The sequence below is a fragment of the Archocentrus centrarchus genome, chromosome 13, assembly GCF_007364275.1.
Source record: "Archocentrus centrarchus isolate MPI-CPG fArcCen1 chromosome 13, fArcCen1, whole genome shotgun sequence".
NCBI lineage: Eukaryota > Metazoa > Chordata > Actinopteri > Cichliformes > Cichlidae > Archocentrus > Archocentrus centrarchus.
Window position 1 is genome coordinate 25,728,107 of NC_044358.1, and position 144,179 is coordinate 25,872,285.

Genomic DNA, 144,179 nt, shown 5'->3' on the forward strand with positions numbered 1-144,179 from the left:
ATTGGCTTTTTGGGGGCTTTATCATATTCAAAAACTCATGAAACTTTGCACATGCGTCACACCTGGTGAAAATTTAAGTATTTTAATGGGCTCGGGCAAGGGCGCGCCCAAATGGCTCGCTAGCGCCCCCTAAACTGGAGCCCCACCGCTGTGTTTCACGTACATGAATGAAACTTCATACACATGTATATCATGTCCAGGCGCACAAAAAATCCTCTTGGAGCCATGCCCTAAACCCAACAGGAAGTCCGCTATTTTGAATTAATTATGCAAATTTGGCGATTTGCAGCCCTCACACTTTTTCTAATAACTCAGAGGTTTTAGACGTTATCATCTTCATATTTGGTTTGTCTAACCTACACCCCCAGGGGAATCTAAATCTCGAAAATGGTGAGTTTTTGCCAAGGGGGAGGGGTCCTTATGCCCCTTTGAACTTTGATCATTCGCCATGAAATTTTGATTGCCTCTCATTCATACCTACATGATCCAATGTGCATCAAACTTCTCCAGTAGGATGAGGGTGCCCCCCTGAACACATACATATGACAATATTTAATATCAGTCGCAGCGCCACCTAGTGGGAACAGGAAATGTCATATTTTACACTTGGAGGTCCAGCTCCAAGGTGGTTTAGCAGAACCATCTCAAATTTCACCTGGAAAGCCTTAAGAAGTTGGACTTACTGTGTTTTCAAAACTGTGACTTTTTGACAAAAGGGCGTGACCCTTATGGGACGGCAAAATTCGATGATTCGCCATGAACACAAAAATGGCTGTAACTCAAAGCCAACTTGCCCAATCTGGCTCAAACTTCAGTGGAGTGATAAGCATGCTGCCCTGAACACATTCATATGCATAAAGTCCATAAACGTTAGAGCGCCGCCTAGTGGCAGCTCGGAATATCTTAAAATAGCATGTTTTTTGAGTAGCCCCGGAGCTACGTTTTATCTACATGTATGAAAATGTACAGGCTCATGTAACATCCTAAGACGTACAAAAAAGTCTCTTGGACCCATACCCCAAACCCTACAGGAAGTCGGCCATCTTCAATTGAAGGTGTCAATTTTTGCGATTTCCACGCCTGCTATTTGAACGAACTCGTCCTAGGGCATTTCACCCACTGACACCAAATTGGCTCCAGATCATCTACATAAGTAGCCCATCAAATATTGTGGAAATCTTTACAAAATATTAAACGGCCTTGTCACACCAGGCCATTAAATTTGGCCTTTGTTTTTCTCCCTCACCACCAAAATTGTTTGTGCACTTGTTCGCACATGCTTTGTCTGATCAGGCTGAAAATTTAATCACTCATGTACACACCCAGGCTGAATCCATAACTACAGATTCAAGACTGTAGGCGCAATAGCGTCCCCTACAGAAGCAAATGAAAATTTGTATGACCGTCCACAGAATTAGTTTTGCTCTGAAATACATGAAATATCTTTCACCATTCCTTACAAAATCCTCATCTATTTGATAAGCCTCCTGCCCTGAACACATTGATATGCATAAAGTCCATAAACGTTAGAGCGCCCCCTACTGGCAGCTTTAAATATCATAATATACCATGTTTTTTAGCTAGCCCCTGAGTTACATTTTATCTACAGCTCTGAAATTTTGCACACTCATGTAACATCCTAAGACATACAAAAAAGTCTCTTGGAGCCATACTCCAAACCCTACAGGAAGTCCAGCATCTTCAATTGAACGTGTCAATTTTTGCCATTTTCAGGCCTGCTATTTGAATGAACTCCTCCTAGGGCATTTCACCCAGTGAGACCAAATTGGCTCCACATCATCTAGACAAACAGCCCATCAAAAAAGTCAATCAGACCCATGCCCTATTTTGCATGCTGGAGCCGTGACCACACCCCCAAATATTCCATTGCGTCTATGCCGAGAGCAAAAGATACCTTTTCCTATAAAAGAATTCAACTTTCTAGAGACCCATCACGATCACAAAACCTCCGAGTGCGGCACGGGTCGACGAGCGCCACAGGTCGACGCACGCGGAATGCGAGGGCCCGATATCACCGCTTGCGGTTTTAATTATTATTAGGGCCCGAGCACGAACTGTGCGAAGGCCCTATTGTAATTGCTTCGTTTATTATTATTATTTTTTTTTTTTTTTTTTATTATTATTATTATTATTATTCAGGCAAATGAATTGGCTTTTTGGGGGCTTTATCATATTCAAAAACTCATGAAACTTGGCACATGCGTCACACCTGGTGAAAATTTAAGTATTTTAATGGGCTCGGGCAAGGGCGCGCCCAAATGGCTCGCTAGCGCCCCCTAAACTGGAGCCCCACCGCTGTGTTTCACGTACATGAATGAAACTTCATACACATGTATATCATGTCCAGGCGCACAAAAAATCCTCTTGGAGCCATGCCCTAAACCCAACAGGAAGTCCGCCATTTTTAATTAATTATGCAAATTTGGCGATTTGCAGCCCTCACACTTTTTCTAATAACTCAGAGGTTTTAGACGTTATCATCTTCATATTTGGTTTGTCTAACCTACACCCCCAGGGGAATCTAAATCTCGAAAATGGTGAGTTTTTGCCAAGGGGGAGGGGTCCTTATGCCCCTTTGAACTTTGATCATTCGCCATGAAATTTTGATTGCCTCTCATTCATACCTACATGATCCAATGTGCATCAAACTTCTCCAGTAGGATGAGGGTGCCCCCCTGAACACATACATATGACAATATTTAATATCAGTCGCAGAGCCACCTAGTGGGAACAGGAAATGTCATATTTTACACTTGGAGGTCCAGCTCCAAGGTGGTTTAGCAGAACCATCTCAAATTTCACCTGGAAAGCCTTAAGAAGTTGGACTTACTGTGTTTTCAAAACTGTGAGTTTTTGACAAAAGGGCGTGACCCTTATGGGACGGCAAAGTTCGATGATTCGCCATGAACACAAAAATGGCTGTAACTCAAACCCAACTTGCCCAATCTGGCTCAAACTTCAGTGGTGTGATAAGCACCCTGTCCTGAACACACTCATATGCAAAAAGTCCATAAACGGTAGAGCGCCGCCTAGTGGCAGCTCGGAATATCTTAAAATAGCAAGTTTTTTGAGTAGCCCCGGAGCAACGTTTTATCTACATGTATGAAAATGTACATGCTCATGTAACATCCTAAGACGTACAAAAAAGTCTCTTGGACCCATACCCCAAACCCTACAGGAAGTCGGCCATCTTCAATTGAAGGTGTCAATTTTTGCCATTTCCACGCCTGCTATTTGAACGAACTTGTCCTAGGGCATTTGACCCAGTGAGACCAAATTTGCTCCACATCATCTACACAAGTAGCCCATCAAATATTGTGGAAATCTTTACAAAATATTAAATGGCCTTATCACACCAGGCCATTGAATTTGGCCTTCGTTTTTCTCCCTCACCACCAAAATTGTTTGTGCACTTGTTCGCACATGCTTTGTCTGATCAGGCTGAAAATTTAATCACTCATGTACACACCCAGGCTGAATCCATAACTACAGATTCAAGACTGTAGGCGCAATAGCGCCCCCTACAGAAGCAAATGAAAATTTGTATGACCGTCCACAGAATTAGTTTTGCTCTGAAATACATGAAATATCTTTCACCATTCCTTACAAAATCCTCATCTATTTGATAAGCCTCCTGCCCTGAACACATTGATATGCATAAAGTCCATAAACGTTAGAGCGCCCCCTACTGGCAGCTTTAAATATCATAATAAACCATGTTTTTTAGCTAGCCCCTGAGTTACATTTTATCTACAGCTCTGAAATTTTGCACACTCATGTAACATCCTAAGACATACAAAAAAGTCTCTTGGAGCCATACTCCAAACCCTACAGGAAGTCCAGCATCTTCAATTGAAAGTGTCAATTTTTGCCATTTTCAGGCCTGCTATTTGAATGAACTCCTCCTAGGGCATTTCAGCCAGTGAGACCAAATTGGCTCCAGATCATCTAGACAAACAGCCCATCAAATATTGTGGAAATCTTGACAAAATATTAAATGGTGTTGTCACACCAGGCCATTGAAGTTGGCTTTCATTTTTCTCAATGGCGACCAAAATTGTTTGGGCACGTGTTCGTACATGCTTTGCCCGATCTGCCTGAAAATGTAATCACTCATGTACACAGCCACTCTGAACCCATAACTATGGATTCAAGGCTATACGTAGCTGCAAGAGCGCCCCCTACAGAAGCAAATGAAATTTTGTATAGCATCCACAAACTTAGTTTCTCGGAAATGTATGAAAATGTGTTTCAACATTCTTGACATCATCCTGATCAAAACAGTCTATCAGACCCATGCCCTATTTTGCATGCTGGAGCCGTGACCCCACCCCCAAATATTCCATTGCGTCTATGCCGAGAGCAAAAGATATCTTTTCCTAAAAAAGAATTCAACTTTCTACAGACCTTCTGTACACCATCACGATCACAAGACCTCCGAGTGCGGCACGGGTCGACGAGCGCCACGGGTCGACGCGCAGGGAGTGCGAGGGCCCGATATCACCGCTTGCGGTTTTAATTATTATTATTTTTTTTTTTATTATTATTATTCAGGCAAATGAATTGGCTTTTTGGGGGCTTTATCATATTCAAAAACTCATGAAACTTTGCACATGCGTCACACCTGGTGAAAATTTAAGTATTTTAATGGGCTCGGGCAAGGGCGCGCCCAAATGGCTCGCTAGCGCCCCCTAAACTGGAGCCCCACCGCTGTGTTTCACGTACATGAATGAAACTTCATACACATGTATATCATGTCCAGGCGCACAAAAAATCCTCTTGGAGCCATGCCCTAAACCCAACAGGAAGTCCGCCATTTTGAATTAATTATGCAAATTTGGCGATTTGCAGCCCTCACACTTTTTCTAATAACTCAGAGGTTTTAGACGTTATCATCTTCATATTTGGTTTGTCTAACCTACACCCCCAGGGGAATCTAAATCTCGAAAATGGTGAGTTTTTGCCAAGGGGGAGGGGTCCTTATGCCCCTTTGAACTTTGATCATTCGCCATGAAATTTTGATTGCCTCTCATTCATACCTACATGATCCAATGTGCATCAAACTTCTCCAGTAGGATGAGGGTGCCCCCCTGAACACATACATATGACAATATTTAATATCAGTCGCAGCGCCACCTAGTGGGAACAGGAAATGTCATATTTTACACTTGGAGGTCCAGCTCCAAGGTGGTTTAGCAGAACCATCTCAAATTTCACCTGGAAAGCCTTAAGAAGTTGGACTTACTGTGTTTTCAAAACTGTGAGTTTTTGACAAAAGGGCGTGACCCTTATGGGACGGCAAAGTTCGATGATTCGCCATGAACACAAAAATGGCTGTAACTCAAAGCCAACTTGCCCAATCTGGCTCAAACTTCAGTGGTGTGATAAGCATGCTGCCCTGAACACACTCATATGCATAAAGTCCATAAACGTTAGAGCGCCGCCTAGTGGCAGCTCGGAATATCTTAAAATAGCAAGTTTTTTGAGTAGCCCCGGAGCTACGTTTTCTCTACATGTATGAAAATGTACATGCTCGTGTAACATACTAAGACGTACAAAAAAGTCTCTTGGACCCATACCCCAAACCCTACAGGAAGTCGGCCATCTTCAATTGAAGGTGTCAATTTTTGCGATTTCCACGCCTGCTATTTGAACGAACTTGTCCTAGGGCATTTTACCCAGTGACACCAAATTGGCTCCAGATCATCTACACAAGTAGCCCATCAAAAGTTATTCAGGGTTTTGTAGAATATTGAACGGTGTTGCCATGGCAACCCTCTGAATTTGGACTTTTTTCAATTTCAAATTCACAGAGATTCTAAACATCAGCCCCTGGGCTGTGCTTTCTCTATGTACCTGAAAATGTGCCTGCTGATGTAAAATGCTAACATCTACAAAAAAGTCTCTTGGACCGATAGCCGAAACACAACAGGAAGTCAGCCACGTTCACTTTAAAGTGTCATTTTTGCAGCATTTTTCGCCTTTTCCAGGCCTTTTTGCCTCAACTCCTCCTAGGGCATTTGACCCAGTGAGACCAAAATGGCTCCAGATCATCCACACAAGTAGCCCATCAAAAGATATTCATGATTTTGTAGAATATTGAACGGTGTTGCCGTAGCAACCCTCTGAATTTGGACTTTTTTTCCATTTCAGGCCCAGATAGGTTCTAAACATCAGCCCCAGGGCAGTGCTTGGTCTGTGTACCTGAAATCGTGCATGCTGAAGTAACATCCTAACACGTACAAAAAAGTCTCTTGGACCGATAGCCGAAATCCAACAGGAAGCCTGACATGTTCTAATTAAGGTTTCATTTTTGCAGCATTTCTCACATTTTTCAGGCCTGCTATTTGAATCATCTTCTACTACAGCTTTTCATCCAGTCACACCAAAATGGCTCCAGATCATCTACACAAGTAGCCCATCAAAAGATATTCATGGTTTTGTAGAATATTGAACGCTGTTGCCGTAGCAACCCTCTAAATGTGGGATTTTACTCATATACCACAGTGCACCAAATTGTTACATCTCTGACATACATTGTCCGATGTGCCTCAAACTTCACAGGCTTAATGGGAGGGTAAGGGAGACTGGACACACCCCTCTATCAGCTTTGTTTCACACTCATAACGCCACCTAGTGGCAACAGGAAATCAGTAGGACACTGATACTCATCATCCTATGGTCATTACAGTTTCATTGATGGCTGCAGGCATTACATAGAGCATTGTGACATATTAATTAATGGGCACTCACCGACGCCACCTAGTGGGAGCGGGAGACGATCGACGCGAAGTACGGCTAGCCTGCTGAGCTGTCAGCAGCCGGGTGAGCCAGCTACTCTCTCGTCTGCGAGAACCTCCGAGCGCGGTTCGGCTGGAGCGTGCCACGGGTCGACGCGCGGCTTGGCTGGAGCGCGCCAGGGGTCGACGCGCGCCGGGTGCGAGGGCCCGCTCATCGCCGCTTGCGGCTTTAATTAGGGCCCGAGCACGAACTGTGCGAAGGCCCTATTGTAATTGCTTCGTTTATTATTTTTATTATTATTTTTTTTATTTTTATTATTATTCAGGCAAATGAATTGGCTTTTTGGGGGCTTTATCATATTCAAAAACTCATGAAACTTTGCACATGCATCACACCTGGTGAAAATTTAAGTATTTTAATGGGCTCGGGCAAGGGCGCGCCCAAATGGCTCGCTAGCGCCCCCTAAACTGGAGCCCCACCGCTGTGTTTCACGTACATGAATGAAACTTCATACACATGTATATCATGTCCACGCGCACAAAAAATCCTCTTGGAGCCATGCCCTAAACCCAACAGGAAGTCCGCCATTTTGAATTAATTATGCAAATTTGCCGATTTGCAGCCCTCACACTTTCTCTAATAACTCAGAGGTTTTAGACGTTATCATCTTCATATTTGGTTTGTCTAACCTACACCCCCAGGGGAATCTAAATCTCGAAAATGGTGAGTTTTTGCCAAGGGGGAGGGGTCCTTATGCCCCTTTGACCTTTGATCATTCGCCATGAAAATTTGATTGCCTCTCATTCATACCTACATGATCCAATGTGCATCAAACTTCTCCAGTAGGATGAGGGTGCCCCCCTGAACACATACATATGACAATATTTAATATCAGGCGCAGCGCCACCTAGTGGGAACAGGAAATGTCATATTTTACACTTGGAGGTCCAGCTCCAAGGTGGTTTAGCAGAACCATCTCAAATTTCACCTGGAAAGCCTTAAGAAGTTGGACTTACTGTGTTTTCAAAACTGTGAGTTTTTGACAAAAGGGCGTGACCCTTATGGGACGGCAAAGTTCGATGATTCGCCATGAACACAAAAATGGCTGTAACTCAAAGCCAACTTGCCCAATCTGGCTCAAACTTCAGTGGTGTGATAAGCATGCTGCCCTGAACACACTCATATGCATAAAGTCCATAAACGTTAGAGCGCCGCCTAGTGGCAGCTCGGAATATCTTAAAATAGCAAGTTTTTTGAGTAGCCCCGGAGCTACGTTTTCTCTACATGTATGAAAATGTACATGCTCGTGTAACATACTAAGACGTACAAAAAAGTCTCTTGGACCCATACCCCAAACCCTACAGGAAGTCGGCCATCTTCAATTGAAGGTGTCAATTTTTGCGATTTCCACGCCTGCTATTTGAACGAACTTGTCCTAGGGCATTTCACCCAGTGACACCAAATTGGCTCCAGATCATCAACACAAGTAGCCCATCAAAAGTTATTCAGGGTTTTGTAGAATATTGAACGGTGTTGCCATGGCAACCCTCTGAATTTGGACTTTTTTCAATTTCAAATTCACAGAGATTCTAAACATCAGCCCCTGGGCTGTGCTTTCTCTATGTACCTGAAAATGTGCCTGCTGATGTAAAATGCTAACATCTACAAAAAAGTCTCTTGGACCGATAGCCGAAACACAACAGGAAGTCAGCCACGTTCACTTTAAAGTGTCATTTTTGCAGCATTTTTCGCCTTTTCCAGGCCTTTTTGCCTCAACTCCTCCTAGGGCATTTGACCCAGTGAGACCAAAATGGCTCCAGATCATCCACACAAGTAGCCCATCAACACATATTCATGGTTTTGTAGAATATTGAACGGTGTTGCCGTAGCAACCCTCTGAATTTGGACTTTTTTTCCATTTCAGGCCCAGATAGGTTCTAAACATCAGCCCCAGGGCAGTGCTTGGTCTGTGTACCTGAAATCGTGCATGCTGAAGTAACATCCTAAGACGTACAAAAAAGTCTCTTGGACCGATAGCCGAAATCCAACAGGAAGCCTGACATGTTCTAATTAAGGTGTCATTTTTGCAGCATTTTTCACATTTTTCAGGCCTGCTATTTGAATCATCTTCTACTACAGCTTTTCATCCAGTCACACCAAAATGGCTCCAGATCATCTACACAAGTAGCCCATCAAAAGATATTCATGGTTTTGTAGAATATTGAACGGTGTTGCCGTAGCAACCCTCTACATGTGGGATTTTACTCATATACCACAGTGCACCAAATTGTTACATCTCTGACATACATTGTCCGATCTGCCTCAAACTTCACAGGCTTAATGGGAGGGTAAGGGAGACCGGACACACCCCTCTATCAGCTTTGTTTCACACTCATAACGCCACCTAGTGGCAACAGGAAATCAGTAGGACACTGATACTCATCATCCTATGGTCATTACAGTTTCATTGATGGCTGCAGGCATTACATAGAGCATTGTGACATATTAATTAGTGGGCACTCACCGACGCCACCTAGTGGAAGCGGGAGACGATCGACGCGAAGTACGGCTAGCCTGCTGAGCTGTCAACAGCCGGGTGAGCCAGCTACTCTCTCGTCTGCGAGAACCTCCGAGCGCGGTTCGGCTGGAGCGTGCCACGGGTCGACGCGCGGCTTGGCTGGAGCGCGCCAGGGGTCGACGCGCGCCGGGTGCGAGGGCCCGCTCATCGCCGCTTGCGGCTTTAATTATTATTATTATTATTATTCAGGCAAATGAATTGGCTTTTTGGGGGCTTTATCATATTCAAAAACTCATGAAACTTTGCACATGCGTCACACCTGGTGAAAATTTAAGTATTTTAATGAGCTCGGGCAAGGGCGCGCCCAAATGGCTCGCTAGCGCCCCCTAAACTGGAGCCCCACCGCTGTGTTTCACGTACATGAATGAAACTTCATACACATGTATATCATGTCCAGGCGCACAAAAAATCCTCTTGGAGCCATGCCCTAAACCCAACAGGAAGTCCGCCATTTTGAATTAATTATGCAAATTTGGTGATTTGCAGCCCTCACACTTTTTCTAATAACTCAGAGGTTTTAGACGTTATCATCTTCATATTTGGTTTGTCTAACCTACACCCCCAGGGGAATCTAAATCTCGAAAATGGTGAGTTTTTGCCAAGGGGGAGGGGTCCTTATGCCCCTTTGAACTTTGATCATTCGCCATGAAATTTTGATTGCCCCTCATTCATACCTACATGATCCAATGTGCATCAAACTTCTCCAGTAGGATGAGGGTGCCCCCCTGAACACATACATATGACAATATTTAATATCAGTTGCAGCGCCACCTAGTGGGAACAGGAAATGTCATATTTTACACTTGGAGGTCCAGCTCCAAGGTGGTTTAGCAGAACCATCTCAAATTTCACCTGGAAAGCCTTAAGAAGTTGGACTTACTGTGTTTTCAAAACTGTGACTTTTTGACAAAAGGGCGTGACCCTTATGGGACGGCAAAGTTCGATGATTCGCCATGAACACAAAAATGGCTGTAACTCAAAGCCAACTTGCCCAATCTGGCTCAAACTTCAGTGGTGTGATAAGCACCCTGTCCTGAACACACTGATATGCATAAAGTCCATAAACGTTAGAGCGCCGCCTAGTGGCAGCTCGGAATATCTTAAAATAGCAAGTTTTTTGAGTAGCCCCGGAGCTACGTTTTATCTACATGTATGAAAATGTACATGCTCATGTAACATACTAAGACGTACAAAAAAGTCTCTTGGACCCATACCCCAAACCCTACAGGAAGTCGGCCATCTTCAATTGAAGGTGTCAATTTTTGCGATTTCCACGCCTGCTATTTGAACGAACTTGTCCTAGGGCATTTCACCCAGTGACACCAAATTGGCTCCAGATCATCTACACAAGTAGCCCATCAAAAGTTATTCATGGTTTTGTAGAATATTGAACAGTGTTTCCATGGCAACCCTCTGAATTTGGACTTTTTTCAATTTCAAATTCACAGAGATTATAAACATCAGCCCCTGGGCTGTGCTTTCTCTGTGTATCTGAAAATGTTCCTGCTGATGTAACATCCTAACACCTACAAAAAAGTCTCTTGGACCGATAGCCGAAACCCAACAGGAAGTCAGCCACGTTCACTTTAAAGTGTCATTTTTGCAGCATTTTTCGCCTTTCTCAGGCCTTTTTGCCTCAACTCCTCCTAGGGCATTTGACCCAGTGACACCAAAATGGCTCCAGATCATCCACACAAGTAGCCCATCAAAAGATATTCATGGTTTTGTAGAATATTGAACGGTGTTGCCGTAGCAACCCTCTGAATTTGGACTTTTTTTCCATTTCAGGCCCAGATAGGTTCTAAACATCAGCCCCAGGGCAGTGCTTGGTCTGTGTACCTGAAATCGTGCATGCTGATGTAACATCCTAAGACGTACAAAAAAGTCTCTTGGACCGATAGCCGAAATCCAACAGGAAGCCTGACATGTTCTAATTAAGGTGTCATTTTTGCAGCATTTTTCACATTTTTCAGGCCTGCTATTTGAATCATCTTCTACTACAGCTTTTCATCCAGTCACACCAAAATGGCTCCAGATCATCTACACAAGTAGCCCGTCAAAAGATAGTCATGGTTTTGTAGAATATTTAACGGTGTTGCCGTAGCAACCCTCTGAATGTGGGATTTTACTCATATACCACAGTGCACCAAATTGTTACATCTCTCTCATACATTGTCCAATCTATTCCAAACTTCACAGGCTTAATGGGAGGGCAAGGGAGACTGGACACACCCCTCTATCAGCTTTGTTTCACACTCATAACGCCACCTAGTGGCAACAGGAAATCAGTAGGACACTGATACTCATCATCCTATGGTCATTACAGTTTCATTGATGGCTGCAGGCATTACATAGAGCATTGTGACATATTAATTAGTGGGCACTCACCGACGCCACCTAGTGGAAGCGGGAGACGAACGACGGGAGGTACAGCTAGCCTGCTGAGCCGTCAGCAGCCGGGTGAGCCAGCTACTCTCTCGTCTGCGAGAACCTCCCAGCGCGGTTCGGCTGGAGCGTGCCACGGGTCGACGCGCGGCTTGGCTGGAGCGCGCCAGGGGTCGACGCGCGCCGGGTGCGAGGGCCCGCTCATCGCCGCTTGCGGCTTTAATTTTTGTTACAATTCATGATTAGTGTACCCCTTTTCTGATGGATGTTTCCAACAAGACAGCATGCCATTTCCCAAAGCTCACTCGTTTCTTGACACAACAGTGAGTTCACTGTGCTCAAATGGCCTCCACAGTCACTACATCTCAATCCAATAGAGGGCCTTTGGGACGTGGTGGAAAGTGAGACTCATCATGGATGTAAAGCCAGCAAATCTGCACCAACTGTGTGACGCTATCATGTCAATATTGACCAAAATTTGAGGGATGTTTGAATCTATGCCATGAATAACTAATGCAGTTCTGAAGGCAAAAAGCTCAGTCCAACTTAGTAAGGTGTACCTAACAAAGCAGCTGGTGGGTTTATGTGTGACTTCGCAGTCACACTCACAAAAACGATAATGCAAAAATAAAGACACTTGATTATATATCAAAAACATTTATTTTTCAAGAATTAAAGTACTACAAAAGCCATAGACAAAACCCATCAGTGGGTGGTGCTGATGTAGCAGATGCAGTCCACCAACTGGTAGGTACAGTAAGGCTGTGAAAACTTGAAACACCTCCACCTTGCTCTCCTGTAGCCTTCAGTCCTACCCCTTCACCAGAAAACAGGCTGATTTGAAAATACGAGCACACGCAACACTAGCTGACTAATGTAATCATTATTTTTAACATTGAGACTTAGTGCTGGAAAATCTGAATGCATATGGACTTCAAAATCCTTCAGAATAACATCGGAACAGCTCACATGCCAACTAGCATATTTGGAAAAATGATAGATCCACTTATAGTTATCTCCTGGTTGGGCCTTTGAATGGGTCATCCTGTATAAAAAAAAAAAAAAAAAAACATTAGTCAGAGAAAGCTAAAAAAAATATAACAATAGTTGGATAACAGATCATATCAAATTATATGTGACTAAGAGTGGGGCATAAATTTTCTATAAGAAATGTAAAAGCCAAAGGTAATCAAGAATTCAAATATATTTTTATTGCACCTAAAACTATATGGTTTGTTGCTAATCCCACTTGGCATGATACATGCTATATCATTTTGCCTCCTTTTGTTTCACCTCATCATCATCACTGTCATCAAACGCAACTCCTCTTGACTGGCTCTGGCTCTGAGAGCTGTACTTAGCAAAGGACGATGACGATGAGGACGACGATGGCCTGTGTTAGGAAAAAACATGATCAAGACTTTAAGAAAAGCCATAGCTTTAAAATATAACAGTGTAAAATGGAGGGAGGAAGCATACACTGTGTGTTTGCTTGTTCTCTAACAGTATGGACATCTTTTTGACACTGCATTTTGATCACCTCTGAAAACTGTGGACAATTAAACCCTAGATTAGAACAAACATACTTTGGAGGAGGCCGGGTAACTTTTGTTACAGGTATATCTTCATCTGAGTCATCAATGGTCCCCTAAGGGTGGATAAATATGAGAAACAAGGTTAGTGGATGGTACACTTCACATACACACAGAAACAGAGGTCTGTGAGGTTACGAGTGTTATCATTTGTCATTGACTCACTCCATCTAGTGCGTAAGATGTGGAGGCTCCAGTTCGAGAAGGCCTCTGAGATGATACCTGAAATGCTGAAGAATGACAGACAAAAAAGACAAGGGGTCATGGTGGCAGTGGGATCAATTTTTGTGGATTCTCTGGGATTCTCTGTCTGGAAAGCGTGCATACTGACAGTCACACTAACAGACACAGTATCACAGTCCCCTACCCTGCATAATGCTTCTGCTTTGGGATGCTGTTGAGGATTTCTGGGACCGACCCCGACCAGCTGGCTTTGGTTCAGAGGCAGTCACACCTGAAAAGACACATGAACAGTACTTTACTTCCTTTATTTTTGCTGTACTATCGACTCACACGTGAAACAGAATCTAAAATTTGACCAAGGCGTGTCATATGATATTCACAAAGTCCTTTCCTAGATTGTGAGTGTAGAATAAGCAACTCTATAACTTTAACATCTATTTCACCATTATTACTCTTTTCTGAATGCCTTATTTTCAGCAGCCTCATGAAGTGTCTGGGTAAAGGCTGAGGTTTGTTAAATCATGGAATCATGGAAAACACTCACATTAAATGCCTTTACCCCAAAAATGTTTATCTCCGTTTAGTTAACCATTAATGCTGTAGTCCTAACAAATCACCCACTTTTGACCTAAGCTGATCACGACAGCTGCACATCCAGACTCCTAGTTATCTCCTTTGAAATTAACATTTAAAATCTGCATCACTTACACAACAGTCTGGTAGGCAGATGCTCTATGTGTGTATTTGTACTGTCACTGCATTGTTGCATATCTACATTCCTGCATCTCGTTATCGCTCTCACCTCTGCCCCTCCCCCGGCCACCACGCCCTCTGCCTCCTCGCCCTCTGCCTCGTGTGGGTGCAACAAATGGGACTGAGCCTTCATCAGAGTCCATAGTAACATCTCCAAGTTCAACTGAAATATCCTGATCTACAAGGCCACCATCACCGTGCTCCAACCGATGAGCCTTGGCTCTATTCATAGCCTGAGAAAGAAAGAGACAATTAACCTAACATAGAAACATCGTTTCAGGCCTTAGTGAATTCATTACTTACTTCTTGGATGTCATTCTCCTCCTCAGCTGTGTTCTTTTTGGAGTCTCTGAATATCCGAACCTGAAAATATAAATGTGTGCACACATAAAACAACATATAATAATATTAATAATAATTACTCCATTTCCAAAGCACGCCAAATCCTATTACCTCTGTATCTATGTCCTGTTCTGTGGTTACTCCTCTAGCCTGAAGATGGAGCTGTGTCTTCTGTAACTGGTAAGTGATCAGCTCCTTGATGGCATCCTTCTCATCTTTGTCAACAAATTCCTGAATGGCCTTTCCCATGCCTTGCTCAGTCAGCAGGGACAGCTGTACCTTCTAGGCATACAGACGGATTACAAAGATCAAACAGTTGATGAAAACAAGTGATTTGACACGCCAAACATACAGGCTACAAGTTTTTAAAATTAACGTACCTGCTCTGCTGCCTCAAAGTACTGTTTAACAAGGTCCTCCACTCTTAACCCCTCAACAGCAGTAGGTTTAAACAGCTTGCCATAGTCAACATTGGGCTCATCTAAAAATCACAATGAGGTGAATGGTCAGTTTGCTGACTGAAGGACAACACCTTCATGAAAAGGTCAGCGAACTGCAGGACTAAACAGTTCAAATAGTGTACTATCCTACTTTTTGTTTGCTGCCTTTCAAGATTCAGCAGCCATCTACACAAGCTTAAATGGATATCACACCACATAATTAGATTTATTGAACGTTGGGTTAATGATGTAAATGTTCACAGCTGTGTATTTAGTCTCAGTCAAACCTTTGATCTCCTTCTGTTCACGACGTCTGACAAAGTGAATTATGTCTTTCGGGTTGGCCACACGATCCACAAACTTCTGGCTGAACCGTGAGGCGTTGAACGCCTCAAAACCTCCACTGTAGTCCACCTGCAGAAAAAAATGAAAATTATATTTTAATTATGTGCCAGCATTAGGTTATATGCACACAGTGTCTCCATCTTACCCTCAGGCGAATGAGAGGTTTCTCAGGGGTAAGTGGACATCCAAGTCTTTCCCTTTCAGCTTCTTCTAGCATCTCTGTGACCTAAAGAAGAACAAACATAAAGACCACATAAATAAACATATAACGACTAAGCAGGAAGTTTAATGGTGCTTTTAAGAGTTACCTTTGCAAAACAGAAGGCCTCCACCTTCTTTGTGACCTGAGGTGTATCCGGTGTAAAGAGGTCTTGATAATCAGCCAGCACCACATCCTCCATAAAGAACTGACGCACAGTCTTCAGGGGGATCTCTTGCATTTTCATTTTACGACCTTTCACCCTCAACAGCCCAATCTTCCTAGATACAAATAAACAGAGTGTTTTGAGTACTCTTGCTGTTAGAATACATCCAGAATGTGGAGACCATGATCCATTTCATGTGTGTGTATTTGTACTTCTTGGTGGCTTCTCCAGGAGAAAGGGATGTGGCTACAGAGCTCCCAGGCTGTGACACATAGAAGTGCTGTTGTTCATTTAGGGTTGGTTTAATCAAACACTCATGTTCGTGGCCCCACACCACCAGGTCAAGGAAATCATCCAGGAACTGCTCGGGAATATAGTTTGTGGGACCATGTTTACTCCTTGGCAAAACACAAAGACAGGAAAAAGTTGTATTTTTAATGTACATGTAAACAGTTAGATACTGCAATGGAAATGCTTTATTATCAATTCACAAACACATGCCTATTTATGAACAAGTCATATTAAGCCAAGATTTCTTTTACTCTCTTAAAGACGTAAACGTCAAAACTTCCCTTTCATGTACTCATCACTCTACATGTTTATTAAGGAACACTTGGAGATGCAGGGGGCATGCAGATTGTTTAGTATGGAGGACTAAAAGTGCAAAAATAGAATAAATAAATACACCATTAAATATTTGTAATAATTAATAATAACACATAATCATTTAAATGTATCATTAGTTAATTAAAATAGTAAATATATTCATTGAATAAATAAATTCATGATAACTACTTAAATGTGTTATTAATTAATTAATATTACCCTGCACAGCAAGTCAAGACAGATCAACCCCAGATAATGGACTGGTGCTGCATCACAGTCAATAGGTGGCTGCATGGACTTGGGGCATCCTGATATCCCAGAAAGCATTTTGCATGAAATCACCAGCAGCAATGGCAGAGGAAAGTGCCCCAAACTGTAAGTGAAGTTTGGAAATACTACTGTTTGTGTGTCACCAAATACACTCATAAAAAGTGTATGTGGTGATGGGTGAGATTGACAGCAGCACAGGGACCATGAAATAATTAGAGTTAATGTGTTTTTAAATAGAATGAACTCATATTTTAATTCATTAATTATAAATTTACTTAATTTCATTTTGGCACTTTTAGCCCTCCACAGTTTAGGACAGCTGCATCTCAAATTCTTTTAAATGATGCATTCACCTGTTCTGATGGATGGTGAAGAGGTTAAACCAGCCATCTTCGTCTTCTCTTGGGCGAAGCATGGATACCTGTTTGTTGACAAACATCCTGTACAGGCGCTCATCTGGGATAGAACCTTCAGACACATTCATACAAAATTATTTTTTTATTAACCATATCAAACACCAAGATTATTTTAGGAACAGACACTACTGGTCCACCTGGAAACACAAACTTACCAAGACCATATAAGGCAAGCTTGGTGCTGCCTTTCTGCATTAAAATGGGACTGATCTCTATCTTCTCCACCGAGTGTGAATGGCCAAAGTGATTGACAAGACCGGAAGCACTCAGCAGATCCAGTGCACACAAACCTTCAGCCTTGAGGGACACACACAGAACATCCACATACTTGGATATTAGTGCATGGGTGCTCTTATCTGATTCAAGAACTTGATTTGTTACTACCAGCAACTCACTCCAGTTGGGTCATCATGGTTGCCATGAATGCTGAACACAGGAATAGAGATGTTCAGGTTTTCATCCTGATAGTTAACCCAGGGGAACCTACAAAATATTAACACACACACACACACACACAACATTTATCCATAACAAATAAAACACTGGTTTAAAGGATGACACCAAGTGAAACTGACTGGGTTGTGTTGAAGTTGACTTTCTGGTCACTGAGGATGTTGAAGCGTACAGGCGAGTCTCCCATGCAGTACTTTCTCAGCATAGTGATGCACTTGTGGAGGCACTGGCGTGAAGGCTTGTTGTCATGAAACAAATCACCACCAAGAAGGATGAAATCTACCTGTTAGGCAAAAACAAAAGAAATGGGTACTTAAGACATGCAAGTGTACGGGCCCATTCAAGTAGGCAAATATGTGATGCTGAATCATCCACACAGCCACCACACACATCTACCAACTAGTGTGCACCTCATTTTGCTTGGCACACTCCAAGATTTCATTTAATGTGTTGTACGTGTCATTTCCACGAATGGCATCCTTCGCAAGGTAACCAAGGTGAATATCTGTAGCAATAAGGATCCTGAAGGTACCCTCATCATCTCTAGAAAAAAAAAAGGAATTATTGAAAAACCAATATATTACATGGATATAAACATTATTCATTAACAATTTCGAGATTTCCAGAGCAAGGATATAAAGAAGCGTACGAGGTGCTCTCTGAGGACATGATGACCTGTTTACACCTGCCAGGGGGTCAGCAAAAGGCTTCTCTGCAAAAGATGCAAACATTAAACTTTTTAAATTTAGAAAAAATATCTTATGGGAACATGGACTTGAGTAAACACAGCATCTGTACAAACATAACGGAATCGACAATAAAAGGACATCACAAGCAGTAATGAATAAATAAAAGACCCCAAAAAATATGCTTATGACACACTGTACATAATGATGTACCGCCGAGATAACTTACTATTATGTTAGTAAGACGGTAGCTACAGCTAACACTAACACCAACGTGTAACACGTTATTGATAGGACAGCAAGTTAGCTTTTGCTTGTATTGGAAAGTCGTGGGTGCAATGCAACAACATAACTATCACAAACCCAACATGTTTTGGGTTTCTGTAACCTACAGTTAAAACGCCTATACGGCATTGGCACACAACTTGGAAAAATAACACAAAGCTTCCCACTTACCTTCTCTAAAGTGTCTCAACTACCGAAGTTGCCATAAAATTCCCGGCAACTCTTGCAAACCCTCACTCCGCCCCTCAAGAGTGCCTGAGAGTTATTGTAGTTTTAATTTGAAAAAACGCCGGTCTCCAAAGCGGAATCTTGCGGAGAAAAAACTACATTTCCGGTAGAGTCACTGTGTTCACTTGTTTTATTAATATTGGCACACCGGTCCATGCCTCCTGTATATACTTTGCATCTAACGGGCCACAATGTGATCAGAATCATTCGTACCCCTCATAAACCCTTGACCGTGTAGCTTGCCAAAGTGATGTTTTCCTTTTCACAGCCCATATTAGCACAGACGGCTGTACAAACTACGCTTAGCTAGCAGACAGTCTGTCAGTCGTAATTAAAAAGCGCTTTGCTGTAATTCTACTTTAAACTAGCATTGCTTCATTTGCATATTTATATTTTTAGTGACCCGCGCGAGGCAAGCTGTAATGGTTACATTTCAATGGAGACTCTGCCAAAAACACTCGCAGCTGATACTACGCGGGAAACGGTAATATTACCAGATTTGGCTGAATTTAATTTTAAAGGAAGATTAAAATCAGGTCGCTATTGTTTATCTTGAGTCAGCTACACTGCACAGGACACTAAATAGCAGCACTTGGTACAACTCAAACTAGACCACGTTACTTAAATGAGCTAAAGTTATGTTGTATTTGACCTGAGCTGCACAACATTGATCTAAAGTTTTATTCCACTGTCCTTTAACTTTCTGTATTCCACTTGCTGATTTTTGATCATTATGAGCGAGTATCAGCCTTATTGGAAATTAAATGCAGATGCTAGTATTGCAGTTATCTAAAGGCTTCTAAAGATAATGTGCATGCAGTTTAACATTTAGTCCTGTTTCCCTGCAGGAGCCCTACCCACCACCAACCAGTGGACCAGTGCCTTACAGTCTGTCCCTGTCATCCTATAAAGACTATCCAGCTCACCGTCCTTTTATCAACACACTTGTGCATCACACACCCCAAACACGCACTCATCAATCATATATTTCATCATCACCCACCAAAGCCTTCCCTGAGACCAACAGTGCGGGTAGGTTTAACTTGTGCATCTGTTATATGTGTACTGCAGAGTTTCCATTGAGGCATGGTAGTGTTTTAGAGCTCCATGGTTACATGTGCAACATGACGCTGCACTACTTGAATGTCTTAGCTTCACCAACATCTATTAATTCTTCCATGTCATCCTTTCTAAGCCCCTGTCCTGTTCACCTCTTCTTCCATTCAAACATCTGAAATATCTTATTCCAATATGCCCATGACCATTCACCAGATATGTACCCATATGTGTCACATTACTGAAGCTAATTTATTTAGACTTTGTGTGCCTGTGCAGTGATCTTATCTGCCTTGAAGAACCTCCAAGAAAAGATCAGAAGGTTGGAGATGGAAAAAGGACATGCAGAGCAGGGGCTGCGTACACTGGAAAAAGATGCATCACACACATTTCTGCAGAATGAGGATGTTACACGGAGACTCTTAAATAATCCGACGGACCCAGAAAGACAAATAAGTGGGCGGTCCAACTGCAACCAAGGTGAGTATATGATTAATAAATGGTAAACGGACTAGTTCTTATATAGCACTTTTCTACTCTAGCTGAGCACTCAAAGGGCTTTATACAAATATATATTGTAATAGTACTTTTTCATATACTTTTATTATTCTATTGTCTCTCTCCTGTCCTCCTTTTTGTCACACTGCATATCTTCACTCTATTTGTAGTGCTGATCAGCCACCTCGCTGCTGCAGAGTCTCGCTGTGTGAAACTGGAGCAACAGCTGGATCACATGAGGAGGATGCTGCGCAGTGCCAGGACAGAGAGGACCAGCCTGCTCAAACAGCAGGTTAATCCAGTGTCATAGTCTGTGGCTTTTCTTTTAAAATAAACAAAAACTTAAATATTGCGTCAGTAGAACTGTATAAATTGTTCTCTTCCTTTTCAGGCTGTCCTGCAGAAAGCCAGATCAGCTGATCAGCAGTCTGACACAGCATCTCAACCTGCTCAGCTGGAGAAGCTTGAGCGACTTGAGCAGGAGTATCTCAGACTGACACATACACAGAACATTTCTGAGGTAAAGATACAGACTCAGTGATGCAGTGTCATATAGAGCAACAGGAAAAGAACCTACACTGAAATTATTAAACTATTAAAGAACTGCCCAGGTCCTATGCTTTTCTGTCATAAGGAAGAGAATATTGCCATTAGCATCATGAGGTCCATGGCAGTGACAGAAGTACACAATATTTATATGAAATATCACTGATTTCTCCACACCTTGTTTTTCTCCTGCTCAAGATAAATCATGAATGCATGATTGTTAAATAGCCCGCCTGGGGGCCACAAATGGCCCACCAAGTTCATCATAAGTTTTATAAATTAAATGTGAATGTTTCCAGATTCTACATAAGCATTTGGAGGTGGTTTTTAAGGTTACTAAGCAATAATTTTAGTGGCAAAGTCCACTTAAGATCATGTGACATCCTGGACACTTTGTCTGTCCTGTGAAAATCCTTTAAGTGAATGAAAAGAAAAAAAAAAAAAAGAAACGAGTTAGTGTTCAACTGAGTTTCCCCCAGCTCATATCGAAAAGAAGGGCAATAGATGTAACATTAGAAGTAGGCACAGATTTATCCAGAGACCAGAACAAGTCCAAAAAAAAAGACAGATACTGCTGGTTTTTCTGTGGACTTCAGAATTTACAAGCCTGGGTCTTATAAACCTTAAAGTACACATCAAGAAACAGAGATTTGTTTGTTCTTTAAGTTTAAATTAAAAAGTAGTAACAGGTGAAAAAATTTTTTTTTTTTTTAAATATTCATGTCATGACGGGTGTGTTTGCCTGAATATATCAGATGAAGATCTGCGAGTTGGAGATGAAACTACAGGAAGAAGAGCACCAGAGAAAGCTCATCCAGGACAAGGCCAACCAGGTAATGAGACCGGGAATGTGTTCCTGTTTATCAATTTTATTCCTTGCGCTCACAATTGGAGGCTTGTAATGTCTGTTTTACTTATTTTTACATACTTTTTTTTTTTTTTTGCAAACCCTCAGCTACAAACAGGGTTGGAGGCCAATAGGATCCTGCTGCAGTCTGTGTCACCGTGCCTGTCCACCAAACAACCCAAAGAGAAGAAATCCGATACAAAGGTGAAGACCTTCTCACGTACAGCTTAGAATTTTACTTCTGTCTGAGACCACAGAGTTAATTGTTGATGTGGGTTTTTCTCTTACCAGAAATCACCATCACACAAATTTTCCTACACAGAGCCACACTATAGACTGAGCCTCAGAGATGTACCCTTTGTTGCTGGAATGGTAGGGTTGGCACTTGCATAGGAATAAAATGGTGTTCCATGTTTAATGCTGCACTTCCCTTATGCCAGCTCTCTCCTTCTGTCTGACTTTAAGTCAGTAGGCTGCAGCCACTCAGTCAGAGCCAACGTCCAGTCAGTTTTGTCTCTCCTGAAGCAACACCAGCCCCACCTCTGCAACAGTCGCGTCCTCTCATGCAACACAAACGTCTCCGACACAGGTAGCCACAGGGTTTCGGACAGTTCCTCATCTGTCTCTTCAGGTAGCGGGGACGAATTATCAGAGTTGCTGCAAGCCCTTCAGGAGGAGCTGCGACTCATGAGCTTGTGAGCCGTGTTTCATTCAGTTTTGATAAGGAGTAACTCACGTGAAGTTTATCGTAATTGCTAAGTTTTATTCACTCTGTGTGTGTGTGTGTGTGTGTGTGTGTGTGTGTGTGTGTGTGTGTGTGTGTGTGTGTGTGTGTGTGTGTGTGTGTGTGTGTGTGTGTGTGTTTTACAGGGAACATGATGAGTTAATGAGGCAGGTGGAGGATAGTGTGTCTGAACAGGAAAGAAAGGAACTTCAGAGGGAGCAGGAGAGGCTGTTGTTGAAAATGGAGAGGAAAGGAGAACAGATCAGTAAGCTGTACAAACACAAATCACAGGTATGTTTTCATATACGCAAAAGTTTTTTTTTTTTGTTTTTTTTTTCGTTGTTGTGTCCCTTACCTTCTCCTGTCTCTCCACTAGATAAAGAAGTTAAGAAAAGAAGCAAATTCCAGGCAGAGCAATAGGAATGAAGTGAGAGTGTCTACCACAGTGTCCAGTAGAGGCCACTCCATGGGAGCAGTCAAAGTTAGACCAGGAGAGAGAAGCAAGATGAATCTGAGGCTCCTGAGGGACATGAAGGCTCTGCAGACCTCATTACGGACCTGACACTTGTCAGCACTCGAGGTCTCGCTTGTTGGTGCTATCTACCTACCCTCACCAATTACTTCACCTTCAAAACAGCCACTGATTGAAAAACACTATATGAACATGGGCCAGCCTGTATATACAAGCATCTGTTTGATGAGCAAGCTCAAGAGCATATTACCCAAGATGCTATGATATGTTTTTACTAGAACTTTTGAAAAGACTTAAAAAGATTTAAGGTGTCCCTACTGGTCAACATTAGCTGACTTATTAAAAGCTTTATTTTTTGAGTAATTACTCTTCTTGGTGTCTGACAGTGTGTTCTGAATATTTTAAAGAAAGACTGGCCTTTGAATGATACTTGATTTATTATCATTTACAAGTATTATTAAAGAGATGGTGATCTTGGTTCATGGAGTTTATTAACCCCAACATCTGCCGCAATCATTTTTTTTAATACCAGTAGAGGGCATTGGAGTCCAGCCACTACCTCTGTATGTAAAAGCTGCATATTTTTATTTTCTGTGTAGTTTTCTAGTCCATAATCATTTCTAGAAATAGCCTAAATGTCAGGGGATTTTTTTAAATTTTTTTTTTTTTTTACAGGCAGGAGTAACCTGGATCTGAGTGAAGACATGTTTCTTTTAAAGTCAAGTATTTATGTTTTTATAGTAGTGCAGTCTTTGTCCAGTAGCCTACATGGTTTTAGTTGTTGAGATTTTTTTAGTGCTGTATACTGAACACTTCCCCAAAACCTCCTGAGCTGCTTCGTCCTACTTGTCCTTCCTGCATTTGATCAAACTTCAGGGAAATCACAATAGTCATCAAATAAATACTCCGTTTCTGATTAATGTGTCCTGTGAAGAATGAAACATTATTATAGCATTACAATAAAAGGCCCTTAGTCCAGATTCGATGCAGTTATTATTTTATACATTATCAGCAATTTGAATTACAGTGGTTGTTATTAAAGTCCAAAAAAAACAGAGCACCTTGTTATTGAATCCTTGCTTATGAGAACCTGTGTGTCGCCCAGACCTCGGGGGGTTATTAGCACCAGGCTGGACCGGACAGCTCCTTATAGAGTGCAGCTCCAGTCTGTCTCACCTGCCGAGACTGGGGAGTCTCTAAACAGCTGCAGACTAAACAGCATGGATTTTCTTGTTGGTTAGTTTATGACAGAAGAGACTGGGATGAGCCAGAGGTTGTAGCTGGATGATACCCTGAAGGGGAAAGTGGCTGGTGGACAAACCAAACTGCTCAGAGATATGGTATGCTGATTTTCATGGTATGATGTACTATTTATCTTTGTTTCTCAAATGGCCTGACTTGTTTGTTTTATTCCTGACAGTATGGATTTATTAATGCCTGTTTGAAATCGCTGGTAGTTGAAAAGTTTGGCGAGGAGGCATGGGTCAAGCTCAGGTAAAAAAAAAAAATTCCCTTTTGACAGGTTTGATTAAAAAATCTGCATAAATGAATTTTCAAATAAACATTAAATAAACTGCTTTAGCTGTTTTTCTGTTTTTTTAACTACCCGTTAACTTTTTATCCCATTTTACTCTGTCATAAATTTATTTTATGTTGCTATTTATGACACTTTAATTTTCTATTGTTTGTCTTTATTTACTCTCTTGTTATACAGCACTTTGCAACTACTTATCTATAAAAGGCCCTCTATAAATAAACTTTATTTACTATATTGTTAAAACATAAGGAAATAAATCCACTCTCTTCCCAAAATCATAATCATACACAGGGATCAAGCGGGAGTCCAGGACACTTTCCTGACACATGAAGTCTATAAAGATGAAATCACCATGCACTTAGTGGCAGAAGCCTGCAAGCTTTTAGGTTCCCAGATTTAATTTCAATATGTAAAATCCAACATCCCAGTTAGACTGCAGTATGTATTCATTTATTTTTTTATGTATTTACTTTCAGGAGTAAAACCAGATGTAGTTTTGAGGCAATTTGGAGAGTATTTCTTTGAGTTCTGCAAACGTGCTGGCTACCATCACATGCTGCGTACTTTAGGAGGAAATCTGTCTGAATTCATAGAAAATTTGGATGCACTTCACAGCTACCTCTCACTCTCCTATAAGGTACCTGCTCTCCTGTCCCCCCCCCCACCCCTTTTTTTTATAAATAGAGATACATTTTATTATTCCCTGTTTGATTCTTGCAGGAGATGAATGCACCATCTTTTCGAGTGGAAAGGAACCCTGATGGTACCATGCTTCTCCATTATTATTCAGACCGCAGAGGACTCTGTCACATTGTTCCTGGTTATTTAAACATTTCCTTTAGAAATAACAATTTTGAGCTACATTATTCTCATTATTCATATGCAGTATTAGGAGCTAAATACCAGGTGTTCTTTTTTATAGGTATTATTGGTGCTGTTGCTAAAGATTTTTTCAACAGTGAGATAACGATGGAGATCGTTAACCAGCTAGAGGAAGTGGAAAGAACTGGGAAGAAGGAGCATGTGGTTTTCCTGGTTAGCAGTAAAACTGAGCCCACCCTGCAGTCTTTTACTGAAAAACCTAATACCATGATCAGGATCAAAGAGGTTAGGTTTTCCAAGTGGTAAATAAAGCAAAATACATAGATTTTACTGAAATTCCAACTCCTTTCTGTTTGTGCACTCAGCCCCATCAGGAAAAGAGACCCAGTGTCAGTTTCACCATGCCCAGGAGACGCTGGGAGACATCCAAGGGGTTGGTTCACATCGGTAAAGGTACAGTAAGCATAAAACCTTGGAGCAATGGGCTATTCTCAAAGGCAGCTAAAAGGAATCACACACATCACATAACTGTACATGCAGTATTGTCTTTATTTGCATGTATATACAAATATTTACACCATCTCTTTTTATCTCACCATACAGGCAAACTATTAAAGAACTTTGAACCAGGGTATCCTATGAAGCTCAACATTGACCTGAAGACTTTTTGTCATGCTTTCCCTTTCCATGTAGTCTTTGATGAGCAGGTAAATTTAACAGAAATATATACACAGTTTTGACTTGTGATGAAAAGTCTCTGCAGAAACCCACCCGAGAATGTATCTATTATTATAAATAGTTAGATTATATAACTGATTAAATGAGGGAATCCTGGTGGTGGTGTCTGATACAGCTGGTGGTGCATCAGGCTGGAGTGAACCTCCAAAAGATCATCCCTGGGCTGCAGAATATGAATATCCATCTGGATGAGTACTTCAGCATTGTGCATCCTGAGGTCACCTTCACTATTTCCAGCATCAGGAAGTTCATCAACAGCCACTTTGTCCTGCAGACTCGCAGTAAAATGATGCCTGAGGCATGGAAGGACAAGCCTATGTTGCAGCTCAGAGGTAAAGGGAAAAATAATTTGTTTCTTTTGTGTGGCTGGTTGTTTGGGGGTTGTTTTGCCTCAAGCAGCTAACGAATATGCTTTTCATCTGTTATTTGTCCTCAGGTCAGATGATCTGGATGTCTTCTCTGCACTGTATGTTATATCAAGCCTCTCCTTTGCTGAGAAGTCTTCAGGAGCTGGAGGAAATGCACATGCACATTTCTGACATTGCACCCCATGATGTCACCCGAGACCTTATTCTACTCAATCACCAGCGACTGGCTGAAATGGAGCTATCCAATCAGCTGGAGAGGAAGAAGGAAGAGCTCCGCATCCTGTCCCAGCACCTTGAGGAGGAGAAGAAAAAGACAGAGAATTTGTTGTATGCCATGCTGCCTAAGCATGTAGCCAACCAGCTGAAAGAGGGCAAGAAAGTAGAAGCAGGTAAATAGAATCCAAATGTATAAATAGTGGATAATTAGACTGTTTTTTTGCTTATCTGGTATGGCTGTTTTGTGTGTGTGTGTGTGTGTGTGTGTGTGTGTGTGTGTGTGTGTGTGTGTGTGTGTGTGTGTGTGTGTGTGTGTGTGTGTGTGTGTGTGTGTGTGTGTATCTTACAGGAGAATTCAAAGAATGCACCATTTTATTCAGCGATGTAGTGACCTTCACTAATATCTGCGCCATGTGTGAACCCATTCAAATCGTTCATATGCTTAACTCCATGTACCTACAGTTTGACCGACTCACCACCGTGCACAATGTCTACAAGGTAAACACAAATGGTTCAACCCTTTTGTATCTACTTAATGTGTCAAGTTGTTTTTTTTAACTGTGTCATCCGTTTGAACCTGACAGAGTTTGTGTGTTTATCTGGTTTTTACCAGGTTGAGACCATAGGGGATGCCTATATGGTGGTAGGTGGGGTTCCCATACCTGTCTCCAGCCATGCTGAGCGGGTGGCCAATTTTGCTCTGGGCATGATTATAGCTGCCAAGGAGGTTATTAACCCTATAACAGGAGGACCCATTCAGGTGCAATTAAGAAGGTTTACTCAGTCAGTCCTGTCTGAGTAAGTAGCAATAATAAAAACACATTTGTGAGTGGAGGGGATCTCATTTCACTCCCCCAAATGCAGCTGTGCCAGGGTTTGGAGAAAAAAAAAAAAAATATATATATATATATATATATATATATATATATGTGTGTGTGTGTGTGTGTGTGTGTGTGTGTGTGTGTGTGTGTGTGTGTGTGTGTGTGTGTGTGAAATTCCATCTGTGTGTTTTGTATTTCTGTAGATCCGTGTGGGTCTCCACAGCGGTCCTGTACTGGCAGGTGTAGTTGGGGAGAAGATGCCTCGCTACTGTCTGTTCGGAGACACTGTCAACACTGCCTCTCGTATGGAGAGTCATGGCCTCCCCAACAAGATCCATTTGAGCCCAAATGTCTACCAGTGAGGAGACACATAATAAATCCACAAGAATACACCGTGCACACTGTCATGTGCCACAAAACCTACATTATCAGCCTGATTACTGCCTTTATTTCTAAACCTTCCTTTCATATATTTCAGGGCTTTATACAACAAATGCTTTATTATCCAGAAACGAGGAGAGATAGAAGTGAAGGGGAAGGGCAGGATGACCACTTACTTTCTTGAAAGAAACACTGGAGTGACTGAGCAGCAGATTATGGGTCTCTGTGACCTGGAGGGCACAGATGGAGAGGAGAGCAGCCAGATAAGCTACCAACCAGGTCTCCACAGACCAATTCTATTGATGTGTTGTGTGTCTTTTAAGTTAGAATTGATAGTTGTTTCACTTTTATTTCAATAGTCTGAATCTTTTTCAGTCTCTTATTCATTTTCTGTCCACTGTCGTAGCGTCTGAAGCACAGCGCAGCGATGAACCTTTCTTGATCCCAATGAATTATAAAGACAGTCCAAGTGAACCTCTGCCATCATCAAATATGTCTGATCCCCAAGCCTGTCCAACTATCAAGCCTGACTCAGAGAGCTATGGAAGCCTCCAGGCTGAAGACCAATCACAGGATGGAGCTCTAGACCAGTTAAAAGATACCAACAAATTTGACCAAATAGAATATACAGAGAAAAACATGGAAGAATTAGACAGTGACAGCCATGTGGACGTGCAGGTGCAAAACCTGATTACTGCTTCTTTAGAAACTAACATTGAACGAAAAGACACCCAAACCCAGTTCTGTGTGGTTCTGTAAACTGCTTATAGCATAATGGTTCACTGGCTGGTTTATCAACAAGGGTGGAATGTAATTAACATGCACCCTTGCAGCTGATGCCAGCCACTGACAAACACAGCTTTGTTGTAGACATTATTATCTGTGTTACATCAATTACAGTGAATCTCTGCATTGTAAAAGTTTCTCTTTCATAGATGTGTCATATATTGGATGTTGCATATCAAATATTACATCCAGGTGAAGTTCAAGTAATGATTATATGCTTTGGTTGTGGCTCATCCATCTGGCAGTGTAAGTTCTAATTGTGTTTGCCCTGCACAGTGATTGGCACAGTAGGCAAGATTGGGCTTTAGCTCAAATTATATAATATAGCTACATTTCATCAGTGTGAACCTTTACAACACAAAATGTTTTATATACATGCATGTGATATTGCTCCTTATGAAATGGCAATGGCAATTTGTTTTATACAGCACATTTCACTACATACAAACTCAGTGTGCTTAACGCAGAAGATAAAAACATAAAAATCTGTGTAGGTTTGCAATGCCGTAGGGCAATGAAAACAGAAATATAATAAAACAAAGCAAAACAAAATAAAATAAAACCCACCTATTGAGTGTAGGCCCGTGTGAATAAGATGGCTTTGAGTCTGTTTTTAAAAATATGCAGAGTTGTAATTAATCTCAGGTCAGCCGGTAGCTTGTTCCAAAGAACAGGACTAGAGTAGCTGAAAGCACCCTCGGCACACTTAGGTCTAATTCTGGGAACAGTTAAAAGATCTGTACCTGATGACCTGAGAGTAAAAAGTGAGCAAGTCACATATGTACTGGGGGACCAAACCACTGAGAGCTTTATGAACTAATAAAAGTATTTTAAAGGTAACTCTGTATTCCAAAGGGAACCAATGAAGTGACTTCAATAGTGGGGTAATATGATCGAATTTTCACATACCCGTAAGGACTCTGGCTGCTGCATTTTGAATGAGCGGAAGTCATCTTACTGAATATTTGGATAATCCAGCAAATAGAGCATTACTATAACCTGCTTGATATAAATGCATGGGCGAATTTGAGTCAGGAATTTTCTAACCCTACATTTTTAAGTGATAGGAAGCAGAAACATTATTGATGCAGTTATCAAAACTGACATCACTGTCCAGAAGGGTGCCAAGATTCTTGACTTGCTCACCCTTTTTCAGAGAAAGGGATGATAAATATGATCATATTTTTGGTCTCTGACTTGTTTAAAACAGTTTCAAGACATCCAGCAGTTAATGTTATCAATGCAGCTCATTAGTTTGTGAACTCAGGTTAGATCATCAGAGGAAAATGTTAAGTACAACTGTGCATAATCTGCATAAGAAAGATGGGATATATTATGATTCTTTATGACAGTACCAAGTGGGAGCATGTAAAGGTTAAACAGTAATAGACCGAGGACAGACCCTTGAGAAACCCTTGATTAAAATTTTATTTGTGCAGATCTGCAAATTTAAACACAAAATCTTCCACCCTTTAGATATAATGGGAGCCAATCAAGAACCTGACCTGTTAAACCAAATGAGTCATGAAGCCCTTGAATTAAAATGTCATGATCAACAGTGTCAAACGCAGTAGTGAGATCAAGAACTGAAAGTCTTTGTGAGTCATTATTGATCTTTAGGTCACTTTTTCAAATATTTTACTGATCAAGGAAAGATTAGAAATGGGTCTATAATTATTAATTACCAATTATAATTAGAAATTCAAAACGCAACACTTTACAATCTCTGTTCAACATAGTTTTTACTTTTGAATTTCATATAAACAAGTCAAAAGATGGTTTATTTTAAGAAAACTTTTATACATGAAAGCAGAGTGTGTGACTTGGGCAGAGGAAAAAAAATACACTCTTAAGACAAGCGGGTCATCTTCACATGACCCCTCAAGTACCCTTTTCAGTTTACATCGTGAAAAGAAACTAAGATGAATAATGAATATAACATCGCTCACGAAGCCTGAGTCAGCAACCACAGCTGTCCGTAAAAGGGCTGTCACCTGCAGGTGTGTGTGTCACTCCCAAACAACACCCCGGGTCAGGTGAAGAATCCAGATATCTGATCCTCACTGTGCTTCATCACTGTTGACCATGGCCAGATGAAAACAACACCTGTAACCAGAATCTTCTGTTTGTGTGGTCAGGTGTGATAAAAATCGATCTGCTGGCTCACTCAATAAGAGCCCAGTCTGCATTGGCCTAGGGAAAGAGGCTAACCTGCCTCTGGTCACAGAGGCTCCAGTTCAAGTCTGGTTTTCTCAAGAATCTGTCTCAGTTATGGAATCCAGGTCAGACAGTTTAGGATCCTCCTGGTGTTTGGTCAGAGCTGGTCGGCTGGTGTAAATGTCATCCACCGGTAGAAGGAATGTGACTGTTTTTACCTTGGACCTGAAAGGGCAATGCAATTATAGGAATCATTTAGCTGCAAAGCTACAATTTAAGAAATGCAGAATAAAGGCTAGCCTCTTGAGGCGAAACATAGACTCAAGTACAAGTGATCTAGCTATTAATGGAGAGAGCAGTTAAAGCAAAGCTCTGTGGTGTCAAGCTTAAGCTTAAATTTCTTTTAAAGCTACAACTGGGGGGGGGGGGGGGGGTGTAGTATTTATCTGTACCTGTTTTTATGGGCATATTCCTGCAGGGAGTCGTGGTTGGTCCCCGCTTCTTCCTTGGTTGAGTTACCAAAGACACCATTCCCATTTTGGATTTCTTCTTGAAGTCTTTCCCATCCAGAGTTGCTGTTCTGGGACCTGTTAATCCTTCCATCTCGCACAGTCACCCCAGACAAGTTGGAACTTGTAGAGTACCTCCGGACAGTCATCACAGTGTTCTCTGTGAAACAGCACAAACATGATTCAGAGTTGGTGAAGGACAGAAACACTAATGACATTTTCTGATGTGTATATATTAAATGTAATGGGAACATAATTTAAAAAAAAAAAAAAAAAAAACTATAATTAACATGTTAATTTTTCTCAAAAGATACATCATCATATTTTGGCATTTTTGTGAATAAGAAATTATTTCCTAAAAAAAAAAATGACAAATGAATCAGATAGAACCTAATAACTAATAAGTCATTCATTAGTACTTTCTTAGTCTTGATGCTGAGTTTAAAGTAGACGGTTATGTAATAAAGGGCCTATAAAGAGACAGCCTTTCACATTATTTCTTTGGTTTAAATCAGTCTAATGCCTCATTTTCCTCTTACCCTTGTAATGCCCCTCCAGGACAGGCGCAGACGCATTTCGCCTCAGGTTTACATAAGAGTTATCCTTGCCAGCCGGCTGCTTTACTGCTGTAGAAACCGGACTGGCTTCTCTTGGCATGACCCCAAGATAGCGCTGGCTAAAGTCTCCCCGCAGCTCCCGGTTCTCCGCCTCCAACTTCTTGATTTCGTCGCGCATCTCCATGATGACCTGTGCCAGGCTGCGGGTGCTCTCCATGGTGCTGTTGCTTCGCTGCCAGTACCATGGCTTCCCGAACACCGGCGGGGAGTCGCGCAGTAGAAGCTCACTGTGCCCCTGTTTTATCATTGCTGCCCCCACGGCTTTTGTGTTCCTCCCGCTTAGAGGCTTTCTAGGTTCTCTGCGTCTTTCAATCTCGGTCCCGATCTTGTTATGGGGGAGATTATGTCGCCTTTCACCACTTATACACCTGGAAGGGCTCCGGTGATCAGCCAGCAGCACACAAAGAATGTTTTATTAATCAGCCCCGGCGTCCGGTTTCAGGAAAACTAAGCAGGGGTCGGAAATGAAATGTGCACGCACAAGAGCTAGAAAGAGAGAGAACTACTAAAACTTTAGGGTCACTTGAAATGAGTTTTTGGCATCTTTTTGGTCCTACGATATGTGTAACAACTTCATGTTTACCTTGGGGAAAAAAACAAACAAACAAGCAATAACCGATTTTGGCATCTCACCCCGTAAGGTTCATTTCTCTGTTGGGATTACAATATCCTCCCTCTGAAATATTAATTAAATCTGTCAGCCAAGATAAATCTTATAGGGAGACTGAAAAGAGGCCATGCCATGTTATTTTTGTGTATGTGTGCTCTGATTTTGATGGATATGACCATTTAGATCAGAGCATTTAAAGAATAAGTCTGATTATTTGCACAATGATAGACTATGTCTTTTACAATTTCACTCAGAAGACAGAGATGTTTTAATTTGTGTGGGATTCTAATTAAAGCCCATTAAATAGGTTATATGATTCTCTGACTCATGAATATGCATGTTTGATGAAGGAAAAGGTCAGGGGGTTAACCCTGTAATTACAGGCAGTCAGGTAAGAGAACGAACAAACATCAAATGCAGCAGGATGCACACAAAAAGAAAATAACAGGAAATTTCACTCACTGGGGCTTCCATGGTGGGGATGAACAGCCAAGTGCTGCAGTAGAGCTAATGTCGCCACAGGTTTTGACCCCTTATAAATAGACCACACGGTCTCTCAATGCACCTGTACTGTACCCTAGCTGGCCTGACTCGAACACATAGTGAAGTTGCCCACATAATTTTAAATAATACATAATATGCACATAATGTAAGGAAGGGGGTTTTTTTTTGTTTGTTTTGTTTTGTTTTTTTAGCTAATGATAGATTAATAAAGACAGTGCACTTACAGCCTAACTGGGTTGTCTCATGGGTGACTTGGACTGAATGGTGGTGGCTCAGGGCAACCTGAGCCTCCCAGAGTCTGGGCCACTGGGACGGAGACAGGCACACACTAACTAGTCTGTGGAGGAGAGAAATCCAATAAGCTCCCCTTTCTGGTTCACAAAATAGGCTACAGAGAGGGAGGGAGGCGAGAGAGAGAAGAGACTGAAGATGAGAGCACTGCTGATTGGCTGAAAGAAAAAACAGTTTGTGCAGAGGACTTGTTGTAGGAGGTCGGTGCAACTCAATCTGCTGCACCTCAGGTGTGCAACAGGGGGAGAGTGAAGAGACAGAGATATAAATGTGTCGGCTGTCTTGTCAGGCAGAGATAACAACAGACTAGTGAGAGAAAAAGGGAGAGAGAGAGAGACTGAGAGAAAAGGTCACATTCTGTTTTTCACCACCGGCTGTATGTTCAGGGCTACTTAACTTCTTTTTATATGCTTTGTCCAAGCCCCAGGCTGAGCATCAATAAGTAAAGAACCACTCTGCTGCTTTATCTCTGCATGGTCAGTAATTATATCCAACAAGTGGAAAAAAAAACTGACACCAGATCCCTTGGAAAACTGGTCATTGTGGGAGCACATAATACATTTTAATGCCATGTCACTTTCAGTGAAACCTCAACCACAATTTTATACTCTCCGGTGTGCTGAAGTCAGTGCAATGCACTCTACTGACTGATACATTTGTGAGAGTGTGTGTCTACATTATTTAATTTTCAACTAGCTATATAGGCAGAACTTTTTAGTATCCTAATAAATGAAAGACTGAAGGAATTCAATATGAAGCATTATATAGTATATAATTATGGAATGATACGTGTACCCAAAACAATTTACTTTACTCTGAATTTGGACAAAGGAAAACCAAGAGTCATTTTGGAATTATACACAAAATATTGTATCTATGTGAGTGTCTAAAGTGACTTTGGTTTACCAAGATGATATCTGAGCTAAAATTAAATTTTTTTATATAAATTGTTTTTATAATGAAGTTTAAAAGAGGACACTCACCAGCCACTCTCTTAGGTACACCAGTTCAACTGCTCATTAATGCAAAAATCTAATCAGCTAATTGCATGGCAGCATTTAGGCACGTAGGCATGGTCCAGACAATCTGCAGAGGTTCAAACCGAGCATCAAAATGGGAAAGAAAAGTGATTTAATTGACTTTGAACATGGCATTGTTGATCGGCTGGTCTGAGTATTTTCAGAAACTACTGATCTGCTGGAATTTTCCTGCACAATTATCTCTAGGGTTTACAGAGAAAAGAGAAAATATCCAGTGTGCAGAAGTTCCCTGGGAGAAAATGCCTTGTTGATATCAGAGGTCAGAGAAGAATGGACAGACTGCTTTGAGCTAATAGAAAGGCAAAAGTAACTCAAGTAAGCACTCGTTACAACCAAGGTATGCTCTGCTGCATACCTTGGTTGTAACGAGTGCATACCTTGGTTGTAAGCACTCGTTACAACCAAGGTATGCAGCAGAGCATCTCTGAGCATGTAAGGTCGAACGTTGAAGCTGATGGACTAAAGCAGCCAAAGGCCACACTGGGTGTTGCTCCTGTCAGCTAATCACAGGAAACTGAGACTACAATTCATTCATTGAAATTGGACAACAGAACATTGGAAAAACATTGCCTGGTATGATGAGTCTTTTTTCTGCTGCAACATTCAAATGGTAGCATCAGAATTTGAGATAAACAGCATGACAGCATCAATCCACACTGCCTTGTATCAACGTTTCAGGCTCCTGGTGCATTTGTATATGGGGATATTTTCTTAGCACACTTTGTCTCCCTTAGTACCAAAGGAGCATCGTTTATAGACCACTGTCTGCTTGAGTATTTCTGTTTACCATGTTCATCCCTTTATGAGTATAGTGTACACATTTTCTGAGGGCTGCATACAGCAGGATAATGCTCCATATCACAAAGTTCAAATCATTTCAAACTGGTTTCTTGAACATGACGATGAGTTCAATGTATTCAAACGGCTTCCACAGTCACCTGATCTCAAGCTACTAGCAAACAGTAAATTCAGTTCAGTAATTGGGTGAATGAAGTGTAAGAGCATAGGAAAAATTGTCTCCATGTCTACAAAAAAAATAATTCTTGGAAATTTAAAGATATCTTACCCTTCCAAAAACTAGTAAAATATTCCGATTTAGGGGACAGATTGTGGTTATAGTAAAATATATGTAGCTGACATCTTCGGGGTAAGAACAGTGGACACAGAAAAAGAGAAAACAATAGTCACACGTTAGTGATTATGGCATCTGGGATCAATCACATGTGAACAACTGAAAGTGAGATTTGGATTCCTTTGGCTGCTAACTTTTTAAAAATAATCATCCAAAAAGAAAGAATTGCTGTTTTGGACTCTGTCAATTATTTCCATTCTTTTTAAGGTAATTAATGTTTAAAATCATACTGGCCATATTATTTACAGTATATTTGACTGACAAAAAAACACATAATAAGGGTCTTTGCAAGACCCTTATTCAAAAATTACACATTTTTTAAAATGGCATGCTGTAAACATAGCAGCACTGATAGCAGTCAGCTGATTTTCTTCTGCTGAAAAACAAGCATAACCCCCTTTTATCTTGATTTTGGTGCAGCAGACCCTTTGTTAGCTATGCACCACTGCATAAATGAAGCACTGCAGTTACATTTACTCCTTGAAGAACGCAAAAGCAGACAATACAGAGAACAAGTGAAGAATTAGGTTATAAAGGGTGAAAGCAGATATACTGGAAACAATATAGGTGAAATCAGCCATTGTTTATAACACCAGGGAGCAAGGAAAAAAATGTTTTTTCTTCTTGGTCTTAGGCTGAGCTGGCTCAATTAAAATTTCTATTTAATTTTCTTTGTCACTTTCATTGTTTTACACAAATAATGGGTATCTATTACCTGTATCTGTTACACCATTAATTAGCTGCTGCTTGGTCTCGGGCCCAGTCAACAGACAGAATATGAGGGGTGGCTCTGCTCGCTTACAGCCAATGCACAGATTGGATGAATAACCTTAGTGACGTGCAACATAGCAAGAGAACTGTAACCATAAGGTGTGATAATGCAACATTGACAAAAGACAGTGGATATGGCTACCAAAAGATAGTCGTGAACTTTGGACATTAACAAAATTTTATTTAAATGTTATACATAAAACTTTAGTTTTTTTGTTTTGTTTTTTTAATTCAGCTAAACAAATTTATATATTGTATATTTTATAAAAAGAAACATTTCAAACATTTTTAAATATTAATATTTCTTATTTACAATTTAAAACAGTACAGGAAATAATAACAGTAACAATGAAATTTCAATTATAAAAATGTTACAAAACATATTTTTTGTTTGTTTCCATTTGAAAATTGGCAAGCTGATATTTCCAGAATGTTAACTAGGATACAAAGTAGCAATGTGGAGCTGCTCTACATTCAAACAAGAACTGGAGGTGCGTTCAGCTCCTCAGATTCTTGGCTAATTAAGACCTGTAACCTAACCATTGCCATTTTCACATTAGCTGTCTTTAGATAGTTTAAAGTTCAATAATATTACACAGGAAAGAAATGTAAAAAACAAAACTGTAATTAAAATGCACCAGAAAGCTTCATATTTCATACAGCTGAACGCACCTCGAGCTCAGTAAGGTCACTGTTCTCTAAAGGGTCAGGGTTGTGGAGAGAAGGCGCATGTTGTGTGTTCGTGTGCATTTGTACTTGTTTGCAGGTGTGTCTGCCAATATGTAAGCAAATGTAATCACTTGACAGGGCAGGGGAATCTATACGATTGAGTCTTTTAAACCAAAACATACAGTAGCTAACAGTCCAGCAGCCCGGTCTCTACTGTAGACAGTCAATGTTCAACAACAGGACTACAGACTACCACAACCACAATCTACACACTGCTTCCCTTAATTTTCTCTACACACTTCATCAGTCACAGCTCCACTAGCCCACTGCTCCGAGAGGGAGGAAAAAAAAGAAGTCAGAAACAATCAAATGAGCCACTTTGAGGCTCAAACTGGGACAAAAAGTTTATGGTGAGTCTACTGGCCATTCAGTAGGTGCTGTGCCGTTCTGTTCCTGGTTGTCTTGTGTGAGGGATCTGGACAAGAATAAGAATAAAAAAGCTGCCATTGGAATAGGAAGATGCGAAAGAGAGCAAATATCAAGTTTGGCACTTTGGCTCCTGAGATGGGCTGGGATAACGAGGGAACCACTGAGTGGATGAAAGGTGAAAAAGACGTCTTTTGTAAATAAATGTGATGATGTAACATAAGTTACATCATTACAGTTGACAGGGAGTTGACAGAGAGAGGTTAGGCAGAAAAGAGGAATGGAAGGCAAGGATGCTTTTTAAAACTGCAGTAAGAGAAAAGTTTGGAATAGAAGCGTAAAGGAAGCGGATGAAGTCCACAAAAATAATAATTGCTTCATAAAATAATGCATGAGGGGAAAAGGAATGCTCAGTGTGCCATGCAACTGAACTGATAAAAAATAAATTAAAGGAAACCAGTCTGGACACTCATTGGTTTTTGCACTGTGAGACCTGTTCATTCATGATGCCACAAAGCTCAGTCAGCATGTCTCGGTAGTGAGCTCTCATCTCCTCCTGGTACTCCAGCTGGTCCTCCTTGATCAGGCGCTCATTTACATCCAAAGCCTGACCACAGGCTTCTGCAAACCGCCTGCAGATTAAGTTTTCATATGAATGTGCTGATTATTAATATGCAGTTAACTTTTTTTGAGTAAAGATTAAATAGCATTACTTTGTTTTGTTCCTGACAGTGAAAGAAAGCATTGCTAGTACCAATACTTTAAGCTGTACCTGAAAATTTCCTTAAGTAGTTTGACTTGGTTGTCGGGATACTTCTTAGCATTCTTCTCCTCCAAAAATGCCCTGGCATAAGCCATAGGCCCTGCGTTCACCTGGATGGAGATGATCAAGTGAGGCAAAACCCAAGCAACCTATATGAAATGTGTGTATCTGCAGTTTGGAGGAATCCCCACCTTGACGCTGACACTGCCTTGCAGTTTTAGCTGCAACCGGATCATGTCCACCTCCTCCATGTTGCAGAGCTGGTTGAGCTCCGAGACTTTACGTGACATTTCATCAATGGCGACTTCAATTGGATTCATTTCTGTGCTTTGCTGTTCCACCACCTGGATACGCTTTTTAAGGTAAGGGAAGCTGGAGCTTGCTAAAAAAAGAGGAAAAATAAACACAGGTATAGTAACTAAGAGATGACAGATGTATGTTCTGGTGACTCAGCTTTACTGGGAACAAAAAAAAAAAAAAGCAAAGGTTCCACATATCAGAGATATAAACAGACAACAAATTCTCACTGGTCAGTATGGTGCGTCTCTTGCACTGCTCCTCCACATCGCCGTGTTTCTTTCCCGACAGAGTAAATGGTGTCTCAAACACAAACCGGTTGATGTTGTGGTGTCTCTCAAAGTCGGTCCTTTTGTCACATTGTTCTTTCTCGTCAAAGTAGGGCACAACGTATGTCACCTGAATGTAGGCGAACTTGGCGTCCAAGTCTTTAGGATTTACCTATTTGTAAAGAATATTACATTATCATGCACACAACTGGGAATATTTTCTGTAAAGTTGTGCATGCCAACAGCTAGGGAATTCATTCATTCTGTGAGATACCTTATTAGAGTCCTGGATCATCTTGACATTTTCAGCACCAAACTTGTCGGAGTAGAGTTTGAGTAATCTCTGAGAGATTTCTGACAGCCCTGTCAGCTTCGGCTCTTTGTAGATGAACTCTTTGCTCTCTTCCTCTTCAAAGAAACCCTACAAGAACACACACACACACACACACAATAATTAGGAAAGCTTGTTACATGTTGGTTGGGTTGTCTGCTGTGCAAAGTCTGATATACAGGATGTGTTGCTTTTGCTTTCACAACACATTGTATACATGTCACTAAGATTGCACATTGCTCTCTAGGGGTGTCTTGAGTCACTGGTGCATTTAGATACAAAACTTTGTCACTTTGTTAGAACATCTCAGTACCAACAGGGTGTCAGTGTTAAGTTCTGGATGCAGGAGTGCAGAGGCCGCACTGAAGTCAAATGTCAAGGGTGAATGAGGTTCATTAAGTACTATCTTCTTGTCCACTGTTGCTCTTTAACATCAGTTCTTCTTAATGTTTAAGGAGGAAACAGTTTCATTGTTGGGCAATATGGAAAGTGAAATGGGCCACAGCAAGCCTTAGACAAACCCTTCAAAGGGTAAGAGCAGCAGATGTTAATAGTGGTAAAAGGAGAAGAAAGGTAAAAGTGGTTAGCACTGAGGAGAATGGAAAATCAAGGACATACAAAACTTACCACATTCTTGATACAGAATACAACAAAAAGGAAGAAAAAAGCAGACAGAGAAATTAAAGACACCGATTCAGTCAAAACAAATCAGGTCTCCTGTTTTCCATTTCCATGTCTCACTGACCAGGTCCTGTATCCTTCGTGATCTGATATTCTCATTATCTATTTTTAAACCTACTCCATGTTAAGCATCCAGGTTTTTAAAAACAGCAGAGCCCAAATTGCACAATGCTCCTTCGGAGAAAAGCCAGTGCTTCAAAGAAGAAGCCAGAGCGTTCTGCAAACTTCAGTTTTCCAAATTACAAAAAGACTTGCTATGCTGACAATTTTAGTTTTATTTACCAAACTCTTGGCACTGACAGTTGGTGGTATGGGCCCAAAGAAAGAAACCATCACAAGCTTACTGATGGAAACAAGTCTTGCCATTAAACAGCCATGTTGAAACCTCTCTATCATTATTGTATTTATTTTGCCTGTATTATCTAAAGTAAATTTAATTTTATTGGTCACCAATACATAAAAGCTGCATATATAGAATTACAGGTCAAATCTGACAATGTGAGGATGTTCAGAATGCCCTGTCTTTAAATGTAGATCCTCACTATCACCCACAGTCCGTGTCTCTCTATCAGGAGTCTTTGAGCATCATACACCTCTATCATAACATATCTGCATAAATTATCAACACAGTTATGTATACAGGAAATACATACTGCCTAGTAGAGTTTCCAGTTCACATGTTAAATGTGTAGTTACAATGACTGTTCATTGTAACATGTATCTGCAAAGTCTGTGTAGACGAGTCTGTTGCACTGCATATTGTGAACAAGTAGTCCCTCACCTGTCCATAGAAAGCTACACGGTAGTAGCGCCCAAAGAGCCGCTTTTCTGAGTTCACCACCTCAGTCACCTTCAAGTAGGAGCGATGAATGTCATAGTACAGCTCCGATAGCCTCTGTGGGTACAAACAAACGCATAAAGAATTTTATACACAGGTCACACTGTGTGTTTCCTCACACACCTATACAAAAAGAATAAAATCAGTTACCTTGAAATCCCTCCTCTTTTCAAAGACAGCAATTACAGGCTTGTTGATATCAGCAATGAGCTCGTATCGCTCAGATTTCCATAGATAGTCCACGCACAGCTCCAGCTGCTCCACCAGGGTGTCCTGTACAGTGCAGTGAGATCACAGAGCATACAGTAGAGAAATCTGACTGGCAACAGTGATTATGATCACAAAATCCTACAGAGTTAATGGTTTTGTTCAGGACAAAAGGCTTACACTGACCTCTGTATATGGTGTGTCTTGTGTACCAGTATCTTCCTTCATGGCCCCCTCCTCTTTAACATTAGGGCTGATGCACATGAATGCTGCCCAGCCCATGGAGAAGGATGCTGGTGTGTCAAACAAGTGAAAGTGATATCAGGGCACAATTACTGAAAAGGCACACACTTGCACACTTCCTACAAGCATCACACATCATTGCTGGTGTTATGTTCAGCGTGTAAATGCACGTATAGATGCTTGAAATGCATCTACAATCACAGTCTTGTATGAAAATACAAGACTTTCTTACAGTCAAGCATTCCACTTTTGCAGACTCAAAATTAAAAACATCAAATGTGAGTGTGCGTCACATCAAACCCCAGTGACACTGAGCATCTTATCCTGTGAGACTTGTGTGAACAGAAACAGTGACAGTAAAAAGTAACCTGACACAAACTCATGTTATCAAGGCAAGAACAGTGGTCCTCAAAACATTAATCTGGAAAAATGCAATACACAGTGTGGAAAAGTGATTAAAATTTAAACCACCACCAGACAACCCGATGTCACTTTGATCCAAATCATGTCCGCCACTCAATATCCAGAGCTTGCAATAAATTTCAAAAGGCATAAACAAATGTAAGTGCACACTCACTACCACCCACATTCATGTCTTTCTATCTCTACATTCTAACACACAACCCCAACACCACCCAGCTGACCCCAGGCGCACACACTCACTGTCTGGATCTCGGGAGGTAGTTAGTAAGGAGCTACATTTAAAGACAGGGCTTTCTTCAGGGGACACACTGGACATCCTGGCCTTGTCAGCGCTCCAGTAGCCTGTTTGGTAGGAGGGGAGGAGGAGCAGGTTTACAAAGTTTACGTCCACTTGCTTTTGCCTCTTTATGCTCAAGGACAAGGCTCACAAAGCAGCTGAACTACTAGCATGTTGTGCTAGGAACTGGCCCACAGGCTCAGTGAGTAAAGCCATGCACAACAAGATGTCAGAAACACAGAGTGGCAGATAGATAGAAGCTGTTTACATGGGGAAGCATGGACACATAGAGACAAAATTACAAACAGAAAAACATGCAGCACAGAAAAATGTGTGGACATCAGTCTAAGAGGAGGAGGTCGGGAAGAGGATGGGCTTTAGATATAAAAGAAAGATCTATACTACTAGTGAATGGGAAACAAACATCATTCCCCATGAGTCCTCAGTTAATCACACTCAGGTGACCACTGTCTTCACTTTCAGGCACACAGATCAAAAGTAGTGAATGTATGAAGGACTGTTCATTGACTGTGTTAGCAGAGAGAGAGAGAAAGGCTTTCCAGTTTGATAAGCTACATTATGATTGGATGAACTCAAGCTACCACGTCTGCAGAGATGCACAAATAGACAGAAATTCCATAGCACTGCATATAAACAGGTATTTGTGAAAATACACACAAACCATGCTGCAAAAAGCTTGCAAAGCAAAAGCTGCAGCAAGTGTGGACTAACCTCTCCTCGTCAGCGACTCGGCAATCAGGGCTGAGATGTGGATGTAGCACATAGCAGCCTAAGGGAACGACAGACACATTCCATTTTTTAAAATAGGATACTTTCTTGAGAACATTGGTGATCTTTCCGACAACCTAAAAAAAATTGAACATATCTAACCTCTGAGAGATCCCCATTGCGGACATGGATCTTGGCCATGCTCTCAAGCCAAGTGCGTCGAAGCTCAGGCGTGCTTGCGTAGGAATTGGCCAGACTGTACTGCAGATCCACCAGCATCTCAGGATCCTTCTCATGCTCCTTCATTTGGGCTGTGGCCATCAAAACTGTCCTGATCCGTTTGGTCAGGTCCTTCACCTCAGCCGGGAAGGGAGTGTTCTGTAGAAAATGTGTTATGAAAGTAAAACAAAATATAAAGCCCATTATACATGATAGCTATTGATATGAAAGCTGTTTTAAAAACCCTAGGGAATACTGTACCTTCAGTGGTGCATCTCCATTAGCAAAGTTGTTTATGATGGCCAGAGACTGTTGAAACCTTGAGCCTCCAATTCCAGCATCTGCTATCAGCTGGCTCACTGCCTTGATAACCTGTAGCAGTGGGAAGATTAAGTGGTCAATATAGCTATGAAACCATGTTACACAAAGTACTCAAAACTGAAAATAAAGTCATTTCACTCTTTTATATTGACTGACCTGCAGATGTGAGCGAACAATAGATTTGCCCTTGGTAAATTCAAAGTTTTTTCTCATGAAAAAATACAGCAGGGCAGCTGCCTCCATCTGGGTGGAGCTGGATCGATGGTTACAGCACTTGAGGATCTCATAGCAAAGACAGCCACACAGGTCTGCCTTACCCTGGAAGAATGCACTAGGGAACTGCAGAAAACAGAGGAAGATTAAACTACATTTATGAAAATGATTGGAGTCTTCAATGAGATTTTATATGTTTAAATAAAGTTTACTGAACCTTTTGTACAAAAAGCCTGAGTGCAGCAAAGACGTGCCGTAGAGTAGCAGTTGATTGGTTGATCTGAAAGAAAAGCAAGTAGGTGTCCAGCACCTTCTTCATCAATGTGTTCTGTCCATCATCCTGCAACAGCTGCTTCTGTATGGACGAATGTAAGAAGACAAAAGAAGAAAACATGCTTCACTAAAGACTTTTAACCTCAATGAACAGCCTTAAAAAAAAAAAAAAAAAAAGATTATTCTTGCCACCAGGTGGCAGTGTGTATGAAGTGAATGTGTATTAAATGTGCCAAGTCTTGAGCCACCCAACATTTCTTTATCTTTTGCTGGGAAATAGGAAATAGGTGTAACAATTTATTGGAACATCTGCAGACATACATGGAAATATAGTATATAAGGCAAAACCAGAGTCTGTATAATTGTAAAGAGCTTGAAAGTCAATATGAAGTATCAGGATCAGAATCAGATTTGTTGAGTCAGTAAAGCTGATTCCAGAATTGGGCTCCAGTTATTTCTTTGCTCTCAGTGTACATAACAGAGTAGACAACCCACAATAGCAACACGACACAGACAATAACAACACGTGTAGCATATTTATATGTGCAATGGTGCAGTGGTGCAGAGCGCAAAGATGTTGGAATAAATTGTGGCATAAATGAGGGATGGATAACAGGCACTAGGACTGTTCTAAGTGTTCATCAGAGTGACAGCCTGCTGATACAGCACTGTCTGCTTCTATCAGCAGACAGTGCTGTTGAGTAAGGTGGGGGGTGGGGTGGAGATGGGCTCCTCCTGAGGTCCACTGTCACCTCCACAGTTTTGAGTATATTCAGCTCTGACTGCACCACAGGGCCAGCTGTTCAACCCCACATCTGTAGGCAGACTCATCCTTGTCTTTGATGAGTCTGATGACGTGCAGCCATTTGTGTAGAGGGAGAAGTGCAGAGGAGAGAGGACACATCCCTGGGGGAGTGCCAGCGATGATTTTCCAGGTGCTGAATGTGATTCTCCCTTGTCTCACCTGCTTCTTCCTGTCTGTCAGAAAGTTTGTGATCCACTGATAGACTGAGGCTGGAACAGTGAGCTGGGTGAGTTTGGAGTGGAGGACTTTGGGGATGATGCGTTCAACACTGAACTAAAGTCCACAAATAGGATCCTAGCGTATGTCTTAGGGGAAGTCCATATGGAAGCAGACACAAATTCCTTGGGGTTTGCGTATAAGGAAGGGCCTCAGGTATAAAAACCTGCCAAATCAAATATGCAGAGCTACCCACTGAGGCAACCCCTTGTTACAAGGGAGCAGACAAAAGTAGCTTCACAATCTGAAGGCAATCTTAGGCAAACTTTCTTAAAATGTCTTTAGTCATCTAGAATAGTTCTCCAGGCTTCTCTTCTTTAGATGCTGGCTTCCTTTTTGTCCTGTTTTCTGTCAAGATGATCTCACATTGCTTCAATAATGTTGAGTCTGGACTCTGAGGAGGCCAATCCATGACTAGATAGTGTTCCACTGTGTGTTTTTCTATCCAAGTACACTTTCACTGTACTGATAGTGTGTTTGGGATCATTGTCATGCTGAAAAATGAAACTGTTGCCAGTCATATGCTTTCCAGATGGTATTGCATGGCAGATCAAAATCTGACGGTACTTTTCTACATTGATGATTTTATCCATTTTGATGAGAAAAAAGCTAATAAATGAATATTAATGTGGTACTGTAATACTTTGTGGTATTAAATTTACTTTTGGCTTGTATGGTATGAAATGGTCACAGACCTTGTGATGCTGAACAAACAGTTCTAGTACATCCAGCACTGTGAGTGCGACCTCTGTCGACATGTTCGCCTCAATATCTGTAGGACTCAGTGTGTCCCCATCCTGAATGCCCTCTAGAAACAGAAGCAGATGTGAATAACAGATACATCAAAGTAACCTTACTGTGACTTCAGTGCATTTGCTACCTGGTTCCATGAGCTGCAGCAGCTTGGGGTTGGTGAGGGCATTCTTGCCCCTGATGATGGGCATGGTTTGGGAGCGAGCATGCCGGTGGCCATCACTCCCAGATGCCATCCTGAGAGGCAACAGCATGAATCAGAAGCTAGTATAAATCACAGTGCTGCCATGTTTTATTCATGACCTGTTTAAATTGCACTTCAGCAAATGTAGTACTAAACCTCTGGATAAATACAAAAGTATACTATCTCTACAGATTCTGCACACTTAAGTAGGCGAATAGATATAAATGACATCCATGTCTCAAGGACTTGCTGCTAGCAGGAGGCTATCAAGACATGAGTGTACAGACACAAGGACTGGCAAATCACACAGAACACCACAGGTATGGGGAGAGGAACACTTACAGTCTATTATATGGAAACACAGTGGTGACATAAATGATGAAATTACACACAAAAACACAAATGCATAATCAATTTTTGTTTAAGTATTCTCATTGTTCTTGCATGTTTTTCCTGTATTTAATAGTCTGGAGTTTTATGACATTGAAAAAAAAAAGCACTTTTGGGCCACCAGGTATCATTAGCATTACGTAAACCTTCAGTAACCAAAGATTTAGTTTGTCATCATGGCTGAGGTGTTGTCTATTTTCCTTGTGGAGGGTGATTACCATTGTGGGAAGAGGCTTGAGGGTTGAGAGGACTGGGAGGGGTTGTTAGAGCCCTTCAGGGTGCCATTGGTGTGGGTTGACTGAGCCAGCTTTACTGCCGCTGCTAGCTTCCTGTTCACAAGCCAACCACATCAAAGCTAGCATTAGTTAGTTTAATTAAGACCATCATTTTTTAAATTGTTATTAGTCAAATGTCCTAACTGTGGATGGCATGCTAATAGCTGTCAGAGCACGCCTGTAATCAATAATAAAAAAAAAAAAAAACTGACCTCATTGTCCAAATGAAAAACAGTTTGCAAAGCACCACAATCTTTGCACTTTTGTGACCTTGTTACATATTTATAGCAGCTAGGTCACATTGTATTTTAGTAAAGCTACATGAAATGCAGAAAGCATACAAGCTCTCCAATTTGACCTTGGTGTGATGAAAACGGCTGGAGCCAGAAACAAAGATCAAACAGCTCAAGAGGAAGGTCAGCCAGATGGAAAGGTTAGAGGCACAGCAGAGTCGATGCTTTTAGTTTGCCATTAGTATAATATTGCGTAAATGTTACATTAACTCTTGGTAGCGTGTTAGTAGAAACTGAGGCTTAGGGGTGATAGTAATGTACAGCGGAGAGCAATAGGGACAAAAAGATATAGTTGTGATGAATCCGAATGTGATTTATGCTGTGTCACAAACTAGCTCCATAACAGGATCTCAAGAAAAAACAGATGTTCAGCGTATCATATTATGATCCTTAAAGCTTGATCAGAAACTACTGCCAATCTGAATAAAGCAAATGCTTCCTTTGCCAGATAAAAGAAACCATGTAAGCCAATCAACACAAAAGGATCAGAGCCTATTAAGGAAACTCAAGCCAAGCGGATGGTGGAGACGGAGGGTTACAAGGTCAACGCGCAACATCGGAGTGGGAAAATGCAGGAAAGATGTAAAGAGCAAACAAACCAACATACAGAATATTACACAAAATATTTCTGCGTCAACAAAGAAAGTGTTATTTGATGCAACAGAACATCAATAAATGTGCAGTCACACAGACAAACCATTATCAGAAGCACCATGCACAGAGGGGGAGGGGGTGAAGACATGCATTGTGATGGAGACTACAACAGCAAGGTTGAACATGGAGAAAACATTACAGTCAGATGCTACTTGGTTGTGTTATGTTGGTTGTGAGGTTTGTGCAGGTGCAAATGTGTCCAGAACACAGCAAGTTTAGGAAACAAGGCTCCCTGACTCAAAAAAATGGATATGCTAGAATAATGTCTGGGACTAAACTGCAACATTACTGGATAATGAAACCATTTTCTCAATTGGCTTCGAACTATGAACAATGGCCTAAACACATGTCTTAGAACATTTTTGGTTATTTTACAAGAGGGATTTCTCTGTTTTTGTTTTTTATTGTTCACTTCTTACTGATCTAAAGTGGGTGGCATGCATTTACTAAATTGCAATGCAATGTCATGATGGCTTATGTTGCAAGACTGCTGTCAATAAGCATTCCTGATGAAGCAGATTAGTAGTTTTTGACAATTGAGCTCTCACTGTATGAACCTAAATATTTTATTCAACCACTGATGATTTTACCACAAATATTCACCATTACAGAAAAATACTTAGGATTTGTAATGTATTCCATCACTCCTGAACTTCAGTGTGCCTACACTGACTCAGCCAGACATCAAAGAGCTAACGCAGAAAGACAATGAGACAGACACATGCGTAAGACCCTGAATCCCCCATGGCCTGGTGTTGCAGACAAATGTTAAGTAGCTAGTAGCCCCAGACAGGCTTGACTATGTCTGAGAGCCCTAGCTAGACTTCCAGCTATCTTTATTCAGTTAATGCCTCCACACACAGTAAGGCAGTGTGTTCTCCCAGCCTTTTGTTGGCTTACATCTCAGCATCCTATTGCTGAAAGGAAAAAAAGAGGGCTAATTTAATTAGCTGGGAGGATCCAGAAGATGGAAGAGGCTCGCAGTGCCAATGGCTCAGCTCCAGTAAGAGCACGCACACACGATAACAACCCCCCATCCTGTGCTTGCCAACTTCTACACTACAATATCCAGCAGTGATTCTCTTCGAACAGCAAGATCCAGGAGTTTCACCTCCCCCCTCCTTCCTTTTCCTCCCTCCTTTACCTCCTCCCCTCTTGAAGCTTCATCCCTGAGTGTGCGCACGCATACTGAACACATATTAGTATTTCTGCCTGAGTTTGTCTGATTTCACGTGTGTGTACGTGTGTGTGGGAGGGGGCTGCATTTACACTTGTGTGCATGATTATATGAATTATGTATCAGTATGTGGTGGTGTTAAAACCTTTGGCTGCAGCATGTATTTTGAGTTAATAAGCACTTTCCACATCTGCAGCATTATAATAAATGCTCACGCTCACACTCACCTGGCTATGTGGCGTTTTCCGAGGAACCTGAAGTGCTGAAGACACAGCCTGAAGAAAAAGACAAGTTGAAAGTTTTCTAAAATAAGAAGACAGAGTAAATGGAGTGCATGTGATCACACTGAGCTGCACCAGAACAGCCTAGATGCTGAGACACACAGGAAATACGGAAAATTAATTTACTGCACTCGACGGTGAACAGGAGCTCTCACTGGAATTATAGTCTGTTTTTTTTCCTCTCTCTCGCTCTCTTTCTCATACTGTCAGTATTTTCATCTGATCCCTTATGGCCACGTTCCCCTTTTTTTCTTGTCTTTTTTCACTTGCCTCCATCCCTGTCTGTCTATGTTTTTTTCTCTTTCTCTATGAAGAATCCCTCGCAAATCAGCGCAACAATGCCTGTGGTAAGTCTTCAGCAAAAAAAAAAAAGAAGAGCCCTTACTCCAGAATGTTGAAGAAGTCTGAGATCTCCTGGTGAATGGCACGATGCCAGTAGGACACCAGCACGTCTGGAAATACACAATGAAAGAGATAACGTAACATAATGCAGCAGATTACTGGCCTGTAAATCTTTTCATAGAGTGAAAAAAAAGGGGGGCTATCTGGAGCACACAGCATTAAAATAACAACAGAACAAAAAATAACTTTTGTGTAAATCTTCTCAGTACAGCAGTAAATGTAACAAATAATAAATAGAATTTCCAACACAAGTCAATAAGGCTCTGGCGTGGACTGTGTGAATTCTTTAAGTTATAATTCTTACCTTCAGATATGGTTTTCATGATGTGCAAAAAGCAGATGAGGAGACTGCGCGTCTCTGCCTGGTCCAACTTGTCACATCGAGAACCGTAGCCTATCAGGGACTGAGGCCGAGCAAACTACAGACCAACGTACAGACAGAAATACAATCAGATAAATTGTTGATAACATTATATATATATATATATATATATATATATATATATATATATATAACTTGAACTGGAGTTAAGTTGGTTGTAATGTGTGTGTTATAACTGATCCTGTATTTTTAAATGAAATGTTACTACTTTACATAAAATTTTCAGAAAAATGCCAAAACAAGAAATTAAATACGATTAGCTAAAGGCAATGGTGAATTTTGGGTTGCTGGAGGTGCCAACTGCTGCAATATATTTTATGTATTATTTACAAAATATAACCCAAGGGCGTCAAACTGGAAGAAAAATAATTCATTAAAAAATAAAACAAACTTTAAAGGGTTTTAATAGATTATCAAGTAATAGCTTTACTGGCCCAACCCAATAGGGCTCAAACTGAGTTATGGCCCATAAACTAAAATTAGTTTGACACCCCAGTAAATAATGATAACTGATGACATGCAATTGTTATTGGGGGCAACAACTTCAATATTTCTTTAAATGTTACTGAAGCAGTATGTTAAAGGGAATTGTTCAACATTGGTAGTCTAATTTTTCCATTTTTCTGCACATTATTTCCTCATATACTGAATTTGTATGACTGTACATATGAGGAGTATCTATCAAACACACAACAAATAGATGACTAAAGTTCTCTGCACAGGTGTGCTTGCTCCTCCTCATGTGATTCTAGCTCACCTTCTCACATCCGTCCATTTTCTCGCTGTTCCTGTCGCTGTTGCTCGGGTTGGAGTCCACGCTGATCAGAGAACCTCGAGAGTCAGCCTGGTTACCCGTAGCAACTGCGAAGGATGAGAAGGCTGGCGGAGGAGGGAGGGGTGTCAGCATCATTGTCCTGACTCTCACCTTTTTATTAGATATAGACACTAGAAATAGACGCACACATATAACAATGCTACCTGTAATGGAGTTGAGTACTTCTTTGGAAAAGGAGGCATCTACAGAGTTGGCATGGCGAGTAACGGGAATCACCCCTGCAGCCACTCCTCCTCCCACACTGAGGTCATCTCGAGAGCCCTGGCGCAGTTGGAGAAAGAGGGCACAAAGAGGAAAAGGAAAATAGATTTACCTTAAAACATAACACGGATATACATAATATTGCACACGTAGGAGTCGATCAGTACAATATTATTAATAATTTCATCATTTATCTCGATTCTTACTTGGTCACTAGAAGTAAAGTAGATGGGGAAAAGGTCCCTGAGGAAGAAGCGAGGCATGTTGTCCAGGATCAGGCCATACAGAGGCAGGTAGAGAGATGCAATTCTTGCCTGCTTCTCCTGGAAAACAGACATCAGTCAGAGTTAGTCTCATTTAAAAAAAAAAAAAAAGTCTGTGCAGATTCCTTGTCTTATTCATATACCTTTTAAATCATGACCTCACTTGACTCAGAAAGTTTTTTTTTTTCTTTTCTTTTTTTTTTTAGTTTTTACATCACTATTCCCAGTAAAAGCTGGAGCGCATAAATGCAAATAAAATCAGAATGCAATGATTTCCAAGTGACTTGAATATAATATAAACACACCATATCAAATGTTGATTTACTTTTGAGCTGATGACAGCAGCATCTTTTAGAAAATGTTGCAGCAATAACAGACCATAAAAATCATATAATGAAAAAAAAAGGCATAAAGAACGAGATGACTGGGTAGCTCTTTTTATGGCCGTGAATCAGGATAAAAAGACTAATAAATTGATTAAGTTTAAGTTTAATTACAATTTTAAACATTAGAAATTTCAGATCCAATTATATCCCAATCATTACATTCTATTTTTATTTACATTTTACATGCCTCAGGTTTATTTGTAACTGTTTTTCCTCAACTGAATTGTGTGTTTTCCTAATCCCTGTATAAAAGCACCGCAAGTTACACTAATGAGTTGTTATAAAACAGCCACTGAAATTTCCTGACCTTGGCAAAATTTAAAATAAAATTTTGCCTACAACGTCTTGCGTGAGTGGTTTTTATTAATGTAGCCATTTTATTTCCTGATTGCATACATTTGGTTTCGATTCAGACTTGGTCCTGACTACAGCCGACTGCTTTTGTGTTGTGGTTGGCAGTATTTGGCACTGTTTAGCAGAGGGCAGATTGCTAACTTTGATCTGATCTAGACCCTTCCCAGCATCCATTAAGACATCCTCATGGCTGCTTGCAGCTGCTTTAAACAATCATATGCCAGTGTGTATGTGTTTGCATGAGTCACAGTGGAAGAATTTCTGCTGTGTGCTCATGACTAATTTTTCATGGCTTCTATTTCTTTTCCCACGTAAACATCTGTTCCAGCTACCTTGGTGGCATAGCGTGCATCCAGAGAGTGTTTGGCCATTAGGGTCTTCAGAGTGGCCAAGGCTAGGTGTCTCAGATCTTGCTCGTCCTGGAGAGCCAGCCCCAGTTCCCTCAGCAACAAGCCAGTCAGGAAGTGTTTCCTGCAGAACTCTCCCGTCAGGTTGTACTCAGGCACTGACGCTGAAGGGGAAACCATAAAGAGTGCCACGTTTTAAATGGAAATTAGCTGAAACTGCACATAACTTAAATAAAGCTCACACCAATATTTATGTTATAGGAGGCAGTTCATTGATCAGCAAATACTATGAGATGCTGAATCATCATCATACCACTTCAGCACACACACACACACATACACACTGTAGCACATACAATGTAACAAAAGGAATGAGTGAACATATTTACCATGAGTACTTTGCGGCTCTGGAGATGCATGGTCTGACATGGACAGATAAAGTCAAAAAAAAATGACAGAATGAGAAAGCGAGAAAGACTGAGTATTAATTAACAAATGAGAGCTACTCGATGTATGATTGTTACCACATCAAAAAGACGGTCAATAAACTACAAGGGTATGACCTGGGGTCTTACCTGTGATGCGAGCAGAGGGTAAGGGCAGGCTGAGAGGAATGTAGTGTTCATGGTTACACACCTCTCTCAGGAATTCAAATTTGAGTTCACACAAGACCTATCAGTCACACACAAAAAAATATGAACATATTGTGCATTCTGTACGTATTTATGTAGCTGCCCATGAAGGAAGGAATGTCTGTATGATTCAAGACTACTTTCCTTGTATCAGTTTCACTGAGATTTTTTTTGTTACCTTGCTGTCAGTAGCAGTGATCATGTTAATGTAGTTGCTGATCAGTTTGAATGTGAAGCCTCTGTCCATCAGGGTAAAGCAGCGCTGCAAAGACACAGAGACTGGAGTCAAACTGCCGATCAGACTAAGCATCACTTAATAAGACAGCAAGAGACACATCATTTAGCATAGTTGGAGGAATCAATGGGTAACAAATTGTATCTGCAGACTGTTTACACAGTTTGTATTGATCCCTCCAAGAGCAAAATGCTGTAAGCCTAATAGCACAGTGCTACTCTATATCTTTCCTTCACATGTGCTCAAACATGACTAGATTCCAAAGCATCAATAACCTGTTGTTTTTTTTTTTTTGTCTTGTTTTTTTTTTTGAGGGAAGGGGTTAGATACAGTGTTTCATTCAAAATTATATTTTTATAATTAATGTGACCATTTCTAAAAATGCTCCCACCTTGACAAAAGCTGCCACAGCTAAGTTAGCACTGCGTGTTTCTTCTGCAAGCTCTTTGTTCTTCCAGAAAATGTGTTCGGACACCGTCTCCACCAGGGTTTCCACGCGGCTCAGGTAGGATGAGGGGAAACGCTGGGGCCTCGGAAGCTGTAGGAACAAAGAGTAAGCATAGCACGGTCGTGCACCATGTACTGGGAAGATGGGAAGTGCAAAGAAACTGATAGGTGTGGTCAGTAAATGACGAGCCTAATGCTGGTTTGGCTGACATAAACCCAGTGTACTTAGTTAATGGCCAAATACTGTATATTGAATCAGCAACGCATGGTTGAAAAAACCTCATGTTTTCAAGAAAGGCAGAAGGAACATGAGACTAGAATAAGCCGAAGTAGATTATGATACATTACCTTTGCCTTGTCAGAGTCAACCAAATGCTGGGCCATTGACTTAACAATAAGCTCAAAGAAGAACCAGGAAAACTGAAACCAGAAGACGTCAAAGCAGGTCATTTCTTTTGATATATTTAGTGTGTAATTAAGAGCATTGTTTAAACTTCAAAAGTACAAACCCCAAATTGTTAACTGGGTTGTTCCCAAAACTAAAATAAAATAAAGAGCAAGTATGACAATAGAAACAAACCTTCAGCACATTCCTGACGGCTGCCTGCTCATTGCTCTTAAGGTCAAAAGTCATTCCCTTAGCCAGCTCTTCATGAACGGTCCTAAAGCCATGGTCCTCTGACTTGAACACGTACTACACAGAGAAAGAGAAAGAAGGGAAGCCGAGTAGGAAGCGCTCAATTATAAGTGCACACGTAGTAGCGGTACAGCAATCACCATTAATATATCTGTTTTAATGAAATGAGTTGAGAAATAGGTGGGAAACTTTATTCAAGTGTCTTTTGGTTAATTATGAAGTTATTTTTCCAAATAAACCCAATACAGTAATAACTTGAACCACTGAAACAAGGAGCAGAATTTGTACCTCTTTTCTTTGTCTTTTACTACGGTAAATTGAATCATTTTGTCTTTTGAACAGCTCCATGAACAAAACAACATTTATTGATGTGCTGTAGAGTTCTGTGATTGAGTTGTTTCTCTATGTTTTGATGGTTTGGATATTAAAAAAATTTTTTTGATACACTGAGAAAATATTTACTTACTCAATTATTAGTCATTTGTGTTTAACAAATATATGATTTATTTAAAAAATGCTTAAAAGTTCCCTGCACAATTTCCCATAGTCCAAAAAAGACAAAGAAACCTATTAAACACTTCATGGATTAATGAATTAATTGAGACTAATACACACAGTCACAAGTACTATAGAAGCATATGAATACCATAGACTTTTATTCAGTAACTTATTAAAACAAGGCAAATAAAATCCCCTAATTTAAAAAAAAAAATACTAAAACATAATTTGCATTTGCTCAAATGATACCACTGCATGCAGCCCATTTTATACTGTAATAACACATGCTAACACTCAGCAGTTTAAATTGGACACCAGTGCTACCAAACATCGTGCCAATCTGTTACCATAACAACCATGTTGCCACTGACTCTGTTCGGCCTCTCTCTTTGCCTCCCTCCATTGCTCACTGTCACTGCCTCTTCAGACTCTGCAGTCTTCCTTCGCTGTGCCCAACATGAAACAGGTCTTGTGGTTTCTCCTGCTCTCTTCTCTAATCCTCTCACAACAAACATGCCTTGTGTTTTTGATTGAGCAGGCTGAATGTCCTAGTTTGCCTCCTGCTCAATCCCGCTCTCTTCTTCTTGCCTCCCTTTTTCTGTGTTGATATGTTTGCACAGCGTTCTGGGCACGTGGCCCTAGCCACACTGTTGCTGGCCCAACACACACATACACACACACACACACACACACACACACACACACACACACACACACACACACACACACACACACACACACACACACGCATGCACACATATACAAACACATAAAGCTCCCATTTCTGTTTTGTTTTTCTCCACAAATTAAATTGCCAGAAAAGGGTTTCCACTCCTTTGTGGAAAATAACAGACTTCTAAAATATTATATGATCTTTCGCAGCATGTGCACACAAACACATGAACAAACACACTTCATTCACAGCACACACCAGACTCTATTATACCTTGATGTAGGAGTGCAAGTTAGGATCCAGGTTTTCTTCATGGCACTTTGCAACAATGTGGACCAGCACTCTGCAGACACAGAACAATAACAACGATTTTTACTCAGTGCTTAGAAAAAATCAGAAACTGACATATTTCTCTCTTTGTTTCTCTTTAATAGCTGGAATAACTCTTTATGAGTCTGGATTAATTAAAATATGAAACATATTAGCAACAAAAGGAGAGGTACCCGACATCAATGTGTTTAAGGGCCTCTGTAGTACCACTGCCTACCTGGTGGTGGCAGTAGTGACCTCGTCATTGTCATTCTGAGTCAGAACCTTGAACAGCTGGTTGAAGAGCACTGGCAGAAATCGGACAATCACTGGGATTCTCTCCATACTGAGGAGACCCTGGAGAAGGGTGGAAAAGAAGCAAGGGATGAAGACTAGGTGGATAAGATTGAGAGTGAAAAGGGCAAACTAGAAACTATGAAGGGGCAAATAAAAGTCTGATGTGCTGACATATAGTGTTGGACTCATTAGATGTGTATCAGTGTTTGGTAGTTAAGGCTCTGCTTTTTTGTCTCATTTGCAAGTACTGAGATTTGAGGGGATACAGTGGCTTTCCTCTGACCTTCAGGCAGTTGATGAAGTTGGAGGTAGAAGGTTGAGAGAGGTCCAGCTCTCTCTTCTGGCACTGCTGGAAGAATCGATTCAGGTGGGGGTCCTGACACAAAGAGAGAAATTCATGAAAAATCAGCAGCTAACATCTGTGATATTACTTAGTGGACTGCTTCCTTTTTAAAAGTTAATGCTGAAATATGAACTTCAGCACCTCACAACTATCCTATTGAGTGGTTCAGTCCTAGGCCTATTTTACACACCTGAAATTGATTTTCCATTTTAAAAAGTAAAAGAAAAATGTTTGTGGTACTAATAGGGCCTTTTCTTATCCTTTGTAGCAAAAATGTCAGCACACGTTATTCTGGGAGTCTATGGCAGCACCTTGAACCGTCTGGTCAAAAGTTGGGAAATTTGGCATTTTCACCAAGTTATGTGCCTCTGCCTTGAGCACTCTACCATCACTGGGGCAAAGTTGTGCATTTGCGACTGTAACTTGTGATCCAATTTTTGAAATCGAGGTACCATTGGAATCCTTGGATCTAGCTGAGTTCGATGCATCCTGTGATGTCATTTTCCACCATATTAGATTTTCCGCCATATTGGATTTTACAGAAATCTTTCAGAAGTTTTCACAGATCACCAAGTTTGTCCAATGGTCACCAAAATTGACTCAGATCATCTTCAGGCCAAGCCTCACAAAAGTAATTAGATGGATTCTTTAGTTTCCAAAGAACTTCAGAGCCTATCAAAATTGGTGGCAAAGTCGCCAAACAGAAACTGGGGGGGGGGGGTCATAGCTTGGTAACACTTTCACCAATCAAAACCAAACTAGGTATGTAGACTTGAGACCCCTTCAGGAAGAAGAACAACAATTTTGGTGACACTTCACCTTTAAGCGGCGCTATAATTAGTAAAAATGTGTTTTGACCAATAATGGCTCATGCTTTAAGATTTACAATAAAATTTGTATGCCTGCTAATAATGTCATACGTCCCGAGTCTGATAAGTGCCAAGTTTTGATGTTGACTGAATTGATTGAGCCGCCATATTGGATTTTATACAAAACGAAACAAATGTTGTACAAGTCGCAAATTTTGTTTGATTTTGATGAAACTTGGTATATATAATCTTCGGAGCAAGCCTCACAAAAGTTATCACATTTCACTTTGGTTTGCACAAGCATTTGGCCGCAACAATTAATTGAATTTTACGGTAAAGACGCCAAAAAGGAAGTGAGCTTATATCTCGGCAATGCTTTGACCTATCAAGACCAAACTTCACAGTAGGCTTTTGGCCCCTTCCCTTTATTTATTCTTTATTTATTCTTATTTTAACATCTATGACAGTGTATTTAACCTGTCTTACAAAGCACTTTGATCAACATTTGATGGTTTTACATTTCTTCCATGAAGTCAGTTTAGTGTATTGTAAGTAAAAGTCAGGCAGGTAAGATTTAGTCAATCAAGAAACTGCTGTGCACAGTTTGCATCCCATGATGGCAAACTGCGAAAGAAACAGCCCATTTCCCTTTATTATGCACCACACTACATTACCACATTATCCTTTGATGCTGATTGTGCATTTGGGCTCATGTTTGTTTGCACAGTGCATTTTTTTAATAATAACACAAGCAGGCTTTGTTCATTGGAATTCTGCAGGAGAAAACTCAGAGAGGATGTGTAGCAAAATGAAAATGGCAAAGTATTCCTTTGAGGTTATGACTTTGAAAAGCCACTTTAGCATTCTGAATCATTTCATCGTAGCACAGTGGTTAGTACCATGGAAATAAAGCCTTCCAACCACAATATTAAATAAATTCAATCACACTATATACTGAATGTATGTATATTCAGTGTTATGTAGGACTACAAACCATCTAAATATTCACAAATCAAAAGACTGGGCAGACTTAGATGGTAACACCAGGTCATCACAGTTTCGGTAAAGCCAGAAAAAGTGATGTGAGACCACAGAATCCCAAATGATGGTCGTACCTGAGTGTATGCTGTGGAGACAACGTTGGTGGATACTTTGAAAATAGCTTTTCCTCCATCAACCCATTTCACATCTGCTCCATTCTGCCAAAAAGGAAGAGAACCGTTTGAGTAGAACAGCAAAATTAACAACATCTATCACACACTCTAACAATTAATAACCTTCTCTCTGAAAATTAATGGTATTATTAATCAGCAAGTTTTGCAATATTTACACACTCTTTTCCCCTCTCTCTTACCCTTCCAATTTTTTTCCCTTCACTCTCACCTTGGTGTTGCTGGCTTCCTTGATGGCCAGGTATCCAAGAGGCAGGTTGCAGGAGACGGGGATGTTGAACTCCTGAGATGACACACGACCTTCTTTGAGCAGAGGCAGCCAAGAGTACCCCACTAAACAAAAAAGAAATACTGAATAATGGGAACAAAATAACAACTATAACACAATCACGCTAGAAAATTATCAGCATCTCACCTGGGGTCTCCAGAGTCTCTTTCCTCTTTGAATTTGTCTTAGCATTAATGTCACATGTGACATGGTAAAAGGAGAAAAGAAGATGGTGCTTTTCATGGAGCTGAGTAGGAAGCTCAATCTTCACCTGAGGATGAAATAGCATGTAATGATTTATGTACTGTAAGAAAGTCCCTTAAAACACCTTCTTTCTAAAGGCTGGTAAAAGCTGACCCACTTCTACATTCTAATTATTTTTATGTGATGCCTGCAGAAATCTCTATTCTTTTAAAAAAATATGCCCCTCACCTCATCATAGAAGTCAGGGTTCTGAGAGTGATGTAGGACAGTGGAGGAGGCTGTCGTGGTGAAAACTGGTCCTCCTGGTTTACCATAGATGCACTGCAAAACAGCAGTTTCTCATAATATAAAGAGCTTAACTGTAGAAAGAATGAGTCATATAAAAACCACCAGCATGTCAGAAGGCATAACTTTCTACCTTTAAGGGTTTGGCAACCTCTTCGTCTGAGCTGCGGAACTCCACGTAGACTGAAAGGTTACGAGCCTTGAACAAGAAGACCATTGTGATGTTAATGACTAAACACATTCAAATGAATTGTACAATAAAAAACAAAACGTGAAAACAAAACAAAAAAGCATCGTGGTAAATGGTACTAAGTGCCATACCTTAGCAAAACTCTTCTGACTGTCATACTTGAGGTGTTTAGGGTAGACGTAGATGTGGTTTTTGTAGACACGATGTGGCTGAATGAACTTGGTGTTGTCCTGTACAAACTCTTCCACCTCCACTGTGGGTTGGTGCTTACTCAGCTCATCAAAGGGCTTCACTGGTATATAGGAGGATGTCACGCAGTCTGAAAAAAAGAGATGGGTTTGAATGTATGTCAAGAGTAGAAAAGAAAAGGTGGAGGAGGAAAAAGAGCAGAATTGGAACATGAGTGAATACAGGCAGGCTGAACAGCAGACATACTAGGATGCTCCATTGGAATATAGTCCAACGCAATGTCCAGAGTCCCAGGAACAGTCTGTAGTTTGCTCGTCTTCTCAGCCCTGCAAAGATAAAACTTTGTGTAAAATGTGGATCTCGTCTTAGAAAACTGTTCGTGGACTACTTTTCTGGCAAAGCCTACAGGCCATCTTACTTCCTGTACTCAGACACCAGCTTAATCAGGTCATCTGTGGAAATCTTGTTGCTCTCCTGTTTGAAAAGAGGTGAGAAACGAGACTCTCGGTCCAGTGCACCGTGGTTGTCCTTAAACACTGGCCTTTAATAAAAAGAAAGAGATGCAAATTACTAATGCATAAGGAAAAGAGCATAGGGAAGGTTTATAATATTATGAACACAGAGGCTTTAAACATCGGCACTAACCTTACGGACCACGCGAATGGCATACGGTACTTTCCCAGTTTACTACAAAACTGTTTGTTCGACTTTATAATCTTCTGAACAGTCTATTCAAGACACAAGAGTAGAAACATGTACAAGGGCAAATGTTAAAAAGAAGGCCCAGCTGACATTCCTGAATACAATACCTAAATTCTAGTTGACCCTGACAGAGTGACAAACTAAATCAGAGGTTATTTAATACAGTAACTCTGGCAGTTGGTTGAATGTCTGCTGATTCACTTAGCCACTTAAACAAGGATCGCATGGAGCACTGCCCATGGGGAAAGCCAGGAAATGTCTGGGATTAATGATGGAAAATATCTTTTCTGAACTATCCAACTTGACTGGCATTCATTGATAAAGATAACTCAGCTCTTACAGAAAAACAATTTTGCAAATGTCAGTCTAAACTCTTTTACTAGATTAAGCCATTTTCCTTACAATAACAGCTTGCATCATGGGCTATTTTTCCAGGATGTACTAGGAGATAAGACACTATAAAAGGTTCAGCTCTCTGTTATTGATCAGGGATTGATATAAATGTAATGTGAAGTCACGTAAATGCTGATTCAAACAGAATGACAAAAGTTTGGCTCCGACCTTGCTGGAGTCTGTATTCTTTATATAAGGTTCGGTTCCACAAGCAATATTTCCCATCAACACCTTCTCCACTCTTGCCACCATCACTATGTCCGTGTGCGGGTTGGTCACTGAGAAAATGGCCTGCAGACACACCATTGAAAAAGCATATTAGAGTCCATGTACATGTAATATGCAGAGTAAGACATGGAAGTAAAATATTTTTAGGAGTAATGTCCTTGTACCTGTTTGGGAAAGCAAAGCCAGTGCTCCAGGTCCAAGCTGAGGTAACAATCACCTGGCTTCCTCTCAGCAGGAGAACACAAGCCATTTTCCTGACCTCCAACCCCCGTATCCGGACCCCCTGTCCCATTACTCTGGCCTCCGAGCATCTGACGCACTGCCTCGTGGTTGAGGTCGACATGGAAGTCTGCAGATACCTTCCTCCCTTCTCGTACATCCAGCAGAGCCAGGGACACGAAGAAGGGTTCAATCTAATGGTGCAAATTCAGCACAGTTATTCCTTGCAAATTTACTTCCCAGGAGCAAATTGGACAGCAAAATGAGTCTCCTCCATGTCTTCAGAAAAAAAAAAAAAAATCAAATTTTTTTCTATACTCTTTCTGCATTAACATAAAAGTGCTACTTCCTTCATTAAAGAAAAGGTCAGAAAGCTTTAATCATTGTCTGCTAAATGTGTGACTTATGCTCACATTAGTGACCGGTCCTGTTTCACTCTCGTTGACACAGCCTTGTAGCATGAGGTTGAGAGATCGGCAAGTTACCATAAACCTCCTGCCAAGCTTCTCCTCAAAAGGACGCACTGCTGTGTTTTCAGCGGATGAATGTTCACTCCGTGGGCTCCTGAGAGCCTGTGGTTGGTCAAACACAATTTACTTGGAGGTCAGCCTTATTTTATTCCACTACAAAGTGCAGCAATTCATAAAGTAAAAAGAAGAAAAACTGAACTACACTGGTAAAATATAGTACAACACATTAAAAAAAAAAAAACATGCATACTCTGAAGTGTTTAGCTAAATGCTTTGCACTTACAGGAGTGTCTGGATCAAGGGAGAATAGATTCAACCTCTCTTCACGTCTGGCAGAACGAATTCCTTCATCTGTCTCTGAGATATACTGTGACAGGAAAGATGGCAGGAAGTCAGAAAGAGGCAGTCAGAGTGCAGTTCAGCACAAATAAATAGCTTAATGAAATTTATGTTATCAGTAAACAGCATGCTTTTCTCCTTTTTTTGCTTTGATTTGAATGTTTCATGTGTATTCCAGTGACCTGGACTTACAGACTGCAGAATTTTCTTGAAAACAAATATAATTACATTTATGTTGCATGCATTCACTATCAGAAATACAACTGGCTGTGGACCTGGTCATGAAGACACATCACCACCAGTGTTAAATGAGACACTTGGATGTATACTGTGTATGCATGTACCTTTCAATATGATAATGTTGCATGTAGGTAGTTGTAGTTGAGTTATAATATTGACTGGACAATGTGAGCTGTGAGTGTAGCTAACCTTTGCTAGCTCTGGATTGATGCCATTCTCTGTGGTTTCTTCATTTTCCTGCAAACAGGAGTCACTTAACGACAGGTCAAACACATCTGGAGAGAAAACAAACACAATCAGGACTCCTGAGAGAGACTTTCATTTATGACTGATGATTGCCATCATTTAGTGGTCAGGAAAGTTTATCTAAGCAGTGCATTTTATGTTACAGATCATATAACATTTTCTAAAATAGGTTCAGCAGTACACTGCTGTAAATACCCACCAAATAGAGTCAGCAGGCATATACATCTCAGAATAAAATATGACTCAATTTGTGGTATTCATGGATAATAAGGCAGGCAGGCTTCTGGAGAAATATACCCTTCAAGCTGCCTGGAGCAATTTTTCCTAAAAGCCAGGCTGAACAAAAGGGCTCATTAATGTTAGGTTACCACACACCCACTGCCTGATTTAGAGGCACGCTAAGAGACCACAGAGCCATGACGGCTGAGGGCATTACATCATACCTTCACTTTTCACCAGACCAATTTTTAATAGCCTATCAGTTTTTTTTTTTTTGTTATGTTACAGGCTGCTGATCCATGCCTGGCCTCTCATAGAACTGGCACATAAGGAATGTTAATCATCACATCTGATGTACTAAACCCAGGTGGAGTCACTTTTGGGTGTCAGATCTAATTTCCTGAAAGTGATGTTATGGGGTGAGTAGAAATTCCCCATTAAGGTCATGGCAAGATGACAGACATTATTTAGTCAGAGTAAGTCAGACAGAGAGAAAAGGGTTACATTTTCTGCTGACACTGACTATAAAACCATGTCTCTTCAAGGGTGCCCCCCCCATTGCCTTTGCTACAAGAGGAGAATCTCACCCTGACGGTGTTCGTTGAGGTCCAAGCTCTTGCGGTCTTGAGCTGGTCCTTCAGGAGGACTGATCTGTAGGATACGGGTCAGTGTGCTAATCCATTCCTCCATGTCCTGCTCGCTCTCTGCAGCCAGCACGAAGTATGTAACCTCATTCATCTTCAGCTCAAAGGCATGCTTCCTTAGGCGGTTATTCTTTAGGGGACAAATGAAAGGAGAGGAAAATCTGGTCAGGTTCAGTTCTTGGAAAATGTTACAAGTTTTTGTATTTACACATGCAGTTTTTGATTATAGACCATTTTGCTCCATGTGACTCTTCTCTGAGCCACATTTTTCAGCAGAACTGTGGCAGTAGTGCTCTTCACTCTGCGTTATCCTGATAATAGGTTTTGTTTTATTAATAGGTATTCTGGCACAGGTCTTTGCAAATGAAAGCTTAGCTCACACCACTATAATATTAGCAGCAGCCTGTAGACTGAAAAATGACATGCAAATCAAGAAGTGATAAAACTCCATTTCATGGTGTAACCTGACACTGACTCCAAAAGTGAGTCAATGCCCCGAGACTTTAGTTAAAAAAGTACCCAGCTTTACAAGGGACATAAAACGATAACAACTTTAATATGTTTAATGCATCTTTTTAAATTGTTTTAAGGCCTAAAGTTGTCAAAGTTGGGGGCGTGACTTTTTTGGGCAAGCCATCTGATAGGTTTCACTTTTGCTAATTGAAGTCACTGAGCGGGGCCATCTCTGTAGAGTTGGTGCCTTTTGAAACATTTTTAATTCAGTTATCTGGATTGTTATGTCAAGTAAAACTAACAGCCAATGGATATAGACATGAAAATAATAAATATTAATAAACTGAATTTAACCCAAAATACAAGTGTTGCAGGGCCAACACTTGTATTTTGACAAGATACCCATGTCTTTGCAGACCAGATACCCATGTCTTTGCAGCATGTATTTTGTTACTGCATCCCTGGTCTGGTGCTTGCAATTAATATACAATGTAATTTTAATGAATTTAGTCCAGTTTCTACATTACTATCATGTTCAGGTTATGACCTTTTGGCCTAAAAATATATTCAGACTTTTCATAATAGAAATAATTCAAATAAATTATCCAGATGCTTGATCCCTTAGAATTAGCACCTCCAAGTCTGAGGCCATGGCTCTCAGTTGCTGTCCCCAATGGAGGAGTTAAAGTATCTTCGGATCTTGTTCATGCACAAAGGGATTGGGATGGATTGGTGCACCATCTGTAGTAATGTGGATGCTGTATAGGTCTGTCATGGTGAAGAGAGAGTGAAAAATGAGCTTCTTTCAAAGGTTGGCTGGGCTCAGCCTTAGAGACAGGGTGAGGAGCTCAGAGTAGAACTGCTACTCCTCCCTACTAAAAAGAGCCAGCTGAGATGGCTCAAAAGTCTGACCAGAATGCCTCCTGGGCGCCTCCAGGGTGAGGTGTTTTGAGCATGTCCAAATTAGAGGAGGCCCCTGGGACAGGGAATACCTCGGTGTGCCACCAAAAAAGCTGGAAGTGGTGGCTGAGGACAGGGAAGACTGGGCGGCTCTGCTTAGACTGCTGCTTTATCCCTCTACCAGTATTTGTTTCAATTATTGTTATTGTTGTAGCAGTGTGGCAATGGCAGTAATAGTGAACTAAGCAAAGAGATATAACACATTATAAAGTACATGTTAATACACCAAGAGAAAAACTATGATCATGGCAGGCTGTGCCACAGTGTAGCTTTATGTCTAGCAATAAACCCAAATCAGTCTATAACTTAATACAGTAGATTTCAGTGTGCAGATGTTTTTTTTTTTAATCTAAATTCTTGCTGCCTTTTGATCTTTTGTGGTAGAGTGCGTGCAAGACGTGTTAAAGCCTACCTGCACCACACCCGTGCATGAGTCAAGGAAGATGCATCCTTTTGGTTCCTTTGAGATCTTTTCATCTTTGTAGAAATTCATGATGTAGGAGTTATCTGTTAGCTGGGTGAGCTGGAAATACCTCCTTTTGAATGACTGTCAAGATAGAAATATGATTAAAATTTATTTCCCTAGCTGAAGGACAAAGTCACAGGCAACCAATAATTTTGTGTATTTGCTAAAATAAGAGCAACAAAGCGCAAACAATATTCCGAGTTTCATGTAACTTGTATGGACCAACTTAGTATGGTCTTCAAGAATGGGCTTTGAGCTACAAATAATAATGTAGATATTTCCTCAGTGTGCTGAAAAATATGTCACCAATCATTGTCCCAGTTTAATTTCAAAGAGAACAGTTCAGAGAATAAAGTGAAATCATTTTGTTTGGGAAATAAAAGTAAAAAAGCCAGACAGAAAAAAATGAATGTGGGCATGAAAATAGACAACATCAGACACTTCCTCACCCGAACAGTGATGCTATTGTTGACGGTGCTGTTAAAGTTCCCTTTATACAGCCAGCCCGAACGAAACACACCAATTCCTCCACCTCCCCCACCACCACCTCCTCCACCCCCTCCTCCTTTGGATGATGACAAAGAGGTGGTATCCTGCAAAAGAAAACAACAAAAGTGATCAGTTAAAGACGCATTAGCCTTCCATTCATTCCTCTGACACAAGTGAGCAGACGATCGATACGGAAAAGGAGAATTTCTAGACTCATTGAATCCACCCAGTTATGATCATAACAGCTTCCCATTGACCTGTAATAATAACTAATCTTGCAAAGTACATTTTAACAGCTTTTAGGCTGCAATAAACTAATTTAAACATGAGCCTCAGGACGTAACCAGTATGTAATGGATTCACTCTAAAAAGCATTTGAGAAAAGAAGATCATCATTGCTGACCTCATCCTTGTCCACATCTTCATAGTCAATCTCAAAAGAGTGGGATGGCAGCTTCTCTGCTTTGTACAGTTTCCTAAAAGGAAACAGGGAAAGATCAGGAAGATTATGGAAAAACTGTGGATCTCTGGCAATAAAATATACCCATGAAGAGAGAAAATGACTTCTGGCATTTATTTAATGCACTGCATTTTGAGTTGCGCAAATCACTGTGGGTGGCTGACTCTGCTCCATCGTTTTCTGTCAGGAGTCAACAATAGGCAGTCCCCTTATTCAGTCCCGCTCCACTGATTTTAAAGGCTGGCCCGTCTCTGTGTGTGAGCCACAGGATGAAATGCCTTTGTGTGTGCGCCGTGAGCTGCAGACAGCGAGGCTGCAATCCGTGCACTGGAACCACCCTCTACTAAAAGTCACAGAGTCGTAAAAGCGTTCTGACAAAATCTAGTGATGGACTATGTTTAGAAAAATGCTGGCGATTGTGGGCTGGAGACTGAAAGAGGAATGCTAATACTGGCCAGCACAAATGAAGATTGCTCCAGCGGTGACAACCACACACATACAGTAGCTGTAGACGTGCATTGTACTCTAGGTTTCGAGACTGCATTTCACTTCAACTGGTGCTATAAATCTGTGTGTATACTGTTAATGTATGGTTAGCTTGTTCGCTCAGTAAACAAACAACATAATAGTTATGTTTGCCACTTGTCAAATGACAGAACAGCTGAACTTTATGGAATGATATTTTCGCAACACAGTACTTGTGTTTAAGGCATGTCTTGTTTTATAGCTCATCCTGGATGTCAGTTGAGAGGTCATGTGAACTGACTGAAAGAATACAGTGGCAACCCATGGGATAGCACAGGGACATTCCTGTGGCCGAGAGCAGTAACAGCAGGGCCGTTCTGCATGAGTCTCACTGGGACTGACAAAACTCTGTTTGACAGACTGACAGCCCTAAATAAATTACTAACTGCTTGAATGGATGTGGCCGGATGACTGACATTTAAAAATAGGGACAGAGGGAGGTCTGAAAGTTAATATTTCTTCAAGTGGAACGCCCTCACTCTCCAACATGAACTTCTACTTCACTTAACACTGGCCACCTTCTTGCTCTTCCTAATGACCTGACACCTAACGGTAATAAATTGTGGTCATTGCTGATGTTAGCAGCTACTTATGGGTGTTGGTGTTCGTAAGTTCAAAACTCAGCACATCATTAGTCAAGTCAAACAAACCTGAATCCACATTTCTACAGCATATTATTGTAAACTATAAAGTAATGTACAGGAAAGTCAAACTGTCCATAAGTAAAACTTTGCTTTATTTGGATTTATTATGAATTTGTTAAAAGTAAAGGACCTTTAGGGCTTTTTTATGCTAGTAATGGCAACATGATGCCTTGACTCTTCAACACTTGGACAAAAACATACCCTTTTTCATTTTAACAAAGTCTGGGTTCTCTCATGTTAAGATTCTCTGCACAAAGCTCATCAAGAACAAACTCTGCACAAACACAGTGCAGGTGATACCCAGCTGATTAGTATAAACGTTCAATCCGGTACTGTCGAAATTGTATTACCTCGGCAGCAGGCGGTAGTCTCCAGCGTAGTCGTCATACTTGAACTGGACAACATTTAAATCAGAGTTGTAATACTTGCAGGCCTAGAGGAGAGGATGAAGAATAGATTTAAATATTAGATTTCCTAAATGATGGTCACTCTGGGAAATGCAGACCTGGAGCAGCTGAAATATTTACTGACAATGAAGAAAGCTGCACTACAGCGCATGTCATTAGGTTTAAATAATAAACGGAACTGAATTAAGACTCTTTGCCTGGGGAACGTGAATAGATACATACAGATGTCTTTACAGTACATCTCAAAAGTTTAGCCAGTATGGTTGAACTAGTACTCTCCTAGGGAGTTTGCAGTACAGTGAAAGTCTCAGACAGAGACTGTGAGCAGTTTCATATCCTGCCTCACAGTCCTGCTGAATCCCATGTAACGTTTCTCTTTAATCCCTTCGCTTGAAAGATCTTGAGAATTTGTTTACAATGTCATAAACTGACAAATTATAAATACACCAGACAACTTAACTGATACAGTGTCAACAATCTCAAACTCTGGCTCAACTGTGTGCACGCGTACACACACACACACACAGATGCAAGAGTCAGATGCACATGCTAGTATCCAGTAAGCTGTGACATGTCTGGGGAGTTTCCGTCTACTCAGATAGTACTTCTCCACTGAGCCCTTGAGTTTACAGCTAGTGGATCTGAAATGAACCCTGATATGCACAGACACACACACACACACACACACACACACACACACACACACACACACACACACACACACACACGTCTGCTTTATTTTAAAGTTGTGGTGAAACTGCTCTGCTGCTATCAGGATGTCCTATTTTAAGGTCAGTCTAAATTGACAGACCTACCTGCTATGCACCTAAAAAGCCTCATTTCAAATCACAGGGTCAACTGTTAGTACTGTACACGGCTATAAAAGTGTGTCGAACACACAACTTACCTGTCTGACCAGCAGACATTCAGCATGCAGTTCTGCCCCCTCAGGAACAGTTGATTTGACAGTGCGTCTCTCCTGAGGCACTGTGGATACCTGGAAGGATAAAAAGAAGAAAATGACAGGTGAAAACTGATCAGCCACCTTGCTTCAACACCCTCACAAACGTTATTTAAAATAACTGCATGATTTAAAACTACTCTATCCAGTAAATCCCATATGTAGAGTATGAGAATATAGCTATTATTTCAGGAGTATTCTTCTATAGAGATGTGTAAGGCACTGGAAGGCTTCTCACCGCTGCTAAACCTAACTTCCAGGGGCAAACACTGGTTACTGTTAACAGGAAATTCTCCATTCATCTTTCCATTGATTATTCAAGCCAATTACTCTGTTTAGGGTTGTGTGTGATTTTAAAAAGTTGGCTGCCAAAATTAAACTGAATAATGGTGTGTAAATTTATTGTTAAAGCAATGAGGATACTGTTGTCACACCTCAGGCAGGGCAAAAAGAAGAAAGATCCACTTTTCAGATTTGGTCTGTCACGTTACACAGCACTCCACCACAAGTGGAAAGTATGAATGGTGTTTATTCCTACAGTTGATAAACATAATCATCCAGTACTGAAGGTTAATACTGGCCCAACAGCTTCACAATACATTTATTGTTTTTTGACATATTGCCATTGCAGGTACAGTAAGCACAGCAACATAACTATTTGCCACTGTGAGTGCTTCAAGCTGATGTGACCATTTAGCTTGAAGCACCACTGTTGACCACAGGTAGAGCTTCATGGTTGCAGAGTCAGTCCTATCAGGAATTTATAGCTTACATAGTAATACCTCATGTGCTATGATATGAGAGACTATGCAAAAAGCCGGTGTATTAAAGTAATAATGAAATTGTTTCTGGGCAGCTTTATTGCCACGACTATGAATAATTCAAGTCAAATCAGCTAATGTACAATCCCTTTCTCAGTCCTGATTGGAATTACAACTAATAACCTCACATGTGAATCACACAGCTTTATTAATAAAAATGTACATTTTATGATCCATGGAAACCATCAGCGCTAAATCTTTTTGGATGAAAGGAGACGGACTTTGATTTTGCTTTGCCTAATCGACTGGCCATACACTGAGTAAGCTGCCTTTTAGTTGTCAGTGACAGTCGCACAGCCGGTTTCACTTACATGTATTGAAATGTACTATCTGCTGCAGAGATAAAGAAAATCAAAGAAGATTGTCTTTTTCTTTTTAGGCACAAAGATTTTAGAAACATGCATTAAAGCTGCAACTCTAGAGTCCACGAGGGAAATGAATCCCTTTACCACAAGCAGCAAATTAGAGCATTTTAATGTGCAGTGGCTCTCTATCTGCAGCAACACATTAGCACATAAATGAAGGTACTAATGAACAAACAGCTAAAGGGAGCCAGAGAGAATAAATAACTGTCTGTAATGAAAAGACCACAATGCTCAACATGCCTTATTAGCGAGAGTAAATGTGTCATGCTGGGATGGAAAGTGGCACATATTGCATTTTAAACATCGGTAAATTATTGTCAAATTAAAAGCTGACACTTTGGTATAGTTGCTGTGCGCAAATATAAAATGCTGCAAATGCCTGCCAGCTTTGAGGGGTTGGTAAAGTCATTTTATTCTGATGAGTTTTGAATTTTACCAACACTCCAATTCACCTCTTAATGAATCCAGTAAAGCAACTTATACTTTAAGTAGGTATACATTTGCTGAGTGAACTGTCCTTTTATTTTTATCATCTCTATGCAGTAGCAAAGGCCAAAAGACTTTAAGAAGGACATGACCAAACTACCGGTGACTAGTGATGCTAAACTTCAGGAACTGATATGCAGTATACTTTACAAATAGTGAATTCATCCTAAATAAAACTATCCATCTTTCCGATAATCCAATCGGCACAGGACAATCCTGGACAGGTTGCCAGTTTATCATAGAGCCAATAGAGAGAGAGACAACCACTCCTGTTTGCATTCACACCTATGGCCAATATAGGAACATCAATCTCACTATAATAAACAAAATGTCCGTTTGTGTATTTCTGTCTTTCGTTGGTTAATAACTCCTCATACACAATCAGTTGAGCAAACAAATTTGGTAAACATATACATCTTGGGCCCCTGAAGGTTCTTATCTATATCAGATATCATGACATCATGACGTTGCCCAGCAACCACCTGGCAAGGGGCTAAAATTATCTGTTTTTAGCTGCTACACCTATTTTTTTTGCACCTACAACACCTTAGGAAACCACCATATCATTTTCACTTGACAACAATAACAGCTCATTCATATGTAGAAAACTTCAGCTATGTGTGACATATTATGATGCAATCAGGTTGCCTGGAAACCACTCTGGAACACTCCAATGAGTCATTGTTGAACACTTGATAGGTTATTCAGCAGACATGCCTCCTGATCTCAAAAAAATCACTCTAGGCAGAGAAATGCAGCATTCAGTTGAACAGGAACATTTTTGCTCTGATTAAATTCAACAGTAACCACACTTACTGAGAAATCATTGTCAGGAAATAGGAGCAGGTCTCTGAGAGGGTCTTCCTTCAACTCATCCCCCAGTTCAGAGATGACAGCCTCATAGTCAAGAGGATCGATTAGTTTAGGCTTCTCCTGCTGCAAATAGGGAAAAAAAAAATAAGACAAAACAAATATTTGAACAATATTCCATTGTGGTTAGATATCACACATCAGTAGGATACAATATGTTACATCAGGTAGCCTATGAGGCTATTATTGTAGCAAAAATGTGTGCATATCTCGCATATGTGCATTTGTGTATATGTGTGCATTCTGAAATCCATGTGTGCATATTCAGATCTGTGTGTATGTATTCTGATTATGTGTGTGTACTGAGATCTGTGTATGCGTATTCAGAGCCGTGTATGTGTAATCACATTTGTACATTTCTAAATAAATCTCTAAATCTGTATAGAGATTTGTGAATGTGTACAGGAATCTGCAAATGTGCATTCAGAATGTGTGCAATCAGATTTGTAAACGTGTAAAAAAAATGTGTAAGTGTGTGCAGATATTGGATGAAAATACAGACAAGCCATTAGTTGGTTGTGGTGGTTGGACTGATGAAAGGCATGTTCAGATGGACAGACAGACCATAATGCATTTGCCATATGGTTGCTGTAAATACATATTTATATTTTTTCAGTTGCTGTCATAAGTAGATCATATTGGAGCTTTGTAAAAGCAACTGGGAACAGCTGTGATTGCTCAGCTTACAGTTCACCTAGTAAACTCTTACATCCACTGGCAGAAAGGAGCTAGCTGAAGCATTAAGCTAAAAATTTCACTGTGTGTGAGTCTCTGGAAGATTTGATAACTAACTGGAAGACAGAGTGATGTGCCTGAAACACAAAGGATAACCTTAATGCAGGATATTGCAGATAATTTGACTTAGCTTTGAGCCTGCACAGCTCTGGCTTATCATATAGGTGAAATAAGGCAATGGCACAAATAATAATAATAATAATTCAATTCAATTTTATTTATATGGTGCCAAATCACAACAAACAGTCGCCTCAAGGCGCTTTGTATTGTGGGTAAAGACCCTACAATAATACAGAGAAAACCCAACAGTCAAAACGACACCCTATGAGCAGCACTTGGCGACAGTGGAAAGGAAAAACTCCCTTTTAACAGGAAGAAACCTCCAGCAGAACCAGGCTCAGGGAGGGGCAGTCATCTGCCACGACCGGTTGGGCTGAGGGGAGAGAAAAGACATGCTGTGGAAGAGATCCAGAGATTAATATCAATTAATGATTAAATGCAGAGTGGAGTATAAACAAAGTAAATAAGGTGAATGAGAAGAAAGAGTGCATTATGTGAACCCCCCAGCAGACTAGGCCTATAGCAGCATAACTAAGGGATGGTTCAGGGTCACCTGATCCAGCCCTAACTATAAGCTTTATCATAAAGGAAAGTTTTAAGCCTAATCTTAAAAATAGAGAGGGTGTCTGTCTCCCAAATCCAAGCTGGAAGCTGGTTCCACAGAAGAGGGGCCTGAAAGCTGAAGGCTCTGCCTCCCATTCTACTCTTAAGTATCCTAGGAACCACAAGTAAGCCAGCAGTCTGAGAGCGAAGTGCTCTATTGGGGTGATATGGTACTATGAGGTCTTTGAGATAAGATGGGGCCTGACTATTCAAGACCTTGTATGTGAGGAGAAGAATTTTAAATTCTATTCTAGATTTAACAGGGAGCCAATGAAGAGAAGCCAATATGGGAGAAATATGCTCTCTCTTTCTAGTCGCTGTCAGTACTCTAGCTGCAGCATTTTGGATCAGCTGAAGGCTTTTCAGGGAGCTTTTAGAACAGCCTGATAATAATGAATTACAATAGTCCACCCTAGAAGTAATAAATGCATGAATTAGCTTTTCAGCATCACTCTGAGAAAGGATGTTTCTAATTTTAGAAATATTGCGCAAATGCAAAAAAGCGGTCCTACATATTTGTTTAATATGTGCATTGAAGGACATATCCTGGTCAAAAATGACTCCAAGATTTCTCACAGTGTTACTGGAGGCCAAAGTAGTGACATCCAGAGTAAGTATCTGGTTAGACACCATGTTTCTAAGATTTTGGGGCCGAGAACAAGAATTTCAGTTTTATCTGAATTTAGAAGCAGCAAATTAGAGGTCATCCAGGACTTAATGTCTTTAAGACATTCCTGCAGTTTAATTAATTGATGTGTGTCATCTGGCTTCATTGACAGGTAAAGCTGAGTATCATCTGCATAACAATGAAAACTGATGCAGTGCTTTCTAATAATACTGCCTAAGGGAAGCATGTATAATGTAAATAAAATTGGTCCTAGCACAGAACCCTGTGGAACTCCATAATTAACCTTACTGTCTGAAGAAGACTCCCCATTTACATGAACAAATTGGAGTCTATTAGATAAATATGATTCAAACCACTGCAGTGATCATTTGATCATTTGTAACCTTCACTAATGCTGTTTCTGTACTGTGATGAATTCTGAAACCTGACTGAAACTCTTCAAATAAACCGTTCCTCTGCAGATGATCAGTTAGCTGTTTTACAACTACTCTTTCAAGAATCTTTGAGAGAAAAGGAAGGTTGGAGATTGGCCTATAATTAGCTAAGACAGCTGGGTCAAGTGATGGCTTTTTAAGTAGAGGTTTAATTACAGCCACCTCGAAGGTCTGTGGTACATAGCCAACTAATAAAGACTGATTGATCATTTTTAAGATTGAAGCATCAATAATTGGAAAGACTTCTTTGAACAGTCTAGTAGGAATGGGATCTAATAAACATGTTGCTGGTTTGGAGGAAGTAACTATTGAAGTTAACTCTGAAAGATCAACTGGAGCGAAAGAGTCTAAACAAATACCAGCAGTGCTGAAAGCAGCCGAAAATGAAGAATAATCTTTGAGATGAATAATTTTTTCTCTAATGTCTAAAATTTTATTTGTAAAGAAATCCATGAAGTCACTACTAGTTAAAGTGAAAGGAATACTCGGCTCTACAGAGCTCTGACTCTTTGTCAGCCTGGCTACAGTGCTGAAAAGAAACCTGGGGTTGTTCTTATTTTCTTCAATTAATGACGAGTAGTAAGATGTCCTAGCTTTACGGAGGGCTTTTTTATAGAGCAACAAACTCTTTTTCCAGGCTAAATGAGCATCTTCTAATTTAGTGAGATGCCATTCCCTCTCCAGCTTATGGGATATCTGCTTTAAGCTGTGCGTTTGTGAATTATACCACGGAGTCAGGCACCTCTGATTTGAAGCTTTCCTTTTCAGAGGAGCCACAGTATCCAAAGTCATACGCAGTGAGGATGTAAAACTATTGACGAGATAATCGACCCTTACTGGGAGCAGAGTTTAGGTAGCTGCTCTGCACTGTGTTGGCACATGGCACTGAAGAGCATAATAATGAAGGAATTAGATCCTTAAACTTAGTTACAGCACTTTCAGAAAGACCTCTACTGTAATAAAACTTATTCCCCACTGCTGTGTAATCCATTAAAGTAAATGTAAATGTTACTAAGAAATGATCAGACAGGAGGGGGCTTTCAGGGAATACTGTTAAGTCTTCAGTTTCTATGCCATATGTTAGGACAAGATCCAGAGTATGATTAAAGTGGTGGGTGGGCTCCTTTAAATTTTGAGAGAAGCCAATTGAATCTAACAATAGATTAAATGCAGTGTTGAGGCTGTCATTCTCAGCATCTACATGGATGTTAAACTCACCCACTATAATTATTTTATCTGAACTGAGCACTAAATCAGATAAAAAGTCTGAGAAATCAGACAGAAACTCTGAGTAAGGACCAGGTGGACGATAGATATAACAAATAAAACAGGTTTTTGATTTTCCCAATTAGGATGGACAAGACTAAGAGTCAGGCTTTCAAAAGAATGAAATCTTTGTCTGGGTCTTTGATTAATTAATAAGCTGGAATTGAAGATTGCTGCTGCTCCTCCTCCTCGACCTGTGCTTCGAGCATTCTGACAGTTACTGTGACTCGGGGGTGTTGATTCATTTAAACTAACATATTCATCCTGCTGTAACCAGGTTTCTGTAAGGCAGAATAAATCAATACGTTGATCAATTATTAAATCATTTACTAATAGGGACTTGGAAGAGAGAGACCTAATGTTTAACAATCCACATTTAATTGTTTTATTCTTTGGTGCAGTTGATGAAGCTGTATTATTTATTGTTTTTGAATTTTTATGCTTAAATAGCTTTTTGCTGATTTTAGCTTTGTTTTTTTGGTGGTCTGGGAGCAGGCACCGACTCTATGGGGATGGGGTTTTGGGGGGATGGCAGGAGGAGAGAAGCTGCAGAGAGGCGTGTAAGACTGCAACTCTGCTTCCTGGTCTCAACCCTGGGTAGTCAGGTTTTAGGGTTAATAAATTTGGCCATATTTCTAGAAATGAGAGCTGCTCCATCCAAAGTGGGATGGATGCCGTCTCTCCTAACAAGACCAGGTTTTCCCCAGAAACTTTGCCAATTATCTATGAAGCCCACGTCATTTTTTGGACACCACTCAGCCAGCGATTCAAGGAGAACATGCGGCTAAACATGTCGCTCCTGGTCTGATTGGGGAGGGGCCCAGAGAAAACTACAGAGTCCGACATTGTTTTTGCAAAGTTACACACCGAGTCAATATTAATTTTAGTGACCTCCGATTGGCGTAACCGGGTGTCATTACTGCCGACGTGAATAACGATCTTACCAAATCTACGATTAGCCTTAGCCAGCAGTTTCAAATTTCCATGAATGTCGCCTGCTCTGGCCCCTGGAAGACATTTGACTATGGTCGCCGGTGTCTCTAGCTTCACGTTTCTCAAAACAGAGTCGCCAATAACCAGAGTTTGTTCCTCGGCGGGTGTGTCGCCGAGTGGAGAAAAACGGTTAGAGACGTGAACAGGTTGTGGTGTACCCGGGGCTTCTGCTTAGGACTACGCTTCCTCCCTACCGTCACCCAGCTGGCCTGTTTTCCCTGCTGCTCGGGATCTGCTGGGGGGGGGGGCTAACGGCGGCTAAGCTACCATGGTCCGCACCCGCTACAGGGGCCTGGCTAGATACAGGATTTTTCAGGGTGCGGAGCCGAGTCTCCAATACAGAAAGCCTGGCCTCCAGAGCTACAAACAGACTACATTTATTACAAGTACCGTTACTGCTAAAGGAGGCCAATGAGTAACTAAACATGTGACACCCAGAGCAGGAAAGTGCAGGAGAGACAGGAGAAGAAGCCATGCTGGTAGTGAGTCGGCTAAGGGCTAAGCTACTAGCTGAGCTAAGCTAGCGAATTTCTAAAAACAAATAATGTGAATACAGGTGATTCAGCAAAGAGTATGCTATTTAAAGTAGGTGAAGATTACACTAAAATATGTTATTATCCAGATAAATCGAGTTATACAGATATAACAGCTAACAGACAGCAAAACACTGTGCTCCGAAACAGGAACAGGAAGTGATACAATACCGCAGTGAGAGCCAACACCAAGTGACAGCCAAATTATCTAGTAAATACATATTCAGAATCTAGAGTCAGGCTGAAAAATGTTCAGATGTGGTTGATGGTAAGAATGGATGACACAAAAGGATTTACAAAACAAGCAGAATAATTGTGTACAAATGCCTCTGTAACCCAAGCCCAGAGAGTCAAAGTAGATAAGGAGGGATGCTTATCTGGAACAGTCTCTGTCAGCAGTGACAGATGACTTTATTTGCTTAAGTAAAATTAATAGTATACCAAGATAATGCTCCATTACAAGTAAGAGTCTGGAATTTAAACCCCTACTATTATCAGAAAAGTTTCAAAGACATAAATTATGAGTACTCTAACTCATGAGTGCTTTAGCAGCCTTAGAGAGTTTTGACAGGTATTAGAACTTAATATAAAGTAAAAATTTGATCTTTATCATTATAAATATTGACGTACTCTAATTATTTGTTCAGTATCTCCTCCAGATCTCCAGATTAATGCTGTGAACATGACCTTAAGTGCTGCACCAAGATAAGTGATTTTATGCAAACCTAATAACAAATGGTAAGAGAAAATGATGAGGGGTCCCACTCTCACATTATATGAGTTTGTCATAATCAACAGCAACTTCACAATTTATGTTGTACTATGTTGTACATTTAAAGCACATTTCAGAAAAACATTAAAAACATTCCCTGACACTATTACTGATAATATTACTGAATATTTTTTCTACAGGAACTACACCAGAAATTCAGCCCTGAGATCCAAATTTGCCTGCACAGTCCTCATCTTATAAGATCAGACTCTTTGAAGATTAACTGTGTTACAGGTAGTAATGACACTGGCTAAGCTGGGTTAACTTTAATTTCGCTAATGGTCAAGTAGTCTGATAGGTCTAGGGAGAAGATTGCCTTCACACTCAGCTTGTTAGGGGTAACTGCAGCAGGTTCATCATATGCTCTTCAGAGTCTGATAAAAATGTGAGACTTCTATTCTCAGGCATCACACACTTAGGTCAACATTTAAAAACATTATTCACACAGAACACAGGTAGTGAGGAATGGGGAGCCAGAAGACAGGATGACGCTAGTTAGTGAGAAAGAAAGGAAATATATTATTAACACAAGTCACAGTTTTTATTATTTATTTAGTATTAAAGTCTGGTAACAAGTTAGTTAAAGGAAATTACTGCAAGCTGATCTTTTGCTGGCTGTAGCTCAGGAGGTATAGCAAGTCATCTGCTAATCAGATGGTTGGTGGTTCGAGCCCTAGCTGCTCCAGTCTGCATGCCAAAGTATCCTTGAGCAAGACACTGAACCCCAAAGTTGCTCTCTGATGTGTTTGTAGGAGCGTGAATGTTAGATAGAACTTAAAAGTGCTAAATAAAAACCAGTCCACTTACCATTTAATCCACACCCTGGTGGTAAGTACTGAACGAGAGACACAGCCTGAGCTCGGAGTTAATGAACCCTTGATTTACAGACAACTCTCAACACACATACAGATCGCTGCACACGTTTACAGATCACTGCATGGAAGCAAAATTGTAAGACTTTTCAGCCATTAAGTTCTATGCATCTGATTAAACACACGGGTCTGAATCCATGACTGACAGAGTTCCACTGTGTGTTTTTCTATGCAGGTATGTTATTATTCATTGGGAGTGTGTTGGATCATTGTCATGCTGAAAAATGAACCTGTTGCCAAAAAGATGTCTTCCAGATGGTACTGCATGGTTGTTTAAAATCTGACTGTACTTTTATGTGTTCATAATTCCATCAATTTTGATGACATCCCCAACATAACTGGCTGAAATGCAACCTCAAACCATGACAGAGCCTCCACTGTGTTTTGCAGAGGGCTGTACACAGTTGTACCTCTCTCCTGACATCCTCTGTACATACTGACATGCATATTCATTGATTTTCAGTCCAGTTCTTGTGTAATGTGGCATACCTCAGCCTTTTCTCCCTGTTTCCCTTCCTTAAGAATGGCTTCTTGACCACTACAATTCCACTAAGACCATTTCCAATGAGGCTTCAGTAAACAAGAGATGGATCAACTGAACGGTTAGATGCATCTCCCTGGTCTTTGCTGGATTTTTTTCCTATTTCTTAAGGATGTGACTTTCAGATACTGCTCATCTGCTGTAGATAGTTTTTAGGCCTGAAACTTAATTTGTCTTCCATTTGTTCAGTTTCCTCTATTTTTTTAAGGACACACTGCAAACCGTGCTGAGATATGCAAGGATTTAGCTAATAACTCTTAGTGATTTACCTTGCTGGTCCAAAAATACTATTTTATCCCTGTCAAACTGTGTTATCTTTGGCATTTTTAACAGCTTCATCTAAAGAAACCAAATTACTTGTTTTTGCAAAAGGCTGCTAGTCAAAAAGTGCCTAAAGACAATTTAAAAATGCTTCTTTGCTGAGCTGTCTGTTATGTGTAGACACAACACTGGTTCACTGAATTAGGTGCCCTTTTTAAGCTAGGTCAGTGTTAAGTGGCTAACCAAACACAAAAACATTCCTCTGAAGGTAGTTAGGTACAAGGGCTGGACTGAAAATGAATGAAAAAGCAGTTAATGCCCAAAGAAAAACTGGGAGAACTATTGTTCAAGACAACTTTAAGAAATTACAACAAGGTCTGGCTCCTTGGAAGGAAAATACAAAGAAATGAGGGGTGGCTCAAGACTTTTGCAGAGTAATGTATATTATTTCTGAATAATGCAACACATCAAAATGTTGTTCTTGTTAAAATTGTTTTACATTCCTTAAACCAAAGCATCAAAATCTGAAGTGCTGTAATTTAGGAATCACATTTAGATCAGTAGTGATTTGTCCTAATTAAAGTTATTTTTAATATTATATTTCATACTTTCATAGCTGACGGGGCCGAGGGAGGCAAAGATGAAGTGTGGTTGTGTTATTCATGAACACAAACCACACTTCATGGAACATACAGATCCAAATCTTTATAACCAACACACAAATTTACCAGCCTGCAAAGTGAAAAATAGCCCCAAACGTGACATTTCCTGTGTTGTGTCATGACATCATTAGGACCTAAAAACATTTTAGAGGAAGTAGCATGTTGGTGAAGTGAGCCTTTGGCACACCCTGCTAAACAATTCATACTAAATGTGAAGACTGATTTTTGAATCAACTTTTTTTAAAAAGGAGGAAACCAACAACAAAAACCATTCAGGTGACTAAACCAGACCAGGAAATAAACAGCTGGAATTTTTCTGTATATCAAAACTAAATAGTAATAAGTTCACAATAAACTGACATTACTATAAGCCTGATTATCACAACGCCACATACAAGACCAGCCACTCAACCGTCTCTTCTACATGCGTTCTCAGTCCTTCACATAACTTTTTTACATCATTTTAACCACCACACCAATACAAAGCAGTTCATCACAGTCTAACGTTCACTTTTTTCAAAGGGATTTAGAAGTATGTTGAAGGATTATGTAACTGGTCAGTCACATAACCAGCGTTTACACATGCTTTACACGAGAGTAAATTGCTTCTGTCATTTAGAGAACAGTAACAGAGCAGCAACAGCAGCAAAGTGAGAGCAGGAGAGGCTGTGGTCAGGAAGACAGAGGAAGTAATGAGCTCTGGTTTGGTTTACATGCATATAATGCAGACTGGGGCTTTCACCCAGCACAGCTACAGTGCCTCAACAGTCAGAACAGGCCCCTTAGCAAACAATCAAGATGGAGCACATGTAGAAGAAGGCGAGAGAGTAACTCTCTTAAAGGGTGATCCTTCCCTTACAACAATCCTTTGTCTCGGTACTCCTCTAAATGACACACACTTCATACTTTTCATATTCACTCTTGGACAGCATTAAAGATCAGCATGCTTTATACTCCATCCAGACCTAGAGTTCTGGTGATTATCTAGAGTTATATAGCCAAACAGCATTGTTTTTTGCAATAAATATGAAGCAAAAAGGCAAAGTCTGGTTTTCCCCTCCACAGCTGACATGTATTAGATATGGTAATGTAACATAAGTTCAGCTAATGCATGCACCATTTAATACTATATGTTCTCTTCTAACTGCCTTTTCCTGTCAGAGTCTGATACACCCAAATAAAACAAACAAATCTTCAAAACCAGAAAAAATGAAGAAGACAATAATCTTCATAAACAGCGTGGAAGTATAAAGCACCTAATAAGAAGACAGAACGGTGGTCTATAATCATTAAATGTGTAAACGTCACACTTAAGACAACGATAAAAGCTAGTGTACGTTACTGAACAGAAATTCTTGACATCAAATACAGAGTGAGACTAAAGCACGAATGCGACACAGAGCAAAACAGATACATACAATACTCAGCCGGTTGAAATCCGATCGCACTCGTTTGCTCTTTATTTTCTTCCTGAAGGTGATTTTGCTCCTGAAGCTCATTGTTAGCAGAATTCTGTGCACAGTTTACAGTACTGAATGAAAAAAGAAAAAAAAATACTAAAAAGACTAAAAGTGAACTATACAAAACACAAATGCTAACAAACGTGGGCATGTGCGCTTTTAGAAGTGGAAGTAACACACAGTAGGTTTATGAGCTTGTGTCAGCACACGTGGATGGAGAGGAAGTTGATGTTTGATGTCCAACACACACACACACACACAGACACACACACACAGGCGCTTGCGCGCATAAAAAGTCAGAAAATCCCCCGCAAATAAGACATCCACCAACCAGGTTGTCCTTTTTCTAAACGTCACACTTAAACTTTCGATATGGGACAGCTCATTGAAAACCGCTGGTTTAACTGATACAACAGATACAATTGGGGAGTCCCTTTTTACAGTTAAACTGTGTAACACAGTCACATATAATCAAAGTCAAACTCTCAGTATCTTATCTTCTTCTCCCTAAATTGATCAGTTATACAACAGCTGCTCACACAAAAACACGCAGATATGAAAAACCATGCAAACCATTAACTTCCTGCTGTAAAGCTAGTCTGGATCCTTACACGAGACTATCTGAAAGCCAGTGCACACAGAAACATGCAGGGATATAGAAACATACTGAGGTAATCTCTGATATGCTGAAATGCATGACACCCTTAGATGAATGCCAAGAAACAATTTGTCTACATTTGCTCTTACACAGACAAAGCCACACACCCACGCACACTGACTTCCCCAGTTCAAACCTAATAGCAGAACAGAGATCTTTAAAGAGGAAACATATTTTGATGACATATAAACATATGTATTTGCTTAGGTGTGTTACACAGGAATCCACTATTATGGTTTTGCAGGATTGTTACTTGATGCATGGAGGTAATTATGGAAGTCCTGAAAGAGCAAATGACCATGTACAAAGTGCTTTCCCAGATGACTTTACACCATATCTTAAGTAATAATATAAGAAACCTTCCAACACCAACACACTGATATTGATTTTGTAATAACAATCTTTCATGCTATTGGCACTGCAAATTCTAGGTTTACAATACGGTGCAAAAGTCTTGAGCCAACCCTCATTTATTTATGTTTTGACTTTTTTGTCATTTTTTTTTTTAAGTCGTGCTAAACAATAGTTCTCTGGGCTTCCTGAAGGTTTTTCAAAGTTTTTCTTTGGACACTGGCTGCTTTTTTCACTCATATTCAGTCCAGTCCTTGTACCTTACTATTTTCAGAGGAATGTTTTAGTGTTTGTTAAGCCACTTGACACTGACCTATAAATCATTCAAGCATAAAATAGGCACCTAACTCAAGTCAGTGTTGTGTCTATAACAGACAACTTAGCGAAGATCCTATTTTAAACTGTATCTTTAGACACTCTGTGACTACCAGCCTGTTGTGAAAAAAGCATAGTTTTTCCCATTTCTTCAGTTGCCAAAGACAACACAGCTTGGCAGGCATTAAACAGTATTTTTGCACCAACAAGGTGATTCCCAAAGAGCTATTAGCCAAAAACTTGGCAATGTGTGACATGTGGAACACAAAAAACAAGTAGCAGGCCTAAAAACACTGTCTGCAGCAGATAAACAGTATTCAGTTTTGGAAAGTCATGTCCTGAAGAAATAGGAAAAATCCAGTTGAGAGATGCCTCATCACAAATGGACTCAGTGGAAGAGTCGCTGTAAAGGGGCCATTGTGGAGTGATGAATCCAAACTGGAAAATTCTGCATTCAAATCACTGTCAATATAAACAGAGGAGGTCAGGAGAGAGGTACAAGAGTGGGTGTCTACAGCTGTCTGTAAAACACGGTGGAGGCTCTGTCATGGTTTGGGGCTACATTTCAGCCAGTGATGTTGGGGATCTTGTCAAAATTGATGGAATTATGAACAGAGAAAAGTACAGTCAGATTCTGATCCACCATGCAACAGGCAGCCAACTTCCAAATATTGACCTTCCTGCTCATTAGAATTATACAAACTCATTAACTTGATCTTATGATACTACAGTATATTTCAGTATATTTCTCACTAACTAGGCAGCTCATTCTCTTTCTCTTGACAATACTTTCTTTAAAGATAAAACACATTTTAGGTTCAACTTGAAAGAAAGTTGAACCTATTAAATACAGATTTGAAATTTAGTATTGATATTTAGTATCCCCATATAATAGAATCTTTTCCTAAATGTTGCCAAAACCAACAAAGGCAGCAGAATTTTAAGCATTGTTTTAAAGATAAGACATTTTATGAAAGTTTGACCTCAAATGACCTTGAAGAAGAAACAGTTTTAAACAGCTCTATATAGCATTTTTATCACTTTGACCTTCAGATCAATGTATTGACCTTGAAGGAGAGGTCAGAGGTCAAATGCGACATACTTTAAGTCTTTATATGTTACTTTCTATATGTTGACAATACACACCACACCACAATCGTAGTTTCTAAGTTACAAGGCTTTTTTCAATTTTCGATCAATAAATATGACCCCACTCTACACCCCTACAAAGTTTTATGAGAATTCATTCAAAACTTTTTGAGCTATTGTATTTACAGACAGAATGATACACGCATAAGCTCCTTGGCAGAGGTACTGAGGGGTGGCTCAAGACTTTTGCATAGTACTGTACTTTCAGGTACATATGTGTCTGAAAACTTGGGCACAGAAATACAAACCTACAGGGAAAGACACCAGGATGCCTTCTGGACAGCTCCTAAGTGAGGTGTTATGGCAGACCCAGGACATGGCTGCGAAATTATGTCTCTAAGCTGGTTTGGTAATGCCCTGGTGTGTGCCCCCCCACCCCCAGTTGAGCTGGAGGATATGGGGGTCTGGGTGTCTCTTCTTAGACTGCCACCCCTGCCACCCAAACATTTTGGTCAGTAGCAAGTGCTGAGGTTAAAGTGTGAAGGCAGTTTCACATAGTCAAGTTTGATGTAACTCAGGTCGAATGCAAAAGTGTGACATGCAAAGGTCTTCCTTGCAAAGACTGCTGTTTTACTCTGAGCAATCATTTTTGTCTTGTAATGTCTTGAATGTAATTTGTGGGTTGTCTTAGGACTATAACTGCAATATCCATAAGATAATAAAACAACAACATGACCCTTAAGGTTACTAGGATACTAGGTAAACCATTAGCCTGTTGCATGTTTAATTTAATTTCTGTTTTGAGGTTTTGTATCTGTAACAGAAAATAATAAATACACTCTTAGGAATGCACTCATCTAAGTCTATTTAATGTCTGCAGGACTAAGAGGCAGCAGTTGCATCCTCCTCTTCTTTGACTCTTTTCCTCCCTCTGTTCTACACCAGCTGCCTCAGCTGGCTCCATCCCTCCATTCTGCTCTCTCTTCCCCTCCTCTATAGCTTTCTCAGCTCATCAAACAGCAGAAAACTCCTTTATTTTTGACTCTGGCTCTCCCCTGCTCTCTTCTTTCTTCCTTCTCAGCCTATTAAACATCCACTTTATCATCTCTACACAAGTCCCACACTCCCTCTGTTTCTCCCTCCATCCCTCCCTCTTAGCAGGGGTGAAGAAGAGTGGGTGTTGATGTTTAAGAGAGAAGGGGAGCTCTAAATTAGTTAGAAGAGAAAATAAGAAAATAAATATAAGATGGCATGCTATTAAGACAGATAGCTTAAAAAGAAAGACAAATGATGTTTCCCCACTTTGCACATCATGTATACAAGCTGGTCAGTGTCATTCTTAGTTTGTTAGACAGATTCAAGAGCACGTTATTGTGTAAAAGGAAAAATGTGAGAAAGTGTGACAAAAACAGAGAGGGAGTTTGGAAGAAGATACATAGTGTGAGAGACTGATAGGGCTTAAGAGAGTGAGACAGAAAGGGAGAGAGAGAGGGACAGAGACAGCTGCTGAGACAGCACAGAGGAACAGAACCCAGACAGAAGCCATCTGCTTTACATCATTATAGCAATACATGGTCTGGTAAGAGACACAGTGGAACTGATGGGGACTCACTTCTAAGAGAAGCCACTAATTTCATGAAAAAATAGCATTGCTACTTCTTAAGTGGCAAGTTGATGTGTTGAGTTAGTGGTTCAATGAGCATCTTTCTTGCCTTCCTCCAAAATACCCCCCCCCCCCCCCAAACACACACACACACACACACACTTCTTTTTTCCAGTCTGTCCATTGAGCTGTGTGAGGACCATTTTGAAAACCACAAACAGCTCTGGTTTCACAGCAAATGGACACATATCTCCCAATTTGTTTTGTTAATGTCTGACACAATATTGAAAGTCACTCAAGATAAAGTTCAGTATGAAGAGGAGTGACAGTGGCTGAGGGGAAACTGGAGTATTTGCAGCCTGGCCTGACCACCATATGTATGGCAGAGGAGACAGAGTGTCATGCTTGGATGGAGAGCTGGAGGGATGTAGGTTTTTCTAGATATTTATGACACTGGTTTCATGGTCAGAAAAGAGCTTTTCCAGGAATGTTGAGAAATGACTTTTAAGCCGGTCATAAACTGGAAACATTTTTAAATGATGACAATCATTTCAGAACCTTTAGGCTCAGCTTCACATTGGTTCAAATCATATTTTCAACAAACAGGTCTTTATCAGGTTTACTGACATTTGACTTTTTCTTCAAATATCGAACAACCCGACTCACTGAATTATTGTCTAATGAAATGTTACAAAACCTCTTCAAACACAACACAACATTCGCCTGGAAGGTGTATGAATAACATTTACTGATACATTTATTATTTAGTATCACTCTCATTAAACATACTGTTATTTATTTTTTTAATAAGATGACTAATTCAAACACACAGACCAAAAGCTTTTTTAATCTATTTCTAATGAGTGGATTTTGGAAATGTGAATATTGTGCCGTGTAATAGCTTTAGAACAATGGCCCTACCACAGTGTACACTGGTGGCCTATAAACCTCGGTTTCACTATACATTTCAGTTTACCACCAGGTGGAAAATCTCCTGGGGGAAAACAAGGCTTGATTGCACAAGCAAAACAGGATTAGGGGAGCAATTTGTTTCTTTACCTGAAGCTATTGGTGTATATTTCAACATTTAGCGGCACTGGTCGATGCTGAAAGAAGTAACTTTGTATAATCTTTTTACTAAAAAGGCCAAATGGAAGATTAACAGAAACTCAAAGCAAATAAACATTAACCTCGGATGGTCGTTCTCCCATACGAAGACCGAAGTGACCCAAACAGGTTCAAAATTGACAGTCAGTTGGCATATTTCTATTTGATCAGGAGGAGGAACAGTTTTCCCAGCATGACTGCCTTTTCACAATCCTAATTCCAAAAAAAAAAAGATGGGATGCTTTGAAAAAAAACCCAAAACAAAACAGAATGCAATCTCATAAACCCATATTTTATTTATAATAGAATATAGAAAACATGGCAAACTGAGAAAATGCAACATTTCAAGAAAAAAAAAAAAAAAGCTCATTTTGAATTTGATGGCAGCAACATGTTTCAAAAAAAGTTGAAGTGAGGCAACAAAACACTGGAAAAGTAAGTGGTACTAAAAAGAAAGAGCTGGAGAACCATTTTGCAGCTAATTGGGTCAATTAGCAACGGTCAGGAACGTGAGCATCTTAGACAGGCAGAGTTTTGCAGAAGTAAAGCTGGGCAGAGGTTCACCAATCTGCAAAAAACTGCATCTACAATTGTGGAACAATTTCAGAATAATGTTCCTCAATGTAACATTGTGACGACTTTGACTATGTCATCATCATCATCATCATCAACAAAGATGCGCAAGGGACAAGGCTAAAGGCTACTGGATGCCTGTGATCTTTGGGCCTTCAGGTGACATCACACTAAAAATAGGCATGATTCTGTCATGAAATTACTGCATTACTTGCAGAAATCACTGTCTATGAACACAGCTAAGCATGCTATCCGCAAAGAGGAAGTCATATGCAAATGTGATCCAGAAACACTGCCATGTTCTCTGGGCCAAAACTCATTTAAAATGTACTGAGACAAAACCGGAAACTGTTCTGTTCAAAATGTGAAATTCTTTTTGTAAAACATGAACCCTGAGTCATCCAGACTAAGGAGGAGAAGGACCATCCAGCTTGTTATCAGCGCTCAGTTCAAAAGCCTGCATCTCTGGTTTGGGGGTATATCTGGAAAGGCATCATCAATGCTGAAAGGCTGACAGGTTTAAGAGCAACATATGCTCCCATCTTGACAACATCTTTTTCAGGGAAGACCTCGCATATTTTAGCAAGACAATGCTAAACCGCATACTGTATCTATGACAACAGCATGGTTTCAGGTGCTGCCTGCAGTCCAGACCTTTCACTGATTAAAGACATTTGTTGCATCATGAAATGAACAATATGACAAACAAGATCCAGGACAGTTGAGCAGCTAGAATCCTATATCAGACGAAACTGGGACAACATTCCTCTCCCAGAAGTCCAGCAGCTGGTTTCCTCAGTTCCCTGATGTTTACAGACTGATGTTTACAAAAGAGGGGAAGCTGCATAGTGGTAAACATGGCCTTATCCCAACCTTTTTGACATGTGTTGCTACCATTAAATTCAAAATGACCTATTTTTTTCTTAAAATTGTACATTCTCTCAGTTTAAACATGTTTAAACATCTATGTTCTACTGTGAATAAAATACAGATTTATGATATTTCAAATTTGTGCATTCATTCTGTTTTTAATTTACATTTTACACAGTGTCCCACCTTTTTTTGGAATTGGGATTATATTATTTATATAGGCTTTCAACTGTATGTGTTACAAAAAGATTTCGGCAAATCTGTCTTACTGTGACCTGGAAACACAATACGCTGGTGAAAAAGACTAGTTAATGCAGAGTGGGTGCACTAGTTTCAAGCATCACCTGGCCTGAATAGATCAGCTGATGCTCCTTCACTCACAAGAATCTGCTGGCTAAGATGATTTTGCAGAGTAAAATATCATGACTCTTGTTTACTACACAGACCAGAAAATGGGCACCAGAAGAGAAACAGTTTATGGAGTGAAAGTGAAAAAAAAAAGAGTAAAAGTGGAGACTAAAGATCCCCCTTCTGCCAAAATACTAACACTTTTTTTCCACTAGGCTTACAGAAACTGGGATCACATTGGGAATTTTAAAAAATCTGGCCAAGATAAGTTGGTGCAGAGACCAAACAGATGGCTGACATGTTCTAAAAAAAAGTCAGAAAGTAGAAACACGTTTTTTTTATTGAATTCATTCATCAGTTCTCTTATTCAGTCATGGATTCTTTCAGGTAATCATTGATTCACTCAGTCAAACATCTCCCATCCACCATCTCAGTAATGGTTCTGTTTAAATAGCTATTTTTATCATCTCCTCTGTAGCCCATACACAGAGAAAGCAGATTTTTTCCCACAGAAACTAGATTCCTTATGTCTGACCTTACCAACCCCCTCTCTATTCTCCTCTTTCCATTTCCGTCCTTTAGGCTCTCAGCTGTGAGGGGAAACAGCTAGGCCCCAATCATTGATTATGTATCAATCGAAGGAACAGAGAGACAAGAGAGTTGAAAAGAAGGGAAGTTGGGCAGGAGAAGTCCAGAAATATGCAGAAAGACAGAATTAGGGTTCTAAACACAAAGGTTCATTTTACAAACCAGAAAACCTAAATACAACTTTTGTCTTCTTGCTACAGACACTCATTACAATTTAAAATGTGCAAAAATATACACTAATATGAAACACACTAACTGCCCACACATGCATACATGGAAGTTTAAGGTACACTTGTGCTGGTTACCATTACAACGATGGTCAGAGGTGAGGCGGTAGTGGTATAACCCTCTAAGGTGGGCGTGGCTGCATCCAGTGACAACTGGTCCTGCCGTGAACACATGTGACCGCAGTCGGCCCCGCCCACTGAGCGTAAAAGCAGGACCACACTGGCCGAGCAACCCATAATCCAAAGCTGTAGACTTCAAGTCCAGCCTGTCCTAATTCCGTCCGGCAGCGTAGGGTTCAACTGAACTGAGGTTCCTTGGCTGTGTGAGCTCAGCACTTTACCCTGAACAGTTTAGTTCAGCCCCTGGACCAGCCAGTGGTGCTGTACCCTGTTCAAGTCCAATGCAGTTAACTAATGCAGCTCCATCCTACCTCCCATGCTCTTCCCAGCTTTCCTCTCCAGTTTCACTTCTACCAGTCCTGCTTTGCAAGTTTTGTCTGTTTTTGCTGAACCGCTCAGCTCGGGTGTCCCGCTCCTAATGCTGCTGAGCTAACACACTGGCAGCTTTACATGTCGCTCCCTCTCTCTTTCCCTCTTTCTCTCTTGCTTCTTCTAATAGACGCACACACCGACTGCAGCTGTGCGTGGTTCAGCCCAGCCAAGCTCATCGAACAAATCACAGTCAGCAATAAGAGTCAGCTGACCAGAACCAGCTGCAAATACATAGACTCCTGCACACACAGACCTACATCATTTTTTCATTCTGCTGCTATGTCCTTCTCCATTTGTCTCCCAATTACAGCAGTGCTTTTCAAGTTAGAGCTCTGCGATTGTGCTATTGTGGTTTATGAGCTAAACCACAGACATGCTATCCTACATTCTGGTTGATTGGGGAATATAAACTGTTGCTTTTTTAAAGAAAGAAGATTGCGACTGTAATGTGTAAGCATTTGTTTTCTACAGTACATTCTGCTCCAAAGTGGAGGTTGGCATAGAGTGAGGCTCCATGGAGAGTGCTGGGGAGTAGTGAGAGAGGCTATTGAATGAAAAGTGGATGGAAAGTGGGAAGTGGGTGGCTTTACGGACGAAGCTTGCATGTGGAGTTTTAGGACTGCAGAGAACACATGTGAGCTTCCCGTAACTTTGCTTCAGTACATAGGTAGGTATTAGGACACAGAGAAATATTCCACATTAAAAAAATCCATTAAATTACTTTTAGATGTCTCTGAGTGCCAGGGACAATCACGTTTGCCATTTTTCTCATGTCACCAGAACATCTGGTCTTGCTTTAGTCTTCTTGTTCCATTTTCACAGTGTTTGGCTTAACTGAAAGGAACAAAAAATGTGTATTCACAGAACAAAATGGTTTTCATATGTTTTACGGCAATTTGAAATTCTTCTCATTATAAAATCTTCTTTGTTTTCCTTGCCAGCTGAACTTGTTGAACCAGAAGCAGACCAAAACATAGATTTTTAGAAAACTATGGCTCTAACAGCACTATTGTCAGGCAAAGGATTGTGAGAAGAGTTTTGCGGCCTTGCTTTTGGTCTTGTGTTTTCTGCCATTTATGTCAGTTATTAGGACTATAAAATTTGCATTTATTTTACTAAGAAAAAGTGACGCTGAGGTGGAACAAAGTGCTACAAACTGGCAGACTGAGATAGCCATAAAGCAGCAATTCCAAAATGATCACCAAGGCACACATTGAAAGAAACTAAAATTAATTCCAGGCACTAAACTGACAAGAAAAATAATTCAATAGTTTACAGAGTGTAAGAATATGCAGAAATTATAATATTTTTATATTGATTTACATTAGTTTTCAGACAAATATATGTGCCCAGAAACAACTTTGCAATGCAACAACACTCTTTTGGGTGATGATGGGGGAAAATAATTAGTTGATGCCCTGCTGAATTTGTAAGTTTTCTCACTTCTAAGGAAATGAACAGTCTCTACTTTTTAAATGCAGTTTCATTTTAATGAAGGACAGAATATCAACAAAAAATCCAGAAAAAAACACATTACATAAAAGTTGATTATACATTGATTTGCATGTCATTGAGTGAAATAAGTATTTGAGCTCCAAGCAAAACATGACTTGTACTTGGTAGAGAAATCCTTGTTGGCAAGCACAGTGGTAAGACTTTTTTTGTAGTTGGTCTCCAGGTTTGCACACATCTCAGTAGAGATTTGGGCCCACTCCTCTTTACAGAAATTCTCTAAATCGTTTACATTTCTTGGCTGCTACTTGATGCTTCAGCGCTTCAGCTCACCTCCACAGATTTTCTATAAGACTGAGGTTTGGAGACTGGCTAGGCCACTCCATGACCTTCATGTGCTTCTTCTTTAGCCACTCCTTTGTTGCCAAGGTGGTATATTTAGGGTCATTGTCATCCAAGATTTTATGGTACATGGTCCCATCTATTGGCCCCTCAATGTGGTGAAGTCATCTTGTACCCCAAAGCCCCAAAGCATAATGTTTCCACCTCCATGCTTGAATGTGGGGATGGTGTTCTTGGGTCTAAGCATTTCTCTTCCTCCAAATACACCGGAAGAGTTTGATTTTGGTTTCATCTGACCACAGCACTTTCTGCCAAGCCTTCTCTGAATCATTTAGATGTTCACTGGCAAACTTGAGATGGGTCTGCACATTTGCCTTCTTGAGCTGAGGGACCTTGCAGGCACTGCAAGATTTCAATTCATTTCAGTGTAGTGTGTTACCAATGGTGTTCTTGGTGTCTGTGGTCCTAACTGCCTTCAGATCATTAACAAGCTCCTCATGTGTAGTTTTGGGCAGGTCCATCACCTTTTTCAGTTCCTTCCTCACCCAATGAGGCAAGATCTTAATGGAGCTCCAGACCAAGGAAGATTGATGGTCATTTTATATTTCTTCCATTTCCAAATGATCACACCAACAGCTGTCACCTTCTCACCAAGCTTCTTGCTGATCGTCTTGTAGCCCATTCCAGCCTCGTGCAGGTCTACAATCGACATCCTTTGACAGCTCTTGGTCCTGCCCATGATGGTAGAGAGGTTGGAATGGGAGAAACTGATTCTATGGACAGGTGTGCTTTATCCACATAATGAGTTGAGATCAGGAGTATCTGGTTGGTTGGTTGGTTGGTTGGTTGGTTGGTTGGTTGGATGGATGGATGGATGGATGGAAAAAGCACACCCTTAATCATACCTCACATCATTGTCTACTTTACTGTAACTGGAACCACAAGTTACAAATTGGTAAAAAACATCATGCTCCTGGGTGGATGGATCATTATGCTTTTTTAAATTAGACTTAAAATAAAAGTTGGGACCATTAATACATTGGGACTGAGTTTACCAGAGTCAATGGTCAAAGAAAAGCAGGGTCATTTTCTGATAGAATTTTATAAAACTGGACTTGTTTTTGCAGCCAGAGGAGTTGCCCTTGAATACACCTATTCACTTTTTGGACTATGCATTCAGCCTAAAGCAAGTTTTGAATTTATAAATATAAAGCACTAGATAAATGGTACCAAGACATATTTTCAGTGCTCATTAGGAGAGAAGGCAGATTTTAAAAATGAATATTCCATGAATATTTTATTCGTGGTGATTTAGTGGTTAGCACTGTTGCCTCACAACAAGAAGATCCCAGGCTTGAATCCACTGGCCACCTGAGGCTCTTTTCTGTGAAGTTTGCATGTTCTCCCTCTGCTTGCATGGGTTCTCTCTGGGTAGTCTGGCTTCCTCCCACAGTCCAAAGACATGCATGGGGTTAGGTTAATTGGTTATACTAAATATGCCATGCAGTTTTCTGTCAAATGACTCAAAATGCTGCATATTTGCAGCACTACAATAGAAAGAGTTGCACCATGGGTCATATAGGACCTTACATTGTGAATTCTACCTTTACTATATAATAATTTAGGTGTATGTATGCATACTTTTCACAGGCCATCAGGATAATTATAATCAAGAGACACATAATGCACAGGTCCAGATATTTGCACACTCCTAGTTCCCTGCAGAGTGTGGGAGGTAACCATGGTGATGTTGTTAGGTCATGATTAAGGCCATTAGTGACCGTGTCAGAGTGGCAGAAAAATCCCACCCCCCACCCACATAAATGCTAATTATTATAATGCTTTACATAGCTAAATATAAAACACAACGCACATCACAACACCAAAACACAAAACGAGACACAGATTCTTGCACTCACAGAATTACAATTCCTCTCCCACACAGTGTACAAATATTAACATGCCCCACTCAGTAAGAGATGACAGTGCATATGACCAGTACAATGTACTATGTGGAGAGAAACATTAACCGCACCCACCGCCGCCGCCTCTCTGCTTCCAAGTCCCCTGCGTCTCACTGAAGGCTCCTCAGAGAAACATGCCTTATAGCAGCACAGCTATTACACACATAACCACAGAGATGGGCTTTGTTTGTATGCCAGGCCTCCACAATGGTGCTGTCATGAAAATATGCCCACACAACCATGCCCTCTAGTTGACAGAAAAGTACTCTTGATGTTGTACTTTTATTTATTCTGTTCACACAGTCTCCAAACACTGTTTTCAAATATTACACTGGCTTCTGTAAGTATGTCTCTATCAAATGCATGTTTATGTTAAGCAGTGCTTTGTATTATTCTCTCAAGAGGGTAAGTAGGTGTTTTTGATCCTTTTACTTATTGATATACTAACAGAATTTTCTTTGTATAAAAATGATTGATGATTAAAAATGCAAAATGTGCTTAAAACTTCTTTATAAGATTTTGTTGTTGTTTATTTCCCATGATTTTATGAACAAATGCTAAAAGAAGCATGTAATACTAGGCAAAATGTAGCGTGTTGGTTTAAGAGTATTACTTCTTGTATTATTTCATCGTGCATCGAGGTCACAGTCATGCTTTATGCGTGTTTCACTTCACTTTCTGTTTTAAAAGAAAGGGAGAGATGATTTCACTTGGAAATTAAAATGCTATTTTTGATGGTGACTTCAGGAGAAGTACCAGAGGCTATACAGAAACTATTGAGAGCACACGAGCTAATCAGTAGCCAGTAATTTTTGGGGATTTCCAAGTAAGCACTCTAACCTTTAAAAAGGATCCATTTGGTTACACTAAGAAAGAGGCTGTAAATTACCAACTGGAAGTATATTAAAGTTTATATTTAAATGATGTTATCATTTTCACCCTTAAAGAAGGCCAAGGGGTCAAACAAGTAAATAATATGCTCACTTATCTTAGTAATACAACAATACAACATACTCAGCAATACACAAAATCAAGTTATGCTCCTTAAATCGTATTAAGCAGTATTTGAATATTGTCGCTTACTGACCTGCTCAATCAGCAATTGTACATGTGTGCATTTTTATCTTTGCTATTGTTGTTCAGTATGCTTGAGTGCATGTGTGCTTACATGTGCTTTCTTTTGTGTGTATGTGACTGGGGTTATGTTTTGTGCAAGTCTGAACCTTTGTAAAGGATGACATCATTGGGGTGTGCAGGGCAGTGTGCTGCCATTTTTTTGTGGAGTTAATGTTTTCCAGCTGTAGAGCCTCAGTCGCTATAATGCTTCTGCAGATGTGTTACTCTGCTAAACAATATTAAAAGTGACAAAGCAACAGTTTTACAAGAGGTTTGATGAGAGTGTGCATGCTGCATACGCATGTAGGTAAACTATTTTAGCAAAAGACAAACATAAGCCATTTTACAGACTTCAAATACTTCAGCCAACTGGGCCAAGTAGGAAACCACAGTCCATTAAAACACACTGCCTTGTAAGCAGTTAGCTCTGCTATAGTTAGGTTCCCTGTAGAGCTGGAGGCTGACTCATGGCAGCCACGTTTGATGTGGTGCAGAGCCCCGAAGAGTTTAGTTGGGAAAACACTATGCTGTTCCCATGGTGACCACAACAGGAAGGATACTGTCAATCAAGGGCACTGGGCTCCTAGCAGACTACAGCCTGGCCCCTGGCACTCACAGTGCAACTAGAAGGCCACAGGGTCAACCTCATTGTGGCTTTAACAACCCCCTGTTCTCACAAAACATGCACACATGCACCGTGAAGACCTGAGTAGCTGAAGCAGGATAGAGTCAGGAGTGGAATTCTGAAGGCTCCAAACCCCCAGATAAATATGGTGGGATCGTTTTCTCAGGAGCCTCTTGGGGTATAATTTAAGGAAGTTTTTTTTCCTGACATCTTAGGTTGCTCACATATTTTTCTGCAACATTCGTTCAGGTGACTTGCGGTAGTTCCTGAAAAGGAAGGGGGGGGATAATGCAAAGAAAGTTTGCAGTTTAAGGTATCACTGTGTATTACAAACACACACACACACACAAATAATCACATGATATCACTTGCAATAGTACTTTTTCACCCTGGCGTGCTGTTCTCAGTAAAACCTCAGAGTGTGAGTGTGCACGCCATCACCACACAAACAGGAAGACATGCTAGGTCTAAACTGAGCATATTTTTTTTTTTTTTTTCACATGGCGAATTTCAGAAAGGTGTTTTAGTGGCTGTAGAAATGCATAGTTAATACCCAACAAGCAGCAGCTGTAGCAAAATGTTTTTGAATCTGAAAAGGTTTTTCACCAAACATTTCCTTTCTGCCACCACACCCTCTGCAATCTACAGGGTAGAGTGGCTGGTGTGATGCAACAGATTAACCCTATTGCAAAACTGAAAAAAATGCATAACAGCTCTCGTTTGTGAATGTGGTTGTGCAGAATTATTGATCAAAGAGGTAGATACCGTGCACTATTTGATAGATTGTGTTTGGCTCTGCAGTTGAGCTGGATGAGGGTACAGGAAAAACAGTTCAGAGCTACAGTACTCTGCCAATGCCATCTAGTGCTGAGGACTCAATACCGCAGCCTGTAGCTGATGAGGGAGTGCCTGTGTGCCAGTCCCCACACCTCTGTGCTGCTGTCGGCTGCCCCGTCTTTAAGAAATGACCTCCAGGAGGCGCTCTGTGCCAGAGATACTATCTGGTCCTCTGGCAGCTGGTTTGTTTGGAAAAGGAAGCTATTAAAATGTCTTAAACCGAGAACTAAACTCCTGAGGCAGGAGGGCTGTTTGGGGGAGGGAGCAAGAGAGTAGATGAGATGGAGAATATAAAAGAGAGGAGCAACAGCCAGAAAAGGGGCTGTATTGTTAAAAATGACATTTTTTTTTTTTAACTAGCCATTCATCTTAAACTGCAAAGAACTGCCAAAGCCATTACAGAGTACACTTTTTTCTAAGTCCACAAACAGACATCTCCATTTATAGGTGTAAAATTTGAACAGACCACCAGCTTTATGACAGAGAATATTAGAACAGGGTGAAAATTTAGAGGTGAGAGATCAGCAGAAGTGTAGAAATAGACATAGAAACTATAACAATATTAAGTGAAAAGGCAAGCTTTAAACTCTCTGTAAAGATGGAACTTTTTAAAAATCTATTTTCTCTTTATTCCTTTACTTGTGGAGTTATATGAAATATAACGAGAGGTTGTCCACGATAAACTTCCATTGAGGTGTTAAACCACTGATATTTCTCGACTTGTCTTGCAGTTAGTTCTTCAGATCAGTAGTCACACGTGTTTGCTGTGTAAAATAATGCTCCTTGCGATGCTTTGAGTATCTTATTGTCTCTTTACTTTGTGAATCAATTTTGTTTAGCTGGCGCTTAATGGAGGTAGTGGCAACAAAACTAAAAAAGGTTAAACAGCTTACACCTGTCCTCCTCCCTGATTCATTTTCACATTCGCGCACTCGCTCCCACATTTAGAAGTATGCATCATAAGAGAAAAAGAGACGTATAATTAGGCAGCTATGCAGTCAAAGCGGCAGACAGACACACAGCTATACTGTCACACAGCTTGTGTCTCATTAATTCAATCTCCCACGTGGCATCTCTCTACGTCTCCCTGCTGTTCTTCTCCCCACCCCACCCCACCCCTTCCTGTCCTATCTGGCCTCAGCAGTCAAGCGTAAACGGCTGAGGTCACCAGCTTCCTATTCCTCAGCGATAAATATTTGTGATAATACACATCATTCCTCATAAAGTGGCAAAGCTTTTTCTGTTTTGTTGTGCTTTTTAAATGAATTTCTTTTTTTTCTTTTTTTTTTTCTTTTTTGTTGCGGTGGCATTCTTTAACAATATGTTTCAATTCTGCTTTGTTGTTCATGTTTATAAATCTAGAAAAAAAATAGCAGCTCATACCACAAGCGAGGCTTAAGGTAACATGACTAAAACAAAAGACCTGCCCCTTTAATTGTGGTTTTCCATCCAGTAGAGAGAGAACATTAATCAGGAACAGAGAGGGTCCTTCGCTGCTGAGAGGGGAGGGTTTGCCAATATTAATCTGTTCATCAAAACTTGATATTACTGGAGAGAGTGCTACAGCATTATAATGAATTCCAGTCTGCTACAGTAGCTGTAAGTCCTCTCTCAGGACTGCTATGTACCCTTTGCTCCTCTGTGATCTTATCTGGAGCATTTACACAGCTGTTTGGCCTCTCCTGTTTCCTGTCCAGGTGAGGGAATCTCCAACCAATGAGACACTTCAGTGATTTCTTGAGGCTAGCCAAATCAAACCCTGAAATACCTCAAATCTTAATTCTACTCCCACTGCAGCCTGGCCCGCTGACACTAGGAAACCGTAACTATTCCTCAAGCAATTATCCCTAATGATTTCTGTTTCCTGTAACTCTGGTAACTTGAAAAATGTGTCCTTACTCTGAACTTGCCATATTCATCTTAAATCAGGCCGAAGTTAATATTTGCTTTCACACAGCCATGCCAAAGACACATACCAACACAATGGATACTGTGATAATAAGCTACTGGGGACATGGACATCATGAACAATAATATCAGCTTCATTCTAGGCTGATCGGTGAAAAATCATCCTAACACCTCATATCAACCCCCAGTCTATACCTTCACTGTTCTAGAAAAGCCCATGCGATTGCCTAGTTTGCAATAAATCATTCAGTAACGACGCCTACATATGACACCTACACAAAGCCTACATGTAACCTCTGTATAACCTCTAAACCAGCGCTAACAGTCTACCAGATGCCCACTCAGCTCTGCTCCCTCTCCCCAAGGTCCCAGTTTAGAATGAGGACGCAGCTGTTCTGAAGACTTTTCCTCATGCGTTTTTATACGTGCTATCCTCCCTTACCTTTTCCCCTTTCCTTCTTCCCTCCCCTCTTAAAAACTCAAAATCCCTCTCCTGTCTCCGCTCCTGCCCTAAGCTTTTCTTTTCCTATTCCTTTTGCAGATCCCCCTTCAGCTCTTTGGCTGACATTTAAGGAACATAAAATTGATGTACCTTGCACGCACACAGAAAGATACAGAGTAAAAACACAAAATAAGGGAGTGTGCAAATGAACAGTAAGCCAGTAAATCCAAAACAGAAAACAAAAATCGAACACCAGCATCCACATGCATAGCAAACAGGTATGAATCTCTGTATTGCTTCCTGATCTTCACTACCTTCAGTTATTGAGCATTTATCTCTGAAGAATGTTTCCCACAGAACACATTTCCTCTTGGTCTCAGTCATTGGACTCTTTGAGTCTCTGTGCATGTCACTTGGCACTAAAATACTGACTACTGAGATTTTGCGGGCACATGACTACTGACCATGCGACAAGTCATTCCGGACATGTGACAGTCTTGGTGACAATGTAGGATCAAGTGAATTAAAAAGGCTCAGAGACTGGTCAGCGACCTCTTAGCAACCACTGGTCGTGATGGCAGAATTGAGTATTCCCAGACTGGTTGCAAGTGGTTGCTGGAGGTTGATGGCAGTCGCTGGGAAAATGCTAAAGCCCAGACATGCAGGCCTAGAAATCAGTCAGCAACCTCCATTTTTCTCCTAGTGGCGCCACCTGTCGCCGGGGAAAAATTTCCCAACCGTTTGACAAAAAACAGATTTTCAGTTGCTTTGGTCGCTAGCATATTGCTGTGATCACCTGTTGTTTGCATGTAAGTGTCTGACCTATCTACAAACACTGTCCACAACTCTCTGAGCTGTAGTGAACCTGTGAAAAGTGTGGAGAAAAGTGTGAAACAGGGACCATTTGCCTTCAAAGTAAAAGTTGCGCCTTACAAAACATGTTGACTACAGCTCTGAGGCACAACTTTTGCTTAGAAGGCAAACCTTCTCCATTTCCAGTTTATGTCCACACAAGTTTTACTACTGCTCGGCTAGCAGTTGGTGAGTATTTGCAGGCAAGCATGAAAAACTACAGTCAACTGTGGCAGTCTGCGAGACACTAAAGCAGTCACTAGAAGGTCTTTGGTGCGGTATCTTCTTTGCAACCAATTTCACCCAGCGAGAGCCAGCAACCTCCAGGAACCACTACTAACTAGTTGGGGAAAACACATTTTTTTCCAAATGTCCAATATGGTGGACAATGTGATGCCATTTGAGAAACCTTAATCCACACATAATAAGTTATAACATCAACTTTAACTTGTGTATTAATTTGTTTCACTTCAATTATAGTATGACCAGTTCACATATAGTTTAGGTTATGGTGCTAAAATAGCCACTTTCTGTGTAAAATGTATAATCACAAGGTTATAAAGTAATGTAACCTTGTCAGTCATTAAAAAAAAAAAAAAAAAAAAGACAGAAAGAAAGAAAGGAAATCTGTGGGGCATCTTTAAAAAAAATCCCAATAAAAATCCCAACAATTTAAAAATAAATCCTACTAAGTGGGTGAATATCTCAGTATTCTGGTAAGCCCTGGTGAGCTTTGGAAAGTACCAGCCACCCTGTTTACAGGCTCTGCGCTGATTTCACTGGCACGTGGAAAGCAAACATTTCTGCTAGTGTAAGGCAATTTTTTGAAAGATAAAACTTTATTGAACTTTTCTTGAAGCAATTTTCAGTTTGCATGCCTAAAAGAAGTGTTCTTCAGTAACAAATTCCAAATTTGATAAAAAAAAAAATGTTCTTACTTGATTCATTATAAGTAGCAGTTTGTGTGCATGTGTGAATTTGTTTGTATCTATTTTGCTGTCTAATGGTGTAAATGGTAAAGCGGAATTACTGCCGGGCCAGCCAGGTTGCTTTTGAAGCTAAGAGCAGTTACACAAGCAGAGTAAACGGCAACAAAAAGCCCTTGAAGGTTTCAAACATCTAACGAAAAGTTGTTTGTTTGATGATTTATAGACTTCAAGGAAGTCCTCTCAAACCGGTGTAACCTAAAATATTTTCTTTCCATCCTGCCAATTTGTTGCTTAATTAGATCACTCCTGGGGTCTTACCCCACCCAGCTAGTGACAAGAGTTAATGAGAGAAACTCCAGATCACATATCAGTGCCACAGAGTGTGAATAAATGTACGCAGATACAACAGGCAGCTGATTATGAGAGTTGAACGGTAGCAGAAGTTGCATATTCAGGCCTCCTACTCTGGAATGCAGCATGAAGCAGAGAGAGACAACACTTCAATTCACTCACAGAGAGTCACTGAACTATTCTTAGACCAGTATGTGAAGTGGACCCCCAACACCACCACACAACCCCCACCATGAGGACTTTGACCAGAGTCTGGATAGACAGGACCTGAGTGTCTATTAAGGTACGGGAAAAGATGGTGAAGCTGAACCAAGAACTTTAGAAAAAGAGAAAGGATAAAAGTCGAGCTCCAGCGAGGCAGAGCCTGGTCAGCTAAGTCTAAATAGAGCAGTTCACTAGCTGTGAAGCCTTTCCAAAGAGCCTATTGTAAACGTACATTGGCACAATGCACGGAGCCCCGGGGACCTCTCTCGCTCTCCGTCACTCCTCCTCTCATGTGACCTCTCACAAACAGTGACATACAGGCAGGCACATACTTTCTCCCTACCCACTTTTCCTACCTAGACTAAACAGACATTTTTTTTCTTCTAATGCATTTCAAAAACTCGCAGTCTGAAATTACAAGGCTACGTGTATGTCATGAAAAAAAAAAAAAAAAGAATTTCCTGCGCTCACAGCCAGCACACACTTTCGCCACTGAGATCAATGTGCAGCGCATCATGAAGTTCAAACAGTGGGGGAATTCAGTAGGAGCAAGCGTCAGTAGTGACAGGCTCAGATATTTTTCTTTTTTGCTTTCATTCCTCTGTCCTCACTGAATGAGTCATTGAGAATATCAGAGCTGACACACACCATGGCCTGGCAGTGCAAGTTCCTACTGTCATTTGGCAAACGAGGCCGAGTCGTCTCCAGGCATAGCCATCTCTCAGTCATAACAAATGTCACAGAGCTCCTCCTCTCCTCTAATCCCTTATACATACAGTGTTTACAGTACTGTTCAAAGGTTTTTCAGTCAAGCGTTCTTGTTTTTGACAGAAAAGCACATTTGTACTAATTTATAATTTTTTTTAAATTTTCATTAACCATCACTGCCGTGTTCCAGTAGCACATTATTTTAGCTAATCCAAGTTAATCATATCTCAAGGCTGACTGATCATTAGAAAAAAAACCTTTTCTTGTTACAGTTTTCTTGATTAAAAAAGAAAACAAATTGACTACCTAAGTATCTCGAGCATCAGCCTTTGTGGGTTTGACTAGAGTCTCAAAATGAGGGGAAAAAAAGGGTGAATCCCTCATGCACAATCGAGCCACAATACAAACACATTATAGTCTACTTTGAAGAAACGGACATCTTACAGATCCTTAGCTGGCAGTTTCAATGCCAATAGTTAAGAGGCAATAGAAGAATGATGGTCTTCTAAGCGGAGTTGCAAAGGAAAAGTCAAATTTGAAACTGGCCAATAAAAGGAAAAGATCAGGACTGGTAAAAAAACAAAAAAAACAAAAAAACAAAAACCAAACCTAGATGGACAAATTTCAATTTGAGGTGTCTTGGACAAAAAGAACATTTGCGAAAATTAGAAAAGATGCTGGATGAATGCCACTTTCCTCTTACAGCAGGACAAAGACCCAAAGTACAGCTCCAAAATTGAGCTGTTAATTCTATTGTATGTAAGAAGTGCCCTTCAGACCAATCAAATCTTGTGCAGGATTTCAGGTACCTTGGGGTCACACTGGATCCCACACTGTCTTTTAAAAAACATATAAAACTTACAGCAAGCATAATTAAATTAGCATAATTAAATTTAATTTAAATAACTTCAAACAAATTAGACCATCAATGACAATTAATTCAGCTAAGATTTTTCTACATTCAATGATATTTTCACATATAGATTATTGCATTACATCTTGGTCACTCACTGGAGATACGTTCTTAAAACCAATAGAAATATTATTTAAAAAGGCTATAAAAGTCCTTGATCAAAAGCCCTTGTCATATCATCAGTGTAATATTTTGGAAAAATACAACATGATTTTGAAAATTTTATTAAATTTAAAAATAGTTGCTTAATCTATAAAGCTCTTCATGGACTAGCTCCACTTCCACTTTCTACATACATTAAATTAAGATCTGACCGAGGTTTTGGCACCGGAGCCTCTTCCAGAGGAGACCTTGAGATCCCCCGTAGAAAAACAACCTTTGGACAAACGGTTCTGTCAGTCAGAGGGGGTCATTTCTGGAATACTGTACCGACTAACATCAGATAATGCTCCACTTACAGTACTTTTAAAAAGCACCTAAAGCAGTTTATTAAAAGTTCCCAGACATGTTCGCACTTTCATTGATTTTCATTTTCACTTGTATATTGTTTGAATGTTTGTCAACGTGTTGTCTTTTTACTGTTATTGCATACTCATGACGTCTTCTGTTGTTTGTCCCTCTGCCTAGGGACTACAGATGCAAATTAGCAAATATGCTATAATCTGGCTCATTTACAATCTGTACAAAGTATTGATTGTTTTATTAATGTGCGTTGTCCCAAATAAATAAAAATTGAAATTGAAAAAAAAAAAAAGTTGTGGGAGGCACTTCATGAAGTCTAGAATACCCTAAAACTCAAAGGCCTTTAAGATCGTGATAGCTGCAAATTTACAAAGCAGTGGGCAAAGGAAAAAAATAATAAAAATCATTATTTGTAAACATGACAAACCCAACTTTTCACTTTGAGACAGCACATGGTGACAGGGGGGGCGACAAAAGTTTCATTTAAACAGAAAGACACCTCTGCTAGAAGAGAAGCTAGGCTCAGAGAGTGCAGCCTGCCTTTACCTCTGACTCAACATAGCAATTTTTAACCGAAGGGCAAAGTAATCCACGGAGATTTGGGGAAAGAGTGAGGGTGTAAGAAAAGAAGTACAGGCAATTAGGGAATTCATGTGCATTGGAAAAGGCAGAGAAAAAAAGGGCTGGTAGCTAAGATTAGTAACAAAGGATGAAGGGTTGCTTGACAGGTTGAAAAGAACAAATATATCTAATCCTACTGTAAAAGCATCTAAAAACTATGTGAACACACAGGTATAGACTTCCTAGCACGAAGGAGCTATAAATAACTGAATACAGTCTGAAATGTTCAGAGGCACAAAGTGCAGAGTGCCAAAGAAAAAGAGCACGCAGAACATCCTGTTTCACATCGCCAGGCACTCTGACACTTTCACAACCTCTTTGACACTTGCACATTGTGTTATTACATATATGCAAACTGAAATGGGCCTCATTTGTGTACTAAAAATGATCTTAGGTTGCAAACAAAATAACTGCAAATGCAAAATTAATTTTGCTTACCACCAATTTTAGTGAATCTGAATCATTCAAAGTTAACAGGTATGTGCTCAATATCTGCAATCAGCCACACCTCCATTTCCCTGTATATGAAGAGAAGTTTACACTGAAATGTACAATTAAAAATACAGTGAAGCTGCTCATAGAGGGAAGCCAGAAAGTGCAACTCGAACCACAAATGGAGAAAGTTCGCCTTCTAAGTAAAAATTGTTCCTCAGAGCTGCTTTCAAAAGGCACAACTTTTGCTTTAAAGGCAAATGGTCGCTGTTTGAAGTTTGTGCTGTTCTTTTCACAGTTTCAGTACACCTTGGAGAGCGGCTGAAGAGTGCAAAGGTGAATGGAGGCAAATGCAGTAATGTGCTAGCAACCAAACCAATCCAAAAGAGGTTTTTGCCAACCAGTTGGGAATGCAAATTTTACTAATCGCTAGGGAAAAATAGGGGTCACAGAGCTGCAGGCCTGTGTGCCTGAGGCTTTAGCAATTATTTTCTCAGCGACTGCCCTCAACCATGAATAACCACTCACAACCTGTTGGGGAATACTCATTTCTTCGTGATGAACGGTGGTTGCCAGATGGTCACTGACCGGTCTCTAAGTCTGAAACTGGAGCCTTAGTCATGTTAACCTATATTGTCACAATGATTGTCACACATCCAAAATGGCTAACAAGTTAATGTCACATGGTTAGTAGCCACATACCTGCAAAATCCCAATAGCACTCTATGGCAAAATGGCCCTCAGACTTGGGGATGATGATCAGTTTATGGGCTCAGGCACTTATTTCAGGTCATACTAAACAAAACATTAAATTTGTTTTACAAATTTTGGTCTTTCTGGGTGTTAGGAAGGCGGATTATCTCTGGTATGTTCATTGGCTAATGGCTCTTCACATCCTGTTTCAAAACACCATGCTGGTGACAGCAATAACACTCATCTTGATATTTCAAAACAGTTCAGAAACGATGACATCACAGTAGCTACATCGATCTTTCATACCATCTGTTTCCAGGGTCACCACAGTGCATGAAATCTGAACCTTTTTTTTGTCTTCCGCCTTTACACTGGTAAAGCCTAGTAGTGAAAGGTTAGCTTTTTAGAATTGGACAATTTTATAAGTGCTAAGCAGTTAATCTTTTGAAACTAAAAATATTTGGATTTTAGATTTTCAGCATAGAAGGAAATGGCGATGTCATTTTAAGACTTTGTTACAAGATAATTTATCAGTTTTACTTTAAGTCATATAAAAATATTCAAAGCAACATACCTTTAGATGTGTTTTAACATGTATGCCCTTTTAAAATTTCTGAATAAATAAAAAGTCTTAATATACTCCACTCCAGCAGCACTGTTATTACTTCTGATTTATTTTCATGATGCGTGTCTCCTAAGCATGATTAATGTTATACACTGTCTTCTATTAATGTTAATTTAGCTGTAATTGGGGTTTGCCTTAGGAGATCATTTTTGCAAACATGCTCATTCACCCAGATGTATCTTGTTTTCCTAACAGTTTCCAGGTAACGGCCTGCACTCATTGCAAAATGTGGCATTTGCTTTGTGAAATGTAGAGCTGCAACAAAGAAATTTCATCATTGATTTAACTGACCTGCTTCTCTGCTCTTTTCCCCGATGTTTAATATTCTAATTCATAAAGGTTGTTGGCCGACCTCAACCATAAATTCTGATAATCATTATGTAAAGTCTTATTTTAATGGTTCCACTGCAAAGTCGAGAGCCAAAAGCTTCCCTCTTGATTGTTCTTGTTGGAACAGTCTCGTTTCCCATGCGGTCTTTTTGTTATATACACGTACAAACTGCAGTATGATTTCCAAAACCCCAACTTATGTAAGAGAATAACTATTGGCAGGCAAGGAAATGTTATCTCTGCTGATTTGTAAAGCAGCTTTATGTCAGACTCAGTGGGAATAAAGACAGCAGCAAAGCACTTCTACTTTCTGCTGTGAAGCGTGTGAAGCTAATTTCCCTCACACAAGCTGAAACAGTTGCACTAATGTCCATGGGAGGGTGTGTGTGTGTGTGTGTGTGTGTGTGTGTGTGTGTGTGTGTGTGTGTGTGTGTGTGTGTGTGTGTGTGTGTGTGCGGTGGTGGTGGTGGGGTTCTAAAAAGTTGGTCGTGTGCTCTACTTATGCATTCAAATAGCACAGTGAAAAAATATTGCAAGTTAAAAGTGCTAAACATAGCATAACATATTATTACATACATGTTGAGTACTCATCCAAACTCATGCACACCAGGGGTGTGCATGAGTTTTATAAGACAGTAAACTGCAAACTCCTCTGGGAGGGAGGTCAGAGATACTGAATTGTTCTCTTCCTCTTCTCACCCATCCTCCCTTATTTTCTCTCTTTCCCCTCTCTTCACGGTCTAGCTTCCTAAAATGATAAAGGCTGGTGATGTTTGAGCCAATTATGGGCTTAATTCCACCCGTGTCCTTGTAATACCTTTCCCTGTCCATTTATAATAAGATATGTGACAGATTTCTTCCAGATTTTACATGTAGTCTATGTTCAAACTTCTCCAAAATGAGCGAAATAATGACAAAAGGTAAGAAGAGATGGAGTGGGTGTTCAGAGGAGGTGGGTTACAGAAACAATTAAAAGAATTGGTCCCAAGTGTAGCAAGCAGCAACACAAATTAATAAATGTGGCAGCTTGAAGATGTAGAAGAAAGAGCGTGGGAAGAGAAGAGTGATAGCTGAGATGAAGTAAGATATACTAGAAAGAAAAAAAGAGCTATGCGTGAGTGATAAGGAGTGTTTCCTGTTAGAATTCCTTCCTAATTGACTTTTCAACAAAAAGTATGGAGATGGGAGGGTAATTACTGGTTCTGTAACCAGTTTCTTTCCTCTGGGACAACTAATTTTGACGTGAGACACGAGTCAGATATATAAGCTGGTGCTGCAAGCTGCCAGCAATTAATAACTCTAACACTGGCAGCTATTTCTGAAGCAGAGTATCAACTGTGGTCAAATCAAAATAAAAACCACACATGCGAGACTTTTATGCAGTCAAAATGCCTTTTTGGTTGCTCGAAACACCCACAAGTACCAAATACCACATTCAGAAGTACAACACACATATTCTGAGCAAACAAGCAGGTCAGCACTTACACACAATGCACTGCAGACGGTCAGCATGATGTGTCATGAGGAAAAAGTGGAGGCAAACTGACAGCATGACCCCCAACCACCGTATACGCTTGCAACATGTCACTGGGCCACATCTTCCTATACCCCCCCCCCCCCAAACATACAAATGAGCGTGCCATGCTCGCTGACACATTTTAGCTCCAGACCAAACAGGCACACACACAGACTCTAGCTGGAGAAATAAAAAGGCTAATGTCTATAAAGATTGTGAAATAAAACCAGTGACTCCTATTTTTTCTCAAAAATTAGTGGCAAATTCCTTTAACTTGGCTTTTGTTCCATTATAAATTAAATTCTAATTCCTTGTAAATCTTAGTAATTTAATATTTTTGTCTTTTAAAACAAGCCCTATCAAGATGTGATCTCAACCTTGCACAATTCTGATATTACAAAAATAACTAAATGAAAAACAAACATTTAATTAATTAATAAAACTGATCAGTGGGCACCTGGGTGGCTTAGTGGCAAAGCCGGCGACCACATACACATGCCGCGTTGCGATGTGGGCGGCAAGGGTTCGCATCCCGGCCCGTCGCCAGTTTGCCCGCATGTCTTCCCCTGTATCTTTCCCCCATTTCCTGTCTCTCTCCACTGTCTACAAAAGCCACTGTCTACAAAAAAAAAAAAAAAACATTTAAATAAAACTGATTAGTGGTCGGAGACGTGAGAATATCAGAGGGACAACTCAGGTTGAGAGATTTGGAGACAAAGTTAGAGATACAAGGCTGAGATGGTTTGGACATGTGCAGAGGAAGGATAGTGGTGATACTGGACAAAGGGTGTTGAATGTGGTGCTGCCAGGCAGGAGGAAAAGAGGATGACCACATAGAAGATTCATGGATGTACTGAAGGAGGATACGCAAAGGGCTGGTGAGACAGAAGACGATGCTAGGGATAAAATGAAGGCAGATGTTCCACTGTGGAGCAACCAAAAGAAGAAGAAGGAGGAGCCATATCCAATCAGCTAGAACAGTCAATCAGTCTTTAGTGGACTGCTTGAAATAGTCACTAGCAATGAAATTATGGTCTTTATCCATGTAAAATAGTCTGTTGCAGCAATGAAAGGTTATACAATCTTTTGTATTAAACAAGCTTCAGTACATCTGGAAAAAAACATCAATGTAATAATTGTACACATTAGATACCCTCACTAAAGGACCAACTATGACTGGACAAACAGGCGCTGGTTAGTAACAAAGTGGAAAATTCTGAGAAAATGCCCAGAGATTGAAACTGGGCACCCAAAATAGCCAATGTGTGACCAGGCCTGAAGCTAGTGGTACCATAAGGCCATCGAGTGTGCCAAGAGCAAGCAAGGACAGGAACCTGGTGATATTACAGCAAAAACTGGATACCATTAATCTTGTGAGCATACATATGGCCCAACAAGTAAAGGTGACTGTGTTAAAGCAACCTTTTCCTACTGAGCAAATACCGTAGCTGCAGTAAGATGCCAGGGTGGGCATGTTGGCACCAATCTCTGGCTGTGTGGTTAGTGTGGCTGGCATCCTGGAGGCAAGGTATGACATGTGGTTCATCCCAGCAGGCAGCCAGAGTCACAACAACAATGACACTTGTGTCTACACTACCACGCTGCGCACTTTTGCTTAGAGCCATCATAAACACTTTCAGTGAGCTACCAAAAATCAGCAGAGCTAGTTCTGATTTTTTTGTTACGTTTGTTGCACAAAATCAGCTTCATTATCTATATATTAAACATATGTTGGTTATATTAATACTAATGTCTTTATATTTCATTTGGTGTACTGCAGTTCACTGCCAGAACAGAGCCCAGGAAATATTGTAATAGGAGATCCCACGGTTTAGTTTTTTAAACAAATCTTAACCACTATTACATTCTTCATTCTTGTATCTATCGGCCTTTCCATTTTCCCTGCATGTACGAATGGGTGGGCTGACCACGCTGAGAAATACTGAAGTAATCAGAGAGCAGTGATTGCTTTCACAGAGCAGTTCGTCAGAAGAAAATGCAAGCATTCAACAAGGGGATTTACCAGCAACTGTGTATGCTATACACCTACAAATGCACGCACACACTTCAAAAAGTGATCTAGCCTGATTGGGGACCCATGCAGAGCAGAGGGTCATTGAGAAACAAATAGGAATACAGTCTTGGATACAAGTCATATATGCAAGAAATAGTGAAGGCGGTGATGGGAGGTCAGGTTAGGGAAGAAGGGTGATATTAGCTGAATGAGAAAAGAAAAGAGAGAGCGGGTTAGTGAGAGCAGTGAGAAAGAGGGTTACGCTTCATCGACTGTTACGCCACAGGGCCTGATTCTGCTGACCTGATTTCTTTCACCATCAAGGGACGTGTATTAAAACACTCACCAAAACAACCACACACACACACACACACACACACACACACACACACACACACACACACACACACACACACACACACACAACGCCTGTGTACATTTACACACCCACTAAAAATCTGCATGTGTATTACGCACATTCATGCTCTTCTTCCTTTCATATTTCTGAGTCTTTTATCAGAAATATGAAGCAATATCTGCATGAAGTTATTTTACGTCTTTTGCTTATTTCTGAACTTCTTTTTCAAAACACATGAAAGAATAGTGACTAATCAGTCAGTTACATAAGAGGGTGACAAAGTAAAAAGGTAGGTATTTTTTTCCCATAACGATGATCACAATATTACTCATAGTTTCAATTTCAATTGTCACTTCAGGTAAATAACGTCGCACACTTTTTTCAGAAATAGTTGGGTGTTCTGGTAAACTTCTCATAAATGAAAACAGCAATGGCTTATACTGTTTATAGTACAATATCAATATTAATATGCATGGTTGTATTACTGAGCAGTGCTGCAAACTCTTAGGCAAGAATGTAGCTTCATGTCACTATTGTACAAACATTTTGCACTAAAGCTATCTGATTACTTAATCCATTAACTACTGTATTTTTCAAATTCTCTTTTAGGAAAAGGCACTACATTAATGCATATCCTTAAAGTAACCACTAGAAGACATTAAATATTGACATAATTAGACAGATTTTATTCATATTTTCTGCCCATTCCAGATTATGTCTTGAATCTACTAAATTTGAACCAATCTGCTAAAACATTTGTGCCGTACAACTTCCATCTACAGCAATGCATTTGCATACATATAAATAGTCAAATATATCAAAAAATTGCCTTTGTACAACATGGCATCAATAGGTTTGTCTTAATGCATACACAAATTAACGTGAGCATGAACATGCTCCACATATAAAGAGCGTTTTTCCAGGCAGCAGGCAGGTTTGTCTGATTTTAAGCATTTGCTGAAAAAAAGCATCACACAGAAGCAAAAGTGCACAGAAAAAGCCAGGTTTCATTCATGGTGAGTCTGCTGCATCATTTTAATCCTGTCGCAATATTACATTTTCCTTCTTTATTCCAATCAATTCTCACTCTTCTATACTGTGCTCTGCCAGTGTCCCACTGACACACTAACACCAGACTGAAGAGGATGTGGAGTAGCTGCAAAAAGACTCGAGTGGAGTGACCTTTCTTTATGCTAATCCCCACAGAATGAGCACGCATTTACGCGCGCGTACTAAAGGTAGAGAATTTGTCTCACGGCACTGCCAAATTGATCAAACAGGGCATTTTCAAACGCACAAACCCATTTCTCCTGTTTGCCTGTGCTTGTACGTGTGCCCCCCGCCCCCCATTACCCATCCACCCACCGTTATCTGTCAGTCGGAGCCTTTCGCGATATGGCGTGACACACCCACTGGATCATCTTTACAATTTCACGATTTTTTTTTAAATTATAGTATAAATTAGACGTAAATCAAGCCCAAGAGTCAGTTCAGCCTCCTTATCCCCCACCATCCTCATTTCTCTGTTCCTCCATCTTCCTCTGTGTCTGTGCACCGCTGGGCAGATGCAAACCGCTGTCTGTGCCATGCCGCATCCCACTATGCGACCACCAAGTCTCTATAATTCTTCCATTTAATTCACCCATCCACCCTCACGTGAAATAAACTCCAACCCCCAGGGAAACACTTGAGACTCTACGGCTTTATGGCCACATTATCACCCAATAAGCGCTGGGAGATAAATGCGGCAAATGCTGCACCTATCCGAGATGTAACCGTTTAAACGCACTGAATTGTTCCCACTGCAGGATCGATAAACAGAAGCTGAACGGCACTGCTGCGCCGGGCTGCATGTGCTCAGCCACTGCAAAGAAAGATGCAACATGAATGTCAATGCCATATCTGCTACAGCTGCGGTGTAGTGGAGCGGCACGTCTGCTGGGCTACACATGATACCGCATCTGAATCAAGTTCCGATGTAAGGGTTTGGGGTCTCGGCACAGAGAGGTAAAGGCCGACAGGTGGTTATTTATTTATTTATTTTACAATCCACAAGGGTCTACTCACCGACACTGCGCAGTGTCTGACTGCGTTGCACGCCGTCTGCCGTATCTCTGCCGCGCTCCCCGGTTTCAGCAGGTTCTTGGTGAATCTCCGGGTCGATTCGGCTGCCATCTCCTCATCTGAGCGGTCACCGAGCGCAATTCAGCCTGGAAATCTCTGCTGCAGTCAGTTCCTAGCCCTCGCTACATGAGCCTACCGAGCTGTGTTTACACACACAGACACACACACATGCACACAAGCGCGCTTCATACACAGTCGGTTCACCACACACGTAAAAGCGTGTGCCTCACAGCACCCTCTCACCAGAGTGACGCCAAGGTAGTCGGAATTTGATACGCTACTTCTGGCAATGACGTCCAAATTAAAACACCACTTACACAGCAGAGGAAAATTGGTCATTGAATAAGAGTTACGCTTTTATTTTGAAGGCCCAACACAATTGACAGTGTGTTTTTTTTCTATCGCGCAATATTTTTACTTGACGCACGCAAGAAGCCGGTCACAGTGCCGCAAACTGATTTCACTCTCGTAAGCCTTTAGTCCCGAATCAATCTTTTAAGACACATTTCAAAGACTCTCAAAAGTTAAATAATGTATGAGCTATTTTATCCAACAACCTCTGCTCAATCGGATTTGTTTTCAGGCTACTATAGGGTGTAGCCTACATCATGCATCTCACGGGGAGCTCTGAAATGTCAGCTACTCATCAGAAGTCCGGTCACGACCAAAGGAGGATGGAGCAGCATTTACAGTAGAGTTTACTATATGTGAGAACACATAGTCCAACAGCAACATCTTGCGGTAGAGTATAAAAATTGTGAAATACTCTCGAAAAACCACATTTATCTATTAATGATCAAAATTGGCCCAACTTTAAAAAAAAAAAAAAAGGCTTTCTATCAGAGGCAACACTACAGTGCAAGTTGCAAAAGCCTCTTTAACACGTCTTACAGGCTCTTAAGAGTTCCGGGTTACAACTGGTAATACTGTTCTCAGTGAGAGCACCACAGGTATTTCATGAAGCTTCTGTGATCAAACAGTACAGTCCAACAGCACCCCCCCCCCCCCCCCCCCCCAAAAAAAAAAACAGCCTACAGTGATGTTTTGCCTCACCCTTGTGTTCATAAGCAGCACTGCAGTTTGCATGCTCCGCTTTACCAAAGACCTTACGTCTTAACAAGGCACTACTTTATATTTCAGATTGAAAACGTTGTGCGGCGCGTATTGATATGTATGTGTGTTGCTCGTGTTGGGATTTGTCCTGCAAAGTCCAGAGTAAGTTCTTCTCCGTTGCTTTTATCAGCATTCATGAAAAACATTTAAACACTCTATAGAAATCTTCTGTTGCGCTTAATGATTGAATATCTCGCTGAGTTCCCTGTCCACCCCAAAATAGCTACAAATACTGTTACATAGAAAGGTGTTTATTATTCCGTACTCCATACTTGTGGCCGCCAAATGAGCGAAACAGCGCCTCTTGAGGTGGTAGCTTGATCTTGCAATATTACCGTCTCAGCCTTAAGTTAAAGTTGATGTTTTCGTGTGCTTTCAAGAATAAGATGTGGTTATTTGCACACTAGTGGTCAAGCAAACAGAAGAAAATTCAAGAATTATTAAAGCTGGTCTATAAATGAAACAACGGGGAAAGTTGGCTAAATGACGTTTGTATGTTGTCCGTGATTTAGCTCGTCTGTAGCGAAGAGAAACGCTTCCGACAACCCAACAAAATGACATCACAGCAGCAGGTGCAGCTGGATCACAGGGACACTTCAGAAAAGGTGAGTCAGAAACTTTGCAAGAAGTTACTTAGATATGTGTTATTAAAAAAATTATTTGTTAACTTTGTAAAACTCTTTATATTTGTTTTTTTGTGAACATTTTTTTATTGCCTTTACACAAACATAAGCAGTAATAAAAAAAAAGTACAATAAAGGGTGGGCAAAACAAAACAAAAGAAGAGAGAACCACAAAACAAAAGAATCAAAAACTGGTCCAGAAGGACGCAAGAGAAGAGAAACAAGGAAAGAAGGGGGGAAATGAACAGCCAGTGGACAAAGGGGGTGGGGTGGTAGTGGCACTCAGTATAATGACGACCTAAGATCATCCACTACTTGAGCCCACATTTAACTGCATCCCTCTTTAGCTCCATGAATTTGGGCTTTGGACCGTTCAAGATAAGCAACATCCATGCAAGTGAGCAGCCGTTGCCTCCGAGTGAGCAAGTGAAGTTTCTATCTTTTAGCAACTGTCAAACCAGCTAAAAACACGTTTCTGAGCCTTATGCTGTTTTAATTGATATACATCATTTAAAATTAAAATAGATGGGGAGTCATATATGTCCTATGTTAAAAAAAAAAAAAAAAAAAGTATTTTTTGATGATCAGGATTCCTGGGAGACTTTTTAACCATGTCCCAAACACCATCCCAGTCAAAACTAGAAAACTAGAGCTGAGGTCCAAAACATCTGTGCACCACTGTGAATCCGCTGACAATGGAAGGTATATTCCCTTCAAAATAAAAGTATATAATCTGGAAATTGTTCCACTGTATCCTCGAGTCCCACACAAAACCTCGAGTGATAGATGATTGGTAAGTGGAGCCTGCCATGGGACACTGTAGGTCTTCATTGCCATCCGCAGCTGCAGATAAATGAAAAAGGTAGAGCTATGCAAATTAAACTGCACAGAGAGTTCCTCAGAGGAATATAAGCTGTTTTCATCAAACACATCACCAAGAGAGTGAGTGCCCCTGTCATACCAATGCCAACAATAACCAATCTTAATTGGCTGCTTACCAATTAAAAGATCATGATTATTAAAAATAGATGAATGAGAGTGCCAGTTAGATAAGTTACCACATACTTTTTCAGTAGCCCTCCAGGCCACGATAAGGTGGGATATAACCAGGCCAAAATGTATTTTACACTGATTGGCAGGGACATTAGGGAATGCAACTTCATGTATTTTAAATGGGAGAACCAGATTCTGCTCTAATACCTGCCAAGACACCTTAGTCTTATTGTTATACCAACTAATCAAAGGCCATAACGTGAATGCTCAATAATGTGAGAAAGTGCCCCATCAGACATATCTCTTCATCACAGTTAACCTAATATGGGGGTGTTTACCATTCCCATTATTTTTGCTTTAATTTAGCTTCTACCCACCCTTGTAAACATTGTGGTGTCCAATTTGTGGCTTCTTTGTTGTGCCATCCTTAAAGTAAATTTCTTTATGGGGATTTTGAATCAATCACATTGCGGTAACTTAGTGCATTAGGCATGTAGACATGATCAAGGCAACCTGCTGAAGTTCAAACTGAGCATCAGAATGTGGTAAAAAAAGAGGTGGTTTATGTGACTTAAATGCAGCATGGTTGTTGGTGCCAGATGAGCTGGTCTGAACAGCTGATCTTGATGTCGGAGGTCCGAGGAGAAAAGGTAGACTGATTCAAGTTGACAGGAGGGTAACAGCAACTGAACCACTCATTACAATCAAGGTAGAGATGTGCTTCTGCATACCTTGAAGCAGATGGGCCACAGCAGCAGAAGAGCACATCGGGTACTACTTGGATAGGGTCAGAATTTGACATAAACAATATGGATCCATCCTGCCTTCTGTCATTGCCAGGGTTATTATAGTTAACGAAAACGAACGAAATAACGAAAACTGAAATTGAAAAAACATTGTCGTTAACTGAAATAAATAAAAACTATAATTAAAAGGAAAAAACGATAACTAATTAAAACGGAATTGTGAGTTTACAAAACTAACTAAAACTAACTGAAATTATCGATAAACTGACTTTCATTTACTTGTTTTTTTTTTTAAGCCTTGTGGATTGATATGAAATCATTTTTTCCGCTCTCCGAGTTTAAGCTGGGAGCGCCACAGGACAACTGTGTGAGTGCGTGCGCATGTGCTGGTCCGCAAAGTAATGGCTGCGGTCTGCAGAGAAAGCGGCAGAGTCCCGTATGGAGGTTCTTTGAGTACAAACACCTGCACACGAACATAAGGTAATTAACACACACAATCCAGCTACACAAGCATAAATGTGGACATGAGGTCGACAACTTCTGTAGGTTGTGTACAGAGGCCGCAAAGACCCTGCAAGTTTAATTAGCAGCATCTAACCAAGCTAGCTCCAAACCAGAAGCAGCTTCAGGTGGTGAGAACATCAGGATGCAGCTGGAATTGAGCTTTGACACCTTCAAAGAGTTTGTTTTTGTCAAACACCACATGTAGGTGTTATTAATCTGCTGCACTGATGCTGAACTTTATTGTGGAGTTTATTGTAGAATTTATTGAGTTTGGGAGTTCATGTTTTTCTTTGTTTCTCCCTGCTGATGTTCATGTGTGTCCTAAATATTACACAAATTTAGCATGTCTTGTGAACAGTTGGTTGTTGAATATATTTCTTTAAATGGTATCTTTTGTCAAGTTTTCATTACACAATAGTCACTTTTGCGCCTTGAATCTTGCACCTGATTAGGTATGAAAATACTAAAACTAATACTGAAACTAACTGAAACTAACTAAAACTAAGCATGAAACCAAAAATAAAAACTAATAAAAATGAGAAAAACCACTCTGAAAACTAATTAAAACTAACTGAATTAGAGAAAAAAAAGTAAAAACTAACTAAAACTAAACTATAATGTAAAATCCAAAACTATTATAACCCTGGTCATTGCTTTAGGCTGTTCGTGGTGTAATGTGTGGAGCATAATTTCTTGGCACGCTTTAGGCCCCTTAGTACCAATTGAATATTGTTTAAATGTCTCAGCCTCCCCGAATATTGTATCTGACCCATCTTCTAATGGCTGCTTCCAGCAGGATAACACACCATGTTATAAAGTTCAGATCATCCCAGACTGGTTTCTTGAACATGACAGTAAGGTCACTGTACTCAAACGGCCTTCACAATCGCCAGATTTCAATCGCAAAGAGCATCTTTGGGATGTGGTGGAACAGGAGATTGGCATCATGAATGCGCAGCAAATAAATCTGCAGCAACTGTGTGATGCTATCATGTCAATATGGACCAAAATCTCTGAGGAATGTTTCCAGCACCTTGTTGAATCTATGCCACACAAATTAAGGCAGTTGTGAAAGCAAAAGGGGGTCCAACCCTATACTAGCAAGGTGTACCTAATAAAGTGGTAGGTGTGTGTAAATGTGTTATGCTAAATCTAATTTCAATTTGGCAGTACGATATTAAATTTAGTTCATTACAGAACCACAGTGTTGTGAAATTTTAAGATGTCAACCCAACCTGAGATCTAACCCGAACCCGTCATATCCCCTAACAACAAGGCAGAACAGACTTGGACAACTAAAATTCCTACTCAAAATCTGATAGGTGCAGTGAAGAAAACGCCATTATAGAACAAAGGGGATAAGTTCATGCCCTGAATGTGAGCTCAGACATTAGGAACATAAATTTGGCGTTCCAAATTTGACCTCTGGGTGGCAGTATCGTATCATGAATTGCTCGAGTTAAGCTGTCCACCTGAGCCAAGTAAACCTGCACAAATGTTAAAATGTTACTGGACTTTAATACATGATGCCTGGGCTTTAGCAACCCGCTGCTATCCCTTGTCAGGGTTTGTACCTGGAATAGATTATAGATCCATAAGACTGATCTACGTGCATGTACTGATATACTCAGTAGCTACATTAACAACACTCTGCTCCTGTTTACTGAGTGCAATTTAAGTGTTTGAATAAGGTTTAAATGTTAATCAAGTAACTTGACCTTCAATGCATATTACCATCACTGCTACATTTTGTTGAGTAAGTGTGATAGCTTGATCTGTCTGTTAAATTCTCGTTGTCCTATCTTAGGCAGGACTCTTTGGAAAATACGTTACAATCTTAATATTAAATAAAGCTAATAAAACAAAATGCAGTATTATTTTTAGAGAGAAAGTTTTTAAGCCTAGCGCAAAATTATTTCTATAGACTTCTTTATCACAAGGAATCTGTAAACATGATAAGACCTCCATTTCCAAAAAAGAAGCTGTACTTCTGAGGGTAAATATATGGGTCATTCTGCTGATTAACGAATGCAACCTTGTAATGGCTGCTAGTTGTGTAATGGTATCTATCCAGGCTCTCTATTAGCCTTTTTGGTACACAAGTTGAGCTGTGTTTGAATAACACAGTTAAGGCACTTAATGGCTTCAGTCTACCTACTCAGTGGAGCATCTATAAGAAAGATGGCTTTATCGTCAGGCCTCACAGAGCTGTGATCTCATAGGTGGACAAACTCCAGCACTGAAATCATGCATCAAAGAATACACTGTCCTCCACTGTTGGATGATGATGCAGTACTCAGCAAACTTTTTTTTTTTTTTCCCCCAGAAATGTATAGAATTAAAAAGTGTACAGAATACAATTAGAAATTTGAACCCCGAACTGTCCCGTCTACAATACCTTACCATAACCTAAGTCTCAAACAAAAAGGGGAAATGGACTTTTGCATTTGATTAAAATTCCTTAAAGGAATTCCTTACAATAATTTCAGGAACAGAATCTGATTATGTAAGATCAATTTCATCCTTCAATTTCATGACCAAATATCTTGCCTCTTGCCCTATGACAGCTGGATCCAGCCCAGGTTGAATATGCATTTTGGTAACCTGGTAAGCTGGCAGCACAAGTTTGTACATCCAGAATTTACACAGTTTTTGTTTAGAGTTAGGAGGTGGGGAGGATGGGACTCCCTAGGCTTGCTTTTCTTTATTATATAGCCACAAAAAAAAAAAAAACAGGAACTGCAGTCTGTGGCTGTGATGAATTTGTAGTTATTGGAAGGCCTCTGATGGCATTCACTTGTGCAAGGAAGAATTATTGTATTTGTGTGATTTTTTTTTTTTTTTAAATATTGTCTGTTGATTGCCTGCCTGACACTATGCTTTCAAGCAGATACATCCTCTGTAGTACTAGTATTTCCAGCTAATACAAACGGAGCAGAATTTCAAATGTTATTTGGACACATGACAAAATCTTGTGCGGGCTGACAGCCATCCAGTTTCACCTCAGACAGAGGCATCCAGATTGGGGGGGGGGGGGGGGGGGGGATTTTTGTATTAAGTATCTGAAACGAAGAAGACAAGTCAAGTAGTCAAGAAATAAATGCTGGTATACTCATAAATGATAAATTAATCGCATAATGCATTAGCCAGACAGTCATAAATGCACCGTGAGTTCTAGCCTAATCCCAGTCCTGTATGGCTGACAGGAAAGGTTAACTGGGAGGTGAAAGAGAAATGCAGGATATGGAAAAGAGAAAATACAGCAGCCAAGACAGAAAAAAAGGGGAGTGGAGTGAATTGGTAAAATGCTGTATTTCGTCAGGCAGAGGTTGGACATAGTGCAGCTTTAGGCAGTCTATAATTCTTGTCAAGTCCCTAGATTCAATAACATGATAGCACTCTGGCATCTACAGATACCTCAATTCAAAACTATCTTGAAGTGAGAAAGAGACAATTTAAAGCCTTTAGGGAGACCAGCAAGATCCCATTTCTGCAGGCCAGGCTTTGCCCAAGTGTCTAATTCTAATTTCCTCTTTCACACGCTAAAGGAGTATACGTCCATCTGCAGTTGCATAGCCCTATGGGAGAGATAGAGAAGAATAGTGAGTCTCAGAGTCTGGATCTGTTGCTTGCATGTGTGTGAGAGGTGCTTTAAAAGCCGTGGCTGTACAATGTGTAGGGGTGTGAGTGACTGAACCTTTGTAAGATGGAGAGACTATAGGAAATGAGAGCTTTTGCCAGGAGAGGACAAGCTGATGGGGATATACAACCACTGAGAGAGAGAATTGTGGTGATACTAAGAAGTAGGTGGAAAGGCAAAAAATGGATGGAGATCAAAAACATTACATAACATAAGGTGAGGACCATTTTGGACATACTGGTGTCCAACTTGGGATGAAAAGTTAATATTAAGGGGGAATTTCACTGTATAACTAAAGTTAGATTTTTTTTTAAAATTCTAAGTATGTCACACAGCTTAAAGAGATGTGAACCCAAGCACCCCCCCCCAAAAAAATAAAAATAAAATAAAATAAACAGAGGAAACTTTAATGCCTCATTGAGATAATGCATGGAGTTGCTTCAACAGCAAACCTTTCACACATGTACAGTATGTATTGTACTCCAGAAAATAGGAAAGCTGCCCTTTGTCACACGTAGCACACCATGATGTTCTCTTAACTCACTGTGAATTTGCCATACAGTCATCTGCTCTGTTCTCACAGGAGTTCAGTTGGATACTATGCAGAATTTAGTTCTAGCTATGCATGGAGTTAAATATGCAGTCCAAGTGGATTACAGAGATGTGGAAAAAGCAACGTGGTCAGAAGAGCTATCTTTCGCCTTATTTAGAGCGAGTACAGTAGCATGCATGTGTGGCCTACACCGGAGGAACACCCTACAGTGAGGGCATGCTGTCCACTCCTCCGTTTAAAGAGTCACTGCAAGCTGATACAAAGTTGCACTTGTTTGTTGCTTTTGGCAACATTTGAACATGTCCTTAGCACTGAGTCTTTAGGTATCGCCCTCATACCTTCTTGCTGCATGTGTTCAGACAACATTTAATGTCCTAAAATACCAAAGTGATCAGCTAGTTTGTTTAAGAATACCTAAAACAAAACAAAACAAGCACATCTGAAATGCTGCAACTTGTTTTTGTTTTGTTAATTAATTAAATGAATTAATTAATCGCTTAATTATTTGATCATTATTTCACCTTGAATGCAAAGCAGACAGAGATGAATCCTGACAACTGGCACATGGAAGCCATAGGTTTTACCATGCACACTGATTTTATGTGTTCCCTTACTCTACATGCTTTGGTAATAATTTACATCTAACCATGCCTACCGTAACATCTGGCACCTGATTTTTAGCATGCTTTCATCTTGCACTGCTTGTTCATACACTGGAGTTTTTACAAAGTCAATCCCATATGTGAAACATCACATTAAACATAGACTGCGAGACATTAGATGGCACTCCCTTTTTTATATATATATATATGTTTTGTACTCTTACTTTCTAGCTTTTCTTTGTGTTCTTTAAAAAATGAATAGTATTCATCCTGTCTTCTCCCGCTTTCATTCAGTGTGTGTACTGTTCTTTTGCGCGCATGCGTGTGTGCTTGTGTCTGTTAGAGAAGAGTGTATGGTGCCTGGGGTGAAATCAGGCAGATAAAAGGCAGTGATGAGGTCTGGATCCTCAGCATCCTGACAGCTGTAGATTAAATTAAAGAACTTCTGACAAATCAAACAGATTCTCTCTCTATCTCTCCCTCTCTTTCTCTCCATCCCTCTCTTTTTCTCTCTTCACCCCTAGAGCCCTCATCAGGCAAGCTGGGTGCGGAACTTGAAACAAAATGGATTTCATCTTTAAGGGCTCAGGCAGGCTTTGAAACCGCACCAACTGCCGGCCCTACTTGTCCGTCTTTCTTTCTCTTTTGGATTTGTTGGCTTGCCTTTTTTTTCCTGATACTTCAACAAACTTGAGCCATATTGTGATAGATAAAAGTAGAACATCAGTACTTCAAAACCTGACAGTAATTGAGAGATGAAACAGGCACATTTTCCAGGTTCTGAGAGGCCCACTCCGATCGGCACATCAATCGCTCCCACTCGGGATTCCAGGGAATGGCAGAGAGCACGCTTGGCTCCCACTGGATCTAAATGCTGCTGTAATAAGATGTTAGCACTTTCTAATGTGGTCTATTGGCAGTTAAACCCACTATGATATAAAAAATACATGTCAAATAGGCTTACTGCTGATCCTGGTAAAGCACATACACTATATTGCCAAAAGTATTTGCTCGTCTGCCCTCTCACACAAATGAATTTGAGTGACATCCCATTCTTAATCCATAGGGTTTAATATGATATAGGCCCACCCTTTTGCGGCTATGACAGCTTCAAAACTCTTCTGGGAAAGCTTTCCACAAGGTTTAGGAGTGTGTTTATTGGAATTTTTGACCATTCTTCCAAAAATGCATTTGTGAGGTCAGACACTGATGTTGGATGTTTCTGTCAGGTTTAGGTCAGGACTCTGTGGAGGCCAGTCATGCTCTTCCACACCAGACTTGCTCATCCATGTCTTTATGAACCTTGCTTTGTGCACTGATGCGCAGCCATGTTGATACGGGAAGGGGCCATCCCCGAACTGTTCCCAAAAAGTTTGGAGGATGAAATTGTCCAAAATGTCTTGGTATGCTGAGCCCAGCTCCTGAAAAACAACCCCACACCATAATCCCTACTCCACCAAACTTTACACTTGGCACAATGCAGTCAGGCAAGTACTGTTCTCCTGGCAACTGCCACACCCAGACTCATCCACCAGATTGCCAGACAGTGTGATTTGTCACTCCAGAGAACACGTCTCCACTGCTCTAGAATCCAGTGACAGGGTGCTTTACATCGCTGCATCTAGGCTTTGCATTGTGCTTGGTGATGTAAGGCTTGGATGCAGTTGCTCGGCCATGGAAATGCATTCCATGAAGATCTCTATGCACTGTTCTTGAGCTAATCTGAAGGCCACATGAAGTTTGGAGGTCTGCAGCAATTTACTCTGCAGAAAGTTGGTGACCTCTGCGCACTTTGCACCTCAGCATCTGCTGACCCCGCTTTGTCATTTTATGTGGCCTACCACTTTGTGACTGAGTTGCTGTCATTCCCAATCCCTTCCACTTTGTTATAATACCACTAACAGTTGGCTGTGGAATATTTAGTAGTGAGGAAATTTCATGACTGGACTTGTTGCACAGGTGGTATCCTATCATGATGGCATGCTGGTATTCACTGAGCTCCTGAAAGTGACCCATTCTTTCACAAGTGATTGTAGAAGCAGTATCTATGTGTAGGTGCTTGGCTTTATACACCTGTGGCCATGGAAGTGATTGGAACACCTGAATTCAATAATTAGAATGGATGAATGAATATTGCCAAAAGTATTTACTCACCCATCCAAATCATTACATTGAGGCATTCCAATCACTTCCATGACTACAATAAACTTAGTGACATGGTGTGTTATCCTGCTGGAAGCAGAAGATTGGCACACTGAGGTCATGAAGCAATGGACATGGTCAGCAACAATACTCAGTCAGCCTGTAGCATTTAAACATTGCTCAGTTGGTAATGCAAAAATCCCTTTCATGCATAGTGGTCAATACAGTGCACGGCTGTTCAAAGCTGTTCTCTTGTATATGCCTGTGTTTTGTTGTTATAGTTGCATATCAGTCAACACAGTGGATGCTTGGGCATCATCCCATACACTGCTACTGATTGGCCAGTCAAGGGAGTTGTTTTTTTGTTTTTGTTTTTAAATTTGTTATTTGAATGTCATTACCAGAATCAGAATTAGTCAATATTAGCAATAGTGACAGTTGATCTGAGGATGCAGTATCATTTTCTGTTATTGGTGTGTTAAATACATATTTCTCTGGTTGAAAACTCAAATGCATGGTGTCCAGCTGAGTGGACATTTTTGTAACTCCATGAAAAATAGGTTCATAAACAAAATTTTAATAGCATTTTTTTTTTCTTGCCTAAAGAGAAATAAAAACATTCAGAAAAAGGAAATCTTGACTGAGGTTCTCATAATTCATGCATCAGAGGGTTAATCAAACAAGGCATTATTTTTCCAACTTTTTATTGTCCAATATTGATGAGCACATGTAAATTGTAACCTTAATTTCCTGTTATTAGCTGGAAGGAGTGGCTTTACTAACAGATCAAAGTAGTCTGGCCTTTCTCAGGATCTTTTGTCTTTTTCAAACAATTCTCTGTAAACCCTAGAGATGGTTGTCCACTTAAATCAAGTCACTTTTCTTTGTAGTTTTTTTTTTATATGAGCGGTGAAAAATGGCTAAACTCAACAGCAATTAGTTTGATTACTTTCTTTAATATTGTTCTTATGAAATGTCAGACAAATTCACAGTTCTAGTTTCATCTGATTACCATTTTTAAAGACAGAATAGATTATCAGTAGTATATGACTACTATAATAGTAACAACTTAGATGATTTATTGTGTCTCAATCAACTAATTGATGAGCTGACTTTTTTCATGTCAGCACACCAAGTGAAGGATATAAGAGGTCCTGAAAATAATAATTTGAAATAAGAACATACTGAATTGTTATGAGTTTGATGAGCTGGTTTAAACATTTAAAACAGCATTGATATTTATTTTTTTTCTCTCACATTTCTTCAAATGAGTTGATTTATAGCTTCCACACAAAAAATGCTATTAGACAAAGTCTAACTCAAACAAAAATGAGGCCCCAGAATATGTTTGAGAATTCGTCCTGTCACTAGAGAGCAGTATTGGATATGGATGAAAGAGGAGACAGATAGAGCATGTAAAAGAGTGCGTGTACTTAAAAAGCCCAAGCTTAAGCAGCTGGCCAAACAGACTGAGCAGGGGATAAGGCAGGAACTCTGTGTGTCTGTGTGTGTGTCTGTGTGTGTGTCTGTGTGTGTCTGTCTGTGTGTGTCTGTGTGTGTGTGTGTGTGTGTGTGTGTGTGTGTGTGTGTGTGTGTGTGTGTGTGTGTGTGTGTGTGTGTGTGAGTGCATGCAGGAGAGAGGGGAGTGGTGCAGACTGCTGAAGAGAGGCCTTCTTCTCACCCGACTCCTCAGCCCTGCTGCTCAAACCAACAGAATTAATAGGCTCATTTGCCAAGAAAAACACTCTAATCAGTGGGTTTCCTCTCATTAAAAGTTAATTAGTTTGACACGAGTTTCCTGCAGAAGAAAGTATTGGCCACTTACAACTCATTAGAGCCAAAGCAAAACATCACAGTGAGGAAAGCTGGAGGAGAGGGGAGAAAGGAGGAACAGGGGCACACACACGCATGTTCCTACACTATAACATACAGTACATTCTGTGAGACTCACGCTAGCTGGCACATCTACAGACATGTGCATTACTTTGTTATTGCAAAATGTTAGTGACATGTGTAAACATGCATGCCAGCACACATATACTTATACACACATACGGTAAGTGCTTACATACACATGTGCACACAGATACACAGTGATAGAAACTCATTTAAAAGCCATGTCATTCTGTTATGGCATCAGTAACAGCAAGAAACATTTATCCTGGGAAATATAGAGCTGCAGTCTAGCTCTACACTCTCAGCACCAGAGGTGGCAAAAGTACTGACATTCTGTACTTAAGTAGAAGTACAAGTACTTGTGTTAAAAAATACTTTGGTAAAAGTCAAAGTACTGGTTCAACTTCTTTACTTAAGTAAAAGTAAAAAAGTACAGGCTCTGAAATTTACTCAAAGTAAGAAAGTAAAAGTAGCTCTTTGGAGGATGTTTCTACCTGCTATTTTTGTGTAAAGCTAACTGAACCTTATTATATATTATTGTAAAAATATAAAATAATACATGAGAACACAAACGTTACTCCAATCTAAATTTTAATTCTAATGAATGTACTCAGCTTGAATAACAAACTGTGAAAGGGAATTTAAACACAGCTCTGTTCTCTGTGTCCTCCATAGTAGAGGGTGACTGTGTCTCCACCTAAACACAAACATGAGGATACTCAGGGGTTACAGTGGGATTCAGAAGCTGGAGGAACACTAAGATCAGCTGTAGTGGCTCTGCATGGGGAGAAGAATCACAGCTTTCTATTGTAGCTGCAGTAAATGATGTTGGTGTGCAGGCTGTGATCAGCTGACCTGCTGCTGCTGCTCTGAGGTTTACTGCTCTGTGTGGATGAACTGAACTCACAAAGATGTAACCCAGTATTTCACAGCTATCTGAGCTGAGCTCCATCCCCTACACTGACAGCATACAGGCTGTAGAAATGTTGGATTCAGTGAATGAATCTCAGCATCAGCAGCTTTGATTCAAACTCATCTCTGCTGCACTGATGTAACCTGTAACTCCGACCATGAACACAAAGTGCACCAACACAGAGCTTTACTGTAAATACAGTACAAGATAACCTGTTTATTACGTACTAAACTGCAGTATTTTCATACAATCTTTGAATTACACAAAGTCAGCATACTTCAGTTTATTTTCCAGTCCTTACCTTTAATTCTAACCTCTCTTCTTCCTCTCCTGTCCTCTTTCTCCATCTCTGAGTGAACTTCTCTCTCTTTGCTCTCCCTGAAATGCAGGAGCTCTTCTTTTAGCTAGCAGACACACTGTGTGACAAACTGCACACACTTTGTGTGTTTGCTGATATTTGTTGAGCATTTAAAAACGTTGCATTTACCTGCCACACGTTACTCCCTTCATGCTCGCTCCTCTTCAGTACCGCTAGCTAAGCTGTTTATGTCCTGCGAGCATAACTTACGGATTCGGTCCGGCCCGCTGTGACCCCTGATTATAGCGCTATAAATGAGACATTAATTACATGGGCTTGTGTATTTAATCCCTTTGTACCCGATAAGCCCCGGTGATGGAGGATACGCCAGTACGATTGTCTCTTATATGTTAATATTCCTCCGTTTAGGCTCAGATCGCTTGATGACTGACGGCGCACTGACCGGAAACGCAAACTTCTCCCTGACGTGTTAAAAAGTAACGAGTCTGTTTTGAAAATGTAAGAAGTAGAAAGTACCGATACTTGTGTAAAAATGTAGGGAGTAAAAGTAAAAAGTACTCAGAAAAATAAATACTCAAGTAAAGTACAGATACCTAAAAAATCTACTTAAGTACAGTAACGAAGTATTTGTACTTCGTTACTTCCCACCTCTGCTCAGCACACACATACAATTAAACCTGCACTTACAAAGTATACAAAAATGCAGTGTAAAATATGCAGGATATTTGAAAGATAACTGGAAATGTTTTGAGTACGGTGAAGTGGCAAATCTGAAAACCAAAGTGATAGTTTTATTTGCTTTGTGCGCATGTGCATGCATGCTTGGGTGAGTGTGTGCACTTTTGTAAAGATAGAAAAGACAGAAACTCTGATTAAATATAAGTTGCTGATTGATTTAGAAAAAATCAAAATGTCATGAAATGTCATGTATATTTTACAAATTTACATTAAACTTTAAAAAAGGTTTCTTTAAAAGATAAGATTTCATTATGAGATACTTCCCGACTCGTGCTAATGCTCAGCTGAAGACTCTGGTGGATGCTTTTGAAATACCACAGTTGGGTTAGTTGACAGACGTGACAAACTGGTACAATGGAAGTCATTTGTGTATGGTCAGAGGGTTAAAAACGTAAATGTAACAGGAAAACATCAATAGTTTGATTTTCACTCATATTTTGTCAACTTTTTGAAAAAATAAATGCATGCTGAAAATTTGCTACTGCACAGTAATTGTATGCTGCTGGTACTTGCTGGTACATGCTGCTGGTACTGCCATAGTTTAACTGTTCTGTTCTGTAAAACCAAAGCAGGTGTGGTTAGTTTCTCAGGCACTTCTCAGTATGTCACTCAGAACATTTACTAAATGAAATTACAAGAGTCACACTGGAGACAGAGAGGCCAGAAGTCATAAAGAGCAAAAATACAACAGTATCTGCTATCAGAGAGTCAGAAAAGACTATTGCCCTGTTATACTAAAACAATATCTACCACTTAAGTGTTATGTATTAATAAAATGACGTGGTGATTTGCAGCCTCCTTGATTGATTCTGGGCTGTGACACCCCACACCCTCCCCATTTCCTCCTTCACTCCATCTCTCCACTGCTCTCCAGTCTCACTGATCTGTCCAGTCTGCTCAGACTTCCTCTTGTTAATGAATCATGAAGTTTGACTGTTACTCCTTAATAAGCGGTGTTTTGCAGAGAGCGGGTGGAAAGCGCGGCGTTTGTTTTCGTTTAATTAGCCAGGCAGGTTCCCCGGGCATGGGGCTCAGTGAGTGAGAAGGCCGGGGCCCGCGGAGCAGCATCAGACGAGGAAGTGCTGAGAGACGGTCCATGCTGCCAGGTGGCCGTAAGACGAATGGATGCAGGCTCAGAGTACGACGGGACAGGAAACATAGAAGAACAGTGCTGCAAACTGAAGAACAATGATAGGAAATGTCCTGGAGAAAACACACCAGCGAGTGGTGAAAGAGGGCTGGAAAGAAGGAGGGAAAGAAAGTCAAAAGGAGAAAAATGGCCAACAAAGATTAAAGAAAGGAAATCAAAAGAAAAGAATTTAGAAACAATAAAAAGAAAGGTATATTAGTTTCCAGATTAAAAAACATTTAATGGCTAAATCAAGGCATGAAACTGTTTGTTTGCTTTTGTGAGTTTAACTTTGTAGAATACATCGCCACAGAGTCCAAAGTGGAGGATCGTATCATGTCACAGCGTATGGGCTGTGTTGCAGGCTTCACTTGAATTTTATATCCTCTCTCCAAGTATAAACTGCTATACAAAAGAGCAATGAGCTGTAGACAGAAAGCTGTGGTACAAATACATATTTTGACAAAAGAGCAATGGACTGCAGAAAGAAATCTGTGGTATAAATACATCTTCTTTAAAAACTGTGAACTTACTGCCCCATTTCCAACCAAGCTAAGAAGCTAGTTAGCAAACAGAGCTTTTTCCCTCTTAGAGGTTTTTATTGAAACCATTTTACATACTGCAAATATGTTGCGCCACCACTGACAGAAAAAGAATATATATGATGATACGTGAGTACATTTGTTCTTTTAGCTATCAGATTATTTTTATAGCCAGATTTTGCGATTTTCATTTACATAATCTAAGTACTTCTTCCACTACTTTGTCTTTGAAGATCAGCAGAATTTCTGGCAATAATGACAGATGTTATGTTCCTGTGCATGAATATCAAAAGCGAAACGAAGATGATTATACCGCCTTGCACGTTGCAGTGTGACAAATATCAGCACGCTATCAGCAAGGGTCAATAGTTTGTGGTGGCAGATTGAAGCGCGACAGATCTTCAGCAGTTTGACTTGTTGAAATCCGATACACATCAGAGAAAATAATCGGTTGTTTATACCAGGCCCTGAGGCAATTTGTTGCACTCCAGTATCACTATAATCAATTCAAAGCAATCCTCAGAGCAGCATTATGATTTTATTTGGTAAGTCTCATTGTGAGTGTATGCGTGTGTGTGCCTGTTTTATGTCTAGCTGTGTGAGTTGAGTCAGGACGTTTTGGCCAATCCTCACTTCTCACCCACAAAAGGCTGTTTAGATTCAACTCAGTTCAGTTTTATTTATATAATGCCAATTTGCAACAACAGCTGCCTTTATATCGCAAGGTAAACGCCTCCCAGTATTAGAGAGGAAACCCCTAAAAAGGCTTACTTTTAAGGTTAGCATTAGCTTTAGTGGCTAAGAATAGGTATTTAGTGATGGGTCAAGTTCAGGAAAGGAGCTTGGGGCTGCATTATGGCTGAGTGTCCTCACAAGCATCGAATTAAAAATATGTTTGTGTTTACGCCATAGACCTGTGGGCTCAGAGGTATTAGACACTCATCAGAGAGAACCTTTGTAGAGTCAATATCAGAGGCTTCACCTCAGAGCCTGACCTTTCCATCCTGTTTCCCTCTCTAAAACACCCCTCAATGCCTCCTATACACACACACACATACACACACACACAGATGAAAAAAACCATACACCCCCATGATCAATCTTTCCCAGTCTCTGCGACAGGAAAGCACAAAGCCAATCACATCAACACGGTTGGGATGCCACGCTCACCCTCTGACGAAATGTCACTGGAGAGGCTATGTCAGGAGACCTTGGGCTTGTTGAACGCTGAATGTGTGTGAGACAGCAGAAAATCCTGGGGTTGCTGGTGAATAGAAGAGTTCATATGGACTGCGTATTGTATCTTGAAGCAAGAAAGCTAAGTTCTGTGAGTGACTTGCGCACTGAACCTTTAATTTAGAAACAGATGATAGACTAACCTTATTACCAGCTGGTATTTCAGCAACTTTTGTATAATGGGCCAAATGACTTGAGCGTTTGTATTGAGTTAACCTGATGGGCCATGAAGATAATGCCGTTATGCCATTCTTCAGGAAAAGGGCACCAGCCGATAGGCTGTTTTCGAGGGACTCAACTAACACAACACAATAAAGCTATATTATACTTTCATTAATTCATCAGAAAATCAATTTACATTCTGCACACTTGGGTCTTACCCTGAATGATTAAGCTTCACATGCACTAATTAAACAATGAATGATCATCCTTTTTCACTGTATATTACCAAAAAAAAAAAAAAAAAAAAAAAAAAAAGGACCACAGCCAATAAAATACACGATGGAGCCCGGCCAATGCTGGGTAGTGTATATTATTGCCTTACCTGATTACATTGTGTTTTTGTGTGAAGTGGGATGCCAAGATGAGGCTTCAGAGCACATCTGAGTCTCACGTCCTAAAGACAGCCTTCTGCTTTCTCTTGCCAAGCTCACCCGGACTGCTTCACCTGTACTCGTGACCCAGTGGTGCGGTGCAGCTCTGTATGTGTAGAGCTGTTGGCTGAATCAAAGAAAAGTGGTGTGCAACACTGCAAGTGAGGAAAAGGTTAGCAAGGTACAGGACACACTCTCACAGTATGAGAGTGTGAGAGAAGCTCAGCAGTGCCAAATATTGGTTCTGTATTGAGCTTCAGGTGCAATGCTGAACCTGTTTCTTGTGACGCTATACGTCACAACAAGAGCACTGGAGACATACGGGACAGTTGTCACACATCAGGAAGTAGTGATCCAGCATATATAGAAAACAGGCATTTTATATTGATGCTATTAATGTGATCATTGTGATGTCATTAGTTTTAGCTCTTTGAAAGAATAACATTGTAATTTTGAGGTAATGTGTCATTTTATGTGATAAAATTAATGCAAATCAAAACATCCTGACAAAATAAACCTTTAATCATTTTTAATCAAAAAAAGGCATGTGATTTTTATTATTTAAGCATGGGCAGATAAGACATTTTACAGTTAAGTGACAAAAATGACAGTAGTTTGCAGGGTAGTTTAATAGTTAGATAAATTATGTGCACACTTGTATAAAGAATATGGATCAGAGTAGACATAAGGTAAGCACTGTAGGAAATGGCACCAAAGCTTCCACTCTACCATATATATGTGGTACATATAGAGCACTTTTCTTGACTTACTAACCATTGAATGCACTTTAAACTTCAAATCACATTTTTAACCATACATTCATGCAACACTTTATCTATACACGTGAAGCAACTTATCTACCTCACATCTATGGCTAAATAAGAATCACCAATTAACCTACCATGCATGTCTTTGTACTGTGGTAGGAAGCTAATACAAGCACAGGGAGAACATGCAAACTCCCCACAGAAAAGCCCCCACCGATGTTCGAACAAAGAGCCTACCTGCTGTAGTGTGATAGTGCTAACCACGGCACCACCCTGCCACCTGTGCATCCCAATTATAGATTTCTACATTACTTCTACTGTAACTTCAAGTGAGCATAACTTTAAATGCCTTTCCATGTGTGCATGTGTCTAGTATAAGAAAATTTAAAAAAAAGCTAAAGTCATACACACCGTAAGCCTGTATAAGCACATTTATAGATGACAGTAAGCCCTTTTTTTTTAAAGCAAGCATGTGACTCATAGGAGGAAAAGTAGTGTTACTAACAGCATCAACAATAGTTATGTTTCCCACTGAATCATACCAGTGTGACAGTGAACAATCTCACACAGTACGACATCCATAAAACTGATAAAAGCTAATAGTAGCTCAGATGTTATTAATATTGCCTTTACACCTTTTCCAAGTCTGATGTGTTAAAAAAAAAAATGTTTGGCCGACTGATGAGTGAATCAGAAGGCCAGTGCAGTCACACTGAAATTTAGTATCAGCAGCATCATTTAGTATTAACAGCTATTAAGAAGTATAGCCTATTAAACCATTGCACACCAGTCTTACAAAAGGCTTCTTTTGTCATTCAGAAATCATAATTGTAGTGTTTCATTGCATTCATTATTATTATTATTATTGTCCTTTTCATTAATGATTTGCTTTCTGTGCTGTTAGTACGGGAGCCATCTTCCAGAATGTGCTGTATGTTAAGAGATTGACCTGTACAAATATTAATAATGATGTTAAGTGAATTATCACTGTAAATACTCATAAAAATTAATGTTGTTACTTCAATTTAAATACTACAGCATTTTCTTTCCCCAACATAATCCCAATGAAGAAAGTGTAATATGTGTAGTGAGGGAAATATTGTTAAACTAATCTGTGTAGTGAAAACTACACTCACAATTGGTTTGGCTGAGAATAGCTCTGAGGACTGTGGATCAATGCTGGCTGGAAGCACCTACATTTCAGACATCAGAAACATTTGCATTGTTTGATTGTGGATAAACCAAGTTTAGACATAAGAGTATTAGCCCAAAGGTTCGCTCTTTGCTTTGTGTTTTTTAAATATATATTTTTTTTAGTTTAGGGCAAAATGGGGTTATAGTGGGAGAGACTGATATTCTCTATTTACAGAATGAATTATATTAACCAAACTAGAGGTCACTGGCTCTGGCTAGCATGTTGGGGCTAAGGGAGTGTCTGGAGTTGAACAATATCAGCGTAACCTCTGCTTTAACCCCACATATGAGCACTATTGATTCATTCACTTTGAAGAGGTCCTTGAAATTGTTTCGATGAGGAACTGTTGTGGCAGTCTTTTGGGGCGTCTAAGGCACCAGTCCAAATGAGAATGTCTCCAAGCTGGAGACAGATAGACAAAATCACAAAGGCTGTGAAGACAGACAGACGTACATAGACAAAAAAAAAAAAATGAGAAAAGGGAGAAAAAGAGTAAAAGAGTAAAAGAGCTATAAAAAAAATAGAGAACTCCTTGTTTCAGAAACAATGACTTTCCTGCCGATAGAAAGTGATGGCTGAGCTGTTGCAATATCCATGTCTCTGACAGAACTCAGAGCGTATCAGGCTTATTGCATTACCTGAAAAAAGGGAAAGGGTAGAAATAATCAAAAATGCATCAGAAATAATGCACTTTTCAGACTCTATCCATCATTGTTTCGGCACCCTCGATCCTTTACGAGAAGTGAGTGAGCAGAGGGAGGGGGCGAGGCGCTTGCTCTCGCTCCCACAGCCAAGGAGGAGGATGGGTAATTAAATTGTGTGTCGCTCTCTAAGAACTAAAATGAATGAAATAGATGAATGCTATTGCATTATGCCACAATCGTGACCTGCAGAAAACTAATGGCAGAATAATAGTTTTAGGTCCTGGCGCTGTTTCTCTGATGCAGACAGCCACTTGAGTGAATATGCAACCGTACTTGCAGGGAAAATAGTTTGTCCTACACCTTCACTATGTAATAGTCTGCCTGTCTTTCTGTCTGTAGTACGTGTCATCTCGAAGTCTGTTAGCCTCTTTGTCTGTATAGATTTACAGTGTTCTTTTGCAGCTGTCTCTTCATCCATCCGTCCACTCACCTTTCTCTCCTAAGCTGTCACACTCACATCAAGCTATTCACCAGACCAACAAGGAGTCCAAAGCGGTTAAACCGACGCAGCTTTTCTTTTTTTGTTTTGTTTTTGAAGCGAGCAGCCAAACCAGTGGTCTTTTTCTCTGTTCAACATGCCTCCCGTAGATGGGAGTCTTGCTTTGTAGTTTGACTGTAAAGAGCTGGGAAAATTGTTCTGAAATCCTGAGCAAAAAGGAGTGTAAATAAAAGATCAAACCAGGCCTCTGAGCAGAACCAGCGGCCTGGTACTCAGTGCAATAACTCACCATGCGTCGCCACACATTAACTTGATATGTTCAGCCAAAGTGGGGAGAGGTAGGCAGGAGCTTTTCCCAGCTGCTCTCTATACTGTACATACACCTGAGGACATACAGCGTTTTCTGCTTTAAAGAAATACAGTTTATTGAAGCTTTGAAGTCATATATGTTGCTTATTGTGGATTGGTAGCTTTGTTTTGTTTTGGTTTTTTGGGTTTTTTTACACAAACAGAAAGAAACAGCATCGGCATACTCAGGAAAAGTGTTTTCTATTTGAAGCAGGATTGGAAAGAAATCTTAAAATTAAGCTGCAAAACCTTTGATAACATTTGATGAGTGATTGCTGAAAATTCTGCAGCAATCTATGTGGATCTAATAGCAAAACTGGGACGGAGTTTAATTTAAAAATGTACACGATACTCTCTCCAAGATGCATTTACCCTCCTCAAATGGCGCCTGGCCAGAAGATGGCAGCACCCAGCTACGCTTTGGCCTCCTCTGATCTCAGTGTTGTGTCAGTTGGTCTGCACTTGGATACGCTGTGTCCAATGATGGATAGAGATGTTTCGTGGCTGCTGCGCTTGCTACACATCGTAGGTCACTGGGCCGATTCAGGTCCTGGTCCTCCTCACTGTTGTCTACATTCAAAACATGCTGAACCAGTTAACCGAGGCATTCCTGGAACAGCTCACAAATCAACAGCTGATCAGCAGAATCACTCATGACACATCCTGGCAGTGAATACTAAACATAACTTAACAAATAGCTGTCTGGGGAAATGAATGAGAAGATGCCAGCCATCTCTGAATACATAAGTAGACAAATATACACAAACCTCTTAAATGACTGCTCAAACTTCACAATAGCCTTGAAGTAAAAGTTGTCCTATTGTTAGATATAGACAGCCTAGGTTTATTTCTGTTTGTATATGCTGGAGGGGATTGTAGCTCTGCTCCTGTTGGCCCTGTTATTTGATTTCCTCTTTTACAAAGGCCACAGTCAGAGCTCATGTCAAAAGAATGCATGCAATAACAAAACAAGCTTGACTGATAAATACCCGCTTTTCACAGCATGTGTGTGTTTAAAAGTGTTTGTGTGCATCTTCAGGGCTGTGCTGGTAGTGATCTTCCTAGAGTGCATCTGACAGAAACAGTCTTACACACAAAACCAAAGCAGCTCGAGACTCTTCCAACCCTCTAATGATGTTTAATGATACTTATCAGTGATGGAGTACACACACACACACATACACGCACACTTCAAACCCCTCCAGGAGCAGCAGCACCTTGCCGACTGTGGAATTACAGGCAGGCGATAATCAGGTCAGCCCGCAGGTCCTCGGGGACTGAGGTGTTCATAAACATTCCTGCTGCTCTTTTGTGTTACTTCCTGCGGTAAAACAGCAAGGCGCTCCAGTCGAGCCGACACAGGCTAGCTAGTGTGTTGGTTCGCCCCTGGGTGCGCCATCCCTGTGTCTATGTGGAGGGAGCCACACACACACACACACACCTTCTCTGGGATATTAAAACACTCAGGCTTCATGTAGACATATCATCAGAATATTAACAAGCTTATTAGCATAAAAAACCCTCCCAGTCATCTACATCTGATTTGACATTTGGCATTGAAATCAGTACCTCGACTTAAAATAATATCTAACAGCATTATACATTTCTTTTAAAGACTGAACAAATGCGTGCATGTGTGTGTGTGATATTACTTGAGGTTGATACTCGAAGCCAACTACCTCCTCCTCCATGTGCAAACCTTCTACAAACAAAGACTAAAGAACACAAAGGCGTGGGTTCAGTGCATGCCTCTTTTTTTTTTTTTCAAGGATGTCAGCCTCTGCTTTTCAAAGATTTGACTCTTGCTCTGCAGTCAAATAAAAAACCTTTTGGTAAATTGATTAGCCTCTCCAAACTTTTCAGGTTTTTGATGCAACTCAATGTGAAATGTTCAATACTCGCACTAGAAAGTTCACAAACATGTCTTTTTGTCTCTCCTTTTTTTTTTTTTCCAGTCAGTGACCTGGGGCCTTTTGCTAAAGCAGGTGCAGAGGGGGCTGCTGACTTTTTCTGCTGGGCTCTTTTACTATTGAGGGAAAAAAAAACTGCCTGTGTGACAGCTCCAACTGTGTGTTCTGTCTTGGGAATTTAACTTTTTGGAACTTGTTACAGTTGTACATTTAGCATCAATTCATTTTCTAGCAAGTGAGGAGACTGCCAAAAATGAATCCTACGAGTAAAATTAGGGCAAGTAAAATATTTATTTCTCCTTGTTTTTATAGTTTTCTCCAGTCCTGTTCAGCCGGTTTCAGTCCAGCTCTTCTCGCTCCATATTTTATTTCAGTTTGCGCACCCTCATTCAACCTGCTCTCCTGCTGCAGTCAGTGGCTTGATAACCATTTATGTGGTGAGATGAAAAGGGAGAGCCAAAGTAGACCTAATGTAAGTCTTGACAAGTGAGCAATTTTTGGGTTGAGAAAATTTGAAAGTCAGAAAAGGGCGACATTCTTATATCGTCAGTGGAAAATTGCTGTTTCTTTGTCGTTTTCTCTACACGGCTGCTCTTAACATCTAATTCAGGTGTGGAAAGTTTAATTCTGAAGATGATTAAACTCGTTTCTTACACACTTAAAGCAGACATTACACACAGGCCAATCTTGGCTAATAATTTTTGTTGTTGTCTTTTTTTTTTTTTTTTTTTTTGCTGCTGTTGTTGTTTTTTTCCTTTACATAAAGACAAAAACAAGGTTTACACATTGTCTTGGCAAATGAAAGGTTGTGGATTTGATTCCAGCTGGTGACACAAATCCTCTTTGGACTTTGCATCCAGCAGAAAGCTCTGCCAAAGCAAATGTACAGCGCTACCTGCTGAGGTGACCCATTGCGCCAAGAGAACAGCTGAAAGTAGCTTTTAAAGACAAAAAAATATGTTTAGTTTAGACTAATTATTTAGCATCAGTAGCAGTTAATACACTGAAAAATGTATTAATATCACTAATATTAGTGAGAAGAATAATGGTTTGTTAGTAATGTATTAACAGAAGAAAAGCCACTCAAAATGTTTGGGAGATTTGCACAACAGAGAAGATGAAGGTTTCCTTGCCCCTCCAAATTAAGAACCAGCCAACAGCCAAAAGGGCAACTGTGCGGTGACAGTTGTTACTGTTGTAAATATGTATTTAAATGCACTTACATTCTCTCTTTGTTTGCTGTGTTCAAAAAGTTATTTAGCATGGCAATTTTTTTTGAGCTGTTAATGAAACCACAATATTGTTTCACTTTGTGCAACTTGGAGTGCAGTAAAGCCTTTTCAAGCTTTTTTTTCACCAGACATTTTAAATTATTTTCTTTTAGGATTTTTATTGGCTGATAGTTTTAAACATGCATCTGTTACAACTCAGTCACTAATTGAATTAAAGTTATAGCTCTCTCCCTATTCATTTAGGTAGAGGCTAAGATAACTGCCAAGTGGCAAGACTTGTTTCTAGAAGGACTTTGGCATACGTGATCCCCACAGATGTAGGATTTTCCTGGTTTCATTGAAGATCAGATTCATCTTTAGGCCCACTAGCTTCCACATAACTTGAACCCAGTCCTTAACAATGGGAAGAGTAACAGGGTACTACCAAACCACAAACTGGGCAAAGAAACATAAAACAGTCCCTATACCTGTTGTTAACCATGTCTGCGTTGTTCTACTGTGGACCTTTACGTCATAAAGTATTCCACTTCACTTTGGTTTCCTCATTTTCCAGTCCTTTGTCCTACATTTTTTGACCCTGATTCTTTGCCCTCATTGACCTGTCCTTTCCCTTAGCGGGCCAGTTCATATCCAGATACTGTCCAGACCTTGAGAGCAGCCCGGCTCATCGTCTCAGCCCTCCTCACTGTCAACAAGTCTCCAGCAAAGCTATGTAAACAGCTCAGCCACAGCACAGGGCCCAATGTCAGAGTTTGATTACCCCAAAACAGCCCCAAATCAAATGGAAGTATGAAATAAATCACAAGTGATTAGCTCTGCTTCAAGGGTAGGCATTTGGCCGTTGTGGCCAATTCTGCGGGTCAGGTTTAATGCATCAAAATAAACAAGTCAAACCAGCTTTGTTTGTTGTACACGCCAGACTATACAAGCTTCTTTTTTCTTTTTTTTTTTTGTCTTTTGCCATTTTGATGATGAATCAGAAAGGCGGGGATATGCCAAGTCTGAATGATGAAGAAGAGGTGGTGGATGATGTATTCGGTTACTTATATAAAAGTAACAATACCACAAGGTACACATACTCCAATACAAGTGAAGGTCCTGCATTATTATCACCAAAATGTATATGACATTACATTTTGATGTTGTAGCTTTTAGTATATATTAAATGACGTGGGCTACCTTAATGTACCTTTATAACAAAGCATAATATTCTATAGAGCCTTTACACAGTAGTTTATAATATAATACACCTAATATGTCGAATAAATAGAGTGCAAATAAATAGAGTGCAAAAAAAGAATATAGAAGTAAATATAGATGTGTAAATACAGAAATAATTCCTTTGTAGTTAATGTACAAAGCATACTTGAGCAGATGGATTTAGTTATTTTAAACCATTGCAAAGAGAAACCAATAATCAGAAAGAATGAAAGACAATGAAAAAAGGAAATGGGAGGAAAACAGCAAAGAAGGCTGCAGAAAGTACCAAGCAATGGGCCAAATGAGTAAGATTAGGGTCTAAATCTGATATAGCCTACTGTCTGTGTGGGACCGAGGCAGTGGTTAGGGTGTTAACATGATGCTGTAAGTGTGATAGCCGTGTAATAGCATGTCATTAAACTGTTATGGTTACACAGCTCAGTGGAACAGAACAGTGGGTGTAAAACCTTGAACAAGGCAAGGCTTTTCAAGCTTCAGCCAAAACAGCGATCTATAGGGCAGAGGGGAATGTGCAAGTGTGTGTGTGTGTGTGTGTGTGTGTGTGTGTGTGTGTGTGTGTGTGTGTGTGTGCGTGTGCGTGCGCGTGCGTGCGTGCGTGTGTCATCTCATCACAGCACCCAGTCTGATTTGTGTATTCAACCTTACAGTTTAAATAAGCACAGAGTCCGTATGCCACCTTTCAAGTATTTGATCAAATTCCAATATATCTAAGTTGAGCTGAGTTATGGACTGCTACCCAAAGAAAATACACTGATAAACTGCGTTTCAGCTTGAAGCATTAACACAAAAGTTAAACCATGAGAGAAAGGGAGAGAGAGGCATGGCAGCTGTAATGAGGGGAATTACTGATTGGCCTCTGCTCATTTGTTTTTGTGGGTTATTTTCTTGCTGTAGCTGAATGTTTACTGCCATGACTCAAGTTGCTTTTATTGTTTTACCTCAAATGACCACTGAAAACATGAAGACATGCACAAATTGTTGACTGAACCTAGTATGTATAACAAAAGTCTAGCATCCTGATTTGAAGAGTGTTTATAGAGCGTGACCTTGCAGGCCTCGTTCTCATCTCTATCCAAATGCGGTTACACCTCTCTCCTCGGTGCCAGAATCTGTCTCCTTCTGACTTCTTCTCTCTTTGCCACAGCTGGCGCACAAACCCTTAAAAAAAACATCTAAATTAAAAATCTCTGCCCTGACCAATGTTATTACAATCTTTAACATGCCAGTAAACATTGATGAAGGAGAGCAGTAATGTGACCTGCATGTGGATTTATACAGCCCTGTGAAGGCTGGCTAGCTGCTGGGTGGGTGGGTTGTTGGTGCAACGGAACTGGTCTGTTGTCAGCCTCAACACTGACTCTCTGATCTCTCTCTTTCTCGCTCTCTCTTGCTCCTCTGCTAACAAACCCTTTCATTTCCTTTCTGGAAAATCTGTTCTTCATAATATTACACACACAGACCTGGAGTGGGAAAGTGGGAAGACGCCAAGGAGAAGCAAAGGGAGTCAAATTTAGGAAAATGTCCAGACAAAAAGGACTTGATTCCTACCATATTTCCAGTCCATGCTGACATGGCTGCCTTCCAATGAGGGGGACTGGCTGTGTGTGTTGGTCAAAGATATAATTGAAAGTTCACTCTGACTGTTGACAGAGCAATGCTAAACAGTACAGGCAAAGATGGGATTATGCATACAGAAGCTGCAGGGTATGGATGAGCTTTTGTCCTGCACCACCACAACCACAAGACCTACAACAAATAAATGATGAATGTTTGACACATAAGAATTTATTAGGATCGTGTTTGTCATTTCAGTATGAGTCTTGAGGCCTAAAAGTTGCCCATATGTGCCTAAAAAGGTAAGGCACAATAGTGATATTGATTTCCCATCATATCTTAGGGTTATCTATTGATATGGATCAGCTAATCAGCATAACTGGAAAATATTACTGTCTTGTTGCCTGCCTTTGCCTGTTTGCAAAAAATGGTGCCACTGGCTGATGTTTATCTGTTGTGTCACAATAATTTTGTGCTCGCTCACTGTATTTGTGACTTGCGAAATAAACCACATCCAGCAAACATTGTTGAAATCCCAATGTCATCTCCCTGGTCAGAACCGGTCGTGGTACCTCACCAAAAAACGATACCATTAGAGAGCGGATTTCAATGTTGTTTCCACATACAGTGGAAGTCATGTCAGACCATCTCTTACAAAGTGAGAAATATAAATCTGATTATTGCAAAGAAGGAAATAAATGGATTTGTCTTTGTTTTCTTTTGGGGTTTTTTTTTTAACAACAACCACTAATATGTTTAGAACCTGGTTGTGAACAGACGTCCACACAACATCTTCTCCACATACACAGATTAGTATTGCCAAAGCCTGATTTTTTTTTTTTTTTTTTTTTTTTTTTTAACAAACAGCACTTTTAAGCTATTGATGTTTTTGTACATCTAAATTCAATTTCATCTGCTGCAATTCAACACATTGGACTCTTACAATAATAATAAAAAAATCGTAATAAATTCAGGAATGCTGTTGTTTGTATGTGAATGCAATTAGCTCAGGAGGGTTAAGGGCAAATTTGAGGAATCACTGAGGTGTAATTTTTTTTTCTGCTCATTCTTTTATCGAGAAACATTTTCATTTTCTGTTAATTCTAATCAGTAAAAACATATTAGAAAACAGTTCTTGAACACAAACTTTCTCTTGCTAGAAACTCTAATACGGACGTCCAGGTCACATTTATGGCGTACCTTAAACTGACGTTCGTGGTAATGTCAGTCAGTTCAACTTTCAGTTTGTGAACTACTTTTCAACCATGACTAGATGCTGAAATCGCCATCCCGCAGTTATTCAACATTAAAATGTTTGCTGGGTACCAACCAGGCTCTATCCAGTAATGTGCAGCAGTGGGGTATTTGGCAAAAATGGTCATCGCTTGTAGACTGAAGATGAACGTCTTTAACACATTCTATTTCTGTATAATATATTTTTTAACTACTCTGTAGTTTTTGTAATTAGTGTGGCGGAGCAGTCACTAAAGCATTTCACTGCCAGTTGTACTGTGTACGACCATGTGTGTGACAAATAAATCTGATTGATTGATTTACCCTTGCAAAGCAAAGTCTGAATTTTTTCTATTACCGGAATGTCACAACTCGGTTGTGACATTTATGGCAGCATTTGCATATCAATTTGTACATCTGAACCCAGACACAAATAAAGCGTTTATTTTTGTATTTTTTTTGTCACCTCATGTAGTCATTAATGAAGACAACAAAAAGTTTACAAAAAATTCCTATTTAAGCATACGGCAACATTGTCTGCATATGTGGTTGGCTTGCTTGGTACTTTAGGGGAAAAGAGTTATGAGCAGAATGTATCCGCTGAAAGAAGGAGGCAGGATTAATGATAAGATGAATGACAAGTTTTGTAATGGTGGGAGGCAGCAGAAATTCAGTATACAGACCAACATTCAGCTTGACCCTCACTGATCTCTGCTGTCTATAGCACTCAGAGCTGAAGAAAGCTGATTCACTTTCAAAAAACACATCACTTGTCAAAAGCAGCCGTCAGACACTAAGGCAGGAAGGCACTTCAATTAGAAGATACAAAAGTAAGCCCCCTATCCTGGATGTGACGTTTCTGTTGATCTGGCATTTTTCTCCAAAAAGAGCACAGAGACAAAAGAGGCTAAAAGAAACAACAGAAGAGAAGGAAGGGGAGACACAAGGATAAAAGAACATGCTAGGAAGGGGGTTTTCTTTATCTTTTTTTTACCCGTTACTTACAGCATCCATTCACTGCAGTGCACAAGATATTCTCACTCCCAGTTCTTCACATACTGACACATGGTCAGCCCGCCCCCCTTGTTGGTATATTTTTAACCCCTGAATGCCCATCCATCCAGAATAATGACAAAGAAGAAAATATATAACCAACTGAAGTCTGAATAATCACACATCTTTCAACCAGAAATCAAGAGTTTGAAACCCTACCTGGTACTACTATTTTTGATTTTATTTTACTTTCACGTAACTTTAATTTTTGACAACTTGCTTTTATGTCACTAGTTTGATTTAGGCTACTGTACAAAACTAGTTGGTTAGGTCCCAGAAACATAGGCCTAGAGGCTCGTCAGTGACATTTGCCAACCACTGGTCGTATGGGAGCAATTTGTATTCTGTGACCAGTTGGTTAGTGTTTGCTGAAGGCTGATGGCAGTTGCTGGGAAATCAATTGCTAAAGCCTCAGTCATGCAGGAGTAGAGATCATTGACCCCCTGGCAACCACAGGTCACTAGGGGAAAATGTGTATTCCCTGACCAGTTGGCAAATGGTTGCTGGAGGATGCTAGCAGTCACAAAGTGAAACTGGCCACAAAGAGTTATATGATGCTATGCCAAAAACCTCCTTGCAATTGCTTTGGTTGCTGGCAAATTGCTTCTGTTGCCTGTAGTTTGCATGGAAGACCAAACATTCTCCAAGCGGTATTGAAACCGTGAAAACATTCAATCAAGTGTGACACAAACCTGAAACATAGACCATTTACCTTCAAAGTAAATGTGGCATTCATTTTGAAACGTGCTGGCTACAGCAGCGAGGCACAGCTTTTATTTTGAAGGTAAATGTTCTCCGTTTCCAGTTTGCACCACAATTTTTCAAGTTTCACTACTGCTCAATTCAATTCAGTTTCAGTTCAATTGTTTTTATAAAGTGCCAAATCACAACAGTCACCTCAAAGCACTTTATATTGTAAGACCCTACAAAAATACAGAGAAAATCCAAACAATCAGACAACCTCTATGAACAAACACTTGGTAACAATGGGAAGGAAAAACTCCCTTTTAACAGGAAGAAACCTCCAGCAGACCCAGGCTCAGGGAAGGGCAGCCATCCGCCACAACCAATTGGGGGTGAGGGGAGGGAAACAAGACAAAAGATATGCTGTGGAAGCAAGCCAGAGACTGATACTCTGATTAAATCCAGAGTAGTCTATAAACAGAGAGCGAGTGAAAAGAGATGAGTGAAGAAGAGACAGTGCATCATGGGAAGCCCCCAGCAGCCTAGGTCTATTGCAGCATAGCTAAGGAAGGGTTCAGGGTTACCTGAACCACCCCTTACTAGAGCAACCAGTTGATTGCAAACTGGTTTCTAGGCCTGTGTGACTTGGGCATGAGTATAAGATCATGGTTTAATTTATTTTACACCCTTTCCACAAGGTTAATCAGCATTCCATCTGCAGCAAACTTCTCCATTTTTCTGCCACTCTGTTGCATCCTGTGACAATGACGACACCAGAAGAGCACATTTGGCTGCAGTTCCATGGCATCTATTTCTCACATTGAAGAGCCTTTTGAAGTATATCCAACTACACAGCACATTGAACAATCACACTGTACATGTTCATTGTGTTAAAATGTGACACCAGTGAGTCCTAACCAAGCGTAAGCATATGAGAGGCTGGCGGTGAGAATGGGTTACTATAGCACATTACATACTGTTGCAGTTTCATGCCAATTCATGGTAGCTAAATATAAACATCAACTTTCAAAAGCTTAAGGTCTTTTTTTTTTTTTTTGGCCACAGTGGCTTTATTGGCAGTAGAGGGAGACAGGAAATGGGGAAAAAAGGAAGACATACAGGCAAGCTAGCGACAGGCCGGGACTTGAACCCTCACCACCTGCACCGCAGTGTGGTATCTGCACATGGGCGCCTGCTTCACCACTGAGCCAAATCAGGTAATCCATCGGAGTGAATTTATATTATACCTTCATCTATTAGAATTACATCATGATCACATGGTAATGCAGATTTTCAAACAGATAGGAAGAGGGAGTTGGGTGACTGACCTTTGACCGGCCAATCAATTGTGAAAGACAAACAGCAGTGAAACACCTGTGTTGTGAACTTAATAATGTGAAGATGCTTACATCTTATACTTGAAATGACTCAGAGGTCTTGCTTGGGGGGAGGGGGGGGGGTCGTATTATCAAAACAGTGCTATCAAAAAGCTGATGTCTATTTTTACAGTGTAGAATATACAAACTCATTTTATGCCATACTGAAATTAATGGTATGTTTTGAAAAATGGTCATTACTTAAGGCAATATAAATTATCTGATGTTATTGTTACATAGTTAGTACATGAAAATTCAATGGCATGATCATTTAAGCAGTGGAACCATTTAAAGTTCAAGACAAAAAGCAAAACAATCCATCAGAGAAAATAATCAAATCATTGCTCAATCCCATTTTCTTGTTTCTTTCCTGTGTCTTCCTGTGCATCCTTCATGTCAAATCTCCAAAGCGAATCTCTCCTCCTTCTTTCACTCTTCTTACTCCTTTCTTAGTTTGTCATTTTCACTGCCCTCCCATTTTTAGCTTTTCTCCTTCCTTTGTCTTTTTCACCTGCTCCTCTTCCTGTGCCCAACACCCCCACCCCTTGCCTTGATTTTTCCTCTGCTCTACTCCCCCTTGAGTTCTGTGTTGAGAGCACAACAGTGAAATTTGTTTTGCTACCTCTCATCAGATTAGTGTTGATTTTTCTGCCACCAAGCCGCAGTTCAGCAGAGTGGATGAACTTCTGTAACTGTTTATCAGAGGCGCATTTACAGTGCACCGCTCAGCGGCCCCACGGTTTGTTACCTGCCATTTACTATGAAATAAAAATCAATGGATGCTGAAATGTGATTTTATGGCCTGTTGTTACAGAGACCAATGATGATTTCCTGCTTAACAGGCTATGGAATGTCAGTCCCCCTGGTATGCTGTTTTAATGGAAACCAGCCTTATAAACAGCTGCTGTAGCAGCACTGCTTTTCAGTTTTGCTGAGATAACCTCAATTGACACTTGAATCTAAGGAAATCTTTCATTATTGCAAACTTCTTTTTTTTTTTTTTTGGTCTCATGGTAGTTGTCTGGATCGATAGGCAGCAATTCAAAGTTCAATATCAGATCATAAAATCTGTTGCCTTTTGAATCAAACATCTTGTACCAACTGCGCTGCGCTCATAACTCCCCTCACCCTCTGCCATTTGCTGCACTACAAGGGAGCTGGGGCTACTTGCAATGAAAACAGTAGTTAACTTGAACCCTCTCCACTCGAGTGGAGTTGTGAGCCAGACAATGATGACACAGTGTCCTGTCAGAGAAGTAATGACTGAGATTTACACTCTATTATTAGAGCTGGGCCCCTGTGAGCTGCCACAGGAGACCCCTTCCTCTCTCATCCAGATCCAGAAAGAGAGAGGACAGAGACAGAGCACAGATCACAGCTAATGCACTGAATCACCAAGCACAGGATAACATGCTGATAAGAGGTATAATTGAAGTATTTGCACTGTCTCTACTGTGTGTCTTCATCCCTCCTGTATTTTTTGTACAAACTGCAAGCCAGATTACAGGATGTAGTTTTAAACATGTCTGTATTACTGCTTATCATACAAAATGTGTGAGTGTGCAGAAACAGCAAAACACATTAGCTCAGTCTGCATGTTAACCCAATAAACTGAACTACTCATAATAACACTCCTACGAGCTCAGTTACTGGACAAGAGGAAGACAGTGAGGATACAGTAATTAGTTAGGACAAAATATGTTCCAACACTGTCATTTCTGGTGCCGCTTCTCATTACCTCTCTGTGTCGGTGCTCAACAAGAAAATACTCACCAGGTTAGCATTTAATTAACATTGTTGCTGTCTTTGGAATTTTTTCTTCCAAAACACAAGTTTATCTCTCTTTTCTTCCTCTTTACCCCCCTACAAAGCTTTACTCTGCATGCCCTCAGTTCAGACAAACATGGTTGTTATAGTTGAACTTGTGTTTCTCACTAAGTACAGAAGAACACATTATGCCACAGAGATGATGAGCATCGTGAATAGCACACACTGTGGGACATGATCGTGCAGTTGTG

At 40.4% G+C, this 144,179-nt stretch overlaps 4 protein-coding genes across 6 annotated transcripts; 2 read left to right on the top strand and 2 right to left on the bottom strand.

The window, feature by feature from the left end:
• Positions 1-12,366: 12,366 nt before the first annotated feature.
• On the bottom strand, positions 12,367-18,719 carry mre11a (MRE11 homolog A, double strand break repair nuclease). The gene is made up of 20 exons (XM_030744659.1): positions 18,633-18,719; positions 18,140-18,202; positions 17,901-18,033; positions 17,613-17,773; positions 17,433-17,520; positions 17,193-17,334; positions 16,975-17,089; positions 15,958-16,143; positions 15,689-15,860; positions 15,526-15,606; positions 15,323-15,449; positions 14,976-15,076; positions 14,707-14,877; positions 14,557-14,616; positions 14,303-14,486; positions 13,685-13,771; positions 13,483-13,547; positions 13,312-13,373; positions 13,019-13,118; positions 12,367-12,770 (listed from the first exon to the last, which is right to left on the bottom strand). The coding sequence occupies exons 2-20, from the start codon at positions 18,157-18,159 to the stop codon at positions 12,738-12,740; spliced, it is 2,088 nt and encodes a 695-aa protein (XP_030600519.1). The 5' UTR covers positions 18,160-18,202; positions 18,633-18,719; the 3' UTR covers positions 12,367-12,737.
• Positions 18,720-18,949: 230 nt separating this feature from the next.
• On the top strand, positions 18,950-23,469 carry cep57 (centrosomal protein 57). Its single transcript, XM_030743489.1, has 11 exons — positions 18,950-19,173; positions 19,538-19,721; positions 20,025-20,225; positions 20,414-20,535; positions 20,635-20,763; positions 21,545-21,622; positions 21,745-21,840; positions 21,928-22,008; positions 22,102-22,331; positions 22,507-22,651; positions 22,737-23,469. The coding sequence occupies exons 1-11, from the start codon at positions 19,126-19,128 to the stop codon at positions 22,920-22,922; spliced, it is 1,500 nt and encodes a 499-aa protein (XP_030599349.1). The 5' UTR covers positions 18,950-19,125; the 3' UTR covers positions 22,923-23,469.
• Positions 23,470-24,054: 585 nt separating this feature from the next.
• Positions 24,055-29,076, top strand: gucy1b2 (guanylate cyclase 1, soluble, beta 2). Its single transcript, XM_030743488.1, has 15 exons — positions 24,055-24,172; positions 24,253-24,326; positions 24,661-24,755; positions 24,846-25,006; positions 25,090-25,189; positions 25,292-25,476; positions 25,557-25,644; positions 25,795-25,898; positions 26,045-26,261; positions 26,366-26,686; positions 26,863-27,011; positions 27,127-27,273; positions 27,538-27,692; positions 27,813-27,994; positions 28,122-29,076. Exons 1-15 carry the CDS (start codon positions 24,170-24,172, stop codon positions 28,472-28,474), a joined length of 2,334 nt encoding a protein of 777 aa, XP_030599348.1. The 5' UTR covers positions 24,055-24,169; the 3' UTR covers positions 28,475-29,076.
• Positions 29,077-36,437: 7,361 nt separating this feature from the next.
• Positions 36,438-110,345, bottom strand: dock10 (dedicator of cytokinesis 10). Of its 3 annotated transcripts, XM_030743748.1 has the most exons (57): positions 110,107-110,345; positions 70,251-70,370; positions 67,709-67,798; positions 66,745-66,827; positions 65,169-65,241; positions 64,726-64,869; positions 64,223-64,357; positions 62,341-62,527; positions 61,478-61,563; positions 60,993-61,076; positions 60,653-60,811; positions 60,185-60,433; positions 59,961-60,083; positions 59,343-59,425; positions 59,116-59,238; positions 58,944-59,023; positions 58,640-58,827; positions 58,452-58,517; positions 58,262-58,354; positions 57,977-58,100; positions 57,773-57,894; positions 57,505-57,588; positions 55,521-55,613; positions 55,179-55,297; positions 54,905-54,974; positions 53,404-53,517; positions 53,172-53,243; positions 52,768-52,914; positions 52,320-52,403; positions 52,085-52,181; positions 51,899-51,931; positions 51,495-51,673; positions 50,366-50,482; positions 50,102-50,219; positions 49,881-50,002; positions 49,046-49,160; positions 48,725-48,791; positions 48,286-48,333; positions 45,878-45,988; positions 45,213-45,322; positions 45,028-45,140; positions 43,256-43,393; positions 42,982-43,164; positions 42,766-42,876; positions 42,448-42,663; positions 42,289-42,346; positions 41,520-41,621; positions 40,800-40,906; positions 40,557-40,679; positions 40,350-40,463; positions 39,515-39,520; positions 38,831-38,977; positions 38,518-38,728; positions 38,182-38,372; positions 38,000-38,100; positions 37,721-37,859; positions 36,438-37,276 (listed from the first exon to the last, which is right to left on the bottom strand). In XM_030743748.1, exons 1-57 carry the CDS (start codon positions 110,212-110,214, stop codon positions 37,229-37,231), a joined length of 6,528 nt encoding a protein of 2,175 aa, XP_030599608.1. In that variant the 5' UTR covers positions 110,215-110,345; the 3' UTR covers positions 36,438-37,228. The 3 variants fall into 3 exon arrangements, with proteins under 3 accessions (XP_030599608.1, XP_030599609.1, XP_030599610.1); XM_030743749.1 differs by lacking the exon at positions 39,515-39,520; XM_030743750.1 differs by lacking the exons at positions 39,515-39,520; positions 41,520-41,621.
• Positions 110,346-144,179: the final 33,834 nt, after the last annotated feature.

Coding starts and splice junctions, on each gene's coding strand:
- mre11a (XM_030744659.1), bottom strand. CDS start 18,159: ATGTCCTCAGAGAGCACCTC. Junction 16,144..16,974: donor TTCACCATCCATCAGAACAG/GTGAATGCATCA, acceptor TGTTTTGCCAAG/GAGTAAACATGGTCCCACAA. Junction 15,077..15,322: donor TGAACAGAAGGAGATCAAAG/GTTTGACTGAGA, acceptor TGTGATTTTTAG/ATGAGCCCAATGTTGACTAT.
- cep57 (XM_030743489.1), top strand. CDS start 19,126: ATGGAGACTCTGCCAAAAACACTCGCAGCTGATACTACGCGGGAAACG. Junction 19,722..20,024: donor CCCTGAGACCAACAGTGCGG/GTAGGTTTAACT, acceptor GTGCCTGTGCAG/TGATCTTATCTGCCTTGAAG. Junction 22,332..22,506: donor GAGCTGCGACTCATGAGCTT/GTGAGCCGTGTT, acceptor TGTGTTTTACAG/GGAACATGATGAGTTAATGA.
- gucy1b2 (XM_030743488.1), top strand. Junction 26,687..26,862: donor GGGCAAGAAAGTAGAAGCAG/GTAAATAGAATC, acceptor TGTATCTTACAG/GAGAATTCAAAGAATGCACC. Junction 27,274..27,537: donor TAACAGGAGGACCCATTCAG/GTGCAATTAAGA, acceptor GTATTTCTGTAG/ATCCGTGTGGGTCTCCACAG.
- dock10 (XM_030743748.1), bottom strand. CDS start 110,214: ATGGCAGCCGAATCGACCCGGAGATTCACCAAGAACCTGCTGAAACCG. Junction 53,518..54,904: donor ACTTGCACTCCTACATCAAG/GTATAATAGAGT, acceptor TTCTCTGTGTAG/TACGTGTTCAAGTCAGAGGA. Junction 40,680..40,799: donor AAGACACACCATATACAGAG/GTCAGTGTAAGC, acceptor TGCACTGTACAG/GACACCCTGGTGGAGCAGCT.